Below are 144,179 nucleotides of genomic sequence, written 5' to 3'. Positions count from 1 at the left end.
ATTAAGTGGGAGGTCTTGGAACTCCAAAGCAAATTGGTTTCAGGTTAGAATCGTTCAGCTTCCTGACCTAGTATCAGAAGAGGATACCACTGAGCCTCAGGTACAGAAAAGGAGGGATCTGGAGCCTAGCCAGACCTCTTTTCTGACTTCTCTGTTCCAGGTGCCCCTCCAGCTGTTCAGAGAGAGTTGTTTCTGAGGTTTCAGTTGAGGCCTAGGAGCTGGGAGTCATCATGACAGTGGTGAGATGGCTGGCCTCCATGCAAAACATGGAAAAAGAGAGATAAATTAGTGTCCACTGGGAAACTAAAGTAGAAAACCAAACAGACAGTGCAAATAAAATGTCAGTCTAAAGGGAACGAGCTGAGAGAGGAAAAACAGGTATGAGGAAATGAGACAACAGGAGGCAACAAGATGAGTAAGTACGTTTGGGAGGTATATTATTCAAGATTAAATCCAGAGAAAGAACAGACCTTAGGACTGGTTGATCCAGTGATTCAGTGATGTCATGAGACTCATCTCATTCTTCACCCAGAGTTATAGGATGGCTACCTGCAGTGATCAACTTACATGCTTCCCCCATATAGTGGGAGAAAAGGAATGGCAAGTACAGAATTTTCCTAGACATCTTCAGGAAGCCTCTTAGTGCTTATTAGAACTAGGTCACATGGGATTACCTTTAGACCAGTGGTTCTCAAACTGGCAGTTTTTCTCCTGAGAAGACATTTAGCAATCTCTGGAGACATTTTTGGTTGTCACAACTAGGGGAGGGGGGTTGCTACTGGCATCTAGTGGGGTAGAGGTCAGGGATGCTACTAAACATTCTGCAATGCACAGGACAGCACCCACAATAAATTATCTGGCCTAAAATGTCAAGAGTGTTGAGACTGGGAAAGCCTGTTTTAGACCAAGTAAGCCCACTCCTCTGAAGTACCCAGACTGGGTGTGGGAGGGGTACATACCAGAGAAAGACTGATAACAAGTGGCCAGAGAAGTAAGAGAAGATGGAAAAAATGTCCTGTTCAAAAGCCAAAGGAACATTTTAAGGAAGATATGGCCAGTAATATCAAATGTTATAGAGAGGTCAAGTAAGTTTATGACTGAAAACCACCCAGTGGATTTATCCATAAAGGGGTGACTTGTTACCTTTGCCTGAGAAGTTCCAGGAGGGTGATAGGGACCAAAGTTAGGCTGATATGAAATGAGTGAGAGGTGGTGACCAAGATATCTTAATTATGGTATAGGCAAATCATTCAAGAAGTTTGTCTGTGAATGGAAGGAGAGAGAGAAGTAGCTGAAGGGTCAGGGAATAATTTGTGTTACTATTATTATTGATTTGTTTTTAAACCATAAAGAGACAGGATCGTTTTTAAAATGCTGACAGGAAAGATCCAAGAGAGTGAAAAGGTAAACGAGAGGGACAAAGGAGACTGCCATATACAGCATGCTTCTCAAACCTTAATATGCATGTGAGTCACCTGGGGATCTTGGAGACACCCGTGGGAGTCTATTAGATGCATATTCCTATTCAGTAAGTCTGGGGTGGGGCCACTATTCAATAGTTCTAACAAGCTCCCAGGTGACATCAGTGCTGCTGGTCCATGGCCCCACTTTGAATAGTAAGAATCTACAGAGTGCGTCTCTGAGGTGTGCATCAGAATCACCTTGTGAGCTTTGTTGAAACAGATTGCCGGGCCCCACTCCCAATGTTTCTGATTCAGTACATCTGGGATGGGGCACAAGAATTTGCATTTCTAACAAGGTGCTGCTGATGCTGCTAGTCCGGGATCACATTCTGAGAATCATTGATTTCGTGTATATGTGGAGAAAATCACCTTCCAGGGACGCCTGGGTGGCTCAGTCGTTAAGCGTCTGCCTTCGGCTCAGGTCATGATCTCAGGGTCCTGGGATCGAGTCCCACATCGGGCTCCTTGCTCAGTGAGGAGCCTGCTTCTCCCTCTCCCTCTGCTGCTCCCCCTGCTTGTGCTCTCTCGCTCTCTCTCTGACAAATAAATAAAAATCTTGAAAAAAAAAAAGAAAATCACCTTCCAAGAAAGATCGCTTCACCACTGAGAAAATAAAGAAAAGGCAAAAATTGACAGGGCTATAGATAAGTTGGTAGGTTTGGGGTAGGTAGAAAGATGAAGAATTTACTGCTTATTGGCCTGTATCTTCTCTGTGAAGTAGGAGTAAAATGATCAGCTGAGAGCAAAGAGAGAGGATACATGGATAAGGAACTACAAATATTAGGTAAAGCTTATTGCCCTCCAATCAGCTCTCCTCATAACCATACAAAAAGTCTATTTGTTTTTTGGGGCGCCTGGGTGGCTCAGTCGGTTAAGCATCTGCCTTCAGCTCAGGTCATGATCCCAGGGTCCTGGGATTGAGTCCCACATCGGGCTCCCTGCTCCACGGGAAGCCTGCTTCTCCCTCTCCCACTCCCCCTGCTTGTGTTCCCTCTCTCGCTGTGTCCCTCTCTGTCAAATAAATAGATGAGGTCTTAAAAAAAAAGTCTATTTGTTTTGTTACTTATTAAAGGAATGTTTTGCAATTAATTCACCCAGACAAGTTGACCAAGAAGTTATGTGGTGCAGTGGAAGAATTAGCAAGATTTTCCTCTGGCTGTTAACTAGAAACTCCTGCTTCGGAAATTTCCAAGCTCAAATCTTGTTGACAATGTGCTTTGATGTAGAAATGTAGGAATTCAACTGGTTTTAAAAGGCAGAATGACATTGAATTTATGAAGGGGTAAACTCTAGAATGAGAGGCTCTTGTTTCTTTTTATCTTTTTTTAATTATTATTTTTTTTTAAGTAGGCTCCATGCCCAGTTCAGATCCCAACTCAGGCTTGAACTCAGGACCCTGAGATCAAGACCTGAGCTAAGATCAAGAGTCAGATACTAAGTGACTGACCCACCCAGGTGCCCTGAGGCTCCGGCTTCTTTCTTTCTCTCCACCCCCCTTCTTTTTTTTCTTTCTTAGTGCGCACACACCTGTGAGAGGAGCAGAGCTAGAGGGACAAGCCGACTCTGCGCTCAGTGCGGGGCCCGACACGGGGCTCGATCTCAGCACCCTGAGATCATGACCTGAGCAGAAACCAAGAGGCAGATGCTAAACCAGCTGAGCCACTGAATAAAATGGGGATAAGAATGGGAACAGCACCGTGGCTCAGTCGTTAAGCGTCTGCCTTCGGCTCAGGTCATGATCCCAGGGTCCTGGGATCGAGCCCCGCATCGGGCTCCCTGCTCAGCGGGAGGCCTGCTTCTCCCTCTCCCACTCCCCCTGCTTGTGTTCCTGCTCTCGCTATCTCTCTCTCTGTCAAATAAATAAATAAAATCTTTAAAAAAAAAAAAAGAATGGGAACAGTACCTATATCACAGATTTTGGGGAGAATGAAACAAGATAATGCAGTAAGTACCTGGCACAGTGTCTGTCACAGGAAATGCTTCAGGTCAGTTTCTCGTTTGAATCTATTTCACGAAGATCTTCTGAGGGGATTGAATTAAATGGAATCTAGAGGGACACCTGGGTGGCTCAGTCGTTAAGCATCTGCCTTCGGCTCAGGTCATGATTCCAGGGTACTGGGATCGAGCCCCGCATCGGGCTCCCTGCTCAGCGGGAAGCCTGCTTCTCCCTCTCCCACTCCCCCTCCCCCTGCTTGTGTTCCCTCTCTTGCTGTGTCTCTCTGTCAAATAAATAAATAAAATCTTTGTAAAAAGTTAATAAATAAATGGAATCTAGAGCCACACCCATCTTCATCCACAATTCCCGGTGACCATTCATATGAGGTTGTGAAAAAAGTATGTATCATTGTTATTGTAGTAGCTAAAATTTATTGAGCCATTTTTTCGGGTGTGCTAGGCATTGTTTTAAGCCCCGTACACTTATGAATTCAAGTGACCCTCACAATAGCTCCACGAGATGAGTTCTATTATTATCCCGATTTTGTAGGTGAGGAAACTTACACCTAAGAAAATACTCAAAGTCGTGGAACACTACATCAAAAACTAATGATGTAATGTATGGTGATTAACATAACATAATAAAAAAAGAAATTAAAAAAAAGAAAATACTCAAAGTCACACAGAAAATAAGTGGTAGAGTTTGATCCCACACAGTCTAACTCCAGGGCTATATTCCCAACCACCTCACAGTATAGCCTCTTCAGGGTTCCACAATGTAAATTCAGTTCAGATGAAGTGTCAAATAAGCAGATCAAATGAGCACCTTTCATTTGGTATTAATAATTTAACTAATAATTTTGGGATTCCAGACCTATGAACAACTGCTTTCAGTTTTGTTCAGATCCCAAGTGGTGATCACTAGGTGTATGTAGGACCAATTCACCAGAGATTAGCTTTAAGCATATTACTTCACACAAACTCTCAAGTTTCCTCTTTAAGTTGCCAACTAATTATTCTTATTCAACTGGACTACTATGATACTTAAAAAGTATAGTTTAGGTGGAATGAAAATTTTAATAATGGTCACTATTTGTTGAATGGATGCCTATTTTCATGCTGGGTTCCTTACATGCTCTAGCCTTAATACAACAGCTCTGCAAAGGTAAATACTCATACCACCATTTAACAGATAAGAATCTGAAGATAAAAATTTGCTGGGAGGGGCGCCTGGGTGGCTCAATCAGTTAAGCAATCTACTCTTGGTTTCAGCTCAGGTCATGATCTCAGAGTTGTGAGATCGAGTCCTGCATTTCATTGGGCTCCATGCTCAATGGGGAGTCTGCTTGAGATTCTTCCCCCCCACCCTCCTCCTCTGCTCCTCCCCCTGCTCGCTTACACGTGCGCGCATGCACTCTCTCTCTCTCTCTCTGAAATAAATAAAATCTTGAAAAAATAATTTGCTGGCAGTCAGGAAAGTTTCCCTATTTCCCATACTGTAGAATGAAAATAATTATTTCCAAAAAAGTAGTGTACATTGATCTCTCACCACTTCAGGGTCTGTCAATCTCTCTAACGGGGCTTTACCTTCAGTTTATAAGGTGTTACTTACATCTGGTTCTGGGTAATTAATGATAATCCTATTCAGTACCTTCTGGTCTGCAGCATAGTAAAGAGAGGAGGAAACAAATGAATAAACAAACATATAGTACAAAATAATAAAATCTCTGAAGGACTAGTGACAATATCATTGAGATTAGATCCGTGGAAAAAGATCCAGACGATGAAGTGAGGTGAGGACATGTGAGAATCATAGGGTGATTAGTTGGAGGTGATGGAAGGGAGTGAGAGGGGCAGAGAGATTGTTTAAAAGACATTTCCTCCACTTCATCTGGTAATGGAATGATTTCCCTATGTTCCTTTCAGAAGCTTGAGTCTCATAGACTTTTCAGTGAGTGACTCTTTTGGACATGTTTCATGGTATGGAGTACAATGAATTCTCCCCTCCACCTCCTCCTCAACAAACTACAGCTTCCTACCCAAGATTAAGTTCATCTGGTTCATACCCTTGCCTTTGGGCAAGATAGTCTCTCTGCCATTCCAATTCTGAGGTAGCCCACTCCTATCCCACCCTATTCCCCAGTCCTAGGACTGTTGAAATGGGACAAATATTAAACACCCACTATATACAATAACTTGGAAATTATTGAATTATAGAACCAAACTAGACCAGCTCCCACATGACTACCCCAGCTCCCCAGCTTGGATATCATGAGACAGAATCCACTGAGACCTTATCTGAATACAGCCATCTCAGATCATCTGAACCCAGACACCAGGATTTCATCTAGAGGCCAGCTGAACTCACCTATCATTCTTGGATTTTACCCAAAATACAGGCAACTCATCATTTAGCCACTCTTTTTTTTTTTCTTTTCTATACTTCCAAACCAGTATCACTTTATTCTCTCTTTCCTGACTCATCGTCCCACTGATCCCTTTCCTAAAATATTTTTCCACTGTGATTTCTGGGTATTTATTTCCATTATAAACGAACTCCCCCACACTCTCTTCTCGCCTATAATCTCCCCTTCCTCCTTTCCTTCTTGTCTTATCCTGAAAATCCTACTCCTGGTACTATCCTTTTGAAGTTAGGGGGCTTATGGTCTCCCCTAATCCACACATCATAGGGGCTGAAGGGAATTTTTAATTTCTCTCCTTTCCATTATTATCAAACCAGTATTCCTCTCAGATGGGTACAAATTAAATCCTTCTACCACTTTTCTTTCTTATCTTCCAGTTTATGGTTACTATTCTACATTTATAAGAAGAGCCTGTAGCACTAGGCTCTTATCTACCTCTAAACTCCATGTTGTGGGGCGCCTGGGTGGCTCAGTTGGTTAAGCGACTGCCTTCGGCTCAGGTCATGATCCTGGAGTCCCGGGATCCAGTCCCGCATCCGGCTCCCTGCTCAGCAGGGGGTCTGCTTCTCCCTCTGACCCTCTTCCCTCTCGTGCTCTCTGTCTCTCATTCTCTCTCTCAAATAAATAAATAAAATCTTTAAAAAATAAAAATAAAAAAAATAAACTCCATGTTGTGCCAGCGCTCTGATAACTTCACTTCTCCTTTGGGAAAATTAAAACCGCAAACCTCACACTTTCATGGCTTACTCAAGTGACATATGTCCTTCACTCCAGGTCAACCAGACTCAACACATGACCATTCTAGAAACTGCTTCACGATAGAAATCTTTGATCCAATGGACTTACCATTCTCTATCTTCCACCTCTGACATGCTCTAACTTTCACCACTACTGTTCTTAGGTCATACAGAGACCTATTGTTTCTTTTCTTTTTCCAGCTTTATTGAGGTTTGACTGGCAAATACTTAATAGGTTCTTGAGCTTTCTTCTCTTCCCGACTTCTCCACCCCATCATTGCCTTGCTTCTTTCACTCTTTAGTCTGACCTCCACAACTTGTCACCTCAAATACTTTCAGAAGCACTCTCACCTCCTTCACATCCCTTCCTCCTTCAGTCAACCTGTACATCAAAACACCATCCCTAAAATAAATCCTGTGCCCTACAGAAGACATAAACAGACATTTCTCCAAAGAAGACATCCACATGGCCAACAGACACATGAAAAAATGCTCAACATCACTCATCATCAGGGAAATACAAACCAAAATTACAATGAGATATCACCTCACACCAGTCAGAATGGCTAAAATTAACAAGACAGGAAACAACAAATGTTGGTGAGGATGCAGAGAAAGGGGAACCGTCCTAAACTGTTGATGGGAATGCAAGCTGGTGCAGCCACTCTGGAAAACAGGATGGAGGTTCCTCAAAAAGATAAAAATAGAGCTACCCTATGACCCAGCAATTGCACTACTAGGTATTTACCCAAAAGATACAAATGTAGTGATCCAAAGGGGCACCTGCACCCCAATGTTTATAGCAGCAGTGTCTACAATAGCCAAACTATGGAAAGAGCCCAGCTGTCCGTCGACAGATGAATGGGTAAAGACAATACGGTGTATATATACATACAGTGGAATATATCCTAGCCTTCAAAAAATGAAAACTTACCGTTTGCAATGATGTGGATGGAGCTAGAGGGTATTATGCTAAGCAAAATTAGTCAGAGAAAGACAAATACCAGATGACTTCACTCACATGTGGAATTTAAGAAACAAAACAGATGAACATAGGGATAGGGAGGGAAAAATAAAATAAGATGAAATCAGAGAGGGAGTCAAGCCATAAAAGACTCTTAACTCTAGGAAACAAACTGAGGGTTGCTGGAGGAGACGGGGGTTGGGGGGATAGGGTAACGGGGTGATGGGCATTAAGGAGGGCACTTGATGTAATGAGAACTGGGTATTATATGCAACTGATGAATCACTGACCTCTACCTCTGAAACTAATAATATACTATATGTTAATTAATTGAATTAAAAAAATAAAATTTAAAAATAAAAATAAAATAAAATAAATCCTGTGCCTTTTTCTCTGCCCCATACCAAGACTGATGAGGAATGCCATGAGGAAAAATTCTGGTAACAAATTTCTGCATCTGCAGATGCAGAGTAATGCTCAATACCTTGTCCTTGGTCGAGTCCCCTCTTAATTATCTCCCATCTTTCCAAGCTTCCCCCACTCACTTCCAGCCCCCTAAAATGCAGAGCTACTCACTCTGCAGCTCACTTTTTTTTTTTTTAAGATTTAATTTATTTATCAGAGAGAGGGAGAAAGAGCACAAGCAGGGGGAGCAGAAGACAGAGGGAGAAGCAGGCTCCCCGCGGAGCAGGGAGCCTGACATAGGGCTTGATCCCAGGATCCTGGGATCATGACCTGAGCTGAAGGCAGCTGCTTAACCAACTGAGCCAAACAGGCATCCCTCTGTAGCTCACTTTTGACATGTTTTTATTTCACTTTCATGTTATATCTTTGTACAGATCTTTTTTGGTTGGTTTTGGTCATTTTTATTTTCTTCAAATCTTTCACTTAATCCAGATTTCTGACACAATACTCATTTCTTTTAACTTACATCTGTAGATGGAAAGTGACTGAATCATAGAGAAAAGCTGAGGAAAGAGATGGGATAAAAAGATCATGTTGCTCCTCCTTTTGATCCACCTGTCCTCAGTTATCTGAGTTAATAATCTTTTCCTACTTAAGCTAGTTTGAATTGGATTTCTGTCATGACCAAAAGTATCTTAACTAATATATCTATCTCTTGTGTATGCTGTTTATCTTTCTCTTCTATGTTTCATGAGAGTCACAGACCCAGTTGTTTTCCGTCATTATTCATATTTGAGTGAGGTTAAGTCTAGATCAGCAAACTATATATAGCCCATGGGCCATATCTGGCCAGGCACCTATTTTGTTTTTACAGCCCACAAGCTAAGAATGGTTTTTATATTTTTTAATGATTATGTTTTAAATGATTTTATAAGTATCTGCATAATAGCCTTGGCTGTGTCTCTTGGCCCACATAGCCTAAAATGTTTACCTAGCTGGCCCTTTAAGAAAACCCTTGCCGACCCCTGATTTAGCTAGACATGATAATTGACTAAAAATATTGTGCATTTATTTTTCTTGGGTCCCTCACTATTTACCTGGCTACTGTGGGAATCCTTCATTATGTGGGTTTAAATCATCAGTTCAGCATTTCAGCATCCTAAACAGGACTGAGAAGAAGTCGGGATCATGGGTCTTCTTACCCAGAAGTTTGTCTTGGTGAAACTTTTCCCACTGTTTGTTCAAATTGCTGCTCCAGGTAATAGTTTTTGTATCAATTTTCTGTTTGGCCTGGCTTCTGCTTTGGGTTCAGGTGTATGGCTTCCTTCCCAGTTGTTTTGTAAGTTGAGTTAAAAGTAGGTGCCTCATGGGGTCAGTTGGCCCTAAAAATAAGGAAACTTCTCCCAGTGGTGACATGAACTACCTACTCTAATGAGATGTACGGTCAGGGAAAACCTCTCCACAGGTTTTTCTGTTTTCATGGCCTCCTTTTCTAAACTCTGCACCTGCCTTCAGGTGCTATTGATCTGTGGTATCAAAAGAGTTTCCAAGTAATAAAGGCCCTCATCACTCCAAAAAAACAGCTTTTTCTAGGAGATTCTATTTCCTTTTTTTTTTTAAGATTTTATTTATTTATTTGACAGAGAGAGACACAGCGAGAGAGGGAACACAAGCAGGGGGAGTGGGAGTAGTTTTCATGATACTACCTTATTCTCTTGGGAATGATATGTATGGGTTTTTGCCTTTCATTGAGTCCTGGGGGACCATTATCTAGCAGAAATTCTTTTGTGATTATGGTATATATCTATATCTCCCTTCCATCATTTCATCATTGGTGTTATTTTCCTTTGATTATTTCAATCAGTTCCATAGAGATAGGGGAGAGTAGATGTATATGTCTCAATCATTGGAGGATAACAAAAAAACTCACTGAAGACAAAAAGCTTTTGTCAGACTAGCACCTAGGAACCCCAAAAAGGCACAGTTCATGTCGCAGAAGTAAAGTCTTTAATGACATGAAGATGATATGAACTGATCCTCAGAGGAGGGACTGAGGAGTCGGCTCCTCTAATTGGATTGGCTTCACGAATGCCAGGTGTAAGGTCCAGAGCTAAGTTGGAAAGATTAGCACTCATTCTAAATAGCCCATATGCTTTTCCCTTCCCCAAAGGTAGCAGTGATGGATAAAGAACACATCCTGGATGATCGGATGGATAAAAAACAGAACCAGAAGAATCTACTGGGATTTGTTTCAGCCAGAGCAGTTGTACAGAGAACTTGACAATACGCCAGTTACCACCTTCTGTCCAGGGTCGCCTGGGTGGCTCAGTTGGTTAAGCGTCTGCCTTCGGCTCAGGTCATGATCCCAGGGTCCTGGGATCAAGCCCCGCATCGGGCTCCCTGCTCAGCGGGCAGCCTGCTTCTCCCTCTCCCTCTGCCTGTCTCTCTGCCTACTTGCTCTCTCTCTCTCTCTGTCAGATAAATAAATAAAATCTTTAAAAAAAAAAAAAAAACAGAAGGCTAGTGGGATGCTCTTGATGAGATATGTTCCAGCAACCTCTGGAAGTTCCACTTAAGAGAACCATACACTTTAAAGGTAACTGGGGTATTTCACATCAGAATAAGTTTAAAGGACGCTGTGACGAGGACTCACGTCTGACCTTGAGTCTGGTGGAAGCGGCAAAAACTTTCAATAAAAGCTCGGCTGCGGTGGTGTAGGATATGTGCAAGGAAGAACTGTGTTTAGGAATGACCTTGCCTGGAGATCAACCTCCGGAACGGCAGAAGGAGGACCTCAGCAAACTTGCGTTTCCACAAAAACAATAAAAACACCCGCAAAACAACTAAAATGAACCATTCGAGAACCTTGGAAATGAACCAGAGCCCCAGAACAAACTGGAAGTCATCTATCCAAGAGAAACTACTGAGCTTCGGTTAGAAAGTGGGATCTGTGGTATTTTAACTTGTGGATGGGATGTTATTCCCATCCACGCTCCCTCCCCAGCTCCACTTGTGGTAGCTACAAAAAGCCATCCGTCTTGCAGCCAATGGAGAGGACTGACCTCTTGTGGAGGTCAGTTAAAAGCAACATCCCCAGAGTACAGTCAATATCTTGTCCCAATTTGCAGCTCCCTGGAAAAGCTCTATCTTTAGTTAGTTCTGGCTGTTTGATTTGACTCAGAATTCAGCTCAGTAGAAAAAAGAAAAAAAAAAAGCCCTACTTAGAGGGCATTTTCAAAATAATAGCCATCTACTGGCAACACTGCTGCTTTATAAAGCTATGCTTTTAGTTGGGGTTAGCAAGAGACAGGATGGGCATTAAGAGTACATCCTGAAGAACTAGGTAACCATAGGGAACTCTGAAAAGCTACATCCTATTCCAAGGGAACTAAATGGCTGTGTAGGGGCACCTGGGTGGCTCACTCAGTTAAGCATCTGCCTTCCGCTCAGGTCATGATCTCAGGGTCCTGGGATCAAGCCCTGCATTGGGGTCCCTGCTCAGAGGGGAGTCTGCTTCTCCCTCTCCCTCCGCCCCTCCCCCCTGCCCGTACTCTCTCTCTCTTTCTCTCTCTCAAATAAATAAAATCTTAAAAAAAGAAAAAAAGGCTGTGTAGGGGTACCTGTCTGGCTCAGTCAGTAGAACAAGTGACTTTTTTTTTTTTTAAGATTTTATTTATTTATTTGACAGAGAGAGAATGCAAGTGGGGGAGAGGGAGAAGCAGGCTTCCCACTGAGCAGGGAGCCAATGCGGGGCTAGATCCCAGGACTCTGGGATCATGACCTGAGCCAAGGCAGATGCTTAACGACTGAGCCACCCAGGCACCCTAGAATAAGTGACTCTTGATCTCGGGGTCGTGAGTTCAAGCCCCACCTTGGGTGTAGAGATTATTTAAAAATAAAATCTTTAAAAAATAAAGAAATAAAAATAAAAGGCTGTGTAAATGCACAAGGCTGTGCACATGCTCGGGAGAGACATGGGAATGGAAAAGGTCCTAGTCACTAACTTCAGGCTGATTTTAAGGCTCTTTTCAAGCAGAAAGTGAAAGCTGAGACTGTCTTGTAGACTGCCTGAGGTTTGAAGGCATGCCTTCTCACACAGATTCCCTTGGCAAAGACATCCAAGTAAAGAATACCTCCTGTTCCTAATGGATTTTAATTTTTCTTCCTAAGTTTAAAGAATGAATTACAGGATCAAGGACCCCATTCCCAAGGAGTGCAAGAAGAGGGGAATTACTCCTCTGGACAAATTAGAGGGGGATGTGATATAATCTTGTGATCCTGTAAGGGTACAAAAGTGACCTGGCACTGAGGCTGGGCCACAACTCCGGAACTTGAGAATCAAATATACAGGGCGAAAGTGAAGAGCTCAGTGGCTTTTGCCTTTCTCTAACCTATCATGAAAGTCTACCTGACGACCAGCTGGGGGTATCAAGAAAATCAGGGAGATAAGGGGCTAAGGAAGGGTAGAAATAAACTAGGGATCCTTGGGCATAGGGCCTGAACCATGCACTCCCTTCTCTCCTTAGAATTTTCATACTTGGGGCGCCTGGGTGGCTCAGTCAGTTAAGCGACTGCCTTGGGCTCAGGTCATGATCCTGGAGTCCCGGGATGGAGTCCCGCATCGCATCCATCGCATCGGGCTCCCTGCTCAGCGGGGAGTCTGCTTCTCCGTCTGACCCTCCCCCCTCTCGTGCTCTCTGTCTCTCATTCTCTCTCACAAATAAATAAATAAAATCTTTAAAAAAAAAAAAGAATTTTCATACTTACCATATATCATCCTTAGAATGGAGATAATAGCCATTACTGCTTGCTTCTGCATGTGGCTGGGCCTCACAGAATCCCTGGAGCTATCAGAATAAGAATTAGGGGAAGAATAGAAAGGGGGAGGGGCGCCTGGGTGGCTCAGTTGTTAAGTGTCTGCCTTTGGCTCAGGTCCTGAGGGTCCTGGGATTGAGCCCCTCATCGGGCTCCCTGCTCAGCAGGGAGCCTGCTTCTCCCTCTCCCACTCCCCCTGCTTGTGTTCCCTCTCTCGCTGTGTCTCTCTTTGTCAAATAAATAAATAAAATCTTTAAAAAAAAAAAAAGAATAGAAAAGGGGAAAAATATGTCAATGTAGCCTCAGTACAGTCTTGAGCTAGTCTCCTTTCTAGAGTGAAGGTGTATGCTCCTTTTCAGATTGTCCAGGATCCCCACTCACCCTCTTCCCCATTCCACCAAAACCCTTCCTCTTCTGCCTTGTCCAGGTCTGAATTCTTTTCTCTCCTCCCTCACCTGTTTCTGTTTGCTGCAGTTTATCCCATACTCAAAACCATCAGTTTGTTTCCCCATGTCCCCAGCTATCATTCCCTAGAGGGACCAGGTGCCAAGATATCCAGGTTCCTGTAGAGAGAACTCAAATACCATGATGACTCTTGGGTTCACCTGAAAGCAGAGCCTGCGACAAGGAACTGAATGAAGGTAGTTTATTTGGAAGATAATCACAGGAAGGGCTGAGGAGAATAAAATAGAGAAGGAAAAGATCATGTAAGGGCCATTATCTAGGTTGTTTCTGTGGGTGACAGGGGCTCCAGTTAGTCAGAGCCTCCTGAGAAACTACAGGATGTCTCCCAGAATGATCCGTCTGAAGGACAGGAGGGTAGATCATCATCCCTTCTCATTCCCCTTTGGATGAGTTTGCCCTGGACTGCATTTGTCTATGGGTCTAGCAGACTCCTGGCATTGGAGACTGTCCTGGGGCAGAATATGCAAGACGCAGGGCACCTGGGTGGCTTAGTCGGTTAAGCGTCTGCCTTTGGCTCAGGTCATGATCCCAGGGTCCTGGGATAGAGTATTGCTTCGGGCTCCCTGCTCAGCGGGGAGTCTGCTTCTCCCTCTGCCCCTCCCCCCTGCTTGTGTGCTCTCTTTCTCTCTATCACACACGAATGCTCTCTCTCTCTCTCTCTCAAATAAATAAACTAAAAAATTAAAAAAAAAAAAAGAATACACAAGACGCACGGTATATGATCATGGGCACTGTCAGCGTTAAGCAAGTCTGAGCTCACACAGAATTGTCCACCACAGCTGTGACCAAAAGCAGAGATGGGTCAAGGGGATATAATGCAGAAGCCAGGAGGTCTGCCATAGACCCTTCCCTGATTTTTAAAACTTTCTCATCAGAAACTGTTATTGATGACATAACTTGTAATGGGTGTTTATTTCTGTCACTTCCTCCAACTGACTATATTCAAATATGAAATTCCTGGTTGGGAGAGAGGGAGAAATTTACTATTCCACTCAACCTAGGATAGATCAACAAAAGGGAAGAGACACAAAAGGGCTTCCATATGACTCAGTAAAAGCACAGCCACTGATAATTTGACATTTCAAGTACTTGAGTAAGTTTCACATTGTTTTTCTGTTTAAACCCAAATTGGATTTCAGTTTTACTCTGACATTTTTCAAGAGAAGATTTCAAGGCTCTTGTCTATAACTGTTCAGTGTCTGAGGTCAAGGAATGCATCTTACCTTTATTTAAAAGACTTCCAGAGGGGCACCTGGGTGGCTCAGTTGTTAGGTGTCTGCCTTCGGCTCAGGTCATGATCCCAGGGTCCTGGGATCAAGTCCCGCATTGAGCTCCCTGCTCGGCGGGAATCCTGCTTCTCCCTCTCCCACTCCCTCTGCTTGTGTTCCCTCTCTCGCTGTGTCTCTCTCTGTCAAATAAATAAATAAAATCTTTACCAAAAAAAAAACAAAACAACAAATAAAAGACTTCCAGAGCTTTTAGTTGCTACTCTTATGGGTGGGGAGAAACAGCCATAATTTATATTTTTGCAAACAATAAGGCATCTATTGAATTCTTACATGATATATAGGATTTTTGGTTTAGTGGTTTTCCTGTTGGGTACGGGTACCCTATGCTGTTGGAGAGTGGATATGCTAATTACTAACTTCCTGTAATTGCCTAGCACCTGAACCTTTACTGCATATACTTTCCCAAAATATCTTGCTACCACAAAAGCTAACAACTTGTACAGCATGATAACATGAATTGGAACAAAAAATATTTTCCTCTTAATGATGTATTGTGATTAATTTAGAGGGAAGCAGAAAAGACAGGAGAAAAGGTAGTGGTCATCAAAGGCCATATTGGCTGGACTATATGGTGAGTAGCCCCTAGTGGAGGGTTTGTTCACACCCCGTGGGCACTCTATTATCCCCAGTGACTTTGTTTTATCAGGTTTTTATAATGGCAACTATACTAGTTCTGTCCACCAGGGGGCATTTTCAAAATAGAAGGGATAAAATGTTTCAAGATTTGTTCTTGCCTAATTGGGGAAATGATCCAAAGTTCTAAAGTTGACATCCAGTTTCAGAGAGGGTGTGCCTCTTCTGAGGAAACCAGGTCCTTTGAGGACACTTGTTAGCAGAAAAGAAAGATACTACATATCATCAGGATGTAAGAGAGATTTCTGTTGCTAGTCCACAGTAAGCAATAGGGACTCAGGTATCACCTGGGTTCCAAATCTTAGTACATGATGGACTTAATGATCCTGATGTTTCAGAGGATGAATAGGCAGGTTCTGTTTGGTTAGGAATACCGGAACTAATTCCGCCTCTTTTCTCTCTGGGGGGACATTAGACATTAGGTCTAATGCTTTGATCCAAAAAAGGGAATTTTCTTTTCTTTTTTTTAAAGATTTTATTTATCTACCTATCTATCTATCTATCTATCTATCTATCTATCTATCTATCTATCTATTTATTTATTTATTTATAAAAGATTTTATTTATTTATTTGACAAAGAGAGACACAGCGAGAGAGGGAACACAAGCAGTGGGAGTGGGAGAGGGAGAAGCAGGCTTCCTGCTGAGCAGGGAGCCAGATGCGGGGCTCGATCCCAGGATCCTGGGATCATGACCTGAGCCGAAGGCAGACACTTAACGCCTGAGCCACCCAGGCGCCCAAAGATTTTATTTATTTATTTGAAAGTGAGAGAGAGAGTGAGAGCGAGCAGGAGAGGAGGGGGGAGGGGCAAAGGGAGAGGGAGAAGCAGGCCCCCTCTGAGCAGGTAGCCCGATGTGGGGATCATGACTTGTGATCACCCCCAAAACAAGGAATTTTCTTATTGCCTCACAGAAATCCTAATCCACCCAGTGGACAGGAAAGTACCAGGAATGAATTTATTACTTATCTCTAGCAAATCAACAAGAAAACAGACACCTTGATCAAATTTATACAGACCAGATAGGTGGTTTCTTTGTGGGGATCCTTAAGTACTGAAGTACTTACTGCTTTTATCTGCTTGGAGCCTCTGCCATCACTTTCTTCTGGCAGTGGACTCAACTTCTAGGCAGAAGGAATATGACCAAACCAGGCTAATCATAACACTTCATCTGCAGGGATAAGGCCACCAGTGGTCATGAACATGTGCAGATTCTATCTCCCAGGAATTGCAATCTTGAATGGAGACACACCAAAACAGTTTAGAATAGAGATGCCCTGTGGCAGCATACCAATGAGAAGTTCTCTGAGGTGCCTGGGCTGCTCTAGGGTCTATTCTTTCTAATCTAGGCAGAGCATTTAAGAAAGAAAAAGAAATAAAAAGTATCCATATTAGAAAGGAAGAAGTAAAACTAGTTTTATTTGCAGATAGTATGATCTTATATGTAGAACATCCTAAAGAATCCACAAAAAACAGGTGCCTGGGTGGCTCAGTCGGTTAAGCATCTGCCTTCGGCTCAGGTCATGATCCTGGGGTCCAGGGACGGAGTCCCGCATCAGGATCCTTGCTCGGCGGGGAGTCTGCTTCTCCCTCTGCCCCTCCCCCCTGCTCATGATCTCTCTCTCTCACAATCTCTCTCTCGAGTAAATAAATAAAATCTTCAAAAAAAAAGAATCCATAAAAAAACTGTTAGAGCTAATAAATGATATTGGTAATATTGCAAGGCACAAAATAAACACACAAAAATCATTTCTGTTTCTATATACCAGCTGGTGGAGCTACAAATAGCTCATGGGAATGTCATGTACAGCATAGTGACTATAGTTAATAATACTGTATTGCATATTTGAAAGTTGCTACGAGAGGGCGCCTGGGTGGCTCAGTTGGTTAAGCGACTGCCTTTGGCTCAGGTCATGATCCTGGAGTCCCAGGATCGAGTCCCGCATCGGGCTACCTGCTCAGTGGGGAGTCTGCTTCCCCCTCTCCCGCTCCCCCCTCTTGTGCTCTTTCTCTCTCTCACTCTCTCTCTCAAATAAATAAATGGAGTCTTAAAAAAAAAAGAAAGAAAGAAAGCTGCTACAAGAGTAAATCCTGGAAGTCCTCATCACAAGAAAAAATTTTAGTAATTAAGTATGATGACATACGGTAACTAGACTTACTGTGGGGATCATTTCACAGTATATACAATTATTAGTTCCTTCCTCATTAGTTTAGTGGTCAGTATCTCCACCTGTCACAATGTATACAATTATCAAATTGTTCTGTTGTACACCTGAAACCATTATGAAGTTATATGTCAGTTATACCTCAATTTAAAAAAAGATTGCTTGTATATATACACTCCTAATGAACAGTAAGCTCCTTGAAAACAAACAAACAAACAATTCTGTTTACAATAGCATCAAAAAGAATAAAATACTTGGGAATAGATTCAACCAGGGAGGTATGAGACTTGTATACTGAAAACCATCAAACACTGCTGGATGAAATTACAGATCTAAATAAATTGAAAGACAATCCATGTAATGGATCAGGAGACTTAATATTTTTTATTGTTATGTTAATCCCCATACATTACATCATTAGTTTTAGATGTAGTGTTCCATGATTCATTGTTTGTGCATAACACCCAGTGCTCCATGCAGAATTTGCCCTCCTCAATACCCACCACCAGGCTAACCCATCCTCCCACCCCCCTCCCCTCTAGAACCCTCAGTTTGTTTTTCAGAGTCCATCATCTCTCATGGTTCGTCTACCCCTCCAATTTCCCCCCCTTCATTCTTCCCCTCCTGCTATCTTCTTCTTCTTTTTTTTTTTCTTAACATATATTGCATTATTTGTTTCAGAGGTACAGATCTGTGATTCACCAGTCTTGCACAATTCACAGCGCTTACCAGAGCACATACGCTCCCCAGTGTCTATCACCCAGTGACCCCATCCCTCCCACCCCACCCCCCACTCCAGCAACCCTCAGTTTGTTTCCTGAGATTAAGAATTCCTCATATCAGTGAGGTCATATGATACATGTCTTTCTCTGTTTGACTTATTTTGCTCAGCGTAATACCCTCCAGTTCCATCCACGTCGTTGCAAATGGCAAGATCTCATTCCTTTTGATGGCTGCATAATATTCCATTGTATATATATACCACATCTTCTTTATCCATTCATCTGTCGATGGACATCTTGGCTCTTTCCACAGTTTGGCTATTGTGGACATTGCTGCTATAAACATCGGGGTGCACGTACCCTTTCGGATCCCTATTTTGTATCTTTGGGGTAAATACCCAGTAGTGCAATTGCTGGATCATAGGGTAGCTCTATTTTCAACTTTTTGAGGAACCTCCATACTGTTTTCCAGAGTGGCTGCACAAGTTTGCATTCCCACCAACAGTGTAGGAAGGTTCCCCTTTCTCCACATCCCCGCCAACTTCTGTCATTTCCTGACTTGTTAATTTTAGCCATTCTGACTGGTGTGAGGTGGTATCTCATTGAGGTTTTGATTTGAATTTCCCTGATGCTGAGCGATATTGAGCTCTTTTTCATGTGTCTGTTGGCCATTTGGATGTCTTCTTTGGAAAAATGTCTGTTCATGTCTTCTGCCCATTTCTTGATTGGATTCTTTGTTCTTTGGGTGTTGAGTTTGATAAGTTCTTTATAGATTTTGGATACTAGCCCTTTATCTGGTATGTCATTTGCAAATATCTTCTCCCATTCTGTCGGTTGTCTTTTGGTTTTGTTGACTGTTTCCTTTGCTTTGCAAAAGCTTTTTATCTTGATGAAGTCCCAATAGTTCATTTTTGCCCTTGCTTCCCTTGCCTTTGGCGATGTTTCTAGGAAGAAGTTGCTGTGGCTGAGGTCAAAGAGGTTGCTGCCTGTGTTCTCCTTTAGGATTTTGATGGATTCCTGTCTCACACTGAGGTCTTTCAACCATTTGGAGTCTATTTTTGTGTGTGGTGTAAGGAAATGGTCCAGTTTCATTCTTCTGCATGTGGCTATCCAATTTTCCCAACACCACTTGTTGAAGAGACTATCTTTTTTCCATTGGACATTCTTTCCTGCTTTGTCAAAGATTAGTTGACCATAGAGTTGAGGGTCCATTTCTGGGCTCTCTATTCTGTTCCATTGATCTATGTGAGGAGACTTAATATTGATAAGATGTCAATACTACTCAGTGATCTACAGATTCAATGTAATCCATAGGAAAATTCCAATTATTTTTTGCAAAAATGGAAAAAAACAAGATTATTTTATCCATTATAAGTTTTCTGATATGATCACATTTAAGAAATAGTTTCTAAATCACATAAGCAATCAGTAAAAAAAAAAATGTTACTAAAAGATTAAATTATGGAAAACAGGATGGTGGTTCCTCAAAAAATTAAACACAGGATTACCCTATTATCCAGCCAGTCCACTTCTGGGTCTATGACCACAAGAATTGAACACAGGGACTCAAACAGATATTTTGGGTTTTTTTGTTGAAAACATTATGCTAACGAAATAAGCCAAACACAAAAGGAAAAATATTGTATGAGTCCACTTATATGAGGTACCTGGAGTAGCCAAGTTCATAGAAACAGGAAGTAGAATAGAGGTTACCAGGGGCTGGGAGGATGGGACAATGGGGAGCAATTGCTTGATGAGCACAGTTTCTGTTTGGGGTGATGAAAAAGTTTTGGAAATAAATAGTAGTGACATTGCACAATATTGTGATTGTAATTAGTGCCACTGAATTGTACACTTTGAAATGGTCAAAATGGCAAAAAAAAAAAAAAAAGACTACTATTTTTCCAAGACCTGTGAGCTGCTACAACATTAAATTTCTTTTCTTTTCTTTCCCTTACGTGTAGCAGTCACTTTCTGTGTACATCCAAAGGAATTTAACTGATATACCACCACCACTTTCCCATTCATTGCTGATTAGGAATTCTGAGTAGTTGTTAGATAAGCCCTTATACTTTCAGGTTTCAGACATCCATGGCGTCCATTCAACAACAATGAATGGAAGAATCCATGGGAACCATGTGTAGCTTCTTGAAAAAAAGGTGGGAGAAAAATGAGTGATATTTTGGGCCTTTAGGTTTATGAAATTTCATTTAAAGAGAATCTCGATTTGGAATCCTCAGCTTTATGGGTTAGGTTGAGAGACATGGAGGAAGGGCCTCTGGCATAAAGAAGAATGACTATAGGAAATTTTAAACAAAGAAACAAACAGCAGTTTTTTGTTTTGTTTTTTAAAATTTTTTTAATATTTTATTTATTTATTTATTTGACAGAGAGAGAGACACAGCCAGAGAGGGAACACAAGCAGGGAGAGTGGGGGAGGGAGAAGCAGGTTTCCCACGGAGCAGGGAGCCCGATGCTGGGCTCGATCCCAGGACCCTGGGATCACGACCTGAGCTGAAGGCAGACGCTTAACGACTGTGCCATCCAGGCACCCCAAGTTTTGTTTTGTTTTTTAAGTGGGCTCCACACTGGGCATGGAGCCTGATGCGGGGCTTGAACCCATGACCCTGAGATCAAGACCTGAGCTGAGATCAAGAGTTGGACACTAACCGACTGAGCCAACCAGGTGCCCCCAACCAGCAGTTTTTTTATACAGATTTGGCTGAGGGTAGACTAAGGGTTATCAGGATGTGAGGGAGGAGAGGACCCTATCAGAAGAAAGGCTGTGCTCTTACAAGTGAAGAGACATACGAAAAAACCTTTACTCAGCTATAATGGTCTTAGAAAATAGGCAGTCCATCATTGTCACTATTTCAAGGAGGATTTGGGACCCCAGAGATTTAACAAAGGAGGAGTCAAGTAGTACTTTCAGAAGTAGCTGGATCTCCTCCCGGAAAAAGCCAAAGTTCAGGAAATTGTTGAAAGTTACCCTCTGAGGGACGCCTGGCTGGCTCAGTTGGTAGAGCTTGCAACTCTTGATCTCGGGGTTCTAAGTTTGAGCCCCGTGTTGAGTGTAGAGATTACTTAAAAATAAAATCTTTAGGGGCACCTGGGTGGCTCAGTTGGTTGAGTCACTCTTGGTTTCAGCTCAGGTCATGATCTCAGGGTCATGAAATTGAGCCTCATGTCAGGCTCCTCGCTGGGCAGGGAATCTGCTGGAGATTCTCTCCCTTTTCTTCTCCCTCTGTCCCCCCCACCCCGGTTGTGCCCTCTCTCACACTCGCTCTCTAATAAATAAATAAATCTTTAAAATAAAATAAAATAAGAAATTTACCGTTTGAAAGCAGCAACTGAAGAGCCGGGCTGGCACTAGGGTGAAGTAACTGAGGCACTGGTGTGTACAATTAAGGAGGCTCCTGCAAGTGCAGGCTGCATATAGCACAGAGCTCTTCTCTACAACTCAGCTGTACTTTCTGACCTTGAGTCCCCAGCCTGCCCGAGGCAGAAAACAATCTTGCCAGTCTAAGGCAAACAGTCAAATTCAATCATATCTTTTTTTTTTAAGATTTTTTTTATTATTATTCATTTGAGACACAGAGATACAGAGAGAGAGAGAGAGCATGAGCAGGGGGAGAGGGAGAAGCAGGTTCCCTGCTGAGCCAGGAGCCCAATGTGGGGCTTGATTCCAGGACCCTGGGATCATGACCTGAGCCAAAGGCAGACGCTTAACCATCTGAGTCACCCAGGCACCCCAAATTCAGTCATATCTTAATTCATGTTTAAAATATAGTGTGTTTAGGGCGCCTGGGTGGCTCAGATGGTTAAGCGTCTGCCTTCGGCTCAGGTCATGATCCCAGGGTCCTGGGATCGAGTCCCGCATCGGGCTCTCTGCTCCTTGGGAGCCTGCTTCTCCCTCTGCCTCTCTCTCTCTGTCTCTCATGAATAAATAAATAAAATCTTTAAAAAAATAAAATAGGGCGCCTGGGTGGCTCAGTCATTAAGCGGCTGACTTCAGCTTAGGTCATGATCCCAGGGTCCTGGGATCGAGCCCCGCATCGGGCTCCCTGCTCGGCGGGAAGTCTGCTTCTCCCTCTCCCACTCCCCCTGCTTGTGTTCCCTCTCTCACTGTGTCTCTCTCTGTCAAAATAAATAAATAAAATCTTTAAAAAAATAAAAATAAAAATAAAATAAAATAAAATATAGTGTGTTTAGGTTTGTTTCTACTCGGTCCTCCTTCCCTTTGGAATTTATCCTCCTCCCAGGTGGGGACAGGAAGGTGATTATGGGAGTGAGAAGTCACTTTCTCAGTCTCTACCTGGTCTTCTCTGCTGGCTATTTTTATCGACTTTCTCACTGTTTTTTGCTTTATAGTACAGAAAAGGCCTTTGAACTTACAAATCCAAATTTACTGACTTTTATTCCTGATACGGCGCAGTGATGTCCCCATCTCTTCCCCTGTTTTCCCAAAGCAACGGGGGAGTGAGAGCTAATTGTAGGTTGTGGAAAAATCTCTTCCGGAAAAAGCAAAAAATAAGTAAATAAAAATAAAAATGATAATGATAATAATAATTTTTTGGTGTGTGATCTGAAAGGTAAGGAACTACTTATTAACATTTGAAATATTATAGCCCATCTTACACCCAAAGACATATGCCAAAAGCAGCATGCTTAGGGTGCATATGAGGCCGGGCTTAGAACGTGAAACCAAGGGAAACCACAGGTGTTGAGAGGCACAAAATGGGAGCCAGACAGCACCACAAGTGACAGCACCCAAAAAGTGGTGTGTGAGCCTGGGTTGGATCCTGGGCTAACAGCAGAAGGCTAGTTCCCTGAGAACTCCTCCACCAACGAACGAGGTGTAGGGTTAAGAGGAAGTGTTCAGACCTTAAGCTCATTGACTTCATATCTCACTCTCGAAGCTCACCACCAGACAGGAGTTAGAAAAGTCTATTATGCAAAGAACTCTAAATGCCCGTATTCATTTCCTAGGGCTACCGTAGCCAATTACCACAAAGTAGGGGTTTTTAAACAGTAGCTCCCCTTGTGAAGAAATTGACCATTGCTTCATCTTTTCATCACTCGATCAAGGCTCAAATTCCTGGGTAGTTGCATTTGTTTGGTTCTGTGTTCTGGCTGCTGGGAAGAAGGAGGAAGGGAAAATACGCCTCTTTGGTTTCTGTCGTGGGAGGTGAACTGCTACTTCTCACCATGAAAGAGGTTGGAAGATGGACAGGAAAAAAAAAAATGTCCATTAGTCTGGGTCTTAGGAGTAACTATTATAAGTACATATTCCTTTTCCTTTTTCTTTTTGCAAAGAGACAAAAAGTAATTTACATGCTATTGTCTGGGAAGGGAAAGATTATATGCGAGGTAAATTTTTCTTCTCAGGCCACAGGAAGCTTAGTGTCACAACTTCTTATAGTGGACCTCCTTCCACTTGAGCTATAATTTCATAGGTGGTGTGTTCTGAATATCTGGAAGGGACTGATAAGACTCATGGCAAGTCTAAAATGAGGAAGCCCTTTCTTGTTGTCTCTACCCTCTGGCCCCAGCAACGCAAATTCTGCTAGATTGGGACTTAGCCTGTGGATTTAGATTGCTGCTAGATCATCAAAAACACTATTGCTTAGGAAACAAAGTTTTGTGGACAAGGGGATTATGCTGAAACATTTTCATGGGTTCTTCTAAACTCAGGAAAAGTACAGAATTGGATTGGAATGTTCTAGGAGGAGCTGGAAGAACCACAGTGGGTCTAATGAAAGATGGATAGAGCTGTAGTTGTCAAGAAAGAACCCTGATGATAAGGCACCTGAATGAGACCTTTCCAGAGAAAGCCCAGAATTGGGAAAGGGAAATTTAGGTGATTTTTATTTTTCACTAGGAGTAAGAGAGTTTCATTTTGGAGAACATTAATTTCCCTTAAAACACAAGGAAAAGGGACATTAAATTCTGAATGTTATCATTTTTAAAAAATAACTGGCATAGTATTATTTGGGTGGCGTCATCTAATAAACTAGACTTGAAAATATAACTCAGCAGGAAATAATGTGTGACTTCTTGGATTGTATATAATGTGGCTGTTGGATAAAAAGTGAATGTTCTGCCTTGACCCATTTCAAAGGCTTCAGAGGCCAGTATCAAAGAGGCATTCATAAAGGCCTTGAGGAGCTAGACTGCTTGTCTCATCTGCTCCAGACCAGTGTCTGGGAGGCCAGCCCAGGATGTGTGGGCAGGACTTGTCTGATACTACCTGGATCTCCTCCCCTAGAACATCCACAGGGTATACCGTGTTCCAGGAAAAACTGATACAAAATGGTCAGTACACAACAAATTCTGAAAAACTTGCCTACTGGACTTCAAGTCTGACAAGATACTAGAAACCATGAAAAACACAAAACAGAACACACAGAAGTTTAAACTTCTTCCAAGGCCAAAAATCACCATAAATGAAGACAAACTCCAAAGGACAAACCAGGAGAAATACTTTGCATCACTTGATAAAGGGTTCGTGTTCTTAATATATAAGAGGTAGAGGCGCCTGGGTGGCTAAGTCGTCTTCGGCTCAGGTTATGATCTCAGTGTCCTGGGATCGAGCCCCACATCCAGCTCCTTGCTCAGCGGGGGGCCTGCTTCTTCCTCTCCCACTCCCCCTGCTTGTGTTCCTGCTCTCGCTATCTCTCTCTCCATCAAATAAATAAAATCTTTAAAAAAAAAAATGCATACTTGAAAAAAAAAGAAAAATTAAAAAATTATAAGAGGTAAACCACTCCCTAGAGGGAGAAAAGGAGAAAAACATAAATAGGAATCTCATAAAAAAATAATAAACAGGGCGCCTGGGTGGCTCAGTTGGTTAAGTGACTGCCTTCAGCTCAGGTCATGATCCTGGAGTCCCGGGATCGAGTCCCGCATCGGGCTCCCTGCTCGGCGGGGAGTCTGCTTCTCCCTCTCCCACTCCCCCCTCTTGTGCTGTCTCTCTCTCTCAAATAAAAAAAAAAAAAACTTAAAAAAAAAAAAAAATAAACAGATGGATAATAACATGAAAAGTTTTTCAATATCACCAATAATTTAAAAATACAAAAAAAAAAAAAAAGAATGCAGAAGTGAGAGGCAGCAATGTAAAAGACCAATACTACTACCCAGTGAATTTCCAGATGATGGAAATCAAGCAATCGTGTCCCGTTAGTGAAAATGCAAAGTGGTACAGCTTTTTTGCAAGGTTATATGACAATGTTCATCAACCTTTACAACATGTATTCCTTTTAAAGCATCACTTCCTTTACTAGAAATGTATCTTACAGGCATATTCATACACATAGAAAAAGATATATGTACAAGGTTGTCCATTGCAGCATTATAATAGGAATAAAAAAACCTTAAAAACCCCCTAAATTCAAGGTAAATATCCAATAAAAGGGAAACAGTTAAATAAATTAGTAAGTATCCATCTAATGGAAGACTCTGGAGCCATCAAAAATAATAAGATCAATATCTTTTTACTGCATCAATGTTCAGCTCAATAAATTATTGTACCCACACACAGCCCAGATGCCTCTTCATATACCTTCCTAGTCACAGGCATCCTCTCCAGAGGTAAACACTCCCTGATTTCTATCACTATAGATTCGTTTTGCCTGTTTTGAACTTCATAAGTGTAACCCTACAGAGTATTTTCTTTTGTGTCTGGCTTCCTTGGTCATCACTGTAAGATGTAGTCACATTGAATCTTGCTATAGTTTGTTAATTTCTGTTTTTACATGGTATTTTTTATTGAATATATCAAAATTTATTTGTGCAGTCTACAACTAGTTGTCTCTAATTTTTATTTATTATGAATAATATTCTATGATTGTTTCTCTTATATATTTTTTTAGTTCATATATATCTACATTTCTGTTAGGTATATACATACCTAGGAGTAAAACTGTATACATTTAAGCCCTTTAAAAAAATAATAGAATTCTTTGTCTTTTTTTTTTTTAAGATTTATGTATTTTAGAGAGAGAGAGAGAGAGTGTGTGAACAGGGGAGGGGCAGAGGGAGAGAGAGAGAATCTCAAGCAGATTCCCTGCAAAGTGAAGAGTCCCATGTGGGGGCTGGATTCCATGACCCTGAGATCATGACCTGAGCCAAAACCAAGAGTCAGACGCTTAACTGACTGAGCCACCCAGGTGCCCCCAGCATTATTTCTTTTTAAAAAAACTAATATGTAATATTTTTCTTCTTTTCTATATTCCATTGATTTTATAAGTTAAAAAAGCCAAATCTTTTTTTTTTTTTTTTAAGATTTTATTTATTTATTTGACAGAGAGAGAGAGAGAGCACAAGCAGGGGAGTGACAGGCAGAGGCAGAGGGAGAAGCAGGCTCCCAGCAGAGCAGGGGGAGCCTGATGTGGGACTCGATCCCAGGACCCTGGGATCATGACCTGAGCTGAAGGCAGTCGCTTAACCAACTGAGCCACCCAGGCGCCCTAAAAAAGCCAAATCTTAAATATAAGGGCAGAGATCTGGTCCAAAGAAATGGAAAAGATAATCAGGCTAATTAATAAGAGTTAGTAATAACAGTTCAGTGAGTAGACATCAAATTTAACTTTGAGCTGCCTGACAGCTCAGGCAGGATATATTCTGAATAATTCAGGGTAATAGGTGTTCTCAATATTGATAAGGTATGTCAAAAGCATGATTCATCATGTGTTGCCTCATGAGACAGTGGCCAGTTTTTTGGCATAGTTGAAAACTGGATTTCAGGGCGCTGGGTGGCTCAGTCGTTGGGCGTCTGCCTTCGGCTCAGGTCATGATCCCAGGGTCCTGGGATCGAGTCCAACATCGGGCTCCCTGCTCGGCAGGAAGCCTGCTTCTCCCTCTCCCTCTGCCTGCCTCTCTGCCTACTTGTTCTCTCTCTCTCTATCTCTCCGTCAAATAAATAAATAAAATCTTAAAAAAAAAGAAATATACTCTGCTATCAGTAACTATGTAACAGTAAGCCAACAGCCCACCTTTCCATTTCTGAGAAATATAGCTTACTATAACCATTGGCACCAGGAATCAAGTCTCTACTCCATCCATTCAGTGGAACAACAGAACAATGGTGAAGCAGAAATGAGCCCCTCCAGTCTCCAGTCAATTATTTTTCAAACCAAGTCTGAGAAACAGACCCTAATTCTTTTCCTCAACAAAAAGAATCCTTTGGGACCACCTCTCCGCATGCCCTTCTTCATCTTGAATCAATAGAATAGGGGCGCCTGGGTGGCTTAGTCTGTTAAGCTTCTGCCTTCGGCTCAGATCATGATCCCAGGGTCCTGGGATCGAGCCCCACATCGAGCCCCTCATCGGGCTCCCTGCTCAGCGGGGAGCCGTCTTCTCCCTCACCCTCGGCTGCTCCCCTTGCTTGTGCTCTCTCTCTCTGTCAAATAAATAAATAAATAAATAAAATCTAAAAAAAAAAAGAATCAATAGAATAGCTCCTTCATCTGGGAGCTACTCAAGAGGGAGGATTGATTCCACTTTGGAAGTGTTTCAAATAGGGCTTCACCATTGGGGGTAGGGGGAGGATTTGAGATTTAGCTACTGCTGTTGGAAACCAGATTCATCAGGCCCAGTAGAAATTTGGGAGAATAGAATTTGTGACTTTAATTTATAAAAGGAAGGGAATTTCATTTTTGACTGATTTCTCTGCAAGAATGCCTGAGTGTGTGGGTCACAAGATCTTAATTCAGGCCAGCAATAAGAGTCTGTATTTTGGCATCAGACCCAAGCTAAATTATAGTTTAGCATTGGAGTAGTAGGATCTTGTCCATATTAATGGAATTGTATTTCAATTACCATTTGACCAATTTTTTGTGTGTGCATATTCTTCATTAATCAGAATTTGGGTAGAGATGGGGAAAGGAACATCCAAAATCTCCAAAGATTCAGTTCCTGAAAGTGTACAGTGGTATTTTTTTGAAGAAAATCTGGTAATATTTATCAAACGTTTAAATGTACATACTCTTCCACTCAGCAATTTCATTTCTAAGAATTTGTTTTAAAGATAATGCACAGGTATGTAAAGATGTAAGGAATATTTCTTATTTATTAATAATATTAAAAATTTGAAATAATTTAAATGTCCAAGGACAAGACAGGTGAAATACGGTACCTCCATTTTATACTATTACTATTCTTTTTTTTTTTTTAAGATTCTATTTATTTATTTGAGAGAGAGAGAATGAGAGAGAGCACATGAGAGGGGGGAGGGGCAGAGGGAGAAGCAGACTCCCCGCCGAGCAGGGAGCCCGATGCGGGACTCGATCCCGGGACTCCAGGGTCATGACCCGAGCCGAAGGCAGTCGCTTAACCAACTGAGCCACCCAGGCGCCCCTATTACTATTCTTCTGATAGCATTAAAAAGAAACAGATTCTGGGTGGTTTGGGGGTGGGGGAAGTGAGAATATACTAAAAATATTTTGTATTTCATGAAAAGGAAGGAAAAGTTGAAGAATTAATACTCAGGAATGTATGGAATCAGGGCAGTTTCAGAGAATGAGGGAGTTGTCCTATTTACTTCACATAATTCTGTAGTGTGTGTGTATGTGTAACAAGAAGGACACATTATGTTTATAATTTTTAACACTTTAAGAAAGAATAGTTTTTTTGTTTTTGTCTTTGCAAAACCTAGAGCAGTAACTGCCCTATTCTTAGGGCATCAGTTTAGATTCATTTGGCCTAGTTTTCCTATATGTATAAACCTTGAGTTAACTCTTTCAAAATTCTCCTGGCCATAGTATGTTAGTCACCTATTACTGCATAGAATATAATTCCCAAATTTGGTGGCTTAAAAGAACAAACATTTCTTTTTTTTTTTTTAAAGATTTTATTTATTCATAAGAGACAGACAGAGGCAGAGGGAGAAGCAGGCTCCCCGCTGAGCAGGGAGCCCGATGCGGGACTCGATCCCAGGACCCAGGGATCATGACCTGAGCTGAAGGCAGACGCTTAACCATCTAAGCCACCCAGGCGCCCCAAATAACAAACATTTCTTTTTTCTTTTTTTTTTTTTTAAAGATTTTGTTTATTTATTTGAGAGAGAGAGCACATGAGAGGGGGGAGGGTCAGAGGGAGAAGCAGACTCCCTGCCAAGCAGGGAGCCCGATGCTGCGGGACTCGATCCAGGGACTCCAGGATCATGACCTGAGCCGAAGGCAGTCACTTAACCAACTGAGCCACCCAGGCGCCCCCAATAACAAACATTTCTTATGTACGGTGTCAGTGGGTCAAGAATCCAGAAGAGGCTTAGTGGGTGGTTCTGACTTAAGGTGTGTCATCAGACTGGAATTCAGATGTCATCGGGCTGCAGTCATTTCAGACTTGCTGAGCATGGAGAATCCACGGCCAAGATGGTTCACTCACATGGCTTCTAGCAGGAAGCCTCACCTTCTTTCTGACTGTTGGCTGGGGGCCTCAGATCCTCACTACATGGACCTCTGTGTAGTGCTGTTTGAGTATCTTCACAACATAGCAGCAGCCCCTCACCCCACTCCCAGTGAGTGATCCAAGCGAGGGCTAGGCAAAAGCCATAATGTCTTATTATACCCAAGCCTCAGAATGGACATACCAGGGCGAATGGGTGGCTCAGTTGGTTAAGTGTCTGACTCTTGGTTTTGGCTGCCCGATGTAGGGCTCCACACTCAGTGGGAACTCTGCTTGAAGATTCTCTCCCTCTGTCCCTCCTCCCACTCACTCTCTCTTGCTCTAAGATAAAATAAATAAATCTTTAAAAAAGAAAAAAGAATGGACATACCATCATCTCTGCAGTATACTGCTGGTCATATAGACTAGCCCTGGTACAGTGTGAGAGAGGACATACATAGGAGCTGTTTTCTACTCTACTTCTGGTCACCAAATATATGGGGGGGTTTCCACACACTGACAAATACTCCAATTTTAGCTGGTTGTCCTACAATTCAATTCAGTTCTATCTACTATCTACTTGGAGTTAGCATCAGATCCCATAAGTTAGGGGCTCAGTCCTACAAGACCATCTTCAAGACTTCAGATGTCAATTGCAAGTCCCAGCTTGTCACTTATACTTCTGATGACTGAAGCTATAAATTGGGGTTCCCATGACCCCATCCTTAGGTTTGATAATTTGCTAGAATAGCTCACAGAACTCAGGGAAATACTTACTTATGCCTACCATTTTATTATGTAATGAAGGATATGATGAAGGATACAGATGATAGCCAAAGAGATACATAGGGCAAGGTCTGAAAGTGTCCCAAGTGCAGGAACTTCTGTCCCCATGGGGCTTAGGTGTGCCACACTCCCAGTATATGGATGTGTTCACCAACCTGGAAACTCCCTGAAACCTGTAGTTCAGGGATTTTAATGGAAGCTTCCTAATGTAGGTATGATTGATTATTAACTCCTCTTCTTGGATAGGGGGTGGGCCTAGAAAGCTTCTAATCATAGCTTGGTCTTTATGGGTGATCAGCCCCCATCCTGAAGGTATCCAGGAGCACACTGAATCAACTCATTAGAATAAAAGCTACTCTTATCACCTGAGAAATTCCAAGAGATTTAGGAGCTCTGTCAAGAATCAGGGTCAAAGACCAAATATTCAAACAAAAGATACTCCTAGCACCTTTATCACTTAGAAAATTACAAAGGTTTTAAGACCTCTGGCCAGAGACTGGGGATAAAGACCAAAATATATGCTTCTTATCACATCACAGTATGAGAGGAGGATATACCAGGAGGCATGGATCAGTGGAGGCCATCTTGGAAGCTGCCTACCAACATACCATTTTGATTGCTTCTGGAGAGGGGAAATGGATGGTTTGGGCCAGGGCAGGAAAGGAAGCTTTTCACTGTATATGCTTTTGTACTTTAAAAATTTTTGAACAATGTTGAATGTATTAAGAACAAAATTTTGGGGTGCATGGGTGGCTCAGTCGGTTAAGCTTCCCACTCTTGGTTTCAGCTCAGGTCATGATCTCAGATTGTGAGATCAATCCCCACAGTGGTCTCCTCATTCAGCGGGGAGTCAGCTTGAGATTCTCTCTGCCCCTCCTCCTGCCACATGGGCTCTCTCTCTCTTATTTATTTATTTGAGAGAGAGACAATGCACACGCACAAGCAGTGGGGAGGGACAGAGGGGGAAGGAGAAGCAGGTTCCCCACTGAGCAGGGAGCCTGACTCAAGGCTTGATCCCAGGACCCTGGGATCATGACCAGAGCCAAAGACAGACATTTAACCAACTGAGCCACCCAGGCGCCCCAATAAATAAATCTTAAAAAAAAAAAATTCTCCCACCAATTTCCCATGATTTAAAAGTAAAGGAAAAAAGATTCTCCTATCAATTCCCCATGATTAAGACTAATGGTTCTCAAATTTAACATGTAACAGAATCACCGAAAGCCTTGATAAAACTCAGATTGCTGGGCCCCACTGTCAGATTTTCCAAATCAGTAGGTCAAGGGTAGGAATTGAGAATTTGTATTTCTAACAGCTTTTAGGGTTATGCTGACACTGTTGCAGGACTATTGAGTGTGAAGGTCAAGAAAGAATTCTTGAGACGTCTTACAATGCAACTTGGTACGTTTAGTTAAATAGCATGCAGACAGGACCCATGGACAGAAAGAGCTGTACTTTGCTGTATGAAGGGGGTGGTTATACGCTTTCGTGCTCAAGGGGGAGGAGCGTGCAGGTGATAAGGGAGCAGAAGGCAAGCTGACGACAAAGCATAAGCTGACACTCTGCAACTTACCCCCCACCCTCCACTCCTGGGTGGGACCTGTGTGACTTTCTTCCAGGAATCTCCCAACTATCTTAATGTTAATACCTTGCTAGAGGTGAAAACAACCTTAACTTAACAATAGCAAGGCCTCTGGTATCTTGTAGGTCGGTTATCTTTAGCATATGAAAGTTCTTTTGAAACCTCCCTTTTCCTTACTTGCCCCCAACATCCGAGTATATAATCAGCCACCCCTCACAACCCGGGTGCAGCAGCTCTTTCTGCCCACAGGTCCTGTCCCTGTGCTTTAATAAAACCACCATTTTGCACCAAAGACATCTCAAGAATTCTTTCTTGGTCATCGGCTCTGGACCTCACCCCACCGAACCTCACCTATATTCTAAAACCACATTACAGGGAGTATTAGATTATAAATGTTTCTTCATATTTCTACTCATAAAACTACTTTCACAAGATTTCTCTGGTGTTTATCATTCAGTTCAATATTATCAGTGAAATTTATAGGCAGTCATGAGATCCTGTAAGAATGTAGCAAACAGCACGTATTTGGATCCTTATCGAAACTATGCAGGCTATAGGTCAGCCTTCCGAGCTAAAGGTGAATGTTTTTCTTTTTTTCTTTTTTTTTTAATTTTATTTATTTATTTATTTGAGAGAGAGAGAGAGACAGAATGCACAAAGGGGAGGGAGAAGCAAACTCCCGCTGAGCAGGGAGCCTGACGTGGGGCTCGATCCCAGGACCCTGAGATCATGACCTGAGCTAAAGGCAGATGCTCAACGGCTGAGCCACCCAGGCGCCCCTAGGTGAATGTTTTTCTGCTTCTATCCCTCATCAATACTGCTGGTCCAGGGAGCACACTTTGAGAAGCACTGATTTAGACCCACTCAGTCCAATACAATCACCACTAACAGCATGTGACTATTAAGCACTTCTAATATGTCTAGCCCAGGGGCGCCCGGGTGGCTCAGTCGGCTAAGCGACTGCCTTCGGCTCATGTCATGATCCCGGAGTACCAGGATCGAGTCCCGCATCGGGCTCCCTGCTCGGCAGGGAGCCTGCTTCTCCCTCTAACCCTCCCCCCTCTCATGTGCTTGCTCTCTCTCATTCTCTCTCTCTCAAAAAAATGAATAAAATCTTAAAAAAAAAAATTTTTAATATGTCTAGCCCAAATTGATTTGCGTTGTAAGTACACAATGGATTTGAAAGACTTAGCACAAAAGAATGTAAAATATCTCCTTAGTAGTTTTCTTCATTAATTCTACATTGAAATGATAATATTTTAGATATATTGGGTTAAAAAATTATAAATAATTCCATATGTTTCTTTTTACTTGTTGGTTACTGGACAATTTCAGTTAACATATGGCTGGTATTACATTTCTATTAGTGCTGATTCAGACAATTCATTGTTCTCTTCAATGCTTACTATTTCCGGTCCTTTAACATCAGGATTTTGCTAAGAGACCAGATCTAATAAACTGAATTGTTTATATTGTTAATTGTTAAATCATTAATAAGTGACTTAGTAAATTTGCTCCAGTTAAAACCTGTTTCAACTTGTCAGCCACATATAAAAGAGTGACTAATAGGGCGCCTGGGTGGCTCAGTTGGTTAAGCGACTGCCTTCGGCTCAGGTCATGATCCTGGAGTCCCTGGATCGAGTCCCGCATCGGGCTCCCTGCTCGGCAGGGAGCCTGCTTCTGCCTCTGACCCTCCCCCCTCTCATGTGCTCTCTCTCTCTCATTCTCTTTGTCTCAAATAAATAAATAAAATCTTTAAAAAAAAAAAAAAGAGTGACTAATAGTAGGAATTTTCTGACATCTTGACAGCCAGGTGGAGGAGACTCCTTCAGTTGGGCAGACCTTCTCAACCTTTCTTGGCTTCCACTGAGCTCCAGCTACTTATGTGGCTTCAGAACAGGGAAGGACAGGACCTGCCCGCAAAAGAATTCATTCCCTTTTCTCAGGCTTAATAGAAGTTTTTTTCTTGGGTGCCTGGGTGGCTCAGTTGGTTAAGTGACTGCCTTCGGCTTAGGTCATGATCCTGGAGTCCTGGGATCGAGTCCCGCATCGGGCTCCCTGCTCGGCAGGGAGTCTGCTTCTCCCTCTGACCCTCCTCCGTCTCGTGCTCTCTGTCTCTCATTCTCTCTCTTGCAAATAAATGAAATTTTAAAAAAAAAATTAAAAAAAAAAAGAAGTTTTTGTCTCATAATGTCCGCTTGTTAAAAAAGAAAGACCAAATTAATATTGAACTACAGGATACCCATGTTAAAGGTCTTTAAGTCACCACTTCATGAATGTCACATTGTCTTTTTTACGGGTCAAGGGAATTTTTAAAAATTTTTTTATTTCGGGCACCTGGGTGGCTCAGTTGGTTAAGCGACTGCCTTAGGCTCAGGTCATGATCCTGGAGTCCCGGGATCGAGTCCCACATCGAGCTCCCTGCTCGCTTCTCCCTCTGACCCTCCTCCCTCTCAGGCTCTCTGTCTCTCTCTCATTGTCTCTCTCGCAAATAAATAAAATCTTAAAAAAAATTTTTTTATTTCAATTAATTAATTAATTTTTAATTTTTTAATCTCTATACCCAACATGGGGCCCGAACTCACAACCCTGAGGTCAAGTGTCACATGTTCTTCCGACTGAGCCAGCCAGGTGCTGGTCAAAGGAATTTATGAATCCATACCCTAGTAAACATTTTTACAACATTTTAACTTAATCACTTGCGAGTTATCAAGTAGAAAAATTAGCTTTTAATTTCCATTAAGAATAATAATTAACCAGCTAATTTGGTCATCATGAGTCATTTTATTTTTAACATAGTACCCTAAAGAGAATTATGTAAAATATTTTATAATTAGTTTTTTCAAAGTTATACATTCACATAATTGAGTCAAATAATTCTACAAGTTTTATTATTTAAAGCAGCCATCCTTTCCATTTTCTGTTCTCAGGTTGTTTTATTTATTTATTTTTTAAAGACTCTCCTTTTTTTTTTTTTTTAAAGATTTTATTTATTTATTTGAGAGAGAGAGAATGAGAGACAGAGAGCATGAGAGGGGAGAGGGTCAGAGGCAGAAGCAGGCTCCCAAGGAGCAGGGAGCCCGATGCGGGACTCGATCCCGGGACTCCAGGATCATGACCTGAGCCGAAGGCAGTCGCTTAACCAACTGAGCCACCCAGGCGCCCTCTCAGGTTGTTTTAGATTGAAAATAGTTTTCCCTCAAAGTCATTCACCGAGTCTATACTTTAATCAACGTTTCCCAACAACGTCTCTTTTGAAAAGCTTAATACCTTTGTTACTTGTTTACCGTTTTTATGAAATATTTTCCCAAGAGACAACGAGTTTTCGACTTCTTAGATGATTCTTTTGGAATTTACTTCCCTGTCTCTAAAATAACAAACATTGAGGGGCACCTGGATGGCTCAGTGGTTAAGCGTCTGCCTTCCGTTCAAGTTGTGGTCCCAGGGTCCTGGAATCGAGCCCGCATCAGGCTCCCTGCTCAGCGGGAAGCCTGCTTCTCCCTCTCCCACTCCCCCTGCTTCTGTTCCCTCTCTCGCTGTGTCTTTCTCTGTCAAATAAATAAATAAAATCTTTAAAAAACCACAAAAACATACATTGTTACTCCTTATTTTTCAAATTCAGGTATTATCTATTGTTTTCCTTTCATGGAAGATGAGGATTTGATTCTTTTGCTGTCCCCTACCATGTCACATATGTGCCCTTCCCATTTCCTTATCCTTTTCATATATTGAAAGAGATTTCAATAGAACACCATACAGCATATGCTTATTATGCCTGAGTAAATGTTGTTCTTGTACACTCATCATGATGAACACTGAGTGATGTGTAGACTTACTGTATCACTATGTTGTGCATCTGAAACTAATATAACACATATTAAGTATACTGGAATTAAAATTTAAAAAATTTAAAAACTGAATAAATAAATGCTATTCTTATCAAAGTTAGTATTATACTATGGTTACTTTTCCTTTCTTTCACATTTTGCCTATTGTGAGATTGTCTTGGTTTTTCATTTATTAATTTAATCCCAAACTTCCTCTAGTTATATATAAATCTGTTCTTGATACATTCAAAAACATTGGTATTCTAGCAATAATATTTTATCAATTTAATCTTCTTTAGACATCTCTTCCAGAGCTTTCTGTTTGGCTGCAGTCTATACTGGTTTCTTTCTAGACTTGTACCACTGTTTTATTGGTCTCTGTCTTTACCATCATCCTAGGGGTTTACTTTAGCGCTGTTTCTCGGTTTTGGTTGGACCCTCAATTTTGAGTCATATTTTCCCCCCTTCTTGGTTTACTCCTTGATTTTGGTGGAGGCCATTTTCTAGTTGTTTTTGAGAAAGGGTAAATGCAGAACAATTTTCTATTTTTTTTAGATGTTCTATGTCTGAAAATATTTTTACTTTACTTTCACACTTAATTGATCATTTGGCTGAGTAGAGAATTTTAGTTTTTTCTTAAAGAAGTTTCCTGAGGCTGTACATGAATAAATATTTTCCTTTTTTTTTAAGATTTTATTTATTTATTTTAGAGAGAGTGAGAGAGCAAGCGTGCATGTGAACAGAGGGAGGGGCAGGGGAGAGAGAGAGCGAGAATCTCAGACTCCTCACCCAGCTCGGAGGGAGCCTGATCCCACGATCCTGAGATCATGACCTGAGCCAAAATCAAGAGTCAGACGCTTAACCGACTGAGCCACAGAGGTGCCCCTATAAATATTTTCATAATAATATTCCTACTGAGAAGTTTGATGTCATTTTGATTGTGTTTTAAAATCCTGCAGAAGGATTTATCCTTCTTCCTTGGTGTTTTGAAATTTCACAGTGATAAACCTTGGTGGTAGTCCTTTTTTCATCCATGTTTGCTGGGCACTTGGTAGGCCTTTTCTGTCTGGAAACTCATGTCCTGTGGTTTGGGGGAAAAAATCCTAAATTATTTCTGGATTATTTTATTCTTCCCTCTATTTTTCTCAATTCTCTTAAAAACAAAAAACAAACAAAAAAACCTCTTACTATTTGAAAACATTATTCCTCTCAGTCTGATTCTACACTGTTTTTCTCTCCTAATCTCTTTTTTAGTTTTTCTTCAACTTTCTGGGAGATCGTCTCAACTCTGAATTCCAAAACTACTATTGATTTTTTTTTTTTTTTTTAAGAGAGAGAGAGCGAGAGAGTGCTAGCCAGGTGGAGGAGTTGGGGGGAGGCAGAGGGAGAGAGAAACCCAAGCAGACTCCACACTGACCACAGAGCCCAACATGAAGCTGGATCTTAACCGGGGCCAAAACCGAGAGTGGGACGCTTAACCGACTGCACCATCTAGGTGCTCCTAGTTACTATGTTTTATGTTAGATGCTTTCATCTAATGCCTGATGATGTGTGGCTAAATGCTCATATTTAATATTGAGCTTCCTCTGGGCTCTGTATGTGGGTGGGGCTTGTTTACTGGGGCCTTTACTGTATGGTAACCTGACTTAGTTGTTTAGTTGAGGAACCTTTGGTGGCACTTCCTTTAGCTGGTTTGGGCTGATCAGACTCCCTAGAGAAGCCTCTTCTCTTGAATGACAGGTATGGACCTGGATGTCAGTATTCTGGGACCTGAGGCAGGAAGAAGGACAGGGAGTAGGGGAAGTATCTTAACATTTATTATAAAAATTTTCACTTAGTATCCTTGTTTTTAGTGTGAAACCCCTACCTTCAACTGAACTTGGTATCACCTAGTCCAGACCCTGCATTTTACCCTCTCTAAAGAATAAGCTTCCATTCTTCTGCCAGGATGGAAGAAGCAAAAGTTGTCAGTGTTTGTGTGGGTGGACCCCTGAGAGCCTAAGGTTTCCTAATCATATTTTCAATCTTTCTGGTTTTAGACCCTTATTTTCCTCCAATTCAGAAGTACCTAGCATCACCAACTTCTGAGTCTTTTATGAGTTCTGTAATATAAATCAGATTGACTCTGTTTTTTCTGTTGCTGGCTTAAGATCTACTAAATCAGTTAATACCCATCCATCTACATTCCAGTTGCCAAAATATTATTGCTGTTGTCTTTATTTTTGTTTTCTTGCTGGCTTGTGCCCCTTTTTATTTTATTTTTAAAATACATTCATTGTTTCTGTAATGGAGTTCTGGCAAGAGGGAACTTTTTGGCAAAAAAACACAGTTGGAAGAGCATGTGACTCATGATCTCAGGGTTCTGCACATTGGGTGCAGAGATTACTTAAAATAAATAAATAAAATTTTTAAAAACCACAGCTGTCCAAAGTACCTTTTAAACTAGAAGTCAGGAGTATTTTAAATATTGTTTAGTAAAAAAAAATTAATAAAAAAACACATGTTGAATTGGCCAAGGTGGTGAACAAATCACACACATTCTATTTCCTATCTCCCCAATTTCCTGATAAAATGATTAAATAATTATAAAAAGAAAATTTTTGTTTTGCTTCTAGAAACTAAAGAGGAACACCTTTCCCACCTTAGTCTTGAAGTAATTTCCATGGAGCTGAATCCAGATGAAAGGTTTGGAGCAGAGAAGCAACTATATAGACAATTTTTTAAAGTTTGGAACTATCTCATTTGGAGATGAAAAAGAAGGCTTGTGCATTGAGAATTTCCCAAAGATTACTTCTATTTGGGAAAAAAATATAAACTGGTATTGTCTTTATTTTAGGTTACTAAAAAATAAGCCACATCTAGATATATCCTATTCATTCAATTCAACATATTCATTGAGCACCTGCTATGTGCTGGGTACTGTTCTAGTCACTGGAAATAGGACAATGAACAAAACAGACAAAAATCCCTACCCTTATGCAGCTTCATTCCAGCAGGAGAAGAGACAATAAACAACTCACAAAATAATTACTAGTATATGTAACATGTTAGAAGACTGTAAGTGTTATGGGAAAAAATAAAGCAGAGAAAGGAGAGGATCAGGAGTAACTGGGTTGGAGGGCTGGTTATAACATTGTTTAGGGTGATCAGTGAAATCAGGGCCTCATTTGAAAGGTATCATTTGAGTAAAGACTTGAAGAAGGCGAGAAAGTTAATAGTAAAGTTATCTGTGGGAAGAGCATTCCAGGCAGAGAAAACAGAGGAGCAAAATGACCACTGTGGTTGGAATAGAATGAAGAAGAAAACAGTAGGAGATCAGGGCAGAGAGGTGAGGTGGTGGGTGGGGGACACTTCAAATCCTGTGGAGTCTTGTTGGCTACTGTAAAGACTTCTGTTTTTACTTTGAGTGGAATGGGGAGCCATTGCAGGGTTTTGAGTAGAGAAATGACAAGAGTGAATGCGGTGAGATCATTTTAGGAAACTACCTCAGCATCCAGAGGAGAGATGATGGTGACTTTGACCAGGCTGGTAGCAATAGATACGGTGAGAAGTCATCAAATTCTACATATATTTTGAAGATAGAACCAACCGGGTTTCTTGGTGGGTAGGATATGGAGTGTGAGAAAGAAGGGAATCAAAGATGATTCCAAGTGAATCTTGGTGACTTTTCTATATTCCAAAGATAATAAGAAACTCACAAGTTTCCATGCATTCTCATATGCAGCAATAGATACAAAATGACATTGGAGCAGGGTTAACCGTTTTAAAGGGAAAAAATCATGATTCTAGATGGTTATACTTAGCTCTCCCTGAAGTGGCCAGCTGGGTGAGATCCAACTAATTTAGGCAACCACAACAAAGAAAGAGAAAATTAGTTTTAAAAAAATGCTCAGCACACTAGTCAAATGCCATCAGTGAAATACCTTAAGCCTCCACCTCCTATGCTTTCTTGCCTGGGAGGGTCTTCTCTTGCAGATCTGTTCCAGGCCCATGAATCACACCAAAGGTAAAGCCTGCCAGAGAATTCTGCAGCCTTGGAGTGGGAGGCCTAGCTCAGGGGAAACTGAACAGCTCAGGGACTGGCACAGGTTCTGAGGGAGTGCAAACCATCTATCAACACAGATTTTTTTCCTTAATAAAAAAGAATCACAGTAAAAAGCTCAAAAAAATAAAGCATGATATATAAGAAACAGTGATAAACAAAGAAATCGGCAAGCTTACAGTTAAGTATAAATAGCTGTTGATAAAGTGATTTTGAAGTTTAATGCAATTCCTCAGAAGAGATTCTTAAAATAGAAGAGACAAAATAAGAAAAATTAATGGCAGTCTTGAACTGAATCACAAGAAAATGGAAGTGGGGTATAAGACAGGGGAGAATAAAATCTTGCTAAAAGTATCCTCTATAATATGCAATAGGCAAAAAACAGTCTCTTCAACAAATGGTGTTGGGAAAATTGGAGAGCAACATGCAAAAGAATGAAACTGGACCACTTTCTTACACCATACATAAAAATAAACTCACATGGATTAAAGACCTAAATGTGAGACCTGACACCATAAAAATCCTAGAAGAAAGCACAGGCAGTAACCTCTTTGACATCAGCTATACCAATTTTTTTCTGGACATGTCTCCTGAGGCAAGGGAAACGAAAGCAAAAATAAACTACTGGGATTTCATCAAAATAAAAAGCTTCTGCACAGTAAAAATAACAATCAACAAAACTAAAAGACAACCTACAGAATGGGAGAAGATATTTGCAAGTGACATATCTGATCAGTATCCAAAATATACAAAGAACTTATACAACTCAACACCAAAAACCCCCAAATACTCCAATTAAAAAATGGGCAGAAGACATGAAACAGACATTTCTCCGAAGAAGACATCCAAGTGGCCAACAGACACATGAAAAGATGCTCAACATTACTGATCATCAGGGAAATGCAAATCAAAACCATGATGAGATATCACTGCACACCTGTCAGAATGGCTAAACTCAAAAACATAAGAGACAACAAGTGTTGGTGAGGATGTGGAGAAAAAGGAACCCTCGAGCACTGTTGGTGGGAATGCAAACTGTGCAGACACTGCGGAAAGTAGTATGGAGATTCCTCAAAGAATTAAAATTAGAAATACCATATGACTCACTAATTCCACTACTGGGTATTTACCCAAAGAATACAAAAGCGCTAATTTGAAAAGATATATGCACCCCTATGTTTATTATAGCATTATTTACAATAGCCAAATTATGAAAGCAGCCCAAGTGTCCATTGATGTATGGATGAAGAAGAGGTGGAATCTACAATGGAATATTACTCAGCCATAAAAAAGAATGAAATCTTACCATTTGCCACAACATGGATGGATCTAGAGGGTATAATGCTAAGTGAAATAAGTCAGTCAAAGAAAGAAAAATACCATATGATTTCACTCATATGCGAAATTTAAGACACAGAATAAACAAAGAAAAAAGAGACAAACAAAAAAACCCAGACTCTTACACATAGAGAACAAACTGATGGTTACCAGAGGGGAGGTGGGTGGGAGGATGGGTGAAATAGGTGAAGGGGATTAAGAGTACACTTATCAGGATGAGCCCTGAGTAATGTATAGAATTGTTGAATCACTACATTGTACACCTGAAACTAATGTAACACTGTACATAAATTATACTGGAATTTTTTAAAAAATTAAAAATAAATTTTTTTTTAAAAAGAGGAGATTAGGACATAGACATGCACAGAAGGAAGGCCACATGAAGACACAGGGAGAGGGTGGCCACCTGCAAGCCAACATGAGAGGCCTCGGAAGACATCAACTCTATTGACATCTTTTTTTTTTTTTTAAAGATTTTATTTATTTTTTAACAGAGAGAGAAACAGCGAGAGAGGGAACACAAGCAGGGAGAGTGGGAGAGGGAGAAGCAGGCTTCCCATTGAGCAGGGAGCCCGATGTGGGACTCGATCCCAGGACCCTAGGATCATGACCCGAAGGCAGACGCTTAACGACTGAGCCACCCGGGCGCCCCAACTCTATTGACATCTTGATCTCAGACTTCTAGCCTCCAGAACTGTGAGAAAAATAAATTCCTGTTGTTAAACCAATAAAATAAAATAATCATCTATAGGGGAACAAAATTATAGATAATGTATCTTGATGGTCATGAAAAATATTGGTTCATATTATAATTATTAACAATTTATGGGTGACTACAAGTAAAAGAGAAAAAGGATTTAAACAGAAATTGCAAAGCTGAATGGCCACAGGGGTTGGAGAGGTAACATAGAAGTGGGCAGTCTTACTTTTTTTTCCTGAAACATGGCTATATTTTTCAGCTCAGGCCACCATAACAATACCATAGACTGGTTGGCTCAGTCTCATAGTTCCAGAGGCTAGAAGTCTCAAAACAGGGTGCTAGCATAATCTGGTTCTGGTGAGATCTCTCTTCCTGGCTTATAGATGGCTGCCTTCTTGATGTGTCCTCACATAGAGCAGAGAGAGAATAAGCCCTCTGGTGTCTTTTCTTATAAAGGCACTAATCCCATCATGAGAGTCTCACCTCATGACTTCCTCTAACCCTAATTATTACCCAAAGGCCCCATCTCCAAATACCATTACATTGGGGGTTAGGACTTCAACATATGTATGGGGGGCAGGGGACACAATTCAGTCCATGGCAATGGCCATCTTAGGTCTTTAATAAAAATGATCACACCATCGGAACAGAGGCATATTCTACCATAAGAAAACAATAGTGCAAGCAAAGATTATAAATATAAACTGATATTTACTTTCCACTTTGAAACACACACACACACACAGAGACACACACAAAACGGTAGGGACTATGGTGAGCCAGAGGGCACACACCTCCTCTAGGGGGCCAGCCACTATTTAGTTCTAGATGATTGTTGCCATGTGAGAGTAGGAGTCCCTTATTATAAATCTTTTGGTTTTTCAAGTGTGGCTAGATAGATATCTGAATTTCTGTGTGAAATACCATAGTTTTAAATATTAGCTCAAAAAATTTTTTAATTTATTTTTTATTTTATTTTTTTAAAGATTTTATTTATTTATTTGACAGAGACGGAGATAGCAAGAGCAGGAACACAAGCAGCGGGAGTGGGAGAGGGAGAAGAAGGCTTTCCCTCAAGGAGGGAGCCCAATGTGGGACTCGATCCCAGGACCCTGGGATCATGACCTGAGCCGAAGGTAGACGCCCAATGACTGAGCCACCCAGGCGCCCTTTATTTTATTTTTTTAAAAGATTTTATTTATTTATTTGAGAGAGAGAGAGAGCATGAGAGGGGGGAGGGTCAGAGGGAGAAGCAGACTCCCTGCTGAGCAGGGAGCCCATGCGGGACTCGATCCCGGGACTCCAGGATCATGACCTGAGCTGAAGGCAGTCGCTTAACCAACTGAGCCACCCAGGAGCCCTCAAAAATTTTTAAATACTCTATGAGGTCAAAACAGAAACAAAAACAAAACAAAAACCCCAACTGTATCTGTGGGCTGAATATAAGCTATCGATTTGCAACCCCTGAGGTAGGACTTCAAAATTACTAAAGAGCAAGAAAGTAAAATACATAGAATGCATGAGCCCAAATAGCAAGAATATGATAAATGTATGATTAAGCGCAATAAAAGTAAGTATAGTAAATTCCCCCATTCATAGGCAGTCATGGTGAGGAAAAAAAAACTGAGCCAAAGATATACCCAAAATAATATAACTAAAAAAGTTTGAAAATAAAGAGAGCTTTTTTATATCAAAACATATGCTAACAAAAGAAAGCTTTTGTGACTAAAATGATGGGCTCATATAACTGGAAGGCTAAAGTTAAAGTGGGATTTACAGCTATTTCTATAGCTCAATAATTTCATCAAAGACCCACTTCATTTGATCTAAGTAATTTGCCCCCTGCAATATTATATTCATCTTAAAATTGGCTTCCTTTATGATAACAGGATGGTTGCCAGTTACAATCTGAATGTAGATTTTCATGCTTATGGGTAAGTGGAAGAGAGTTTAAAAAAAAAAAGAAAAAAAAGAAGCCTGTCCTTTGGTTGATTTGGGACAGTTTAATAAACTAATAAAGTTTACCTGGGAATGCCATGTTCTCATTGGCTTAAGTCTGGATTCCTATACCAATCTTCTATTATCTATCGCCACATAACAAATTACCCTAAAACTTCATGGATTAAAACCACAGCAAACATTTATTATCTCTCAAGGTTTCTATAAGTCAGAAGCAGCTCAGCTGAGCAGTTGCTGGCTCGGGATTTCTCATGAAGGTTCGGTCTAGACGTCAGGTGGAGCTGCAGTCTTCTGGAAGCTCAACGGAGACTGGAGGGATCCCCTTTCAAGGTGGCTTGCTCACTCCTTTTCACAAAGTTATATGAGTATCCTCACAACATGGTGACTGGCTTACCCCAGAATGAATAATTCAAGGAGAATGCCAAGCAGAAGCTACATCCTTGGAAGTCACATAGCATCATTTCCACCATATTCTATTTGTTAGATTTGAGTCACAGCAGAGAAAGAGAATTTCTCTTTCCCATAGTTTCAACCAAAGTTCCAGAATTGTTTTCCATGAGCCTTGCCTGGGTCATCATCACTGACCAAACCTGAGTCTTGCACTAGTCCTTGGAGCTGAGGGGTGGAGGGGGTCAGTCCCATCTGAAACACATGGACTTAAAGTGAGGGAGAGAGAATGCTCCAAAGGGAAATCAGGGTATTGTTACCAGAAAAAGAAGAAATAGATACTGGACACGCAAAAATATAAGATGGTCCACTATGGTGCCCATGCATTAATTGAAATTGTTATAGGAAGTGTGTGTTACTTCCTTAAAAAAAATTTAAAAACACAAAAAGTTTAAAGATGTTAGCAGCAGTTATCTCTGCATGGTGGGATTACAGTAAAATTTTTCCTAGTTTTTTATGTATTCTAAACTTCCTTTCATATGTATTTAAGAAAATATTATTAGAAAATAACAATAACTATTATTTTATAAAAGGTAAAATTCACCACTCTAAGAATGGAAATAGTGTGCAGTACTTCAAAAACAACAGATTTTTTAAAAAATGTATTTAGCCAAAGTCAGGGACAAGAAAAAGAAAGGAAACAAGAATATTCAATGGTAGAAAATGTAAAGCATGATGGCTAGTCACAATCATATATACCAGTTATTAATACGTGAATATATATACATATATGTGTGTGTGTGTGTGTATACATTTTTTTAAGGTAAAGTCCAATTATATGCTGTATTGACCATAAAACTGACATGGGATTGTTGGGGCATGTGGGTGGCTCAGTTGATTAAGCATCTGACTTCAGCTTGGGTCATAGTCTTAGGGTCCTGGGATGGGGCCTGCACATTGAGCTCGGAGCTCAGCAGGAAGCTCTCTGGCTTGTGTGCTCTCTCTCAAAATAAATCAATCTTCTTTTTTTAATGACATGGAATTATTGAGAATAAAGTAGAAATCACATCATTACCATATTGTCTTTCTCTCTGGGAACAAAGCATGTCCCTCTTTTCCTTAAAAGAATCTTTAAAATGTAAAAATAATCTTTTTTACATCCCTTGATTGTTTTGTGGCTTTTCTGACATAATCTTTCACATTTCTTATTGACTCTATTCTTCAGTTGTTCATGTTTTTCTCTCTCTTACAATCTTTCCTTCCATTATAAATAAATATTTATTTATTTTCAGCAGGGGCTAGGGGCAGAGGGAGAGAATCCTAAGCAGGCCCCATACCCTGCTGGGAGCCTGACACAGGGCTCAATCTAATAACCCTGAGATCATGACCTGAGCCAAAATCAAGATAACTGACTGAGCCACCCAGGCAGCCCTGTGTTATATTTTCTTTTTTTTTTTTTTTTTAAGATTTTGTTTATTTATTTTGACTTTATTTATTTATTTGACAGAGAAAGAGACAGCAAGAGAGAGAACACAAGCAGGGGGAGTGGGAGAGGGAGAAGCAAGCTTCCCACTGAGCAGGGAGCCTGATGCGGGGCTCGATCCCAGGACCTTGGGATCATGACCCGAGCCGAAGGCAGTTGCTTAACGACTGAGCCATCCAGGCACCCCGTATCTTCTAACTTGCTATGATTCTTATGTAGGAAAATCACTATCACTACTGGCAGAAATGTAAATTAGTAGAGTATAAAGTACTGAGAAGTTTGGTCTTCAAAAATGATTGTATCTTTCTTTTTTTTTTTTTAATGTTTTATTTATTTATTCATGAGAGTCAGAGAGAGAGAGAGAGGCAGAGGCAGAGGGAGAAGCAGGCTCCCCGCCTAGCAGGGAGCCCAATGCGGGACTCGATCCCAGGACCCTGGGATCATGACCTGAGCTGAAGGCAGACACTCAACCATCTGAGCCACCCAGGCGCCCCGTGATTGTATCTTTCCAAACTGTTGGATCTACGGGAAGGAAGGTAAGAGCATGAGGAGTTATAAATAAGCAGGAAAATGGAAGACTGTTTTCTTTCTTCTTGTAATTTATTTAAAAGACAATGTTTAAAACAAAAAAATGTAAAGAGGGGTTTATAATAAATGTAGAAGGAAAATATATGAGAACAATCATACAAAATACAGGAGGGCAGGTAAATTTATTTTAAATTTTTATTTGTTGTCAAGTTATTTCATTGTGAAGCAGGAAGTATCATATGAGTAGGGGTAAGGGTTAAGTAGAAAGTCAGGTACAAGGGAAGTGGGAAAAGATACAGTATTGACTCTAAATAGACTCTAATTAAGAATAAACTTTATTAGCCTTATAGAAAACACTGAAAAAATAAAAGAGATGTATAGCTAAGAAGTTAATAGGAAATAAAATGAAATATTTAAAAATAATAGATTATTATTCCATTTATATGAAATTCCCAAACAGACAAAACTAATCAATAATCCTAGAAATCACATCAGTGGTTGCCTGGGGTGGGGCAGTTGGGGAAACTGACTGCAAAGGGGCACAAGGAACTTCTGGGGAAATGGAAATGTGTACCTTGATTGGGGTGGTGATTATGTACATTTGCACATTTGTCAAATGTCATCAACTTGTTTACTTAAAATGTGCAGCTTTTATTGTATATAAATTATGCCTTTAAAAGGTTGATTTAAAAAAAGGTATTGTATCTTTGACCCAGGAAATAATGCTGGTAAATTCAGCTATGGTACATATCTGTAGTTTTTGCTTGCCAGGTATCCCTGACCTCATTTTTTGGTAACATCACCTGATTTATCTTTTTTAGGTAACTACCCCTTTTCTACTTGATACAGTCTTGGTGAAGAGTCAGTCATATTGCCTTGTACTCCCTTGGCCAAATGTGGACATGTAACCAAGCTAGCCAATCAGACTCTCTGTCCCTGGAATTTGAATCTTGAGTCACGTGATCTAAGAACTAAAAAGGGTTGGAGCTGTTTTATCTGGCTAATGATCAGCATCTTCAAGATGATTAGTGTCCTATTTAGATCTTTGCCATGGTCCAGGCCCATCACTGCTGTACTTTTCTCCTTTTGGATCTCAGAGGTTCTTTTTTTTTTTTTTTTCTTTTTCAGAGAAAGAGAGAAAAAGAGCACACATGAGCCGTGTGGGGGTAAGGCGGGTGCAGAGTGAAAGAGAGAATCTTAAGCAGGCTCCATACCCAGCACAGAGCCTGACCTGGGGCTCCATCTCACAACCCTGGGATCATGACCTGAGCCGAAATCAAGAGTCAGCTCAAGACTGAGCCACCTACGCACCCCTGGATCTCAGAGGTTCTTAAGAGACAAATTTCTATCTCCTCCCTCAAGGGTACTCTCTGGTACTTTGGAATTGTCAGCCCCTGTGACAGTTTGCCAGGGACTGGCTCTGGGAGGCCAGAGCCAGTCTCTTGGGCACAGAAATCATTCTAAGCAATACTTGGGCTGCTCAAAGCCCTTCATAGATGCTGGTTACCCCAAGGTGATTAAAATGAGTCATTCTACTACTCCTTTATCATGCTGGGGGGCGCTGTGATGTCTTAGGATCACATTACTGGGCCTATCAGCCAATCATTCCCACTATGCATTCTTACTGCCTTTGTGGACTCTGCTTATGAAATTAAACACTCTGCACTCAGACCACCATAAACCTTTTTTATACCTACTCTAGGATCCATATGGAGGTGTGGAGGTAAGTGGTAGTTGTGGTCAGGGGACAGGGTGTAGGGTACTTCCTCCACTGTCAGGTTCCTATACTTTTTACTTTGGGTTTTCCCTCTTCTTTCTCTTTTCCAGGGAACCTGGAAGGGAGGGAGAAGCTCTATTAATCAAATCTACTGTGTTGTCTATGCATATAAGTTCTTTCTGTTTCCCTGCAGGGCCTTGACTTTTAAAAATGCAAAAGTAAAGAAAAGGCTCCTTGTTTCCCTCTTCTGTGTCCTCTCACTAAAAACAAAAGGCATAGAACCATTCTATCTGCTGTCTCAGTGGGAGGAAGGGCTGCTCTTCATATTGAAACTGATTAGCACATAAACAAGCTTTATGAACATCCTTATACATATGTCTATTCAAACATGTGAGGAACCATCTATAAATTAAGTTGGAATTTGCACATTTTTTTAAAGCTCTTCATGTGTGTTGCCTAAACGTTTTCTCCAACATAACTTTAGCCTCTTCAACTATGTATTTAATATACTTTCTCTTCTTTTCCTTTTAAGATTTTATTTATTTATTTGAGAGAGAGAAAGAGCACACACAAGTTGGGGGGTAGGCAAAGGGAGAAGAAGAAACAGACTCCCACCGAGCAGGGAGCCAGATGTAGGGCTCAATCCCAGGGCCCCAAGATCATGACCTGAGCCAAAGGCAGACGCTTAGCCGACTGAGCCACTCAGTCACCCCTATACTTTCTCTTCTGGGCTAGCTCATCATTCTAATGTGAATTTTGGTGGAACATAAAAATATTTTAATACACTTCATAGCCATTAAGATGGCTATTACCCAAAAAATGAAAAAAAAAAAAACCAACAACGGAAAATAACAAGTGTTAGTGAATACATGCAGAAACTGAAACCCTTGTGAGTCACAGGAATATAACATGGTACAGCTGCTGTGGAAAATAGGGATGCCTGGGTGGCTCAGTTAGTTAAGCATCTGCCTTCAGCTCAGACCCAGTGTTCTGGGATAGAGCTCCACGTCAAGCTCCCGCTCAGCAGGGAGTCTGCTTCTCCCTCTCCCTCTGCCCCTTCTCCCTGCTTGTCCTCTCGCTCTCAAATAAATAAATAAATCTTTAAAAAAAAAAAAAAAAAGGAACAAACTAAAGTGTATGTTTTTGAAAAATTGAGTGTAAAGGAAGTAGATTTTTTTTTTAAAGATTTTATTTATTTACTTGTGTGAGAGAGAATGAGAGAGCACATGAGAGGGGGGAGGGTCAGAGGGAGAAGCAGACTCCCTGACGAGCAGGGAGCCCGATGTGGGACTCGATCCAGGGACTCCGGGATCATGACCTGAGCCGAAGGCAGTCGCTTAACCAACTGAGCCACCCAGGCGCCCAAGGAAGTAGATATTTGCAATGCAACCAACTGTGTGGTTTTTCCCCCTGAAGAGAGGTAGGAAGGCCTATTCATTTTTTAATCTAATTACTAAATGCTCACCTTATGTCTGCACTAGGCTTGGTATCTGAAATACATAATATTTATTATCTAGTCTTCAAGATGTTTATGGGCCCGTTGGGGAGATAAGGCATCCACACATGATATAAGTGACGTATGACATTATTATAAGAAATGTTACAGGGTAGGGCACCTGGGTGGCTCAGCTGGTTAAGCAGCTGCCTTTGGCTCAGGTGATGATCCTGGAGTCCCTGGATCGAGTCCTGCATCAGGCTCCCTGCTCAGTGGGGAGTCTGCTTCTCCCTCTGACCCTACCCCCTCTTCTGCTCTCTCTCTCTCACTCTCTCAAATAAATAACATTTAAAAAAAATTTTTTTTAAAAAGAAGTGTTACAGGGTAGATTATAATGTGATCTCTTAGTTTTTTCTTTTCTCTGGAATATACATTCTTTCTCTCTTTTAATATATTCTCTTATCTTAAACTATCATAAAAAATTATCAAGGTTTTTTCTTTCCCACACTTGAAACCTTTCCCAAGTTGGTCTGTGTATCTTATAGACACATCATACTTAAAAAAATCCAAAACTGGGGGGTGCCTGGGTTGCTCAGTTGGTTAAGTATCTGACTCGATTTTAGCTCAGGTGGTAATCTCAGGATTCTCTCTCTCCCTCTCTCTCTGCCCCTCTCCCCCATGCTCTCTCTTAAACAAACAAACAAACAAACAAAATCCAAAACTGGACCCAAACTCTCCAGTATGCTGTTAACCTCAGTAAATGGGTTCACTATAGGTTTTGTCACCTAAGTTAAATATCTGCGTCATTTGTATATTTTTTAAAATTCATTTTAATACAAGTTTTTTTTAAAGGTTTCATTTATTTGAGAGAGAGAGAGAGCATGAGTGGAGGGAGGGGTAGAGGGAGAGGGACAAGCAGGGAGCCCAACATGGGGACCCTGGGATCATGACCTGAGCCAAAGGCAGACGCTTAACTGACTGAGCCACCCAGGCACCCCTCATCTGTATATTTTAACTAAAATGTTTGGTGGGGAGTTGGATCTTACTCAGGCAGGATAATAGTATTTCTCTCGGATTGGTTCAAGAGTTATTATTATATGACTATATTACTTTGCATATAACTTACCTTGTTCCTATTTCTATCTCATTGAAAAAGTCAAAACTTTTCCTGCCACAATTAAAGAACTACAAGTTTGTTTCACATATTTTGCTGTATTTTTTACATTCTGATAATTAGAAAATTTCCCAGTAATTAGAGGGGTAGTGTCATGGCAAAATGAACCTATTTATAACTGTTCAAGGAAATCTGTTCAAGTGTTCTTTTCCTATAAATTTCATTGCAACTAAAAATACTTTGAGAACTGACCTACACTGGAATCGTTATAGCATTACTACATCCCAAACCAACTCATTATCTCCTCTTTAGCACTCCCACAATGTCCTGTGCAAACTATCATGGTATTTCTCACACTGTATTATTATGATTATGTGTCTGTCTTTCCAAGAATAACCTTTAAGCCTTTATTATATACACTGGAATCAGCACAAGTTTTCTACAGATATGGGTAATAGTACAGAGGAATGAGAATTGGGCCGAATCTCCTATCTGCATTATTTCCCCAAGCAACAAGAACTTGGTAACAAACCCTTGTTCTGTTCTTTGGTGATTACAAGTTACAGGACCCAGTCATTTTGCCTTTATGATGTGTGGTGCTGTACGTGTGCCTTGACAATCTTATTTATGAGGTCCATGTGATTTTTGGTCTGTGGCTAATGGGTGTTAAATATGTGGATTTAGACTTGGAGGGCTCTGAAAAAGATTCTTCAAATGTAGGACAAAAATCATTGTCTCTGCGCTGATACTCTATGGTTAGGCAATTCACTTTTATAAGTGGTGTAGCAGAGCCATCGTCAGAAAGTTAGGAAGATTGTCCAGTATGGGTTGTATGAATTGTATCATTTTCATGAATGCATTTATATGCTTAGCAATATGTAGCCCTGAAAGGGAATAGATTCAATATGCAGTCTAAGGTGATGGGTTCCTGAGAACTTTAGTGATCTACTGTGGTATCATAACCCACCCACCCAACCCTACTTTAGTGATACATTAACAACCATTTTATTTTGCTCCTGTGGGTCAGGAATTCAGATGGCGAATAGGGATGCTTATCTCAGCTCCGTGATGTTTGAGTCCTCATCTGGGAACACTGGAGTGGCTGAGGGTGACTCAAATGTCTTGGAGTTGGAATCATCCAAAGTTTCTTCACTGAAATAACTGGCGCCTGAGCTGGTATGACTCAAAGGCTGTACTTACCTGGAACTCTTGACTGGAGTGCTTACACATAGTCTTTGTATGCGTACTGAGCTTTCTGAAAGCATGGTTGCCTCAGAGTGGTTCCTCTTTTTAACATGGTGGCTCAGGAATCTAAGAATGAGAATGGACTCTGTATGGTCTTTTCTGACCTAGAAAAGGACACTTCTGCTGGACTCTACTTGTGGAAGCGGACATCATCTAACCAGATTCAAAAGAAAGGTACTTATGGGGCACCTAGATGGCTCAGTCAGTTAAGCATCCGATTCTTTTTTTTTTTTTTTTAAAGATTTTATTTATTTATTTGAGACAGAGAGAATGAGAGAGACGGAGAGCACATGAGAGGGGGGAGGGTCAGAGGGAGATGCAGGCTCCCCGCCGAGCAGGGAGCCCGATGCGGGACTCGATCCAGGGACTCCAGGATCATGACCTGAGCCGAAGGCAGTCGCTTAACCAACTGAGCCACCCAGGCGCCCAGCATCCGATTCTTGATTTCAGCTCAGGTCATGATCTTAGGGTCCTGGGACAGAGCCCAGTGTCAGTCTCCATGCTTAGCAGGGAGTCTGCTTAAGGATTCTATCCCTCTCCCATAGCCCCTCCCCCCACTCATGCACTTGCTTGTGCACTCAAATAAATAAATCTTTAAAAACAAAACAAAACAGGGGTGCCTGGGTGGCTCAGTCGGTTAAGTGTCTGCCTTTGGCTCAGGTCATGATCCCAGAGTCCTGGGATCCAGCCCCACGTCAGGCTCCCTGCTCAGCAGGGAGTCTGCTTCTCCTCTGTCCCTCACCCCACTTGTGCTCTTTCTTTCTCTCAAATAAATAAATAAAATCTTTAAACAAAAACAAAAACAAAACAAAAGGAAGGTACTTGGACCCCACGTCTCAATTAAGGCAGTAGCTGCAATTTAAAAATGATCATGATGTATATCGCCTCTTAGGATTCTTTTTGGACCAGGTTCAGGCCTCATCTAGATCTATATACTGGAAGGCCTCCTACCAAATTTGAGGCTACCAAGGCTTAAAGGGGATTTGATGTACTGTAGGGCTAATTTTGTGATACAAAGAACCTCTGTCCATCAAAATGTATAGGTGGTCATGACAGTTTAGCAGGCCTCTTCTGTGTTCTTCCTTCCCATAGCTAAGAGTGCATGATTCTGGACCTTCTTCTGGCTCTTCCATCATATATGATTGCTGTCTTTTTTCTGACACACAAATCTGATCCTTTTACCTCCCTGTTTACAATCCTCCAAGGATTCCCCATCATCTCCAAGATAAAGTTCAAGGCCATTAGCACCACCTATAAGCCCCTTTATGATCTGACCCGACCACTGGAAAAGTCAGATGCTATGCTATTGTACAAAATATGGAAAGACAGTGTTTATATAATTACTAAGTTCAAATCCCAGTTCTGTTGGGACTCATTAATTTCCTAGAGCTCAATGGAGAACCTTTCTTCCCTCAGTTGATGGTAGTGTACAACAAAAATGGCCTAGTTGCCACTGGTTTCTTTGGTAAGCCAGTTCTTGATGGCCCAAACCTGCAGGTGGGTTCTAGTTCTGGAGTAATGCTCCCCTTCGATGCTTAGTCCTTTGTACTGATGCCAGCTGTTGGTCCTGAGTCTTCCAACATTTAATTCTCAGGGGCCCTGACTCCTCCAACATTTAATTCTCAGGGGTCCTGTCCTTTCAGGTAATCTGTATGCCCTTGGTCAGGGCCTCCCAGACCATCACACACATTTTAATAACTTTCAATCTCAAAACAATGAAGAAGGGATTAAAAGGCCCCTTTGTCCATAGAGACCCGTCTATATACATTTTTGGGTGTCTAACTCTGCCCAACAGCATCTAAGGTCCATATAGCAATCAATAAGTGTGTCTGACACAGCTTAACCTGTTTATAGGAACTGAGCCCAGGTCCTGATTCAGCCAAAATGTCCTAGAACATCTGCATTCAATTTCAGGGTATTCATGGATCCCTTGAGGTAGGGTTGCTGGATAAAACACAATGCCCAGTTAAATGTGAATTTCAGATAAACAATGAATAATTTTTTAGTATAAGTATGTTCCATGCAGTATTTGCATGGATAATGTATGGATAATTATACATATTTGTGGAAAGAGGTCCAAACAGCGTCAAAAGACCTAAGAACTCCTGATGCAGAATTTGCTGAAGGAACTGATGTGTTTGAATGACTTGAAATGGGTATGTAAAACTAGTGCATGCAACATACTTATATGAAAAACTATTCATTGTTTATCTGAAATTAAAATGTAACTGGGCATTTGTGGGGTTTTTTGTTTGTTTTTTGTTTTTTTACTTAGTAAGTCTGCAACCCTTAAGGCCAACCACATCTGTCTTAGGTTCATGGATTATAGAACTGGTACAGACTGAGAAAAGAACTAAGTGTATTTCTTTTTTTTTTTTTAAGATCTTATTATTTGAAGTCAAACAGAGAAAAGACACATATCATATGATCTCACTGATATGAGGAATTCTTAATCGCAGGAAACAAACTGAGGGTTGTTGGAGTGGGGGGTGGGGTGGGAGGGATGGGGTGACTGGGTGATAGACACTGGGGAGGGTATGTGCTCTGGTAAGCGCTGTGAATTGTGCAAGACTGTTGAATCTCAGATCTGTACCTCTGAAACAAATAATGCAATATATGTTAAGAAAAAAAAAAGAAGAAGAAGAAGGTAGCGGGAGGGGAAGAATGAAGCGGGGGAAATCGGAGGGGTGGACGAACCATGAGAGACGATGGACTCTGAAAAACAAACTGAGGGTTCTAGAGGGGAGGGGCGTGGGAGGATGGGTTGGCCTGGTGGTGGGTATTGAGGAGGGCACGTTCTGCATGGAGCACTGGGTGTTATGCACAAACAATGAATCATGGAACGCTTCATCTAGAACTAATGATGTAATGTATGGGGATTAACATAAGAATAAAAAAAAATAAAATAAAAAAAAAAAAGATCTTATTATTTGACAGAGAGAGCACAAGCAGGGGGAGAGGCAGAGGGAGAAGCAGGCTCCCTGCTCAGCAGGGAGCCTGATATGGGGTTCAATCCCAGGACCCTGGGATCATAACCTGAGCTGAAGGCAGACGCTTAACCGACTGAGCCACCCAGGCACCAAATTATTTATCCATTGAACACAGAAATACCAGGGTGAACTGGAAGAACCAATTCCAATTCCTTTAGCTCTAAATGTCAGGACATATTATCATTATTGTCTTTGGGTTTTACTTTGTTACAGAGTGACTGTGAGACAGTGATGACACAGTGCCATTAATTATGGCCAGTAACTTCCTTGTTAAATTCCTAGAGCAGAAAGATATTGCCCAAAGTTCTTGAGATGGCCCACTTGGAAAGTTAAGTTACATAAATAGCAGATGTTCAGGCTGACTAAGGAAGGGAGCTGAAACAAGTACTCTCAATTACTCAATAATCCCCTGAGGTTGGACCTAGAACTATGAGAGAAAATTGAAATCTTCATTTCCATCTTACCATTAAGTCCTGACACAAGCCAGCAATTAACCCCCTTCTTCTCACCACTATTTGTAATTCCATAATCAGGCTAACCTTCCTACCAAATTCTTCTACAGGAGTTCTTTTCTTATTATTTGTCTGTTTGTTTGTTTGTTTGTAAATTTTCTTTGGAAAAAAGAAATATGGTAAAAAAGTTCAAACAATGCAAATGGTTATACAATGACCCATGATGACCCTTAGTTCCTGGACCGAAGGTTCCTAACTTGGCTTAGGGACCGGAGTCTAAGAGTGTCTAGACCCATGTGAGATCCCTGAATGCATGATTTTCAATGTACTGATAATGTGCATTTTTGTGAGGAAAAGGATCCAAACTTTTACCTGAGCCTCAATAAGGTCCATGCCTAAGAACTCTCGAGGCAGGATTTGCTGAAGGGACTGACGCGCCCGCGTAACCCGGCACGGGAGAGGGTTACTCGTCCAGTGTACAAAGCCCACCTCCACCCACCAACTCCGGGCCCCTCAGAAAGTACGTTCTCTGTGGAGAGAACCACGGCTCTTTTCTTTCCAAGTTTTCCGCCTGCCGCATTCCTTCCCTCCCGCGCGTCGGCGTGCGCTGACGTCATGACGCCGCACACGCAGCCCCGCCCCTGCAGAGCTCCGCGCTGGGACGGAACCCGGGTTTCTCTCAAACCCGGAATGTGAGGCCTGGGCTTGGCTGTCTCTGGCTCCGTGCCGCGCTGTTTACCCGGGCCTGCGTGCGCCGCTGCTGCCCTACAGCCCGCCCGGGAGGAGCCAGGGCGGCCGTGCGCTTCTGCCCTGTGGCCGCGTGGCTGCCGCCGCCCGTCCGAATCCTCCGGGGCCGCAGAGGAGTTCGCTACGGAGGGAGGCGGGGGCCTTCGGGAGGAGGAGGCGGAGGAGGCGGAGGAGGAGGCAAGGAAGATGGCGGCCGTGGAACTAGAGTGGATCCCAGAGACTCTGTATAACACCGCCATCTCCGCTGTCGTGGACAACTACATCCGCTCCCGCCGAGACATCCGCTCCTTGCCCGAGAACATCCAGTTCGATGTTTACTACAAGGTACGGGCGGTGGGCCTGCTCCCTGCTCCCCGCTCCCCTGCCGCAACCCCTGGGGCCGCACCCCCTTCCACGTCTGCGAACCCCCGCAGTTAACCCCTCACCCCTCGTAGCGGGATCGCCTCCCGAGACATCTGGTGCGGTCTCCGGGTTGCAGTATAGGAGTACCCTGGCTCCATATCCTCTGACTTTCAAGCTCTTGGGCCTTGATTGGCATCTCTTCCTAATGAGTCTCTCCCCGTTTTTTGGTGTTCCCTCCTACACGGTGCCCCCCCACCTTGGGGAGGCCTTTTGCGTGGACTTCCTCTGTTGCGCCCCTGTCCCACTCAGTCCTTCAACTTCTAGCCTTTGCCTTCAGGATATTTTCTGCCCTTTCTTACCCAGGTTAAGTGTCAGCATTAGCTGAACTTTTTGATCTGCTCTTATTCCCCCTTCCTGCTTTCCCTTGCCGCCTCTCTTCCCAAGTATTTTTTTCTGCTTCGTGTTCTTCGTTTCTCCTTCCTCATCCTAATCGTGAGGGAATTGAGGATTTACTGGAAATAGTTGTGTGCTTTATTCACATGTTCTTTAAAGCTTTGGTTTTTGTTTATACTTGGGGTTGAATTGGGGATTTTGTTAATACGTGAGTAGTGATAAACCATTTGAGAGGAAAGGGGGAAATCTTTCCTGAAAGAAAAGAAATGCTTTATGTTCATGTATTTGGAAGTTGCAATTTTGCAGCATTCCTAAATAGCTCCCTCTCAGAAATCTGAACAAAAAGTCTCCCAAGTCACTCTCCAAGGAGTTTCAAGGGTAAGTGTCTTAGACGTGGACAGTTTTTTGCAGTGTTTGGAGAGGGAGGAGAACTTTATGGTCTCGGAGCCTCCCTTTTCCTCTCCCCCCCCCCCCACATTTGAATGTGAACAGTGGACTTATTATTCAGTCCTCATTGCCTGGAATCTGCGTGGATAACTCTCCAGTACTCTCCAGTAGCCACCCGTGCAAAATGTGACCAGAAGTGGAGTATGATTTATTTTTTAGATCTTAAATACTTCCTCTTGATTAGTAACTTGGCTAGAACACAGTGTAAAGTGATATTTAACAGATGTGTATGTTCTTATATATATATATATATGGTGTTTTATGGCAGTTGTTTTATTGGGAAGATTGCCCACTTTCTCCACCCCAGCATATTTTTTCAGAAAGCAGCTGACTTGCTCCATTCTACTAAATCCAGCTGCATTACACCAATTCTAACAATTCAAATGGTTTCCCCCCCCCATAATATTTGGAGAAGATTTATTTTGGTTATTCAGTTTATTTGGCCCTGGGGTAGTGAAAACCTCCCTTCATCCCAAATCCCTTTGATAAATTGATTTACTTTTGTATGTATCTAAGGAAATTTTGTATATTTAAGATTCATTCCTCCCAAGGTAGGGTGAGTTTAAATTTGTCTTTCTCAGCCTGGGAAACTACAGCTTTGTGTGTATGCTTACTCTGTCCATTATATTAAATCTTATGTAATCTTTTACACTCCTAAGAGGAAATAATTGGAAATTCAAGCAAAGTACAGTTACTGCTTGAATTCTCTCAGAGTATACTTGACCATCTTCTAGTCACTTTGGCTCCTAATTGAAGCTTTTCATTTGCAGATTATTATTACTAGTATGAACAGATAGTGCTTTTGCCACATTTTCTGTTTCACGTAGTTCACGAAGTTTTGTTTTGTTTTGTTTTCCACAAAGTTTTAATATTGCTTCTTTTTGGTACACTTCTAAATAGTTCTTTGTTTAGAGTGTGGCATTGTGCTGAAGTGAATGAAGGAAGGTATTTAACATGTGCCGGGAACTGTGTTAAGTGCTTTTACACGTGTTGTCTTGTTTAATTCTCACAATTAAACTATAGAGTAAGGCATAACCCTATGTTAAAGGTGATAAAGTTAAGTAATTCAGTCAAGGTCTAATACTTAGTATTTAGTTCCTGTGTTCCTTGCTTTCTTGCTTGAGAAGATTTTGCATTTTGAGGTAATTGATAAAAGACATTTATAGAACTAATTACTGGACTTGAATCTTTGATGGAAATAGAAGAAGGAACTTTTCTTACTTTAAAACATGGTATCAGTACATAAACATAAAAACTTTCTAAGCATTTTAATGCATATGATTATAAGATACTCATCCCCTGCCCAATTTGTGAACATTTTAAGAGGCTGCTTACAAGTTTCCAATTTTATCCAAGTTAGAACCAAGGAGAAAGTCATTATCAGATTCCTTCAGCAGTCCCAACTTCCATCAGTAGGCATAGTCACAGACAAAATTATAATATTTGTGGAATCAAAAAATACCCCATTCCTCTTGAATGTTGTAGTCCAGTGTCACTGTGTTAATTTTTTTGTGAGTAGCTTCAGGCAAGGCACAGTCATAAAGCTTTAGGAGATGGGATTATGGAATGAATGGGAGGTGAAGTAGGCATGCTGACTGCTCCCTAAGGAAGGGAAAGGAGAGAGGTGTTGATATATAGAAAGGGTAAAATGTAAAGGGATTTTTTTAAAGAATGGAAGACATTAGAATATATTTATTGGCTGAATGGCAGAAACCAAAATGGAATGAGAGTTTAATTGTACAAGTGAGGTGGGAAATGAATTATGAAGCAGAGTCCCTGAACAGGAGCATTAATTAATGAGTCTTGCCTCTTCCTTCACCATGCATAAATTAAGGTATTGGTTGGGGAAGGAATTGAAGTTGGGGAAAGAATACTTGTTTCTCTAAGATAAGATGGAAGGAGTTGGGGACATAAAGTATCAGCATAGTTAAGTTTGCAAAGAATGGTTGTTGTGAACGGTAAGGTCATCTGCTGAGAGTAGGGATAAGAGTGGTGGCTTCTATGTAGGAAGGCTAAACTGAAGTTGGAAATGGCTGCTGATGTTTATGGGAAGGGAAGTTCACTAAAAATGTGTTTTAAAAAATGACAGGTGGGGAGCGCCTGGGTGGCTCAGTCGGTTAAGTGTCCAACTCTTGATTTCGACTCAGGTCATGATCTCAGGGTGGTGAGATCCAGCTGGGCATCGGGCTCTGTGGTCACAGGGAGTCTGCTTGGGATTCTCTTTCCCTCTCCCTCTGCCCCTCTCCCCCCAATGCGCTGTCTCTCTGGCTCTCAAATAAATAAATCTTTTTTTTTTTTTTTAATGCAGGTGGAAAAAATAAAATTTTAAAAAATGACAGGTAGTATAGATGGTTCAATAAAAATCCATATGTTACAAAATAATGTCTTTGAATCTGAATAGCTTTTAACCAAGGTTGCTCAATCATTTAGGTTTAAGAAACGGAAAGATAAATAGAAGGAATTGTAAAATTGTATACCAAGTGAACGCAAATAGAGTGAAGGGCTGGGTTTTTTAAAGAATGAAGTTTATGAATCTTTCAAACTGCTGAACGGTCTATTTTGTGTCCTATTCCGATTACAAAATTGGCCATAGAGTTAAGTTTTGGCTAGGTGAAGTGTTTCCGTAATGTGTTTTATTTATTATTTTCAGGCTTAACCTTAACAATTTTGGTTTTTATTATAATTGTAAGTCTTATGCTGAAAACCATACAAGTTAATGCCTGACTTTAGAGTTAATTTTTTCCTTTTCTGCATATATTTCTGTTGTATAGCTATATAATGCCTCAACTAATATTCTGATAATCTTTGTTAACAAATTGAAAAAAAAATTCTTGCAACATATTTGACAGCCAAAGAGTTAATAATGTTTTCATATAAAGAGCTCCTGGGATTAATAAATTGAGAACTAAAACTATGGGGGAGGGGTATAAAAGACCGCAAATAGCCCACCATACCATGTATCTCTGGATGGTAAGGTAATATGTTATAAATAATGTCAGCTCATCTCGGTTTAAGCTGTGAATTTATCTGATACATGAATCAGGCACTCAGAACTTTATTGGTATAGGAAAGTGATAATGAAGTTCATCTGGGGGAATTGATTATTGAGAATAAATGAGTCAGAAATTTTGAAGGTGTACATACTTAGAGTTGTGCGTTAAAGTATATGAGAAAGGTACGTATTTTAAAACAGTGTAGCGTTGGCACAAGAACAGATAAATTATAGAACACAGTAAGCAGTCTAGGTAGAAATCAAAGCATATTTAAGAATTTGTTAAATGATAAAGTTATGAGACAATGCTATATTTTAAATGGGGGAAATATCTAGAGCGCCTGGGTGGCTCAGATGGTTCAGCGTCTGCCTTCGGCTCAGGTCATGATCCTGGGGTCCTGGGGTCGAGTCCCGCATCGGGCTCCCGGCTCGGCGGGGGGCCTGCTTCTCCCTCTGACCCTCTCCCCTCTCATGCTGTTTCCCTCTCGCTTGCTCTCTAAAAAATAAATAAAATCTTAAAATAAATAAATAAATAAATAAATGGGGGAAATATCTAAAAATACCTTGGACAACTGGCTGTTTGGCGACCTCTACGTCACACCATATATTAAAATGACTTCCAGGTGAATTAAAGATTTAAATATGGCTGGGGTGCCTAGGTGGCTGTCTCTTAAGTGTTCGACTCTTTGTTTTGGCTCAGGTCATGGTCTCAGGATTGTGCGATCAAGCCCTGTACTGGGCTCTGCTTGGTATGGAGTCTGATTAAGATTCTCTCTCTCCCTTTTCCTCTGCCCCTCTCCCCACTTGCTCTATCTCTTTCTCAAATAAATGGATAAAATCTTGGAGAGAAAAAAAAGATTTAAATATGGCAAAGGAAATCATAAAAGTATCAGAATAGGGGTGCCTGGGTGGCTTAGTCGGTTAAGCATCTGACTCTTGATTTCAGTTCAGGTCATGATCTCAGGGTCATGAGATTGAGCCCCATGTGGAGTTCCAAGCTCAGCTCACAGAGTCTGCTTGTCCCTTCTCCCTCTGCTCCTTTCCACCCTCCCATTAAACAAACAAATAAATGAATAAGTAAAATCTTTAAAAAAGTATCAATAAATTATTGGGTCAGTGTCTTGTAGTGGGAAATGACTGAAATTTCTTCTTTAAACAAATTATTAAGGGCGCCTGGGTGGCTCAGTCAGTTAAGAGGTTGCCTTCAGCTCAAGTCATGATCCCGGAGTCCTGGGATTGAGTCCTGCGTCAGGCTCCCTGCTCAGTGGGGAGTCTGTTTCTCCCTCTGCCCTTTCCCCTGCTTGCATGCATGCGCATACTCTCTCTCTCAAATAAATAAAATCTTTAAAAAATTATTAAGGTACTTTACAAATTTAAAAAATGTCCAACATTATAAAAATAAGTAATGTAACAGGCAAAGTCCTCTGTTACAATGGCCAACATTGTAATGCTATCTTGGCACAGGAAAGGCTTTTCTAAGCATGAAACCAGAACCTAGAAGGAAAAAAAGAAATTGATACTTTTTTTTTTTTTTAAGATTTTATTTATTTATTTTGACAGAGAGAGACACAGCGAGAGAGGGAACACAAGCAGGGGGAGTGGGAGAGGGAGAAGCAGGCTCCCCGCAGAGCAGGGAGCCCGATGCGGGACTCGATCCCAGGACCCTGGGATCATGACCTGAGCTGAAGGCAGTCGCTTAACCAACTGAGCCACCCAGGTGCCCAGAAATTGATACTTTTAAGTACATAAAAAAAATAGGGGGAAAATTGTAAGCATTTTTTAAAGACTATGGAAATGACAATATTTGACAGATAAGGGGTGTATTTTCTAATACAGAAAAATCTAATACTAATCAGTATGTAAAGAGTAACCAACTCATTTCCAGAAGACCTGAACAGACAGCTCATAGAAGGGGAAGATATGAATGGCCAATAAACATCAAAAGATGCTCAACTGAAATGCAGAATCAAGCCAAGGCAATCATGAGGAAGAAGAAAGAAAATCTGGAGAACTCACACTACCAAATATCAAGCCATAGCAATTAAAATAATATGGTATTGGCACATGGATAAACAAATAGACCAGTGGAACAAAACATTCCAGAAACACACTGATACATATACTGTCACCTGACTTATGATACAAGTGACACTGGTACAGTAGGAAAGGAAAGTCAAATTAATGGTATTGGTCAATTAGGTATCCATTTGGGGGAACAGTATATGACCTTACCTTACACCATACATGGTGATCATTTTTGGATGGTTTGCTGACCTAAATGTGAAAAGCAGTTTTTTAGGAAAAAAGTTTTCACTATGTCAGCAAAGGTTTATTTAATAGTATAGAAAATGGCCTAAATATAAAGATAATTTGATAAATTGGACTATATTAAGATCAAGAACATCTGTTCATGAAAAGATAACATTAAGAAAGTGAAAAGCCAAGCACAGACTGGGAGAAGTGGGAAAAGATACTTGCAGGACATATGTCTAAATCAAGGACTCATCCTCCATCTAAAGAACTAATATTAAGGAAATGAAAAATAACTCATTTTTTTTAAATGGGGAAAGAACTTGACTCTAAAAAGTATATTCAAAGGGCTGATCAAACTTTTGAAAAGGGACTCAACCTCATTTTGTCGTCAGGGAAATTGCTGTCTTACTGTGCATTCCTCAGAATGACTGAAAAAAAAATGTTAGTAAGGACATGGAGGAATCAGAACTCGTACATTGTTAGTGGGAGTGTAAATTGATGTACTATTTTGGAAAACTAGCATTGTCTAGTAAAACTGAGCATATACATATCCTGTAACACAGTAATTCCACTTCCAAGAAATGTACACTTAAGAATGTTCAAAATGAGGGGCGCCTGGGTGGCTCAGTCGTTAAGCGTCTGCCTTCGGCTCAGGTCATGATCCCAGGGTCCTGGGATCGAGCCCCGCATCGGGCTCTCTGCTCAGTGGGGAGCCTGCTTCTCCCTCTCCTACTCTGCCTGCTTGTGTTCCCTCTCTCTGTCTCTCTCTGTCAAATAAATAAATAAAATCTTTAAAAAAAAAAAAAAAGAATGTTCAAAATGGGGGTTCCTGGGTAGCTCAGTTGGTTAAGCCTCTGACTCTTGATTTTGGCTCAGGTCATGATCTCAGGGTCCTGGGATCAGCCCTGTGTTGGGCTCAGTGCAAAGTCTGCTTGTCCCTCTCCTCCCCCACCTTCTCTCTTTCTCTCTCAAATAAATAAATAAATACATATATACATAAAATCTTTTTAAAAAAATCTTTCAAAACAAAGGAAAAAAGACTCTTAAATATAGAAAGCAAACTGGGGGGCCTGGGTGGCTCAGTTGGTTAAGTATCCTGACTCTTCTTTTTTAAGATTTTATTTATTTAATGAACAAGGAGAGTGAGAAAGGGAACACAAGCAGGGGGAGTGGGAGAGGGAGAAGCAGGCTTCCCGCGGAGCAGGGAGCCTGATGCGGAGCTTGATCCCAGGACCCCAGGATCGTGACCCGAGCCGAAGGCAGTCGCTTAACCAACTGAGCCACCCAGGTGCCCAAGTGTCCTGACTCTTGATTTTGACTCAGGTCATGATCTCAGGGTTGTGAGATCCAGCCCCATGTCAGTCTCCGCAGTGATTGGGGAGTCTGAAGTTTCTCTCCCTCTGCTTCCCTCACCCCGCCACCAAGCACGGGTTCTCTCTCTCTCTCTCAAATAAATAAATCTTAAAAAAACAAACTGATGGTTACCAGATGGGAGATGGGTGTGGGGGGTGGTTAAAGTAGGTGAAGGGAATCAGGAATTCACATTGTGATGAGCACTAAGTAATGTATAGAAATGTTGAATCACTGTTTTGTACACCTGAAACTAATATAACACTGTATGTAAACTAAACTGGAATTAAAATTTAAAAAATTCACACACACAAAAAGAATGTTCATAGCAACACTATTCATAAAAGCCAAGAAGTATAAACTGTCTAAATGTCCATCAATTGGATTAATAAATAAATTGTGGAATAGTCATGTAGTGGAATATTATGCCATGAAAATGAATGGAGTCACCTGGCTGGCTCAGTCGGTAGAGCGTGTGACTCTTGATCTCAGGGTTGTGAGTTCAAGCCCCAGGTTGGGCGTGGAGCCTATTAAAGAAAGAAAAAAAGAAAATGAGTGAACTGCAACTGTTTGACACAATATGAATGAATCTCACAAGTGACACTGAGTATAAGAAGCCAGTGACAGGAATATACACCAGAGGCTCCCAGACTTTCTCCCTTCCCAGCAGTTGGTTCATGGCACTCCTAGGCCAAAAGAAATACCTAACGGTTCTATTTTTTAAGTAGTAGATACAGATAACCTAATAATACATGCGTCCTAACAACTTAAGAGCCATTAAAAAATAATGCACAGAAATTGAAAGAAAAAATAGTATTTTTACTTTATTGTTAAACGCAATTACTAATTTTTTTAAAGATTTTATTTATTAGAGAGAGATTGAGAGCATGAACGGTAGGGAGGGGCAGAGGGAGAGGGAGAAGCAGACTCTCTGCTGAGCAGGGAGCCAGACACAGGGCTTGATCCTAGGACTCCTGGATCATGACCTGCCTAGCTGAAGGCAGATGCTTAACCAACTGAGCCACCCAGGCACCCCATAACACTTATTATTGGGATGTGTATGTTTAGCACTGTACAACTTCTCAAATCTTGGAATCCGGTTGGACACGCACCACCCTCATTGTTCCATGATGAACTTTTTTTAAAGATTTTATTTATTTATTTTAGAGAGAGAACATGGGGGTGGGAGGAAGGGCAGAGGGACAAGCAGACTCCCCACTGGGTGCGGAACCTGACATGGGGCTTGATCCCAGGACCCTGAGATCATGACCTGAGCTGAAGTCAGACACTTAACTGACTGAGCCACCCAGGTGCCCCTGTTCCATGTTGACTTTTATACGATACTTATTATTATAGCAACCACTGAAAATGCAGCTTATTAACAAAGATTAGACATCACTGAAAAGAATATAGCAATCTAGTAGTTGGTATGGTGTAATACAGATGTTGAGTATCATTTCTCTCAAATTTAAAGTTCCTTACAGTTCCCCAGGCGCCCTTGGTGCAATTTGGAAAACTCTGGGTATATTGTATATGATTCCATTTATACAATGTACAAAAACACGGGATGCCTGGGTGGCTCAGTTGGTTAAGCATCTCTCTTTTTTTTTTAAGATTTTATTTATTTATTTGAGAGAGAGAATGAGAGAGAGAGAGCATGAGAGGGGGAGGGTCAGAGGGAGAAGCAGACTCCCTGCCGAGCAGAGAGCCCGATGCGGGACTCGATCCCGGGACTCCAGGATCATGACCTGAGCCGAAGGCAGTCGCTTAACTAACTGAGCCACCCAGGCGCCCGCATCGGACTCTTGATTCCAGCTCAGGTCATGGAGTCAGGCTCCATGCTCAGCAGGGAGTCTGCTTGAGATTGATTCTCTCCATCTCCCTCTATCCCCCCGCCACTCTCTGCGTGCATGTTCTTTCTCTCTCAAATAAATCTTTTTTTAAAATTGTACAAAAACAAGCAAAATTAATCAAAAGTGTGTAATCACACGGGCACAAAGGGAGGTGTCTGAAATTCTTATAATATTCTGTTTCCTGATCTGGATGTTGGTTATGTGTGTTCACTTTGTGAAAATTTATTGAGTGTTACATTTTAAATATGAGTTGTATGCTCTCTGTGTGTTTCAGTAAAACAGTTTTAAAAATATAACATCCATCTTCACTTATTGTCGAGGTTTAAAGATTGAAATCACTCATACCCCCCCTTTTTTTGTTTTTTTATTATGTTAATCACCATACATTACATCATTAGTTTTAGATGTAGTGTTCCATGATTCATTATTTGCGTATAACATCCAGTGCTCCATGCAGAACGTGCCCTCTTTAATACCCATCACTAGGCTAACCCATCCTCCTACCCCCCTCCCCTCTAGAACCCTGTTTGTTTTTCAGAGTCCATAGTCTCTCATGGTTTATCTCCCCCTCCGACTTCCCCACCTTCATTCTTCCCCTCCTGCTATCTTCTTCTATTTTTTTTTAACATATAATGTATTATTTGTTTTAGAGGTACAGATCTGTGATTCAACAGTCTTACACAGTTCACAGCGCTCACCATAGCACATACTCTCCCCAATGTCTATCACCCAGCCACCCCATCCCTCCCACCCCCCACCACTCTAGCAACCCTCAGTTTGTTTCTGAGATTTTAAGAATTCCTCATATCAATGAAATCACTCAAACCCCTTAACCACAATACTATTTATAGATTTTTTTTCCCCTACAGGAAAGCTTGTTGAGTGTGGAGAAAGTTCTATACAGGGATGTTCACGACAATATTTTTTATGATGGCAAAAATTGGATGCAAACTATATGCTAATCAAACAGGAATGGAATATCGTACTGCAGTTATAAAGAATGAGGATGCTGTATATACTGGGGTAGAGATGCCAGAGCACATCACATTGGGAGAATAAAAAGCTTGCTACAAAGTAGTATGAATAACATAATCTTCTGTTTTTTTGTTTTTTTAAGTGGGGGAATATATGTGTCTGTTTTTGTTATGTTTTATTTTGTTTTAAGTAGGCTCTATGCCCAGTGTGGAGCTTGAACCCATAACCTTGAGATCAGGCCCTGAGATCAAGAGTCAGACGCTCCACCGACTGAGCCACCCAGGTTGCCCCTGTATGTTTCTATGTGCATTGAGAAAAAGCTTCTAGAGGACCACAAAATTTTAATGGTATTTATTCAAGGGGTAGGATTGCAGTTGCCTTATACTTTGTACATATATCTTTTCTGTTTTAATACTTGGATTTTTATAACCATGTATTATTTTGATATATAAAAGAAGTAAATAGAATTTTTTTTTTTTTTAAAGATTTTATTCCTTTATTCATAAGAGACAGAGAGAGAGAGAGAGAGAGGCAGAGGGAGAAGCAGGCTCCCCGCTGAGCAGGGAGCCCGATGTGGGACTCGATCCCAGGACCCTGGCTGGGATCATGACCTGAGCCGAAGGCAGTCGCTTAACCAACTGAGCCACCCAGGCACCCAGTAAATAGAATTTTTAAGATATCTGGACACAAAATTGTGCCAAGAGGAGAATAGCCTAAAAACTGATATTCTCAAATATTTGTCAGTGTGAATGAGAATGACTCCATGTGGTTTAATTAAAAAAAATAAATAATTCAACTAATTAAAGAGTTGATTCAATAGCTAGCTAAATCAAGAAACATGAGAGAGAGCTCTCATTCTCAAAAACAGGTAAAATGGAAAGGGGAAAAGTAGCTTTTTTTCTTTTTCTTTGAAAGATTTTATTTATTTATTTGACAGAAAGAGACACAGCGAGAGGGAACACAAGCAGGGGGAATGGGAGAGGGAGAAGCAGTCTTCCCGTGGAGCAGGGAGCCCGATGCGGGGCTCGATCCCAGGACCCTGGGATCATGACCTGAGCCAAAGGCAGACGCTTAACGACTGAGCCACCCAGGCACCTCGAAAGTAACTGTTTTTTAAAGATTTATTTATTTTAGAGAGAACATGAGCACACAAGCAGGGGGAGGGGAAGAGGGAGAGAATCTCAAGCCGACTTTCCACTGAGCACAGCCCCTTGCTGGGCTCCAGGCGGGACTCAACCGCACAACCCTAAGATTGTTGTCTGAGCCAAAATCAAGAGTAGGCCGTTCAACCCACTGAGCCACCCAGGTGCCTTGGAAAGTAATTTTTTTTTTTTAACGATTTTATTTATTTGAGAGAGAACGCGCAGTGGGGTGGGACAGAGGGAGAGAGAGAAGCAGACTCCTTGCTGAGCAGGAAGCCCGATGCGGGGCTATATCCCAGGACCCAGAGATCATGACCTCAGCCAACGATAGACACTTAACCAACTGAGCCACCCAGGCGTCCCAGAAAGGAGCTTTTTTAATTATAGAATGGCTTCTTTAGCAGAGCTTGTATAATTCGATGCTAATCTGTCTGAAAACCTTACTGAAATTACGTTTCTAGGAATATACAAACGACCAAATGAGAAATTTATAGACTAAAAACCATGAAAGAAATTGAGAAATTATACTTCTTCCTTTGTCCATCTGCCTCCTCCCTCAGCAAACAAACAAGAACTCCCACTGACTTCAGGCACTTTCTTGACTATATTCAGAGAAGAGTTGATGCTACTGATACTTAATTTGTTCCAAACCAACCTAATTCTTTCCAATTAAAAAAAAAAGTAGAAAGAGGTCAACATAACACTGATACCTAAACCTAAAATAAGAGCAAAAAGAAAGTCTCTAGAAAACCTCACTTGTGAATGAGGCAGAAATTCTAGATAAAATAATAACAAATGGAAATGACATCTTTTTTTTTTTTTTTTTAAGATTTTATTTATTTGACAGAGAGAGGGAACACAGGCAGGGGGAGTGGGAGAGGGAGAAGCAGGCTTCTGGCAGAGCAGGGAACCTGATGCGGAGCTTGATCCCAGGACCCTGGGATCATGATGGGATCATGACCTGAGCCGAAGGCAGATGCTTAACAACTGAGCCACCCAGGCGCCCCTGGAAATGAGCATATCTTAATATAATTCACCATATTAATAGGACAGGAAAACTATCATAATATAAAAACCTAACTTCCTTTAGACTTTTAATAAGAAATACAGATTGACATTATAAACATACACCCAATCAAAAGGTAATACACATATATAAACAAGAATACTCAGTGATGAAACATTTAAAGCATTCTAATTAAAATCAGGACTACAATAAGGTATCTTCCATTATCAGTATCATTATTTTTTGTTGTTTCTTTTGGCCACTGAAGCCAGACTGATTTTCTTTTTTAAGATTTCATTTTATTTTTTTAAAGATTTTATTTATTTGCCAGAGAGCATGAGAGAGTACAGCAGGGGGAGAGGGAGAAGCAGGCTCCCAGCTGAGCAGGGAGCCTGATGCGGGGCTCAATCCCAGGACTCTGGAATCATGACCTGAGCCATAGACAGCTGCTTAACTGATTGAGCCACCCAGGGGCCCCTTAAGATTTTATTTTTAAGTAATCTCTATACCCACTGTGGGGCTCGAACTTATAACCAAGAGTTGAATGCTCTACCAAGTGAGCCAGCCAGGTGCCCCCAGACTGATTTTTTTTCTTTTCTTAATTGAAATATAGTTGAGTCATTAGATTTTTTTTTTTTAAGTAAAGACTTTCAGACTTATTTCCAGAGCTGTATACTGAATATTCAGCGTTCCTGAAGTGCTGATTAGTGCAATTAGAATAAAGAAATTAAAAAAAAAAAAAAAGGAAAGAAATAGCCAACAAAATCAACTGAAAAACTAGAGCAGTAAGATAATTCAGGGACACCTGAGTGGCTCAGTCGGTTAAGTGTCCAAAACTTGATTTTGGCTCAGGTCAGGATCTCAGGGTTGTGAGATAAGCCGGCATCAGACTCCAAGCTCAGTGGGGAGTCTACTTGGGATTCTCTCTCTCCTTCTGCCCTTCCCCCTGCTCACACTCGCTGTCTCTCTCTCTCTCTCAAATAAATAAATCTTGGGGTGCCTGGGTGGCTCAGTCGGTTAAGCATCTGCCTTCAGTGCAGGTCATGATCCCGGGTCCTGGGATCGAGCCCCATGTGGGACTCCCTGCTCAGCTGGGAGCCTGCTTCTCCCTCTCTTTCTGCCTTCCCCCCGCGCTTGTGCTCTCTTTCTCTCTCAAATAAAATCTTCTAAAAAAATAAATTTTTAAAGAGAAAAGATAATTCAGTGAGGGGGATCATTACACATTTATGATTTAAAACTCTATAATTTTTTTAAGATTTTATTTGAGGGGCTCCTGGGTGGCTCAGTTGTTAGGCATCTGCTTTCAGCTCATTTCATGATCCCAGGGTGCTGGGATCGAGCTCCGCATTGGGCTCCCTGCTCCACGGGAAGCCTGCTTCTCCCTCTCCCACTCCCCCTGCTTGTGTTTCCTCTCTTGCTGTGTCTCTCTCTGTCAAATAAAAATCTTTAAAAAAAAAAAAAAAAGAAAAAGATTTTATTTATAAGAGAGAGCATGAGGGAGCAGGGAGAGCATGATGGAGAAGCAGACTCCCTGCTGAGCAGGGAACCTGATGCCAGGCTCTGTCCCAGGACCCTGGGATCATGACCTGAGCTGAAGGCAGATGCTTAACCTACTGAGCCACCCAGGCGCCCCTTAAAATTCTATAATTTTTCTATCTGCAATATAGGAAAGAGTATACTGAAAATAACAGGAAAAATGCTGTGGCGTAAATCTAAAAGGAAGTGTACAGAAATCCAGAAGTTTTCAGTAAATGTAGAAGAGACATATTTTGTTTCTACTTTGAAAGATTCAGGATTTTAAAGATAAGATTTCTCTCTGAGGGTGTATATTCAGTGTAGACTTAAAATCCCCAGAACGTATTTTGGAACCAAGTATAAGAAATTAAAAATGTGAAATGGAAGTAAAAGTTCTTAACTTACATAATGGAGTATTGAAGTTTATAAAACACATTCAGAACTCCTACAAATTAATAAGAAAAAGAGGACTAAAAAGAAATGTGTCATTATGTTGACAGTGATTTTTTCTAGATGATAAAATTGTGTGAATTTTCTTTTTTATAAATTCTTTTCCGTATTTTCTAATTTTTCTAAAAACATGTAGTTCTTCTGAAATCAGAGGAAACAAATTGTTTGAAGTTGGTTATCTAGAATACAGAATGAGTTTTTTTTTTTAATTTTATTTTATTATGTTAGTCACCATACATTACATCATTAGTTTTTGATGTAGTGTTCCATGATTCATTGTTTACATATAATACCCAGTGCTCCATGCAATACGTGCCCTCCTTAATACCCATCACCAGGCTAACCCATCCTCCCAACCCCCTCCCTTCTAAAACCTTCAGTTTGTTTCTCAGAGTCCATAGTCTCTCATGGTTCGTCCTCCTGTCCGATTCCCCCCCTTCATTTTTTCCTTCCTACTATCTTCTTTTTTTTTTTAACATATAATATATTAGTTGTTTCAGTGGTATAGGTGTGTGATTCATCAGTCTTACGCAGTTCATAGTGCTTACCATAGCACATACCCTCCCCAGTGTCCATCACCTAGCCACCCCATCCCTCCCACCCCCCATCACTCCAGCAACCCTCAGTTTGTTTCCTGAGATTAAGAGTCTCTTATGGGGGGCGCCTGGGTGGCTCAGTTGGTTAAGCGACTGTCTTCGGCTCAGGTCATGATCCTGGAGTCCCAGGATCGAGTCCTGCATTGGGCTCCCTGCTCGGCAGGGAGCCTGCTTCTCCCTCTGACCCTCCTCCCTCTCCTGCTCTCTCTCTCTCTCTCTCTCTCAAATAAATAAATAAATAAATAAATAAATAAATAAATAAATAAAAGTCTCTCTTATGGGGGGCGCCTGGGTGGCTCAGTCGGCTAAGCGGCTGCCTTCGGCTCAGGTCATGATCCCAGGATCCTGAGATCGAGCCCCACATCGGGCTCCCTGCTCAGCAGGAAGCCTGCTTCTCCCTCTCCCTCAGCCTGCCACTCTGCCTACTTGTGCTGTCTCTCTCTATCTCTCTGTCAAATAAATAAATAAAATCTTAAAAAAAAAAAAAAAGAGTCTCTTATGGTTTGTCTCCCTCTCTGGTTTCATCTTGTTTCATTTTTTCCTCCCTTCCCCTGTGCTCCTCTGTCTTGTTTCTTGAATTCCTCCGTGAGATCATATGATACTTGTCTTTCTCCGATTGATTTATTTCGCTTAGCATAATACCCTCTAGTTCCATCCACGTCATTGCAGATGGCAAGATTTCAATTTTTTGATGGCTGCATAATATTCCATTGTGTGTGAGTGTGTGTGTGTGTGTGTGTACACACCACATCTTCTTTATCCATTCATCTGTTGATGGACATCTAGGCTCTTTCTGTAGTTTGGCTATTGTAGACATTGCTACTATAAACATTGGGGTGCATGTGCCCCTTCAGATCACTATATTTGTATCTTTGGGGTAAATACCCAGTAGTGCAATTGCTGGGTCGTACGGTAGCTCTATTTTCAGCTTTTTAAATTTTTTTTTTTTTTTTTTAAGATTTTATTTATTTGCGAGAGAGAGAATGAGAGACAGAGAGCATGAGAGGGAGGAGGGTCAGAGGGAGAAGCAGACTCCCTGCTGAGCAGGGAGCCTGATGTGGGACTCGATCCCGGGACTCCAGGATCACGACCTGAGCCGAAGGCAGTCGCTTAACCAACTGAGCCACCCAGGCGCCCTATTTTCAGCTTTTTAAAATTTAATTTAATATTATGTATTTGAGAGAGAGAGAAAGCACATGAGAGGGGGGAGGGTCAGAGGGAGAAGCAGACTCCCTGCCGAGCAGGGAGCCTGATGTGGGACTCAATCCAGGGACTCCAGGATCATGACCTTAGCCGAAGGCAGTCGCTTAACCAACTGAGCCACCCAGGCGTCCCTATTTTCAGCTTTTTGAGGAACCTCCATACTGTTTTCCAGAGTGGCTGCACCAGCTTGCATTCCCACCAACAGTGTAGGAGGGTTCCCCTCAGAATGAGTTTTCTTATAGAGACAGAATGTATTTCTTAGAACTGTACTACTGTTTTTCTATTGCCTCATGGGTACACCTAATTTTTACCACAGATTCGTAATGAAATTTTAAGAAAAGAAGCTAAGAAACTTTTTACCCAAATACAGAGATCACGGACACATTGTTATCGTAGTTACCATTGTTAGCTATTACTACTAAGTAGATTTTTTGGTCTTCCATTTGTATCATGGTAGCCTCTTCCACCATTAACATAATCATGCAAATTATGTGATTGACCCATCAAATGAGGGATAGAATTACAAGATTCTGGATACTAGACTTAAGTTCAACCTCATAATGATTGGGAAAAAAGCTCTTAATTTCTTGTTTAATGGGTGTGGATCTAATAACATCTTCATATGTGGACAGCATTTTTAAACTTTAGTTAAGATTTGCCCTCTTATTTGAGTGTCAACTGCTCCTTGTGCTTTTTAATGATACGAACATGTTCACTTAACCTTTTGGCTTATTTAGCAATAAGCAGAGCATTTGCCCTGCATGATACGAATAATCATATGTTGGTCAGTTGTATTAAAAAAAAGTATGCCATAGAACCAATGAGTATAGAGCAATAAGAAATTAAAATGTTAATAAGAAGCAAGACATTTAAGTGTTGGCTTACCTTCAGAAGAAAGCATTTACCTTTTAATTACATGTGTGTTATGTTGAAATACTTCTTTGGTACTTGCTTTAATCCAGGAATTTATAATCTGAGATTACAATGTAATCAGTTACAGAATTTTACCTATAATATTCAACATAAGACCAAAGGAGGAACTAGGGTATATTATGCTAAGCAAAATAAGTCAGAGAAAGACAAATACCATATGATTTCACTCATATGTGGGATTTAAGAAACAAAACAAAGGAACATAGAGGAAGGAAAGGAAAACTAAAATAAGAAAAAAAAAGAGGGAGGCAAACCATAAGAGACCCTCTTAACTGTAGGAAGCAAACTAAGGGTTGCTGAAGGGGAGGTGCGTGGGGGGAATGGGGTAATTGGGTGATGGGCATTAAGGAGAGCACTTGATGTAATGAGCACTGGGTGTTATATGCAACTGGTGAATCACTAAATTCTATCCCTGAAACTAATTCTACACTATATGTTAACTAACTTGAGTTTAAATAAAATCTTTTAAAAAAAAGGACCAAAGGAAATGAATATTAAGTTATATTCCAATGTGAATTTTTTCAGAGCTACATTTCAGATGAATTTTGAGATTAGAGAACAAGAATAAATGTCATTTTATAAGTGAAGATATAGTACATGTGTATTTAATAAAACAAAATACTGCTAATTTTACTTATTTTAGAGATAAAGGATACATTTGTTTGCAGATAAAGGATACATTCTTTTTAAAAACCTTTTATTGAAAAAATTAAACACAGAGGCACCTGGGTGGCCCAGTCGGTTAAGTGTCTGTCTGCCTTCAGCTCAGGTCATGATCTCAGGGTCCTGGAATCGAGTCCCACATCGGGCTCTGCTCAGCAGAGAGTCTGCTCTCTTTTACTCTCCCTCAGTGCTCTACCTCTCTCTCAAATAAATAAATAAAATCTTAAAAAAAAAAAAACCAAACACTTGAATGAAAAAATGAAACACAAAAGTAGATAGAATAGGGGCACCTGGGTGACTCAGTCAGTTAAGCATCTGCCTTCAGCTCCGATCATGATCCCAGGGTTCTGGGATTGAGCCCCATGTCAGGCTCCCTGCTCGGCATGGAGTCTGCTGCTCCCTCTGCCCCTGCCCTTGTTTGTGCTCTCTCTCTTTCTCTCTCAAATAAATAAATAAAATCTTTTTTTTTAAAAGGTAGATAGAATAAATGAACCTCCATGTGTCCCATCACCCAGCTTTAACAGTTAACAATTTTTGGCCAGTCCTGTTGGTAAATCTGTTCCCCTACCCACATCCCCCTTTTCTATACTATTTGGAAGCAAATCTAGCCATCATATAATTTCATCGTAAATGTTTTAGAAGCTACCATACTATTATAACACCTAAAAAAAATTAATAGTAATTCAGCTTATTATTAAATATCTGGTCATTATTCCAATTTTCACTTTCACATGGCAAATATTGTATGCATTTTTAGTTTGCTTGTTTGGAGCAGGATCCAGATAAGTTCTATACCTTGCTGTTCGTTGATCTCTCTCTCTCTTTTTTTTAATTAATTAATTTATTTATTTGACAGAGTGGTTGATCTCTCTCTTAAGTCTCTCTTGATCTGTAGGTTCCCTTTGCATCTGTTTTCTTATGTTTGCAATTTATTTGTTGAAGAAACAGGATCCTTTGTCCTATACACACTACAGAGTTTCCTGCAGTCTAGATTTCAGTGATCACGATATAAAACATTTTCATCATCCCTTGTAGGTGTTTTAGCCTTTGTCTCTGTGGGAACTTCATGGGTTTCACTGGTTTCAGACCAGTTTTTAATACCAGTTCTGGGTTTGGGGTCTGTAAATTATTTAGGAAGTATGACTTTGGACTGATTATTCATATGTCTTAGATTGGAGGTTTCAGTTTTTCATAACAGACTTTTAAGGCTGTGGATGTTCTTGACTTTTTTATTCCTGGCTTAGGTAGGTAGTTCAGCTCCAGGTCCTTCTGCTTAACAGGATCTGCTGCCTGGACTCCTTCCTATCTGGTGGTTGCACTCTACCCACACCATTCAGAGGTATAACCTATTCTGTTTTTCTTCCTTCCCAGCTGTTATTGAGTTTGTGTCTTCTTAATTTTTGACAGCTGTGAAGTTTTTGCTGTTGGTTTGAAACTCAGCTATTTATCCAAAAGTTATTTTTGGATACTTTATTCAGCATTTCCCTTTGTTTGAAAAGGAGCTGGAAGGTTTTCATAATGTGTCACTGCTACCTGCCCTATGGCCAGAAGCTTTACTCCTGTTCCTCTTCAAAACTCAGTTAAAATTTTTCTTAGAGTAGATATAGATATTTTATTTGTGCTACTAAAACACTCTGCTTACCTCCATTGTATAACCTGTGAATATTATTTTTCTGCTCTGACAGATTCTAAATTTTTTTTTGAGATCACAGGACAATTATTACTGACTTTGTATTCCTGTAGTGATAGTCACCACTATATATCTCTAATACCTAGCACAGTGTCTTACACAAATGTTCCTGGTATTTATTATCTTGATAAAAACAAATAATAAGTAGAATATTCCTAGCTGTAGTTTTCTTGCCTTTGATGTGAACAATCACAAAGATAAAACAGATTCAGTAAGCTAAGAGTTCCATGTACTGAATATGCCAGTAAAAGATCTTGGTAAAAGATCAAATGTTAAAGTCTCTTGGTAAAAGATCAAATGTTAAAATAGGAAACTCCTTTTTTATCTATAAATTTAAGCAGCTATTATTTAGATTTTGTTCTTGATTTTTTCATTTAGGTACTGGCAGTTTGTTCTTCATCACTAGCATATTAAGTTTGCATTCACATTTGTTCTCAGAGTTTATTGCATGAGCACTGTTCTGTACAGAGTCCTACAGAGACAGGACATAAGATTATGCCTAATAAGGTGCTTACAATGTGGTTGGGGGACAATAAGTAACTATGTATGAAGTTGGGGCTTTTCCCTAAGTGTCAGCTTCTTTAGATGAATTTGGGTGCTTTGTTTCTTCTGAGGTTCAGTTCCGTCCAAAGTAGATCACTACCAATTTAGATTATGGATTCATTCAGAAAGCACTGAACATATATCTAATGCTTGGCACTTGTGCTAGGTGTTGGGGATATAGTGGTAACAGTGGTCACTGCATAAAGTGTAGAGTGTAGTGGACTGACATGTTTAACAAGTTGAGTGAATGTGTAACTTGCATGTCTTGATGCTACTACGGAGGAAAAAATACAATATGTCACGAGAAAGTGTAACAGGGAATAGAATTTAGATTGGGAGTCAAGGGAAGGTCTCTGAGGAAGTGACACAATTAGTTGAGACCATTAGGAAGAGTTACAGATTAATCAGGCAAAGAATCATGGTATTAGTGCTTCATGTGGAGGCTGTAGCATATGTGTGCAAAAGTCATGAGGTAAGATAGCGCTGAAAGAAAGCTAATCTGGCAGGAATGCAGGGGACAGGGGGAAAGAATGGTAAAAGATGAGGTTTGAAAAATAGGAGTCAGGACTTTTAGAGACTCATAGACCACATTAAAGATTTTAAATTATGTTCACATTGACACTGTCATTGAAAAGTTTTAAACAAGGAACGGCATGAAATAATTTACATTTTAAAAAGATGATTCTGGCTACTGTTTGGACAATTGATTAGACGTGGACAAGAGTGGTAGTGGAGACGCCAGTTCTACGAAACCTTTGCATTAATCCAGGTGAAAGATTTGAAATAGAAACCCTGTCTCGGGGCGCCTGGGTGGCTTAGACGGTTGGGCGTTTGCCTTCGGCTCGGGTCATGATCCTAGGGTCCTGGGATCGAGCCCCACATCAGGCTCTCTGCTGAGCGGGGAGCCTACTTCTCCCTCTCCCTCTGCCTGCTGCTTCCCCTGCTTCTTATGTTTGCAATTTATTTGTTGAAGAAACAGGATCCTTTGTCCTGTAGACACTACAGAGTTTCCTGCAGTCTAGATTTTTAAAAAAAGAAACCCTATCTCATGGGTGTACAGTTTATTGAATATCATCCAGATTTTTAAAAAAACGTACATATATATAATGGTAGATATACAGTTTAAAAACAAAAGTGGAGTTAGAGTACTCAAAACTATTCTGAAACGTGTTCATTTTATGTGTAATTTTTCCTTGATAACTCCTTTTCATTTCTGAAGATTTTTGCTCTTTAATGACTCTTAAAGGGGGGTAATAGTTCAAACATGAGTGAGGTACACAAGTTTCATAGATTGTGTCTGTGTGTGACTTTTTTTTTTTTTAAGATTTTATTTATTTGACAGAGAGACACAGTAAGAGAGGGAACACAAGCAGTGGGGAGTGGGAGAGGGAGAAGCAGGCCTCCTGCTGAGCAGGGAGCCCGATGCGGGGCTCAATCCCACCATGACCTGAGCCGAAGGCAGACACTTAACGACTGAGCCACCCAGGCACCCTGTGTGTGACTTTTCATAGTTACTCTTAGACGGTAGTTTGAACTCAGTCTCTTTTATATTTTTTTCTAAACCTTTCCAAGTTTTTGTTGTTGGGAATTAGCCTAGATTATTTTATATGCTAATCTGATGTCAAAAGTAAGCTGTTCACTCTTAGGCTGTGGTGATTTTGAATTGGCTGGGAAAGCAGCCATGCCAGTTAAAAATCCCTTGGGTTAAGGAGGGATTTCATTCCCATCTTTATTTCCCAAAGAGTTTTCTGGGTTTGGGGCTGTTTTGCGTTGCCCTTGCAATAGTTTTTGCTTTGGTATGTCATAAGATATTTACTCTAGTCTGTGGAAGCCTTTGCTTCTAAAACATCACCAGGAGTTTCATCCTTTTTTGTCTTAAAGATATTAAATTTTATATGTGTGTGTTACTAATATTTTACTCAGTTTTATTGTATTTATAATTGTTTATAATATTTATTTATGGGCATTTTAGGGTTTTATGTAATCTCTTATTTTATGAATTTTGCCTGTGATACAATGTTTCAAAAGGCAATGTTTACCATGTGACTTTTAACACTACTATGATTTAAGTCTGAAATTTATTTTTGCTATATTTTGTCAGGAGGCATCTTACTTTGTTTCCCCATTTTTATGTAGGCTTTATTAGCTACTTCTTCAGTGATTTAAAATTTTTTTCTTTCATAATATGTTGATTTTTTTTTTTTTTTTTACACATACTGAGGTCTGCTTTTGAACTTTACATTTTGTTACATTGGTTGGTCTGTCTTCATGCCTGTACAGTATTGTTCTAGGTCGGGGTTTTTTTGTTTTTTTATTTTTTAAGTGGGGGAGAGGGGTAGAGAGAGAGAATCTTAAGCAGACTCCACGCCCAGCATGAGCCCGATGTGGGGCTTAATCTCACAACCCTTAGATCATGACCTGAGCCGAAATCAAGAGTCAGACCCTTAACCGACTGAGCCATCCAGGCGCCCCTGTTCTAGTGGTATTTTATTGTCTGTTTTCATACCTGTTGGGAGGTAATTTACCTACTTCTAAAAATAAACTGTTTTTCCTTATTTTCCTTAAAGAACCAATAAATAGCTAAAAGTAATTGATAAGAGTCCTTTAATAGCCTCATTATTCATGGGGTACAGAATATAAAATACTGTTGGGGCTCCTGGGTGGCTCAGTCGGGTAAGTGGCTGCCTTGGGCTCAGGTCATGATCCCAGAGTCCTGGGATCAAGTTTCGCATGGGGCTCCTTGTTCAGCAGGGAGCCTGCTTCTCCCTCTGCCAGCCACTACCCGCTGCTTGTGTGTGTTTGCGTTCGCTTTCGCGCGTTTGCGCTCGCTTTCGCTCTCTGTCTTTCTGGCAAATAAATAAAATCTTAAAAAAAAAAAAAAAGAATATGAAACACTGTAATAATGAACTGAAATAAGTCAAATTTTTAAAAATTTAAACAGAATCATTGCCAAGGTATCTGGAGCCTCAGTTTCCTTTTCTCCAAGCTCTACTCCATAAGCTGAATGAATCTATGAAGGAATTATTCTTTAAAGCTTCTATTCTATAAAATGTTAAACATTACCCTTTTATATGTAGTCTTACTTCTTGATAGATTATCTTCAAGAGGCAGTCTAGTGTAAGTTATTAAGAACATGGATGTAAAGACAGACTGCCTGGGGCCAGATTTTACCACTTCTTAATTGTGTGGTTTTGAGCAGGTTATTTAACTTTATATGCCTCAATTTCCTTAACTGTGAAAAGATAGAATGAGTTCCTTATGAAAAGCACTTAGAACAGTGCCTGGCACATATTAGATCTTTGTAAGCATTAAATGCTATTTTTATTCTGAATCAATATCCAGAAATCCTGTTCATAGAATGTGTAAATTTGCATTTTTTGCATAAACCTGATAAGGATAATTTGAAACAATTAAGTCATTACCCTCTTCTCAGAATTTAAATGTGAACCCATTTTTAGCTAGAAAAATTGAACAGCTGAGTAAAGGGGGGTTTTGTTAATAAGGCATATTTACAATATATTTATAATTGTAACTAAGGAAGCAACTTCTCTAAATTTTAGTTTCAAATCCCATTTAGTAGGATATATCAGTTTTTAGTCATTAAAGGGATATTGTGAGTTGTAGAACATAGAAGGTTATTTGTCTTTATTTGACTAGTGAGTATAGGCAAAAAAGTTGTACAACTTGTTTTCATTTCTCCTATCTTAAAAGAAATTCTAAGCCTTAAGTTTGCTAATGATGAGTTATTTTGGTAAGAAGTGAAAATTTTTTTGTTCTATTCCCTTTTTGGAGTATGTATATATATTTATTTTGTTAACTGCATTTGTTTTTCTGCCCCAGATTAAAAACTTATCACATTGTTAAGCCCCCAAGTAGGGATTAGGTTATAAATACTCAGATTTATTTTCCCTAAGTTAGTCTCTATTGGTTAATAGTCAAAGTAAGTATGACAGTGATTAATAATACTAATTTTACTGTGTACATTCCTAGAAGCTCTTTCTATAGCAGAAAATATAATCATCTCCAAAATTAGCAAATCTTTCCTTATAAAGATTTACTGATAATATGACTGTCTAACCATTTTTTTTTTAAAGATTTTATTTATTTATTTGAGAGAGAGAATGAGATAGAGCGAGAGAGCATGAGAAGGAGGAGGGTCAGAGGGAGAAGCAGACTCCCCGCCGAGCAGGGAGTCCGATGCGGGACTCGATCCCAGGACTCCAGGATCCGGACCTGAGCCGGAGGCAGTGGCTTAACCAACTGAGCCACCCAGGCGCCCGACTGTCTAACCATTTTAATGTAAAAATAACATTTCTCCCTTCCGTTCCAGGGCATGTGGTGGTCCCTTGTCTCTTCCCGCCTTCAGCAGTTAGGGATTTTTCACAGCTGTCATTATTGATTTGCATTAAAGTATCTACCTAATTTGACCTGGCTTCCATTGTGACTAGTGATTTATTCCCAAGAACTAGCTGACTGAGTTTGTGGTATATTTTCCCTGCACAAAGTTAACTGGCCAGTTTGGCAAATGAATTCTAAATTGATCTTGTCTTCTCTCTGAAACCCATGTTCTGTCAACTGAGCTAAGAGTTAAATGCCTGTAAAGTGAATTAATAAAACAAAATTCCAGCCTTCTAAGGCACTGTATTTAATAAATTCAAAAGCATTTGGTGAAGCTGGAGTGGAGTAGTAGTATTTGTCTCTTTTTAACTGGGTGCATGTATTAATGGTGATAAACATTTAACACATTTGTTAAAATGTTATTTTTCTCTTTTCTTTCTTTTTTTTTTTAAGATTTTATTTTTAAGTAATTCCTGCATCCAATGTGGGGCTTGAACTCACAACCCCAAGATCGAGTTGCATGTTCTTCCGAGCCAGCCAGGTGCCTCTAAAATGTTATTTTTAAAAGAAGTTCTAGGGGTACCTGGGTGGCTCAGTCAGTTGAGTGCCTGACTCTTGCTTTCAGATCAGGTCATGACCTCCAGGTCATGAGATCGGGCTCCTCCCTCACTTGGTGTGGAGTTGGCTTGAGATCCTCTCCCTCTCCCTCTGCCCCTCCCTCCATGCACTCACTCTTGCGCTCTCTCTCTCCCTCAAATAAATAAATTTTTAGAACAAAAGTTCTAAAAAGTCAGGCAAAATGAATAAATGATTGTGACATGATTAGAAATCCTGCCATCTTGGATTACTTTTGTTTTTATTTATTTTTTCATCCTGGATTACTTTATTTACTTTATTTTTTTTTAAGATTTTATTTGAGAGAGGGCAAGAGAGAGAAAGGGGGAGAGACAGAAGGAGAGGGAGAAGCAGACTCCCCACTGAGCAGGGAGCCCAATCTGGGGTTTGATCCCAGGACCCATGAGATCATGACCTGAGCTGAAGGCAGACGCTTAACCGACTGAGCCACCCACGTGCCCTCGTGGATTACTTTATTTTATTTTTATTTACTTTAATTTTTTTTTTAAGATTTTATTTATTTATTCATGAGAGACAGAGAGACGGAGAAAAGCAGGCTCCCAAGGAGCAGGGAGCCCGATGCGGGACTCGATCCAAGGACCCTGGGATCATGACCTGAGCCAAAGGCAGACGCTTAACCATCTGAGCCACCCAGGCGCCCCTTCCTGGATTACTTTAGATGTCTGTTAGTCAGAACTGAACTGAGATTCTTGTGGTGGTCTGAGGAGCCTTTTAGTGGGCATATTGACCATTCTGGCTTCTGGACATTATCTGTGCTATTATTTGGATAATTTTACGATAACTATCCAGTTTTGTTTAAATATTTTATTTATTTGAGAGAGACAGAGATAGTGAGAGAGAGCTTGAGCAGGAAGGAGGGGGAGAAGCAGACACCCTGCGGAGCAGGGAGCCCGATGCGGGGCTCGATCCCAGGACCCTGTGATCATGACCTGAGCCGAAGGCAGACACTGAGCCACCCAGGCGCCCTTATTCAGTTTTGTTTAAGGAAAAAAGTTAATTTTATAAGTTTCTTGAATGTAACTTTTTATGTTTATTTAAAGATTTTATTTATTTATTAGAGAAAGAGAAAGCATGAGCAGGGGGAATAGCAGAGAGAGAGGGAGAAGCATAACTGAGCAGTAAGCCTGACATGGGGCTTGATCCCAGGACCCTGAGATCATGACCTGAGCCAAAGGCAGATACTTAACCAACTAAGCCACCCAGGTGCCCCCTAACTTATAAAGTTTATTTAATAAATAATTATATAGCACTTTGTAGTATTTAACATGTACCAGATATTATTTTATAAATATTAATTTTTAACTTTATATACAACTATTAAAATGTTTTATATGAATTGTAGAAATTTGTTAATTTAGGGATGCCTGGGTGGCTCAGTCAGTTAAGCATGTGACTCTTGGTTTGGGCTCAGGTCATGATCTCAGGGTTGTGAGATTGAGCCCTGTGTCAGGCTCCACACTGGGCATGGAGCCTGCTTAGAATTGTCTCTCTCCCTCTGCCCCTTCCCCCCTCTAAAAAAAAATTGTTAATTTAGTGTTATATTTCTCTTAGACAGCAGAAGTATGCTTCCTGATCCTGCTGTGTGATAATACTGACTTTGGGTAGTATCCATTAAATAATCAAATATTAAGTCCGTCAAATTATATCCATAAGTATAACTAAAGTAGAAATTTAAATTAACATTTTTAAATTACCTTTTTCATTTTCATTTCAGCTTTACCAACAGGGACGCTTATGTCAGCTGGGCAGTGAATTTTGTGAATTGGAAGTTTTTGCTAAAGTATTGAGAGCTTTGGATAAAAGGTAAAATTACTTTTTAAAAATTATGGTAAACTATACATACCTGAATTGTACCATTGTAACTTCTTAAGTTTACTTCAGTGGCATTGAGTGCATTCCCATTGTTGTGAAACCATCAGTACCTCCTTGTTTTTTGTGTTCAAGAGAAGGAGATTGAATTCATCTTTCCCATGGTAGCTGTTACCATATAGTAAGAGTCACATACAGGTATAGTGACACAACCTTTGATTATACTTGCTATTCTCTGTAGCAGCAGTCTTCCCGAAATTTGCTTTAAAAGCCATTTGTTTTTCCTAACCTTAGGAAAATAAGAATGTAGTTTTTATAAAATATTGCTGATTTCTAATATGAATATTGCCAAGTTCCATTTGTTCAACAAATTAAGTATATACTTGTTGAATGCCTAGGATGTGTTAGGTTTAAGTACTGTTCAAGATGCTGGGATTACGGCAGTGAATAAGATCTACAACGTCTCTTCCTCGTGGATTTTTTATTAGAGAAGAATGATAAAATAATAAACAAGTAAATAACGTAATTTCACTGTTCAGGGGTAACTTTGAAATATGGCCTTTGTACTATAGAGAAACTTTCAGTTGAATAGTTAAAATTAATCCGTAAAAAAAAAAAAACCATAAATGAGAACTTCATTTTGGTAAAAGAAGGCTACAGAAAAACTTTCTAAAAACATTCTTGAAGGGGCGCCTGGGTAGCTCAGTCGTTGAGCGTCTGCCTTCGGCTCAGGTCATGATCTCAGGGTCCTGGGATCGAGCCCCACCCACATCAGGCTCCCTGCTGGGCGGGAAGCCTGCTTCTCCCTCTCCCACTCCCCCTGCTTGTGTTCCTTCTTTTACTTTGTCTCTCTCTGTCAAATAAATAAATAAAATCTTAAAAAAAAAAAACAAAAAAACCATTATTTAAGAAAAGATTAGCTTTCTGGGATTTGAATTTCTCTATACAATTCTAAACATGGCCATTGTAAAGATTTAGTGGAATACCTCTCTTTCATCTCTCAGGTTATCTTTCACCAAGTCCAAATCCCTTGGTAAGTGTTAAATATATTTGTGAAACTAAAAGCATGTAGTTTGACTTTTCCCCCCATTATCCAAAGCAGTGATTCCGTTATTTACAATCTTTTTATTTAAAATTTTTTTTATTGGGATATAATTCACATACCACCACATTCACCATTTTAAATTGTACAGTTCAGTGGCTTTTAGTGTATTCACAAGGTTTTGCAACCATCACCACTGTCTAATTCTAGAACATTTTCATCACCCCGAAAAGAAATCCTGTACCCATTAACAATCACTTCCTATTTCCTCTTACCCTGGACTACCATTAATCGACTTTCTGTCTCGGAATTTACCTATTCTAGACACTTCATATAAAGGGAATCATACAATATATGGTCTTTTGTGACTGGCTTCTTTTACTTACAACGTTTTGAAGGTTTATTCATGTTGTTGCTTGTATCAGTACTTCTTTCCTTTTATGGCTGAATAATTTCCATTGTATGAATATACTGTGTTTTGTTTATCTAGTCATCTGTTGATGAACATTTTGGCTGTTTGGCTATTCTGCTAATGCTGCCATGAACATTTATGGACAAGATGTTGTGTGGACAAATGTTTTTAGTTCTCTTGTATATGTAACTAGGGTATATACATGTGATCACCCTATGTTTAACTTTTTTAGTAACCTCAAAACTATTTTCCATAGTGGCAGTACCATTTTACATTCCTACCATCAATGTATGAGAGTTCCAGTGTTTACATATTTTGCCATCACTTTTTTAGAATAGTAATCATATCCTACAGGGTGTGAAGTGATATCTCATTGTGATTCTGGATTGCATATCCCTAATGATTAATGATGTTGATCATCTTTTCATGTGCTTATTGGTCATTTGTATATTTTCTTTGGAGAAATCTCTATTCAAATCCATTGCCCATTTTTAAATTGGGTTATTATTGAATTATAAGATGATTTGGTTTTTAAAAGTTAGTTTTACTCTTTACTGCCATTAGTTTACACATGCAGGATCACTCAGTAATCTACTGAATAAAGATATTAGGCTAAATTGTGGATTATTGTAGCCTCGTAATTTATAAGGCAAAAGGTTTTTTATCTTGTTCCATCTTGGAAAATAATAGTACTGTTATTTTTTAAAAAGCAAGCTAGCACTTTGTAAAACTATAAAATATGTTACCTTTATAAAATAACCTTTTCTTATCTTGCAGACATTTGCTTCATCATTGTTTCCAGGCTTTGATGGATCATGGTGTGAAAGTTGCTTCAGTCTTGGCCTACTCATTCAGTAGGCGGTGCTCTTACATAGCAGAATCAGATGCTGCAGTAAAAGAAAAAGCCATTCAGGTTGGCTTTGTTTTAGGTAGGTAATAGTAAAATAGAGGAGTATCTGTCCTATAATATGACTCGTATTAAACCTACTAACAATAAAAGATTCAACCAGGGCATTCCCAAAGTCTACATAAGGAGGTTATGAGAAAAACATCAGAAAAATTAGATGTGATTTATTGGATGTTAACTTTGGGCCAAACACTACAGTAGGCATTTATTTATTTTTAAATATTTTATTTATTTATTTGAGAGAGGAGCAAGAGAGCACAAGCAGGGGGAGCGGCAGAGGGAGAATGAGAAACAGGCTTCCTACTGAGCAGGGAGCCCAATGTGGGGCTTGATCCCAGGATCCTGGGATCATGACCTGAGCCGAAGACAGACGCTTAACCAACTGAGCCACCCAGGTGCCCCTACAGTAGGCATTTAAATGTTATCTTGGGTGAGGGGGGCGGGCAGAGGGAGTGGGAGAGAGAGAATCTCTGTGCCCCTGACAAGCAGGGAGCCCAGTGCAGGGCTCGATCCCAGGACCCTGGGATCATGACCTGAGCAGAAGGCAAATGCCTAACGACTGAGCCACCCAGGCGCCCCCAGACTCTCATGTTTAACTTCTCACTTGCATGTGCATGTTTTAGCTCTTTTACACATGCACATATATTTTCTTTGCCCAACACATTTTCACGATCATTTCCTTTAGTCTTAGAAAAATTCTTTGTATTCGTAGTTGCTGGAGGAACTTCCGAACTTTTTTTTCTAAAAAAAAAAACACTCAGCATTTATCCTTTGGTAGTCCCATGGAATATAAACTGCAACCAAGAGTTGTGACCAAAGAATGTCTCTAACAAGAGAGTGTGATCTTGATGAATGTTAAGGTTGGCATCCCTTTAGTCCTAGATGGTCGTGTAAAAATCTGTGGGAGAACAACTTTAGAATCAATAAAAATGAAAGGCAGGAAGGTTAGTGTTCATTGAGGTCCTCTGTCATCTCCACAAACATTTATTATACCAGTATCTGGCCATTGTAATGAGCCAGATTGAAGAAATATCTTGGAGATAGAACCAAGTTCTAACTAACTCATGATTACATTATTGGTCTGGATCCTAAAATTACCAAAACAGTGAAAAAAACTTCATACCAAAAGTATACAGTGATAGAGATAATTTTTTTAATGATAGCTTTATTGAGGTGTTCTTTGAAATTGGGTATGGAGAAATTGAAAAGTTATGTTTACCCTGCAACTTGAAAATGTTAGGATCATTAGAATATATGGCTAATTAACTGGAAAATGTCATTTCTCTAAAAATACGGAGTATTTTTAGAGGTTAAAATTCTTGACTCTTATTCAAGGCCTCAACTTTGATCTCATTACCCGAGTTTAAAAGTTTTTGTTTTGTTTTGTTTTTTGTTTCACAGTATCTTTATTTTGGGCCAAACACAGGACTTTAATATTATGAGTGTTTTCATTTTAGATGATACTCATTTTAAGCATGTCACTTTAGCTTTTAAGTGATTTATTAAATTATTTAAAGTACCTGGTTTTCTTGTCCTTTAGGTGGCTTTCTTTCAGATGCAGGCTGGTACAGTGATGCTGAGAAAGTTTTTCTGTCCTGTCTTCAGTTGTGTACTCTACATGATGAGATGCTTCATTGGTTTCGTGCAGTAGAATGTTGTGTGAGGTAAGTTGGAACAGATCCTACTATAATGGTCCTTAGTGGCTTTTATAGTTTTAGCTCTTATAAGCGTACTTGAATAAACCTCTGAGGTGATATTTAATATGTCACAGTTTCATTAGTCTGGCCTCCTGTCTCTCATCTCCAAAATATAGTTAACTTGCTATAGTCATCTTAGCTTAATATTTTTTCCTTTGTCATAGAGCTTGTGTGTTCTGTTCACTCACCATCTATTTATCGAATGCCTCAGTGTACTCAGAACTGTGCTAGGCACTGGATGCTGGTAAAATAAATATATTTTCCTTGGGTGTCATTTTTTTACCCTTGCTGTTGACATTTCTAGAATTGTGTATAAGAAGATTAGTATCTTACTTATAAATAACTTTTTTTTTTAACAGATGTACTTGAAAGGCAAGCAAGTCTAGAAGTAACTCTTTGTTTTTACTGTCTTTATTTTTTCTATGCATGTAACAGAAAATTATGGAGAGAATCAGTATTATCTACAATTCTATTGCCCAGAAATAGTCACAATTACAGTATTGGTGTATTTTTGGAATTCTAGGTGTGACAACAAACTTCCTGAACTGATGAGGGAAAGACTTGATTCTAGATTTTAAAAAAAACTCTGAGCCCTACACAATTGAATTTCCTAAAATCAAAGAATACATAGAAATTGGAAGCTAGAAGATAGTAGAAATATCTCCGTTACTGAGAGAAAACACTATACTTCACCAACTTCTGGGTGTAAAATAAAGAATTTTCAAATACATAAGGATGCAGTATACTTCCATGTATTTGAGCTGAGGAAAATACTCAAAGAATTTCTCTAACCAAATAAAAGCCCAGTAATAACACTTCTGAAGATAGGAGAAGATACAGAAATGGTGGTAAGCAGTGAATATTGTAATATATAGTTACATGTAAATGAAGTAGAAAGAGAATGAAGAACAAATTGGGAATTTGTAGTATGTCTTAAGTAAGGATTTTTTTTTCAAAGTGGAAATGAAAGGGAGATTTTAGAAGTAACACAAAACAGAAATTCTCAGTTACCACATACTATAAAATGTCAGGTAAGATTTTTTTTTCCCTGAAAATGAACCTTTAGTAAAGAGAGTTGCCTTACAAAGCCCCTCATGTAATGTGATGTTCTTTTAAGTGTATCATTTTGAACAACACAGTACTGTTTGAGAAAGAAATGTTAGCCTGAAACCTCAGCCAGTGCCAGTGTCAGGAAGCTCATAGAGACCACCTGGCAGAATTTTCATTTTGAGGGAGTAATGGGATTTAACACATTCAGAATTATTCTGGAGGTCATAATCTTATCAGTTATGTTAGATATTTTTATTAACTGCCTTTTTAAAGTTTATGGTATTTTCATAATCTCTATACCCAACGCGGGGTTCGAACTCATGACCCCAAGATCAGCTGAGATCAAGTCACATGCTCTTCCAACTGAGCCAGCCAGGCGCCCCTTAACTGCCTTTTTAAATACTGCTTTAAAACGGGATGCAATAAGTGGCTTGGTTGTGGAGATTGTGGATATCTACTTGCCTTAGGTGGGTCGGAAAAGCCCAGCAATTTTAATGCTTTGCAAATGGTTATGGTACTTTGGATAAAATTTCTGGCAACATCATACCAGACTCAAAAAGTGCTGATTTTCAAACAAGTAAAAACATTTTACTCTGAAAAACTGTTAGATGACTCAAAAACTAGTTAGGGTGATGATGAAGGTAAATGTTTTTAGATGTATGTGGATAGTTTGGATAATATTATTTCATAAATTGCAAGGAGAAAAAATTTAAAAATTTTTTAAATTTTTAAAAATTTAATTTAGATTTTAGATAGGTATATATAACATAAAGATGATTTAAATATTATAAGTTTAAAAATGTTATCCTATATATTCCTAAAACTTGATATATTCAAGTTAGCCAAAAAAAAACCTTTTTGGGTAGAAAATGGAGGCTCTTATTACTATATTCAGGTTGCTTTATATTGGGCATATATGATAGCCTTTTAAAAATAAACATTTGAGGGCGCCTGGGTGGCTCAGTTGGTTAAGCAACTGCCTTCGGCTCAGGTCATGATCCCAGAGTCCTGGGATCGAGCCCTGCATCAGGCTCCCTGCTAAGCGGGAAGCCTGCTTCTCCCTCTCCCACTCCCCCTGCTTGTGTTCCCTCTCTCGCTGTGTGTCTCTCTCTCTGTCAATTAAATAAATAAAATCTTTTAAAAAAAAAAATAAACATTTGAGAAAATGTAGTGGTACAAGAAGGTGTTATAAAGGTCTCAGTGAGTGGAGTAGGAATGTCTGTCATTTAATGTTCAAACATTAGCAGTGCTAGGGTTAGATACATAATGACTTATATAATGGAAAAATATGATAGACATTTTAAATTAGGGTAGTGGGAGTAGGGGTAAGAATGATTGGAAAATTGTCCAAACTAGATAAAAAACAAAGAGAAGAGAGGAAATAACTAAGTATGATAAATGAAAAAAAGCTAACTAATGACAAATGAAAAATAATATGAAAAGCTTAAAACAAAATATAACTATCATCACAATACATGTAAATGGGTTCAGTTCCTCTATGAAAAGGTGGTATCTACCAAGAGGTTTAAAAAATGAAATCCAGGGCGCCTGGGCGGCTCAGTTGGTTAAGCGACTGCCTTCGGCTCAGGTCATGATCCTGGAGTCCTGGGATCGAGTCCCGCATCGGGCTCCCTGCTTAGTGGGGAGTCTGCTTCTCCCTCTGGCCCTCCCCCCTCTCATGTGCTCTCTCTCATTCTCTCTCAAATAAATAAATAAAATCTTTAAAAAAAAAAAAAAATGAAATCCAGCTATATATTGTTAAAATACCCCTAAACAGTATCGCTTCGGCAGCACATATACTAAAAACCATCAGTTGATACAAAAGGGATATTGCTAATAAAATAAGTCCACCAAAAAGGTTGTAAACCCCTTGTATAGCAAATAAGATAGCAGCTATCTATATAAGCAGTATACCCCCAAAACACACAGAATTTGATAAAAAGATAATTAATACAATGTTAAGTGCCCCAGGGTAGGTTAATTCAGAATTCATATAAGTTATCAAGGAACTAAATTTTTTCCCTATATCTGCTTTTCTGTTCTTGGTGCTGGTTTTGACTTTGACCAGCTCCCAAGTGGTTTTAAGAATGCTGCCATGGTTTGAAATATCACATGCAGATTTCATATTGTCCAGCAGAAGAAAGACTTCCTTTCCAAGCTCCATATTTTATCTTTAATGACAGGGAACCTTTCTCAGGACCCAACCAGCCTGCCTATCTCGGAGTCTCATTGGCCAGAGCTAGGTCATTTGGTGACTTCTGAATCAATCACTGGCAAACAGAGTAGGACCACTACACTGTGATTGGCTTAAACTACTCATGATTTATTCTTGAATCCAATGAGAAAGGGGTCAGTGCCTAAACAAAATCAGGGTTCTGCACCAAAGCATGAGGTAGGAAAAATGGCTGTTAGTTAGGGAGCCAGCAGTATCTGCAGCATTTCACAATGCTCTGCTCCCACACTTAAAATTAAAACCACACTAGACTGGGGGAGAAAAAAAAAAGATGCAAATGACTAAAATCAGAAATAGAAGTCAAGGTATCACTACCAACCTTCCAGAAATAGAATCATAAGAGAACCCTATCTACAGCTGTATGCCAACAGATTAGATAATGTAGCTGAAATAGACAAATTCCTAGAAATGAACAAATTGCTTAAATTGGCCCAAGAAAATCTCAACAAACCTGTAACAAGTAGAGATTGAATCAGTAATCAAAAACCTTCCAACATGGGGCACCTGGGTGGCTCAGCTGGTTAAGGGTCCAACTCTTGATTTCAGCTCAGGGTCTTGATCTCAGGGTTAGAGCCCCACATTGGGCTTCACAGTGTTCATGGAGCCTACTTTAAAAACAAAACAAAACAAAAAAACCTTCCAACAAAGAAAACTCCAGGACCAGAAGACCTCATTAAGTGAATGCTACCAAACATTTAAAGAATTAACACGAGACCTTCTCAAAGCCTTCCAGAAAATTAAGGAGGAAGGAACACTTCCTAACTCATTCTGTGAGGCCAGCATTACCCTGATACCAAAGTCAGAAAAGAGAAAAGAAAATTACAGGCTAATATCCTCTATGAATACAGATGTAAAAATTCTCAACAAAATACGAGCAAATCAGACTAATAGCATATAAAAGGATTATACACTATGACTAATTGGGATTTATTCCAGGAATGCAGCGATGATTAACATAAAGTCAGTGAAGCCAATAAGCCACATTAAAAGAAAGGAGGAGGGATGCCTGGGTGGCTTTGTCAGTTAAGCATCATGCCTCAGGTCATGATCCCAGAGTCCTGGGATTGAGCCCCTCAGAGGGCTCCTTGCTCATCGGGGAGCCTGTTTCTCCCTCTGCCTGCTCCTCTCCTTGCTCGTGCGCACACTCTCTCTCTGTCTCACAAATAAATGAATTAAATATTTAAAAAATAATAAAAATCTTAAAAAGCAGGAAAAAAACACAATCCTCTCAATAGACACAAAAGACATTTGACAAAATGCAACACCTTTTCGTAATCGAACATTCAGAAAACTGGGAACAGAAGAGTTCCTCAGCATGATAGCACTTATGAAGAACCCATAGCTGACATCATATTCCATGGTGAAAGACTGAAAGCTTTGTCCCGAAGATCAAGAACAAGACCAAGGATGCCTGCTTTCACTACTACTGTTATCCAACATTGTCCTGAAAGTTCTAACTAAAGAAATTAGACAAGAAAAAGAAAAAAGGCATCCATATTGGAAAGAAAGAAGTAAAACCATCTCTGTTCACAGGTCAGTTGGATTTCATCAAAATAAAAAACTACGTGCATCAAAGGATGTTATCAAGAAAGTGGAATTGGAGAATTGGAGAAAATATTTGCAGATCATATATCAGATAAGGGTCTATTATCCAGAATGTATGAAGCACTACAACTCAACAACAACTCAACAACAAACAACCTGATTAAAAAATGGGTAAAGGACTTGGGTACACATTTGTCTAAAAAAGAGGATAAAACAGCTAATAAGCACATGAAAAGATGTTCAGCATCATTTTTCATTAGGGAAATGAAAATCAAACATTAGATACCACTTTACACATACCAGCATGGCTGAAATTAAAGAAAAAAAAACTTATCAAGAATGCGGAGAAATTGGGATCTTTGCTAATGGAAGTGTAAAATGGTGCAGCTGGGATAAAGGGAGAATGGGAAGCGATTGCTTGTTACAGAGTGTTTATTTTTTGGAGTGATGAAAAAGTTTCGGAAATAGACGGTGGTGATGATTGCACAACGTGGTGAATATAATGGCACTGAATTGTATGCTTAAAGTAGTTAATATGGCAAATTTTATGTTACATATTTCACCACAATAAAAATATATAACAGTCTTTATTATTCAACCCTCCCTTTATAATCATTTATTTCCAAAATTCTTTTTTTTATAAGAGACTTTTTTTTTTCTTTTTAATTTTATTTGACAGAGAGACACAGCGAGAGAGGGAACACAAGCAGGGGGAGTGGGAGAAGGAGAAGCAGGCTTCCCACAGAGCAGGGAAGCAATGGTGGGATAGCAAACTAAGTATTTTAAGTCAGAAAAGCACAGCTGGTTATCCCAGGACCCTGGGATCATGACCTGAGCCAAAGGCAGACGCTTAACGACTGAGCCACCCAGGCACCGCTATTTCCAAAATTCTTAAATAGTTCTTAGAGACATACTCTTGTAAGCAGGAGAGAGATTCTTTTCCTTCATGTTCACTTTTTTTTTTTAAGATTTTTATTTTATTTATTTATTTGACAGAGAGAGACAGCGGGAGAGGAAACACAAGCGGTGGGGTGGGGAGAGGGAGAAGCAGGCTTCCTGCTGAGCAGGGAGCCAGCCCGACGTGATCCCAGGACCCTAGGATCCCAGGACCCTAGGATCATGACCTGAGCTGAAGGCAGACGCTTAATGACTGAGCCACCCAGGCGCCCCCCTTCACATTTACTTTTAATGTATTTATTTTTGTTGTGTCCGATGAGGATCTAACTAGTCATCTTGCTTAGTCTTACAGTGAATATATTCATAAACTAATGACTTTTAAACTTGTAGGGGTGCCTGGCTGGCTCAGTCAGTAGAGCATGCAACTCTTGATCTCAGGGTTGTGAGTTTGAGCCCCACGTTGGGTGTAGAGATTACTTAAAAATAAAATCTTAAAAAAAAATTTGTATATTTGCCATTCAAACAATGACTCGTTTAACCAATTAAATGTAATTTTTTTTTTTTAAGATTTATTTATTCATTTGAGAGAGCGAGAATGAGAGAGAGTACATGAGAGGGGGCAGGGTCAGAGGGAGAAGCAGGCTCCTCGCCGAGCAGGGAGCCCGATGCGGGACTCGATCCCGGGACTCCAGGATCATGACCTGAGCCAAAGGCAGTTGCTTAACCAACTGAGCCACCCAGGCGCCCTAAATGTAATTATTTTTGACAATAGCTCTCGATCAAGTAGATGTGATTGTATTTTAAAAATAACGTACTATGGGAAAGAGGGTATATGAGAAATCTTTGTACCTTCTCAGTTTTACTGTGAACCTAAAATTGCTTTTTTTTTTTTTTTAAGATTTTATTTATTTATTTGAGAGAGAAAGAAAGCACGAGCCGGGGGATATGGGGGTAGAGGGACGAGCAGACTTCCTGCTGAGTGGGGAGCCCCACACAGGGCTTGATCCCAGGATCCCGGGATCATGACCTGAGCCAAAGTCAGATACTTAACTGACTGAGCACCCAGGCACCCCTAAAACTGCTCTTAAAAATAAAATCTTTTGGGGGGCACCTGGGTGGCTCAGTGGTTAAACAACTGCCTTCGGCTCAGGTCATGATCCTCGAGTCCTGGAATCAGGTCCCACATCGGGCTCCCTGCTTGGCAGGGAGTCTGCTTCTCCCTCCTACCCTCTCCCCTCTCATGCTTGCTCTCACTCTCTCTCAAAAAATAAATAAAATCTTTAAAAAAAAATTTTTAATCTTTTTTAAAAATAATAAAATACTGTGCTTACATTGGAGAACCACATTTGGAGAACCTTGAGAACCTGCCTTTTCATTAGGCTGAGTATTAACACAAAATTAGATCCTCAGTTGGACCAAAAGTTTCTTGGATCCTTCATCCTGCTCCGTGTCAGCCCAGATGGATATACAGACCCTGAAGAGTCTCCATATGTTTAATTTGCCCTTTTGTTTCAATAGACAGCACAGACTGGAGAAAATAACCAGCTGTGCTTTTCTGACTTAAAATACTTAGTTTGCGGGGCGCCTGGGTGGCTCAGTCGGTTAAGCGGCTGCCTTCGGCTCAGGTCATGATCCCAGGGTCCTGTCATCGAGCCCTGCGTCGGGCTCCCTGCTCAGCAGGGAGTCTGCTTCTCCCTCTCCCTCTGCCTGCCTCTCTGCCTGCTTGTGCTCTCTGTCAAATAAATAAACAAAATCTTTTAAAAAAAAAAAAAACTTAGTTTGCTATCCCATCATATGCCAATTATTAAATAATTTCTAGAAATTTATTTTTAGGAGGAATATCTACAGTGAATGTTGTTGGAAATGCAATTCTTAGTATTGTAGAAATGAGAGGTGACTACTATTCTTTTCATTCTGTGAATTTACAATCTATGCTTGAGTTTAACCTTTTCCTATTGAACCAGTTAGGTAACTATCAACTCTGTATCTCTAATACCTATCCTTTTTTCTCAAGGTCTTTTTTTCTTCTGGATTATTGTAATACCTCTGTCCTGATTGCCTTGCTTCCACTCTTGGCTTTATTGTAATCCATTTTCTTTCTTTCTTTTTTTTTTAAGATTTTTATTTGAGAGAGAGCCAGCGAGAGAGAAAGAGCACAAAGAGGGGAAGGGGCAGAGGGAGAAGCAAGCTCCTCACTGAGCAGGAAGCCTGATGCGGGACTTGATCCCAGGACCCTGGGATCATGACCTGAGCTGAAGGCAGCTGCTTAACCAACTGAGCCACCCAGGTGCCCCTATAATCCATTTTCCACAGTGTAGCCAGAGCAATCCTTTTAGAGTTGCACTGTTCAGTATGGTAGCCATCAACCATATATGACTATAAAGTTAAAAATTAAAACAGTCCTCAGTCACACTAGGCACATCTGAGATACTCAGTAGCCACTTGTGACTAGTGGCTACCTGATTGAGCAGAGCAGATCCAGAACATCTCAGGAAATTCTTTTAGTGTTGCTGTAGGGGATAAGTCATACCTCACTATTACAACCAAAATTTCTTGCCCAGACTGGCAAGGCCCTATAAAATCTTCCTAATCTCTGCTTTTTTTTTTTTTTTAAGATTTTATTTATTTATTAGAGAGAGCACAAGCAGGGGAAGCGGCAGAGGGAGAGGGAGAAGCAGGCTCCTCGCTGAGCACGGAGCCCAACATGGGGCTCTGTCCCAGGACCCAGAGATCATGACCTGAGCTGAAGGCAGACGCTTAACTGACTGAACCACCCAGGCGCCCCCAATCTCTGCTTTTTCATCTCTTTTTATATAATCCTTTATTCATAGTACCTCAGTCTTTTGTCTGTTCTTTGATGACGCCAGAATTTTTTTTTCCCTTTCTCAGGGCTTTGCACTTGTTATTCCTTCTGTTTGAAGGAGATTTTTTTTAAGGTTTATTTATTTTATAGAAAGGGGGACAGACGGAGAGGGAAGGAGAGAACCCCAAGCAGACTCCCCTCTGAGCTTGGAGCCCGACATGGGGCTTGATCTCATGACCTGAGCTGAAATCAAGAGTCCAACACTCAACTGACTGAGCCACCCAGGCGCCCCAATTATTCCTTCTGTTTGAAACATGCTTCCTCCCAGACCTTTACGTGATTGCTTCTTCATCATTTAGGTGTCAACTAAAATGTTAACTTATCAAGAGAATTCTTCCCTGTCTACCCTGAGAACCTCCTTAAAGAAGTTCCTGCTAGGGGTATCTGGGTAGTTCGCACTCTCTCTCAAATAAATTTTTTTTTTTTTTTAAAGTTCCTGATCATTGGGGCACCTGGGGGCTTAGTTGGTTGGGCATCCAACTCTTGATTTCAGCTCAGCTTGCTATCTCGGGTGGTGGGATCAAGCCCCACATTGGGCTCCATGCTGAGCATGGAGTCTGCTTGAGTTTCTTTCCCTCTGCTCCTTCTAGCTGCTCGCGAGCACACATGCTCACGGTCTCTCTCTCTCTCTCTGTCTCTCTCAAATAAATGGACAAATCTTTAAAAAGAAGAAGTCCGGGGTGCCTGGGTGGTCAGTTAAGCGTCTGCCTTTGGCTCAGGTCATGATCCCGGAGTCCTGGGATCGGGCCCCGTGTCAGGCTCCCGCTTCTCCTGCTTGTGTTCTCTCTCTCGCTGTGTCTCTGTCAAATAAATAAATAAAATCTTAAAAAAAAGAAGAAGTTGGGTGCCTGGGTGGCTCAGTTGGTTAAGCGACTGCCTTCGGCTCAGGTCATGATCCTGGAGTCCCTGGATCGAGATCCGCATCGGGCTCCCTGCTCGGCGGGGAGTCTGCTTCTCCCTCTGACCCTCCCCCCTCTCATGTGCTCTCTCTCAAATAAATAAATAAAATCTTAAAAAAAAAAAAAAAAGAAGTTGTTCCTGGGCACGTGGGTGGCTCAGTTGGTTAAGTGACTGCCTTCGGCTCAGGTCATGGTCCCAGAGCCCCAGGATCGAGTCCCACATTGGGCTCCCTGCTCAGCAGGGAATCTGCTGCTCCCTCTGGCCCTCCCCCTTCTCGTACTCTCTCTCTCATTCTCTCAAATAAATAAATAAAATCTTAAAAAAAAAAAAGTTCCTGATCATGGGGTGCCTGGTTGGCTCAGTCAGTAGAGCATGCAACACTTGATCTCAGCGTTGTGAGTTTGAATTTATTTAAGAAATAAAATCTTTAAAAAAAAAAGAAGCAGCTCCTGATCATATTACCTTATTTTTATGATATGCATAGCATTGATTTTTATTTATTTATTTTTAAAGATTTTTATTTGAGAGCGAGAGAGAGAACATGAGTAGGGGCAGAGGGAGAAGGAGAAGCAGACTCCCCTGCTGAACAGGGAGCCTGATGTGGGGCTCCATCCCAGGACCCTGGGATCATGACCTGAGCTGAAGGCAGCCGCTTAACCTACTGAGCCACGCAGGCGTCCCCATAGCATTTACTTTTAAATGAAAGTCTGCTTTTACTTTTAAATGAAAGTCTTACTTATTGGTGTGTTTGTCTGCCTACCCTCAGACTCCTTCCCCCTAGAGTGAAGCTTCTTATGGTCTTATTTACTACACTACATCCCTTTCACCTAGAAAAATGACTGGTATATTAATAGGTGTTCAGTCAATAATTATAAGAGTCTTTCAAAACTTTTTCATATGAACTACATATTTCTTTTTCAGGTAACCTTTTCCTAGATTTCAGTTCTGTTTTCCTACATGTGGTTCCCATTGTGACAGATCATTGCAAACTTCTTGGTTATTAGATCAGCAATTTGGCCATCAAGTGACATTTTTTCTTTATTCTATACCAGTACACTTATTTTAGCAGGAAAAATTTTCTGTATACCAAAACATTTTTTCTACTTTTGTATTTCTGCATAAAAATATGAATCCAATCAACTCACCATTCTAGAGTAGCCTGAAAATTACTATATGTATTTCTGCTTTAATTTGGAATTTGGTAATGTAAAAGATACTCCATTCAGAATTTTTGGTTAGCCGTAGTATATTATTTTGCTTAAGGGTGTTGTAGTCTTTTCTAAAAGCAGATAACTATGAGTGTTGGAAGGAGGCACACTGGCATCGTATCTGCCACGTACTGAATAGTCTTAGTTCATTTGAAGTTATTCCATCTGTTTTCCCTGACTGTACAAAGAAATGATAGTGATTTGAAGATTGTTAGATGTTTCTCATCCTGGGTCATTGATCTGTTAATGTTTTTGGTGTAGATAGAAAAAAAATAGATACCTCTTTTTTTATATTTCTCAAGAGTGCTTCCCAGATTCTCCATACTCAGTTTCTTTTAAATGATTTTTATACCCTTTTCCCCCTCAGGGCTGAGCATTTTCAGAAAATTGTATTGGCATGATACATGCACATAATGTTCTAGCCAGCATTATAATAGATACATAAATACATGGCGGGTCCTCACTGTTCTGTTTTACGTAGCCTATGCAGATGTGTAGTCTGTTGGTATCACAGTCTGACCTGCTACTCTTGCATATCATTACATAGTCTAACATGGTTTTACAGTTACTCTGCATGAAGAACTCTGTATTTTTCCACCATAGAAGATAAAGGTTTTAAAAGAAATAGGTGACAATACCACTATTTTCAGTGAACTTACCTTACTAGAAAGATAACAAAAAATGAGCTTTTATGAAGCAACATGAGATGAGGTTACTTATCAGGTGTTGCACAAATATACTAGAAAAAAGAATGGAAAGTAATGGTGTAGGTAATATTATTTGGTATTGATTTTATGTTTTTCATCTTTTTTTTTTAAGATTTTATTTATTTGACAGAGACATAGCAAGAGAGGGAACACAAGCAGGGGGAGTGGGAGAGGGAGAAGCAGGCTTCCCGCTGAGCGGGGAGCCCGATGTGGGGCTCGATCCCAGGACCCTGGGATCATGACCTGAGCCGAAGGCAGACACTTAATGACTGAGCCACCCAGGTGCCCTTTTTCATCGTTTTCTAAATTTTTTATGATGAGGCTATATTACTTTTGGATTTGGAACAAAACTATTAGATGTAGCACATACTGAGTGCCCAAAGTATACAAAATAAAGAAGAAAAAGAATCAGAGTTGGGCGAGATTAATCATGGGTAGCTTTCTGGAAAGAGCATATACTCTTTATGTGTTTTAGTCAATCTCGGTTTGGGCCAGATCATTATTCTCCAGTGCTACCTTACTTTTTGCATCTAGTTTCCTTAACTCATTTGGGTACTAAGTAGTGATCTGTAAGAGGACCATGGTGGAAATATCAAAAATAGAGGAATGTTATTTCTGCTTTTGCAGGTTGCTTCATGTGCGAAATGGAAACTGCAAATATCACTTGGGTGAAGAAACATTTAAGTTAGCTCAGACATATATGGATAAACTTTCAAAACATGGCCAGCAAGCAAACAAAGCTGCACTATATGGAGAACTGTGTGCACTACTCTTTGCAAAAAGTCACTATGATGAGGTAAGTATTTTGAAATGCATTTTATTGTGATCAAGTAGCTATAAACAGAGGGTAAAATCAAAACAAACAGATAAACAAAAAAAACAAACAGAGCAACCTGAGCAGGGAGTGATGGATGAAGTAGGTAAAGGCTATTAAGAGGTAGAAAGCGTCCAGTTACCAAGTAAGTCATAGTAATGAAAAGTACAACATAGGGAATATAGTCAATAATACTGTAATAATGTTGTATGGTGACAGATGGTAACTACAATTACTGTGGTGAGCATAGCATAATGTATAAAATGGTCCAATCACTCTGTTCTACACCTGAAACTACTATAACATTGTGTGTCAACTGTACCTCAATTTAAAAAAAAAGGGGGCACTTGGGTGGCTCAGTCGTTAAGCATCTGCCTTCAGCTCAGGTCATGGTGGGATCAAGCCCCATGTCGGGCTCCCTGCTCAACGGGAGGCCTACTTCTCCCTCTCCCACTCCCCCTGCTTGTGTTCCCTCTCTTGCTGTCTCTCTCTCTGTCAAATAAATAAAATCTTTAAAAAAATAAATAAAAATAAAAAATATTAAAAAAGATCTTATTCTCACATGTCAGGTTTACTTAAAGCACTACACATTTGTAATGGAATATTTAAAATGAGGCAAAAAGAGTATACCATGAGATGTATTTTAAACATACACATGTATGGTTTATGGCCTGTTTTTTTTTTTTCTTCTTTTAATTTGACTAAATATATATCTAAATTGTTTTCATGGGTATGTTCTGTCAAATGAACCCTTAATAGATGCTTTTTTATTGGATGTGTAGCTCTGGGTGAACTCTCAGAACTTGAAGGCATTCCTTTTAATGGGAAGCTAGATTTTATTTACACTCTTTTGCATTATTTTGCTCCTCCTTCTGCCTTATAAGAAAGATAGCTTCACTCCTGTCTTTATGCTATTAATTTCATGCTTCAGTGCTAATGAATATATAGTTGAGAAGTGAACTATATCTGTTTAACTCCTTTACTTGGTTGTTTTCTTTATGGAAGAATATCATAATTATTTTATGTTGCCACATAGCTGTCATTTAGCTTTCATATTTTGTAATTATCCCTGTCTTGATTTTTGCCTCATTATTCCATATTTAAAGGAAAATTATAATTAGAGGTAAAACTCGAAAATCCTAGAATGATTATAAAGTGATGTTGTGCAACTCTGATGCTAGGATCATCCTTAATATCCATATAAGAAGGCATCAAATCTATATGTAAAAATCTAAAATCCTTATCAACATGCCTACAGTTTCTTAGGGGGGTGTTAGGTATGTTCTTCTGGTTATTTTTGAGGATGAATTCCTATGTCTGCTGAATTAGTTCTGTTGATGGATTGTTTTGCTGCTCCTTCTGTGCAGCGGTTGTTCCATAGCTTATCATCCCAAATACAGAACTCAACCTCTTTTATTTTCACACACCAAGAACAAAGAACCCCATTCACAGAAGGCCTTTGTGTAGATAGCTGACTTTACTGGAAATGAAAGTGCGATATACAACAGTTTGAGTATTAGAAATGCCAACCTTAAAAGTTACTCAGGTACCCCACCATCTTTATTTATCTATGCATAGAACTCACCTTTTTTTTTTTTTTTTTAAAGATTTTATTTATTCATTTGAGACACAGAGATACAGAGAGAGAGAGAGAAAGCATGAGCAGGGAGAGAGACAGAGGGAGACGGAGAAGCAGGCTCCTCGCTGAGCCAGGAGCCTGATGTGGGGCTCGATCCCAGGACCCTGGGATCATGACCTGAGCCAAAGGCAGACGCTTAACCATCTGAGCCACTCAGGCGCCCCCCCCCCCCGCCTTTTTTTAAAGTAAGCTCTGTGCCTAGTGTGGGGCTTGAACTCATGACCCCAAGATCAAGAGTCACATGCTCTAGCAACTGAGCCAGCCAGGCGCCCCAGATAGTTTATTTTAAATATAGATAAGTTTTAGGACGCCTGGGTGGCTCAGTTGTTAAGCATCTTAACAACTGCCTTCGGCTCAGGTCATGATCCCAGGGTCCTGGGATCGAGCCCCGCATCGGGCTCCCTGCTAAGCAGGAAGCCTGTTTCTCCCTCTGCCTGCCACTCCCTCTGCTTGTGCTCTCTCTCTCTGACAAGTAAAATCTTTTGAAAATATATATAAATTGGGGTGCCTGGGTGGCTCAGTCGTTAAGCATCTGCCTTTGGCTCAGGTCATGATCCCAGGGGCCTGTGTTCGGGCCCCACATCGGGCTCTCTGCTCAGCGGGAAGCCTGCTTCTCCTTCTCCCACTTGCTCTGCTTGTGTTCCCTCTCTCGCTGTGTCTCTCTGTCAAATAAATCTTTAAAAAAAAATAATAATAAATAAATATATAAATAAGTTTGTCGTTGATAGCTACAGAAAAGTACACAAATATTGAGGATATAGTTTGATGAATTAGCACCATATTTTGATATTAACATGGCCTAGGCTATGCTGACAAAAGAGTAGTGACATGGAAAAATAAGTTTATTTCTTACTCATGCTACATCCTGTCTTGGGATGCCTGTGGCTCTGCTTAACATTCTGTTTACACTTTGATCAAAACCCCATGTGATGGAGCATCCTCTGTCTAAAACATTACCAGCCTTAGAGTAGAGGCAAAAACATCATGAGGAAGTACTGCTTGCTCTTAGAGCTTTTTCCCAGAAATTGCTCATTTCACTTCCATATTTCAATTAATTTTTTAATTGACCAAAGGAAATCACTTGACCACTGTCATCTTTGATGTGGAAGGGAAGTATATCCTTCCCCAAGGAAGTAAATATTTTAAAGAAGTATTACAGTCTACTACAGTTCTAAAGATTTTAACTTACTACTCTGGAACAAAATCTGCTTATTTAACATCTTAAAAACAAACCAGGTTTTTTGGCCTAAATCACATACATTTCATTTTTACATCAAAATTTCTTCTGAATATTTTAGGTGGAATGGAAGAGAAGGAAGCTTACAGAGGAAAACAAATGTTTGTTTTTTAATATTTTCTAATTTTTCCTTTCCCCTCACCCATTCTTTATGATTCTTTTATGGTATTTTTTTTTTTAAGATTTATTTATTTATTTATTTGACAGAGAGAGAGAGAGCAGTGGGAGAGGGAGAAGCAGGCTCCCCACTGAGCAGGGAGCCCAATGCGGAGCTTGATCCCAGGACCCTGGGATCATGACCTAAACCAAAGGCAGATGCTTAACCGACTGAGCCACCCAGGCGCCCCTATGTTTTATTTCTTTGAAGTAGTTCTTACTGTCCAAAGTAATTTGTTTTCTCTTTTTTTTTTCTTCTTCCACTAAGCACTAGGAGAGGAAGGACATACTATGTTTTATTTCCCAGTAGATACCTAGGTGTTAGCACATTACCTGGTACTTAACCTCTCTGCACTTCAGTTTTACATAATAGTATGCATCTCATAGGACTGGTGTGTCAATTAAAAGTGTTAATGCACATAAAGTGCTTAGAACAATAACTCTCACAAAGTAAGCACTCAAACAGGCAATTAAGATACAAAATAATAAGCATTCCAGTAGGGGAAGAAAGTACAGGAAGCCTAATCTAGGGCTGAAACCTGGAAAATAAGTTATATGGATTTAGTTCAGGAAAGAGAAATGTATATATAAGGCAGAGGGAACAGTATATGCAAAGGCTTGTGGGCAAGAGAGAACATGCCCCTGATTTCCTGTGTGTCAGTTATTCAGAGAAAGTATAGCAAACTTACACTTTCAAGAAAACTTAGTCTCAGAAAATTGTAAGTGTAAATACTTTGTGTGTATTCTTATTCAGGTACTTGAAAGTTTGGGATAAAGATACACAGTCATTTCATTAAATACTGTCAATTTGATTTATCAGTTTTTGCTCTTTAAATATGTTTTTAGGCTTACAAATGGTGCATCGAGGCAATGAAAGAAATCACAGTGGGCTTACCAGTCAAAGTTGTGGTGGATGTTTTAAGACAAGCTTCTAAGGTGAATATAATGTTAAAATTATTAATGTATTACAGGATTTAGCAAGCTTTAAATTTGTCTTAATTAACCTGTTATTTAACAAGTTAGATATTGCGTACTCCATGGACTAACAAGGTCTATTTTCTGAGTTTCTCTGCCCAGTTGTAGAAATCAGATTTAGAAATCTACATATAGAATTGAGCTAATTTTTCTATACCCAGAAAACCCATGAAAAATATCATTTTGATAACTCAGCTTACTGAACTACAGATTGAGGCAGTATTTTGGTGCTATTCTAGCTTGAGTTTGCTTTTGTTTTTCTTAACCTTTCCAGCAACCTGAATTCCTCATGCCACAATTGTGTGGATTTTGGTCATTTTTCTCCTAAAGGCTAGCCTAGTATTAAATCTTTGAGTGATAGTATTGCAGCCTCACAGTGTCACAGATTCCTATTCTTGAGCTGCTTGATTTTCCCTTTAGTTTCTTCTTATTCTATAGATAAATGCATTCACTCTCTGAAGCCATTTATTTTTAAATTGCTGGTTTGGTGTACTGAGGCTTTAAAACATTGATGTGCTTTTCAAATATATTCTTTCTACCCAGAGTTTTTTTGATTTTGAGTATTTCATTTTGGTTAGTTTTAATTACGGAAATTTTAATTAGAAGAAAGATTCTAAAATTATAGATTTATAAGAGTCTAAGATTTCTGTGAAACTTACTAGATAAGTTATTTTAGACAAGTACGTAGCATAACTGTTCAGATTATTATCAGAGCTAGAAGAGAGATATTATGTTTTTAATTAATTTAAAACATTGGATATACCATTAATATAAAGACAGTTTAATTATGTGCAAGATTTGTATATTTATATGCAGGTAATATTTAAGAGTTTGAAAACGACTGACTGTTTTCATGAATCAAAATATTTTAAGAATAGGAAAACTTGAAATTCTGTGCATTTTAGAACTAACAGATGAAGACCACAAGATACTTAAGCCACTCTAGAACTAGGATATAAATAAGTAGCTTAGAAAATGCTATGTTGAACCCTCCCCCCATTTACTTATGATATAATCTGGAATGATGGGAGTATACCAGCTTTGTAGGGTAACTCTGTTATAACAGGTTTGTATTGGGCAAGAATGTCAAAATTTTAAACTTTTTAATTTCCCAGGATATGTACAGATCTGTTTATAATAGAATTTTCGAGTACTTGGAAGGGAAGAAATTACAAATAGAACCCTTATATTTATGTTTGAGGATTTTTTTTTTTTTTGGACCATCATAGTCTGATTATATAATCTGTACTTAGTTTAGCACACTAATTAACTATTTGAGCGTTATTTAATAATTTTTCACTTTATCCTTAGGCTTGTGTTGTAAAACGTGAATTTAAGAAAGCAGAACAGTTAATTAAACATGCAGTGTATTTGGCACGGTAGGTGATTGTTACAAAAAATACTATTTCCAATTGTCTCTCTCTGCTTTATATCCTAATAGTTTTATATCTTTTTATAGGGATCATTTTGGATCCAAACACCCAAAATATTCTGATACACTGCTAGATTATGGGTTCTACTTACTCAATGTAGATAATATCTGTCAGTCTGTTGCAATTTATCAGGTATGTTAACAGTTAACGCTTTTTTTCTTTCAACCTGAATTGACTTGCTGATCTGTATTTGTTTGCGGTATATAACCCACTCTCTAAGAACAACTCTTTCTGAGCCCCTCCTCGTATATGGGACAACATTCTTTTACTAAATAATATGTAGTAGGGTTAGAAGTAAATGTTTTAGGAATTACAGAAAACCATTGAGGAAAAGAATTTTTGGCTTGTGGGCTCATATATAAGAGTAATTTTCCATTTTTCATTTGCCCAGGGGTTGACTTATCTTCATTGTTGATTTAGCATGAGTCATTATAGCTGTCTTTGTAATAGCAAGGAGGGTTGATAACAATTATTTTAGGCCTTGTATTAGTCATTCTTACGTAAATGTGTGACATCATCACTCTGGACAAGGTATCCTTGATTTTATGGTTCACTTATAAAGAAGGACATAGAAAAACACTGCTGTGATTCTCAGACATATGAATAATTTTTATTATGAAACCATTGTCTTGTAAGTTAGATTCAGTCTTCAGAAAACCAGGCCTTTTGGTGACTTTTATGTTCTTGTGTGATTTAAATACAGCAGGACTTTTGCTTCAAAACTGATGGTATTGATACGTAGAACATATATTTAAATTAGTAGGATGCTTAGTATTACTGGGTAGTGTTTTCTAAGGATTTATATTAATAATAATTTTCATGACTCTTTCAGGCAGCCCTTGACATTCGGCAGTCAGTGTTTGGCGGCAAAAATATTCATGTAGCAACAGCTCATGAAGACTTGGCTTATTCTTCTTATGTTCACCAGTATAGCTCTGGGAAATTTGACAATGCACTGTAAGTTCCATGTTCCTTTTCAGTGAGTGATTAAATGCTGTTGCTGTTGTTTTGTTTTTCCTAATGCAATAGTATTTAATGTATTTATAGATTAAATTTGTCATCTGGAGCTTTAACAAGATGCCTAAACTGTTCTTGAAGTCATTTAAAATAATACCAATTTATAAGTCATTTAATTAGATGTTATGTGATTTAATATTGAGAGTTCTATATCTTCGTAAGGAATATGGCTTATCTTCTGAATACTTCAGAAATTTTTCTTTGAGTAGTATAGTATCCTCTGGCTAAATGACAGACTTAACCTAAAAACATTTTGCTCAAAATATGCAGAAATACTGAGTAAAATATAACAGTTGTCTTTGTCTTTGTAAATGCATAAATGAGCTTGCAGGAGAGAAAGAAAGTCCCCAAGGGCCACTCATGGACTAAAATCCAATAGGGTAGGCATGAACTATGGTATAACTAGTTGCCCTAGGGTGATTGGAAAGCTTAGTAGTTTGTGTAAACCTTGGTTGGACAATAATCCTGGGTTTATGAGATAAGGCATTTAGTCCACAGGAAACTATGAGTTAGAACTGAAACCCTCACCTGAAGTCAAGATCAAGCCTGCACCGTCAGGGAAAGGGAAGACTAGGAGGAAAACAAAAAATTTCCCACTGGCAAGAAAGAGGACAAGGAGGGGCGCCTGGGTGGCTCAGTTGGTTAAGCGACTGCCTTCGGCTCAGGTCATGATCCTGGAGTCCCGGGATCGAGTCCCACATCGGGCTCCCTGCTCGGCAGGGAGCCTGCTTCTCCCTCTGACCCTCCCCCATCTCGTCCTCTCTCTCTCTGTCTCATTCTCTCTCTCAAATAAATAAATAAATAAATAAATAAAAAGAAAGAAAGAGGACAAGGAAACTCATTCATCTCAGGTTGGGCTCTCAGTTAACCAAAAACAGCCTCACAGTGGAATTTATAACTGCATCATGTATTCAGGAATCCCCAAACTGAGGAAAACATTAAAAAGCTCTTTGGGACTGCTATTTCTCCTGAGATGCCTTGTGGGAGAAAATGCAAAACCCTTGGAAATTCTCAACCCAAACCAAACAGACTTCCCATAGATCTAGCTCTACCTAAGATGAATTCACCATTAAAAAATTTTGAAATAGGGCGCCTGGGTGGCTCAGTCGTTAGGCATCTGCCTTCGGCTCGGGTCACGATCCCGGGGTCCTGGGGTCGAGTCCCACATCGGGCTCCTTGCTCAGCACGGGGCCTGCCTCTCCCTCTGCCTGCCTGCCACTCCCCCTGCTTATGCTCTCTCTCTCTCTCACTCTCTCTGTGTCAAATAAATAAATAAAATCTTAAAAAAAAAAAAATTTGAAATAAAGTAAGGAAACATTTCCTCTATGAATGAGAATCAGCAGAAATAACAAACAGAATTGGAACTCAAAGAATATTGGCTAACAGAACTTCTTGTTTGATACTATAAAGTATCTTTAAATGATTAAGCATATAAAATGGGTTAGCAAACTGTGGCCTTTAGGGAAAATAACATTTTATTGGAACATAGCAATACTCATTCACTCATGTATTGTCTATGGCTGCTTTCATGCTACATCAGGAGAGTTGAGTAGTTGAGACAGTGTGTGGCCCACACAGCCTAAAATACTTGCTATCTGGCCCTTTACAGAAAAAATTTGCTGACACTGATGTAAAAGAATGAATCGGTAATATTTTGGAGGGAAAATAAAGGGGGGTAAAGCGCAGATTTAAAAACAAAATAACTGATACATGCTACAACCTGGATGAACCTTGAAAACATTCTGCTAATTGAAAGAAGCTAGTCACAAAGGACCCCGTATTGTATGATTCCATTTTTTTGACATGTCCAGAATAGGCAAATGTATGAGAGACAGAAAATAAATTTGTGGTTGCCATGGGCTGATAGGGTTGGAGGAACATGGTGAGAGACTACTAATGGGCCAGTGTTTCTTTTTAGGGTCATGAAAATACACTGAAATTGCTTGTGGTGATGGGTGCACAACTCTGTGAATATACTAAAAACCATTGAATTGTACATTTTAGTGGGCAACTTGTGTGGTATGAATTATATCTCAGTAAGAGCTGTTATAAAAAATAAAATGTAGCAGCTAAAATTAGAAAATAGTCATTTACATTAAAACTCAGTATACAAACAGCACTTTGGACACAACTAAAGAAACCGTTAGTGAACTAGAAAACAGATCTGAGAAAATTAATAATTACCTGGCAGATGGAGATAGAGGACTTGGAGTTATTTGAAAGAAACTGGTAGATAAAATAGGCAGCTTACCTTCTGTTTGGTGAGATGGGCCATAAACAAATAACTAGACATATCAGCTGAGAACACATATGTGAAGAAGATTAAGGTAAACTAAGAGTAAAGAGCCGTGGTAAGTTTTTTAGGGACTTTTTTTTTTTTTTTAAGATTTTATTTATTTATTTGAGAGGGAGAGAATGAAAGAGAGCATGAGAGGGGGGAGGGTCAGAGGGAGAAGCAGACTCCCTGCTGAGCAGGGAGCCTGATGCAGTATTCGATCCTGGGATTCCAGGATCATGACCTGAGCTGAAGGCAGTCGCTGAACCAACTGAGCCACCCAGGCTCCCCCTTTAGGGACTTTTGTATAAACTGGTCTGGAAAGGCTTTTCATTGAAGAGTGAGCCATGTGGGTGGATATTCAGGGGGATAGTATTCCATAGAGATGGTAAAGTAAGTGCAAGAGTCCTAGGTGAGAGTATGCTTTGCATGTTCAGAAAAGTACGAGGCCTGTGGCTAGAGGAGATGGAGAGGGCTGTTTCTTTTCTTTTTTCTTTTTTTTAAAGATTTTATTTATTTATTTGACAGACAGCGAGAGAGGGAACACAAGCAGGGGGAGTGGGAAAGGAAGAAGCAGGCCTCCCGCTGAGCAGAGAGCCCGATGCGGAGCTCGATCCCAGGAACCCAGGATCATGACCAGAGCCGAAGGCAGACACTTAACAGCTGAGCCACTCAGGTGCCCCTAGAGGGCTGTTTCTGAGAGTGATGAGGTCAGACAGGTAGCAGGGGAAAAACATGGTGAGCCTTGTAGGCTATGATAACAACTTCACAGTTTGTTCTGTGGGAGATAGAAATCCAGTGGATATTTTAAAAGTTCAGTCCACAACAGATTAGAAATTTAAAAAACAAAAAACAGTACCTTTACCACAGATAGGTTTAGAAATTCCATCAGTATTATAAGTTGTGAGGTTTTTTTTAAAAATGCTGTAATTATTTATAACTAAAAAGAAATGCCAGAATATATTTGTCTGTATTACAGATTTCATGCCGAAAGAGCTATTGGTATCATTACCCACATCCTACCTGAAGATCATCTTCTTTTGGCTTCTTCAAAGAGGGTGAAAGGTACCCTTTGCAATTAGTCTCCAGTATACCTGTATATATATATTTTTTAGATTTCTTTTGCTGTCAGTTGTACTAGATGTCTAGTCTCATATATTTTAATGATACACATAGTTTAAAATAGGGCTGTTTATGTCTTCAGGTAGTAGCATAGGATTAGACTATCTGCATATTACTGAGATAGCCAAGTCACTGATTTGAAGTATCTGCCTATAACTCTACTTAAGAATTTCCAGCGGTTCATAATAAAAGGTTCGCTTCTCTCATACAGCGTTGTTAATAAGCCAGAATATCTTTTGTCGCTTTTTTTTCTTCCTTCCTTCCTTCCTCCCTCCCCTCACCCCCTTTTCCTCTCTGTCATGCCTTCATTCATTCATTTCTTTTGAGGGGAGGATGAAAGCAAGAATAACATGATGATTGCAAAGTAATGGGTTTTTCACGTACCTTCAGCTTTATAGTGCAGGATTTTGAAACTCAGTTTTCTGTCAGGTTACCCTTAATGTTGCAAGGCTCTTACCAAATACCACTTTCTTCTTTTCTTCTAATCACTACCAAAGCCCTTTAATTTAAAAAGCATTTATTTTGCCAATATCATTGGGTCACCCATGTGGTAATTCCATGCATGCTGGAGAAATTTTACCTTAATTCTTGAACTGGTTCTTTTCCCCCCTCTAGGTTTGGATTTTAAGTTACACAAGTAATACATAATTGTTGTAAAAATTAAAAGTTAGAGAGAAAAGAGAAAATAATGAATTAAGTCACCTGAAATCCCACCAATCCAGATTCAGCATTTTGGTGACTATTTTTTAGACCTTTTTTTTCTCCAAATAATGGAATGAATGAATTTTTTTAGTTTTATATTCTGCTTTTTTCACTTAAAACCGTACGGACATTTTTTCATTGCAGTACATATGGATATATATCCTTTTGTTCTTTAAAAACGCTTCAGTGAACTAAACATCTTTTACTTTTGTGCATATGGACAATTTTCCTAGAATAAAATTACCTCGTAAAAGAATATGTATTTTTAAGACTTTAAATAGAATTTGGAAGTCTTATATGTGACTGAAATTGCGCTGTCTTCTTGCCTGATTTGGTTGGTCAAGGTAGTAGCAGGAAACCAGTTCTTTTCGTTGTCTTTGGTTAAAGGTCGTATTTTATGGTGTGATTTCAAAATGTTCAGCAGTGCTTTAGCTACTCCTTGACACAGTTTCATAACTTTAAAATTTTGCCTTTGCCTTGTTGTCTTGCATTGCTTTAAATAAGAAATTCACATCAGCAAAACATCGTAGTCTAGTAGAGCAGAAATTCTGCAAAATACTTGATGTATACCATTGTTTCTCTTAAATTTGAAGTTTATTATACTATGCAAACTAGAATGACCCCCAGAAGTCTGTTTTTTCATTATCGTAGAATTCATCTTTACCAGTTCTAGTCCATAACCACAAATATTTATAGAATTTAATTTTAAATTATATGCTCTGATTAGCCTTGATAGATGGTTTGGAAGTATGTTAATTTTATTGCTTTCTTAATCAGCCCTTATTTTAGAGGAGATTGCAATCGACTGTCATAATAAAGAAACTGAACAGAGGCTGCTTCAGGAAGCTCATGATTTGCACCTGTCTTCACTCCAGTTAGCTAAAAAAGCTTTTGGGGAATTTAATGTACAGACTGCAAAACACTATGGAAACCTTGGAAGACTTTACCAGTCAATGAGAAAATTTAAGGTACAAGCATGTTTTACTATCTTTTTCTCTCACTCAATAATTTTAGGTAGTAAAGTATAATCTTAAATAATACATCTTCAGTAACCTTCAGTAATAAAATGTACATTTATTATACTCCTACCTTATTCCACAAAAGAATTGAGAAAATAGCTAGTATAAAAACAACAGAGTCAAAATATAAATAAAATTCAAAATCCAAACCATGGAAAAATAAGACATAATATCAAACCACAAAGGCTGATACGGTTATTATAGTTAGACTTAAAACATAGCTATTAGCGGGGCACCTGTCTGGCTCAGTCAAAAGAGCATGTGACTGTTGATCTCAGGGTAGTTTGAGCCCCACGTTGGGTGCAGAAATTACTTAAATAAATAAAAACTTTAAAAAAGAAAGAAAGGGGGACGCCTGGGTGGCTCAGTCAGTTGAGCATCCAACTCTTGGTTTCAGCTCAGGTTATGATCTCATGGGTTGTGAGATCAAACCCCAGTTGGACTCCCCCCTCAGCGGGGAGTCTGCTCAAAGATTATCTCCTTCTGTCCCTCCCCCAGCTTGGGCGCACACACTCACAGTCTCTGTCTCTCACTCAATCTCTTTAAAAATAAATAAATAAATCTTTAAACAACAACAACAACAACAACATAGTGTTAGTTATGTTAAGTGTAGCCCTTAGCAGGGGCGCCTGGGTGATGCAGTCAGTTAAGCATGTGCCTTCAGCTCAGACCATGATGGGGTCCTAGGATCTTCGGGCTCCCTGCTCAGCGGGGAGTCTACTTCTCCCTCTGCCCCTCTCCCAGCTCATGCTCGCTCTCTTTCTCTCTCTCTCTCTCTCAAATAAATAAAATCTTAAAAAAAAAAAGTGTAGCCCTTAGCATAATGTCTGGCACATGGTAGGTATGCAAGAAATGTCAGATATTACAAGTATTATTAATTGTGGTGATAAAAATTTACTGAATTCTCTTTTAAAATTTTGGGTTATAAATTCTCTCTTTTTTTTTTTTTTAAGATTTTATTTATTTGAGAGAGAGAGAATGAGAGAGAGAGAGCACACGAGAGGGGAGAGGGTCAGAGGGAGAAGCAGACTCCCTGCTGAGCAGGGAGTCCGATGGCGGGACTCGATCCATGGACTCCAGGATCATGACCTGAACCGAGGGCAGTCGCTTTACCAAGTGAGCCACCCAGGCGCCCTGGGTTATAAATTCTTAATATTGTTCATTTTAGGGTCAGACATTCTTTTTTTTTTTAACCTGAAAATCCATTACATATCCCTCAGTTAACCTGAGTTTTACTGTCAAAATTCCAAAAAATAAAGCGTGTGCCTATATAACTGAACATACGATAGTATGAAGTTTCTTAACAAGGTTTAAATTTTGGAGCATGTTAACAAAGAAATAATTGTCATTTTAGAAAGTTTTGATGTTGGGGCGCCTGGGTGGCTCAGGCGTTAAGCGTCTGCCTTCGGCTCAGGTCATGATCTCAGAGTCCTGGGATCGAGCCCCACATTGGGCTCCTCGCTCTGCGGGAGGCCTGCTTCTCCCTCTCCCTCTGTCCCTGCTTGTGTTCCCTCTCTCGCTGTGTCTATCTCTGTCAAATGAATAAATAAAAATCTTAAAAAAAAAAAAGTTTTGATGTTAATTTCTTCTAACAATTTTTTTTTAATGTTTTTTGGGGTTTTTTTTAAAGATTTTATTCATTTATTTGAGAGAGAATGAGATAGAGAGAGCATGAGAGGGGGGAGGGTCAGAGGGAGAAGCAGACTCCCTGCTGAGCAGGGAGCCCGATGCGGGACTCGATCCCAGGACTCCAGGATCATGACCTGAGCCGAAGGCAGTTGCTTAACCAGCTGAGCCACCCAGGCGCCCTTCTTCTAACAATTTTTTATTACCAGGACAGATTTTCTCGTCATTTTTGGCGTAGGACACTCACTGTCATCAGCTTGTGTGCATGGCTTCCCAAACCAGTAATCTTCCCCTAGGCAGCTTTTGGATTAACGTAGTATGTCCTCTGATCTGATTATCTTATGCCATCCATGTCTTGGCATTTAGAAGAGTCTTACTCATTGGCTGAGAATTGTTAATACAAGAGTATAATCTAATGGCTAAAACAGCTTAATTATTTTTCAGGAAGCTGAAGAAATGCATATCAAAGCAATTCAGATAAAAGAGCAACTTCTTGGTCAAGAAGATTATGAAGTAGCCCTTTCAGTGGGACATCTGGCTTCTCTGTACAATTATGACATGAATCAGTACGAAAATGCTGAGAAACTTTATTTGCGATCTATAGCGATTGGTATGTTATTTTAAAATTTTCTTAGTCAATTGATTAGTATCAACATGTCAACATGTCTTATATGTTGTGTAAGGGAAGTGTAATTACGAAGAGTTAAAGGAGTTTAGAGCTGCTAAGGATATCCAGAAGCCACCCAAAAATCATCTGAAACATTTTGCTAAAGATGATTTATTGATGTTGAAGCCAGTAGTAAGAAGTATGACAGTTGAGGCAGGAGGAGTTATTCTAAACTAGTTGTGTAGTTACTACTCCCTCCACCTCCCTTTTTGAACATGTTACCAATGGAATCATGCAATGTATATTTTTACATGTCTGGTTTCTTTTGGTGAACATGAATTGTGAAATACATCTGTGTTGTTCCATAACACTATTGCTTATTAATTTCCAGTGCTATATAATATTTTATTGGATTAGTATATCATTATTTATCCATTCTACTCTTAATGGACATTCAGAACATTTAGATTGTTTCCATTTCAGGATATAAGATTACAAAATAACATACTGTAGTCATCATCTAATGTGCCTGTTAAAATTTTTCCCTGTTTTGGGGGCACCTGGCTGGCTCCGTCAGTAGAGCATGTGACTCTTGATCTCAGGGTCATCAGTTTGAGTCCCATGTTAAGGGTAGAGTTTACTTAAAAAAAAAAAAAAAAAATCCTTCCCTATTTTTATATTGAATTGTCTGTCATTCCTTATTGATTTATATATATAAGGTCTTCATATACTATGGATGCAGCAAGCCCTTTGTTGGTTATATATGTTGTAAGATAGATAACTCACTCTGCTCCTTGTTTCTAAATGGTGCCTTTCAAAGAACAGAAGTTCTTAATTCTAATATTCATCTTGTCTGTGGGTACCCAATCTCATTAGTTTCTCATTTAGCCTAGGAAATAAAATGAAGCCACCTTATTTAAAGAATTGAACTTGTGTTATTTAAGAACCTCTTGTTTCATTATTTGAGCTTTCTTTTTCTTTTTCCCCCTGTGCGTGTGTGTATGTGTGTTTTACTTTCAGGGAAGAAACTGTTTGGTGAAGGCTACAGTGGACTAGAATATGATTACCGAGGTCTCATTAAACTTTACAACTCCATTGGAAATTATGAGAAAGTGTTTGAATATCACAATGTTCTGTCTAACTGGAACCGGTTGCGAGATCGTCAGTATTCGGTGACCGATGCTCTTGAAGATGTTAACACCAGCCCCCAATCCACTGAAGAAGTGGTGCAGTCCTTCTTGATTTCTCAGAATGTTGAGGGACCGAGCTGCTGAGGGAGGACCTCAGTTAACTAATTTACCTTTTCCCAGATTCCAGGGAATTCATACTGTGAAATCAAAACCATGTTGTTTTTTGGGGCTGGAATTTGCATTGAAACACTGGTCCAGTCCATTGACCCTATTTGGGTGATCCCTACCTTGCAGAGTGTCCGTAGGAATAAGCATATATTCAGTTATATTCAGCATGTACCGCATGTATAAGTAGTCTGGCCCATATTTTCAACCTAGTAGAACAAACAACAGGAAATCTTTTTTTTTTTTTTCCATTTTAAAAAATAATTCATTTTGCAGAAAGCCTGAAAAGAACCCCTAAATAAAACTATTTAAGAGTTTAAAAGAGTTGCATTCTTATTATGTAAGGATGATTTTAACAACTTTTTAACATATTCTTCCTTGTGGAGGTATTCAATACTGTATTGTAAAGAAATTTTATGGGGAAAATCTTTATATGCAGTATAGAAAAGTTAACACAGTACTAGTAGAAGAGGGACATCCTGACTTAGGTTTGGCTACCTTACCCAGAGAAGTGGAAACAGCCACTCCAGAGCTCTATTACAGGGAAGGATTGTCAGATTCATCTGAACTGGACCAGTGTTGATCTGTAAGTAATAGAAAAGCTGACAGACCAGCAGTTTTATTAACCCTTTGGTTGTTTCAGGGTTTTTTGGTACAACAATGCAAGATGCTCTGAAAGCGTTTGCGAACAGGACCAGGAGGACTTAAAAAGGACCAGCCTAATGTAGAAAGGGGTTATTTGGACCAGAGGCTGTAGGTAATTATTTTAGCCCCTGCATATACTTTTATCAGTAGAATGTTTCATTTAGAGGTATAATGAAAAGTGATAATGCAAAAATTATATTAATGTAATTAGACACCAAACTAGGGAGATTTGGCAATTTCGATGGTGTATCTTTAGTCAGTGTGCACAGATGGCAGTGCCATAAGCAAGTCTATAAATATCTGCTGCAACCATCCCCCTCGTTTTAAATGTTACCCTAATAATCAATGCAATTAACAAGTATATTGGCTAAGAGTCGTGAAATAGCTCATGGGTGGGAACTTTAGGTTACTATATGGTTTGTGGGGATTAATGGAAAAATGAATGCCCAAAAGAAGCAATTCTTAGAGATCCTTCATTTTTATGGTAAATAATAGTACAGCTGTGTCATTTTATTTGAAATTCAAGAGTTAAATGCAGAGATCCCCTAATTATATATGTTTCACTAACTTGTCTTCCTGTTTATTGGGTTTTGATTTTTGTAATCTTAAGCCAGTCAGGTTATTTAATATTGAGGTAATTAATACTCAAATTTGGAAAGTGACATGTAGCAATTAAGAAACAAAAAGGTCTTTTGCTGTTACCTCAATTCTTACTGTAGTGGCCTAACTGGTGCCTCTGTAGTTAAGAATCAGGGTTTTCCCCCCTATTTTCAGGGGTTCATGACTTGGCTGTCAGATGTTGCTCTTGGCTAATGCTTGGAGTAGTCTGTGGGTGAGTGGATGTGTGTTGAATTTTGGTTTTCTTTTAACATGCACGCTGGGGTTGGAGGGGGGAAGAAATCTAAACTGCCACATTGAGTACAGAAAAATTAATTGGAGATTTCAGGTAAATTTGATTTTCAACACTTTTTTGAACTTCCCAAACCTAATCTTGTTTAAAACTGTTACTTGCAGTCTTGTTAGTTATGAGCCAGTGTTTTTAAGTCCCCAGGAGGGGATTGACTGGGGGAGGTACAGACAGAGATGAAGCAAGCCCAGACCCTAATATTGTAACCGTGATTTCAAAACCTGGGTTTATTCCTCAATTTGAATTATTTTCTTTTTCATTTTAGAAAGAGTACATTGGCACACCTGCTCCTCCCCTCCCAGTTAATTGCAGTCTAATGCCAAGAGGCACCTCTTTATTATTTACCAAATAGTCTGTGTGACCAAGGACTAACATTTATTAAGTTACTCAGCTCTATCCTCACAGGCCTATATATTTAATACCTCCAAAGATATTTCCAGGATAGGCTTTGTATACTTTTGTTGGTTATTTAGAGTCATGTGGTATGTTTGTGGTATAGGAATGTCATGGTAAATTGTTTTTCAATAAATATTTTGAAACTTAACGTTTCCATATGAAGTTTTTTTTTTTTTAATCAATCTGTATCTTTTGGTTTTGTGCACATATAGCATTTCCTAGGATAAAATCAAGCAAATGACTTAAGGCCTCATCCTCTCTTAATTCAGTTTGAGCTCAACTTAGCTCACACTCAGTGATAAAGCAACATGATATTTAGAAGCCTAAGATCACAGGGTGATAATGTTACGTGGCAGCCAGTTTTCCTAAAAAGCATTGGTAGTTTCCCTTTATTACCACTGCTTTAATGTACTTTTCTGTAAGTCCGTACACTTTGGTTTAATGCAAAAACTGTAGGCTGAGAAGAGATTGACAGCTTGTAAATGATATAACAAAGAGTATGTTATTAATTCTGGTTGTAATGAAGAATAATACCCTAATGATTCTAAGTGTGGGATTTATCATTCCTAGGGATGTTTAGGGTAGCTTAGAGAGGTGAATGTTAGTACTTTATGGGGTTAAAAAGAATCTCAAAAGAATAAAATTTACCTCACAATAACCAATAGCTTACACAAACTTTTCACATATGGTGGGGGTTGTGTGTAAGGAAGCCTAGACCAACTTAAAGATTTCTCTGGAAGTTCAGCAAAGTAATGTTAAGTAAGCGGCCTTTGGTCTCATCCTTCCCTGACTTTCATTTCTTCTCTCTTACCCAGTCTCTTTCCCAAAGTTGGTGCTACTCAGATTGGGTGCATCGGGGCGCTCTCCTGTGCCACACAGATGGTCAGTCACTCCTGCATCCAGTGTAATAGAACCAATGGGGTTTTTTAGACCACAGTTTTTATGGGTCCCCAAAGCTTTAGGACCCTTCTTGTCATTGAAGCTCTGTCTCTCCTTGGTTAAAAACAAACTCACTGTTGCTCTGTAGTAATCCGTGTGCAGGTACGTGGTTAATTAATTTGTGAAATTAAAGATTTGACAAAGGCCTTTGTTCCTAGCCTGTTTGGGAAGAGTTCATAATGTTGTGAAAATTAAGTACAGAGGCTGCTACCTTATAAATAACTGTAGAGTGCCATTTGGCAACTCCTTACATGCACACAGAGTGCTCAACAGTCGGCACCTAAAACACGACGGAAGCTTTTGGCCATACTGTACAAATTGAAACAATGGTTTGCTTAGTTAGCAGGTACTCTTAACTGCCACTTGGTCTTTATTTTTTCCCCAGAATTTGTAGCCTTGCTGCTTGCAAACTGTTCCTTTTCTGGATGACAAAGTTACTACTGGAAAAATACTTATTTATATAAGTACGAACTTTTTTAAGAGTTTTATTTTTGCTTTAAAAATTGATGTATATATTTCACCTCTTGGCTTTGGAGGACCTCAGTTCTTGCTAGGAAAAAAAAAAATTTTTTTTTTAATCTGACATTTGGATTAATCTCCAGCTTGAACACTAGTAGTTGTATTGTCCACAAATCTCAGGAATGTGTTAGGCAGAAAACTGGTTTGACCCTGTCGGTGATCTGAAGGAGTGTGCTTTAGGATTTACTAAATAATACTGTTCTTTAATTGCAGTCCTAGGTATCTATAGCATGAGTGGCCTTAGTGAGTTTGTTGAAGTGCACATTTTTTTTCAAAAGTAAAATTTAAGATTAAAAATATATGCTATATATAGATATCTAGAAAACCTGGTTTGTGGTGCACAAGTTAAGTGTTGGGTCACTAAATAATTGTCGCAGGTACCATTTGTGTAACATTACTCATTTCTGTATATTCCTTTTATGGAGAGATGTTGCCATGGTAACTAAAACTTTCAGTGTAGTTCTACTTTTATGATGTGAATGAATGCTACATTTTATTAAATATTACCAAGTCAGTACTATTTTTATATTTTATTAAGCAACAGGGGATTTTAGTTTAATAGGCTCAAGAGCTCTTAATGAAGCAAATTACTAACAATTCTTTACATGAAAATCCCCACTAATAGTGCCACAGTAATTTCTATAGAAATATCTAGGGTCATTGAGATTTTTTTAAGACAATTCTTCATTGTGTCAGAATGACCTTTCGTATCATCCTTAACACAAACTTGTAGTGCCCACCATTATTTGTAACCATTGAACCATACTAAGTATGTTTGTAACCAGCATTGTGATATATTCTGTACTTGTATTGCTAAAAATGAATTATTGACCTAATAAATATAGTGTTCCTGCATTCATAGTGTATCTGTTTCCAGTTCAGTTGTGATCACTTTTGGTCGGAACTTGGGATTATTATTGCAACCTGTTTTTGTTTTTTTTTTTTTTAAAGATTTTATTTATTTAATGGACAGAGAGAGACACACACAGCGAGAGAGGGAACACAAGCAGGGGGAGTGAGAGAGGGAGAAGCAGGCTTCCCACGGAGCAGGGAGCTCGATGCCGGGCTCCATCCCAGGACCCTGGGATCATGACCTGAGCCGAAGGCAGACGCTTAACGACTGAGCCACCCGGGCGCCCCCAAATTAGGTCTTTAAGAAAATCTGCCATGAAACAGCATGAATCGTAAGCACACAGAACCTGCTGGTGCTGGAAATGAAACCAAATTTTAAGTTAATACAAAGAAAATTAACATTTCAACAAAATCCCACCTTCACTTGGAATAGTCAGCACTGGGTTGATTTCGCTTGCCACCTGCAATGAGACTGACTTTTTAAATTTTTCTTTTTACATTCCCATGACTTTGAATATGCTGTTCTCTCTTTTGTATAGAATGCCATTTTGTGCCTAAACTTTCATTCATCTGTCAAACTCAAAGGACAAGGAAGCCTTCCCTGAAAGTTTGAATTGCCTCTTCTTGGTACTTAAGCCCCATTTTATTTAAAATTTAGTTAAAAAGACATTACCCTAGGGACGCCTGGGTGGCTCAGTCGTTGGGTGTCTGCCTTCAGCTCAGGTCGTGATCCCAGGGTCCTGGGATCGAGCCCCGCATCGGGCTCCCTGCTCCACGGGGAGCCTGATTCTCCCTCTGCCGCTCCCTCTGCTTGTGCTCTCTCTCTGACAAATAAAATCTTTAAAAAAAAAAAAAAAAAAAGACATTACCCTATGAACATATAACTAACATAATTAAAACTTTCCAGCTCTCAAATGTTGCTGATTTGTGCATTTAACAAATTTTACATAGAATTTACTCTGTAGCAGATACTATTCTAAATATGTTAGCAAACCACACCCACTTACTTTATACACATTTATTTCTATAGTTCGAAAATTCAAGGCAAACTCAAACTCATCAGGATGGTTGTTACCAAAAACAAAAGTGTTGGCAAGGATGTAGAGAAGTTGGAGACTTCATGCATTATTGATGGGGTTGTAAAAAGGTGCATCTGCTATGGTAAACAGTAAGGTGGTTCCTCAAAAAATGAAAATAGAATTACCATGTGATCCAGCAGTCCTTCTTAGGGGTATATGTTCAAAAGAATTGAAAGCAGGGTCTTTCATTTGTACACCACGTTCATAGCATCATTATTCATAATAACCAAAATGTAGAAGCAACCCAAATGTCCATCAATGGATGAATGGATAAACAAAATGTGGTATCTCCATACAATGCAATATTATCCTGAATGATAATATTCAAAATAAATTATTTCTTAAAAAGGAAGGAATTTCTTCTTTTAAACTTTTTTAAAAAGATTTTATTTATTCATGAGAGACAGGCAGAGGGAGAAGCAGGCTCTGCACAGAGCAGGGAGCCGGATATGGGGCTCAGTACCAGGACCCCAGGATTACGACCCGAGCCAAAGGCAGACGCCTGACCGACTGAGCCACCCAGGCGCCCCAAAAGGAAGGCATTTCTAACCCATGCTACAACATTGAACCTTGAGGGCATAATGCTAAAGTGATATAAGCCAGGCACAAAAGGGAGGGGAGAATATACTGTATATACTGTAAGTATGAATCTACTTATGAGGTATGTGGTCAAACTCAAAGACAGAAAGTAGAATGGTAGTTGTCAGCTGGGAGGAGCTGAAAATGGGGAGTGGTCGCTTAATGGGTACAGTTTCAGTTTTGCAAGATGAAATGGTTCTGGAGATTTGTTACACAACAATGGATATACTCCTACTGAACTGTACACTTAAGATGATACATTTTATGAGTTAACCACAATTAAAATTTTTAGGACAAACTTTCCAATTGCATAAGCAGTTATATAAGACATGATAAAGTTTGAAAAAATCTGATCACTTCCACTCAGTGCCTTGATAAAGCTTAAGTACAATTTATTTTCTGAATTAGAACGTTGATAGAACATGTCAAACTTGACTTGCATTTAAATTCCTGCTCAGCACAGAATCAGGCTTTGTCCTTGACTCTTGCCAGTCCTTAAATCGTTTGAGTATTTTTCTCTCCTTTTACTGGCTGTCATCACAGCACATGTTCTGCATCTGGTATGTTGGTGTCAGAGTAACTAAATTACACAAGACCAAACAAACAAAAGAGTCATTTAAAAACCACCCTTAGGGGCGCCTGGCTGACTCACAGTAGAGCATGCGACCCCTGATCTCAGAGTCATGAGTTCGAGCTCCACATTGGGTAAGAGATTACGTTAAAAACAAACTGGCGCCTGGGTGGCTCAGTCCATTAAGCGTCTGCCTTTGGCTCAGGTCATGATCCCAGGGTCCTGGGATCAAGTCCCCCATCGGGCTCCCTGCTCAGCGGGGTGTCTGCTTCTTCCTCTCCTTCACCCTCTGCCCCTTCACCCCGCTCGTGCTCACTCTCAAATATTAATAAAATCTTTAAAAAAATAAACCACCTTTGGTGCTTTTTGACTGGGATAAAGTTTACCTAGTATATATTTGATCATTCAAATCTTCTGGTTTTTAGAAATATGATTACAAGAGTCAAGTTTTGGGGCGCCTGGGTGGCTCAGTTAAGCATCTGCCTTCGGCTCAGGTCATGGTCCTGGGGTCCTGGGATGGAGCCCCACATTGGGCTCCCTGCTCAGCAGGGAGCCTGCTCCTCCCTTCCCCCCCACCCCCCCGCTTGTGCGAGAGCTCTCTCTCAAATAAATATTTTATAAATAAAGTCAAGTTTCATCTGAAGGTGAGAATTCTAGGGAGGCAGGGTGCTTACAATGAGAACAAGGACTTAAGAGTCCAGAGGAGCTGCTTTTTACTAGCTGGGGGAACTTAGACAAATTTCTGACCTTGGCTCCTCATCTTTCAAGTGAAAAGGACACTACCTGTCTCTTGGATTATAATGAAGATTAAATAAAATGAATACAACGCCTGAGTCAGTACCAAGCCCATTATAGACTTGTGGAAATGTTAGTTCCTTTCTCCCTTGCTAGAGGATTACGGAGAAGGAAGAGGAGCCTGAAAACCTCCCTTTTACTAAATACATGATGATGCAGCATGCCTAGCGAGGTGACTCCATCTGCCAAGATGCACCTGTAAGACTCAGCTGGTACCCAGCACCGTAGCAGTTACTCACGATTTGGATAATAAGTAGGGTTGAGCTAAGCTCTTGGCTTCAGGCAGGTCTGTGGAGGAAGAGTGTTAGGTAGATTGCGTCCTTCTGAAGGTTGGTTCCAATGACAGAGAAGTCACTACAGGTGAGAAAGGGAGGAGTGTGAGAAGAGAGAAGCTGGAGGAGGGAGTCTATCGAAGCCTACCAACATTTCCAGGAAGCTCAGATGTTCACTAGCACAACCCAGGACAGAATGGTAGTGTGGACAGACTCACTCAAGCCTAAGATTGCCCTGGGTCCTCAAAGATCTCTCTGCCCCTACGGACATCCCATATCTGTTTCTTAACGTCTCTCTGATGGAGGGTTTATCGTATCCTAGAGATATCTCTAGTATGGTTTAGAACACAGACTGGAGCTGGACCAGAATCCTACATCTAGCAAAAAATGCAACGTGACTCGCACAGCTGTGCCCTTGCCTCTGGTCATCTCAAAGCCACAGATGTTACCAGGCTCTCTGGCTGCAGACTCGCAGGGCCAACTTGAGAATTTAGGACACTACTCTCCTGCACCAGGAGAAGCTGTACCACAAGGGGTGGGGGGTTGGGGAGGGGAATGTTAAATGAGTTCACACAAACTTTAGGGAAAATCCAAAGAGGAGAGACTATGAGACCCTTTTTCTAGCCATACTAACCCTCCCACTGGGCAAAAGTGAGGGGAGGGGAGGGAGCCCCATGAGGTGGAATGGGATTAATAAACTGACATTGGAAAACCAAACACTTTTTTTTCTATCTCATACAGGTGATGTATATTAACTATATATGGGAAATACCAAAGTCTTTTTTTTAAATACTTGCAATCTTAAGAAATCAAAAATTACATGAAAACAAATGAAAATGAAAACAGAACAGTCCAAAATCTTCGGGAAGCAACAAAAGTGATTCTAAAAGGGAAGTTTATAGCAACACAGGACTACCTCAAGAAGGAAGAAAAATCTCAAACAACCTAAACTTATACCTAAAGGAGCTAGAAAAAGAACAGCAAACAAAACTCAAGCCCTGCAAAAGGAAGGAAATGATAAAGATAGAGCAGAAATAAATGATATAGAAACTTAAAAAAAAAAAAAAACCCACAATAGAACAGATCAGTGAAACTGGAAGCTGATTCTTTGGAAAGATCAACAAAATGGATAAACCTCTAGCCAGACTCATTAAAAAAAAGTAATTTTATTTGGAATAAAAATTACTAATGGAAGAGAAGAGATAACAGCCAACACCACAGAAATACAAACAATTGTAACAGAATATTATGAAAACCTATATGCCAACAGATTAGACAACTTAGAAGAAATGGATAAATTCCTAAAAATTTATAACCTACCAAAACTAAAGCAGGAAGAAATAGAAAACTTGAACAGACCAATCACCAGCAATAAAATTGAATCAGTAATCAAAAAACTCCCAAAAAACAAAAGTCCAGGACCAGACGGCTTCACAGGCGAATTCTACCAAACATTTAAAGAATAGGTAATACCCCTTCTTCTCAAACTATTCCAAAAAATACAAGAGGAAGGAAAACTTCCAAATCCATTCTATGAGGCCAGTATCACCCTGATACCAACCAGATAAAGACACACAAAAGAAGAGGACTACAAGCCAATATCTCTCATATATGTAGGTGCAAAAATCCTCAACAAAATAGCAAACTGAGGGTGCCTGGGTGGCTCAGTTGTTAAGTGTCTGCCTTCGGCTCAGGTCATGATCCCAGGGTCCTGGGATCGAGCCCCGCATCGGGCTCCCCACTCAGTGGGGAGTCTGCCTCTCTCTGTGTCTCTCTCTGTCTCTTATGAATAAATAAATAAAATATTTAAAAAATATATTAGCAAACTGAATCCAACAATATATTTAAAAAATCAATCACCACGATCAAGTGGGATTTATTCCCAGGATGCAAGGTGGCTTAATATTTGCAAAACAATCACCATGATATACCACATCAGTAAGAGAAAGGATAGAAACCATATGATTATTTCAGTAGATGTAGAAAAACATCCGATAAAGTACAGCATCCATTCATGATTTTTTTTTTTAACAGCATCCATTCATGATTAAAGAAAACCCTCTGTGAAGTAGGTCTAGAGGGAACATATCTCAACATAATAAAGGCCACTTATGAAACACCCATAGCCAACATCATACTCAATGGTGAAAAACTGAGAGCTTTTCCTTTATTTTTTAATTTTTTTTTTTTTTAAGATTTTATTTATTTGAGAGAGAGAGAGAGCACAAGAGGGGGGAGCAGGAGAGGGAGAAGCAGACTCCCTGCCGAGCAGGGAGCCCGATGCGGGACTCGATCCCGGGACTCCAGGATCATGACTTGAGCCGAAGGCAGTTGCTTAACCAACTGAGCCACCCAGGCGCCCAAGCTTTTCCTTTAAGGTAAGGAACAAGACAAGGATGTCCACTCTCACCACTTTTATTCAACATAGTACTGGAAGTTCTAGCACAGCAATCAGACAACGAAAGAAAAGTCACCCAAATTGGTAAGGAAGAAGTAAAACTATTTGCAGATGACATGATGCTATATATAAAAAACCCTAAAGAGTAACAAAAAACTACTAGAGGGCGCCTGGGTGGCTCAGTTGGTTAAGCCACTGCCTTCGGCTCAGGTCATGATCCTGGAGTCCCTGAATCGAGTCCCGCATCGGGCTCCCTGCTCGGCAGGGAGTCTGCTTCTCCCTCTGACCCTCCTCCCTCTCATGCTCTCTGTCTCTCATTCTCTCTGTCTCAAATAAATAAAAATAAAAATCTTTAAAAAAAAAAACTACTAGAACTGATAAATGAATTCAATAAAGTCGTGGGATACGAAATCAATGTAGAGGGCGCCTGGGTGGCTCAGTTGGTTGAGCGACTGCCTTCTGCTCGGGTCATGATCCTGGAGTCCCTGGATCGAGTCCCGCATCGGGCTTCCTGCTCGGCGGGGAGCCTGCTTCTGCCTCTGGCCCTCCCCCCTCTCATGTGCTCTCTCTCTCTCATTCTCTCTGTCTCAAATAAATAAATAAAATCTAAAAAATAAATAAATAAAATGCTTAAAAAAATCAATGTAGAAAATCTGTTGTATTCCTATACACTAATAATGAAGCAGCAGAAAGAGAAATTAAGAAAACAATCCCATTTACAATTGCACCAAAACCAGTAAGATATCTAGGAATAAACTTAACCAAAGAGATGAAAGACCTGTATGGTGAAAACTATAAGATACTAATGAAAGGAATTGAAGATGACACAAAGACATGGAAAAACATAAAAATTAATTAATTAATCAAAAATGGAAAAACATTCCACACTCATGGACTGGAAGAACAAATATCATTAAAATGTCTATACTACCCAAAGCAATCTACAGATTTAATGCATTCTCTATCAAAATACAGTAACATTTTTCACAGAGCTAGAACAAACAATCCTAAAATTTGTATGGAAGCACAAAGACCTCGAATAGTCAAAGCAATTTTGAAAAAGAAAAAACTGGAGACATCACAATTCCAGATTTCAAGTTATATGACAAAGTGGTAGTAAATAGTATGGTACTGGCATAAAAATAAATAGATCAATGGAATAGAATAGAAAATCCAGAAATAAACCCACAATTATATGGTCAGTTAATCTTCGACAAAGGAGAAATGAATATACAATGAAAAAAATACGTCTCTTCAACAAAGGGTGTTGGGAAAACTGGACAGCCACATGCAAAAGAGTGAAACTGGACCACTTTCTTTCACCATACACAAAAATAAATTCAAGATGGATTAGGGGCACCTGGCTGGCTCAGTCTGTAGAGTGTGCGACTCTTGATCTTGGGGTTGTGAGTTTGAGCTGCACGTTGGGTGTAGAGATTAAATAAATAAGTAAATGTATATATAAATAAAATAATTTTTTTTAAAGAATCAAGAGTCACATGCTCTACCAACTGAGCCAGCCAGGTGTCCCTTATGTACTCTTTTGCTACGTTAGTATATTTTTCTCCTTTTTCATTAAAATTCTACGTGGACACAGATGAATGGACCAGAACAGAACGTTCAGAAATAGACACAAATAAATCGGAAATTTATTTATTTATTTTTAAGATTTTTAAAAATTTATTTATTTGACAGAGAGCACAAGTAGGCAGAGCGGCAGGTAGAGGGAAAGGGAGAAGCAGGCTCCCCCCTGAGCAGGGAGCCCAATGCGGGGCTCGATCCCAGGAGCCTGGGATCATGACCCGAGCCTAAGGCAGCCGCTTAACCAACTGAGCCACCCAGGCGCCCCTAAATCGGGAATTTAATGTATCATAAGAGTGACACTTCAAATCAGTGTGGGAAAGATGGATTTTTCCCCCTATATGGTATATCCTATAAATATACTCCCACATGTGCAAGGACAACTGGTTAGCCATCTGAAAAAAAAATATGTTGCATTCCTATTATACAACTTATACCAAAATAAATTTCAAATAGACCAAAGATTTAAATGTAAAAATTGAAACCCTAGTGCTAGAAGGAAAGACACAATTTTAAATATTCTCTGAGTGGGGAAAACCTTTCCAAGTCATAAAGAAGTCATTAAAGGAAGGACAGTGAACTACATAAAAATAGAAAACGTCTGCATGCACAAAGGAAAAATTATAAAGTTAAAACATAGAAGCGCTGGGTGTGGAGCCAGGAGACCTGGAAAGTCAGTATTTCAATTCAGCTGGCCCAGCTCTAAGTTGCTTCCATTTAAGACTTGGGGGAAAATATCCACTGTTCTCTACGGGAGGGGCCCTCCTTGAGGGCTCCCTGGTCTGGCTCTTGGTGAGGCCTTTTCCCTACAGTGAGACTACCCCCTAAGGCACCATATGCCCAAGTATAATTGGGGGGTCCCCCCTGGGCACTCCATCTCCAAATAGCCTTCCCTAACCACCTGCTTCTGGTGTCCCCAAGTCCAGCTTAGAGAGTCATACTTTGGGTAGAGATACCTTAGCTAAGAAAATACAAAGTATTGGAGAACTAATGCATTGAGTCTGGTGGGTTGTTTGTGGGCCATGAGCATTTCGGCCAAGGGCAGGTGAACCATGTGTCATGGGTGTATGGGAAGTGTGCCGGCCCAGGGGCATCGAGTTTGAGTAGGTCCCAGTTCCAGCGTTGACTTCCTGCCCAACCTCGGAGAAGTCAACCTTTCTTCCTGGGCCTCTTTTTTTCCCCCTCTGAACCAGGAAGTGGTTGGACTAAATGCTCTAGTTGGGTTCATTCATTCTACAAATGTGTGTTACGTACCTGCCACATGCTGGGATACTGCTGTAATTGCTAGGGATACAGCAAGGGACAAACAGACAAAAGGCTCCGCCCTTGTGGAACTTACATGTTAGTGGGAGGATACCATCAACAAACAAGAAATATAATCATTAACTAAATTATTTAATATTTGGGAGGCATAAGTGCCTTAGGAAAACAAAAGCAGAGTAAGGGATATTCAGGATGTGTGTGGGTGTTGGGATTTAAAACGAGGGTACAGGGGCGCCTGGGTGGCTCAGTCGTTAAGGGTCTGCCTTCGACTCAGGTCATGATCCCAGGGTCCTGGGATCGCCCCTGCATCGGGCTCCCTGCTTGGCGGGAAGCCTGCTTCTCCCTCTCCCACTCCCCCTGCTTGTGTTCCCTCTCTCGCTGTCTCTCTCTCTGTCAAATAAATAAAATCTTTTAAAAAAGTAAAACATAAAAAATAAAACGAGGGTACATGCTAGGCTACACCAAGAAGGTGACTTTTTTTTTTTAAAAGATTTTATTTATTTATTTATTTATTTGAGAGAGAGAGAGAGAGAGAGCATGAGTGAGGGGGAGGCACAAAGAGGGAGGGAGAAGCAGACTCCCCGCTGAGCAGGAAGCCAGATGTGGGGCTCCATCCCAGGACCTGGAGATCATGACCTGAGCCAAAGGCAGATACATTAACCAACTGAGCCCCCCAGGCAGAAGGTGACATTTGAACAGAGATTTGAAGGCAATAGCCAACTGGGTATCTTGGGAAAGAACATTCCAGACAGAGGAAACAGCCAGTGAAAAGGCCCTGAGGCAGGAGTGTGCTTGACAAGTATGAGAAAAGCAAGAATGAGGTCAGACAGGTAATAGAATGGACAGTGGGGATAGATCATAGTAGGCCTTGTAGGCCCTTGCAAAATCTTTGGCTTTTAATCTATATGAGATGAAGAACTGTCGGGGGGTTTTATTTCTTTGTTTTAATATTTTATTTTTATTATTCATGTATAATAAATACATAGGGTAGAGGGTGAGGGAAAGAAAGAGGGAAAGAATATCAAGCGGACTCTGCACTGAGTGCAGAGCCCCACGCAGGGCTCAATCCCACACCCCTGAGATCACGACCTGAGCCAAAACCAAGAGTCGGACGCTTAGCCAACTGAGCCACCCAGGCGCCTCTTAATATTTTATTTTTTTAGGGCAGTTTTAGGTTCATAGCAAATTTGAGCAGAAGATTCAGAGATTTTCCATACACCACCATCCCCACACATGCACAGCCTCATTATTCACCCCCACCGCACCAGAGTGATACACCTGTTACAAGGACACATCATCACCCAGAGTCCATAGTTTCCAGTGGGGCTCACTCTTGTTGTTGCACATTTTATGGATTTGGACACGTGTATAATGCCACATATCCACCATTCTAGTATCACACTGAGTATTTTCACTGCCCTAAAAATCCTCTGTGCTGTTGGAGGGCTTTGGGTGAAGCAATGTCCTGTGATCTTTTTTGGAATTCTGAGATCCTACTAAATTTGAGGAAAGAGTTAAGAGGGCTGCAGAACCAAGACTGTTGCCTATTTTGCCTTCCCGCCTCCTGCTGGTCCGAGGGCGGATATAAAGTTCCCAGGCCCCCTGCACCCCCCCGCCCCGTCTCCGCCTCTGCGCGCGCCCTGCCTCGGTGGGAAGAATGAGGCTGCAGAACCCCGTCATTCCTCTAGGTGGTGCTGCCTCACACACAGGGACACCTCCCTGTTCTGGTGTGTTCCCAGAACGGCCAGCCCTTTCCCCGGGACCCTGTCGTGAAATCGCTCGGGAGTGGAGAAGATTGGAGAGGCCCTCCATCATCAGGGACATCCTCCAGCCTGCTCGCCCTCCTCTGGCAAATCCTCCCTGCTTTGTCAGGACTGCCGGGGGCCCCTGGAGCGAGGCCGACCCCCAAGCCCGTACCCTCATCTCGCCACTTCGGGGAGCAAAGAATGTGAACAACGAAGAGAGAGCCAGGGTCTTCTTTCCCTCTTTACGCTTCCGTGTACTTGTTCTTCAAGTCTAGATTGATACTCATGTTGACCCTTAAACATTGTCATGATGCTCACTCCGGAATATGAATTGAAGGAGGGGAGGAGCAAGGGTCACACGCATACGGGCACCTCGTATGTTGCTGCCGCCTGTGCTTTTGGAAAACGATTGCACCTGCTTCCCCTCCTGGAGTTGACCACCAGCTACACGGCCTTTCTAGCTAGAAACAAAGTACCCTCTTCACTACCTTCTCCTCCCTCTTTTATCTCTCACATCTGTCACCAAAACTGTCCGTTTTATCCTACGTAATGTCACAAATTCACCCCACCCCCTTTATGCACATCTTCACTGCCTTTGTATATCCCCAGGGTAGCAAGTATGAAAAGCGAAACGAGTCAAAGGGAAGAAGGCCAGTGTGTGAGGCAAGAGGGAAGGGTGGGGACTGTGGGGAAGCCGAAAGAGTATCCGTGAAACCTGAGCCACGTGCCCTTCTGTGGGGAGGCACACCCACGTGTGGCAAGTTGTTAAAAGCCAGAAATCTGTTGCTGTTTGTTGTTTTTAATGTGAAATGTACCAAGTTAATACTGGCAACTGATTTTTTTTTTTTTTTATGTTTTAAACAATAAGTAGAACACCGCAAGGGGCAAACAACACACCAGTGGTCCGAGTTTCGCAGGCAGCGGCCGATTTTTGACCACCGGTTTGAACCATCATCCTAGCTACGACTGCTGATTCGGCTTCTTCTACCAACTCAGGCCTCTCCCGTCTCTCACTTCCATGCATCTTGCTTGCGGCCTGCAGAGCATCTCCCCAGGCGCCAGGTCACACCAGTTCATTCCCACTGCTTGACGGCTCCCTTGTTGTGGTCCCCCCAGGTTACCCAGGAGACCGAGTGCAGACAATTGAGGCAGGCTGCCAGACTTCTCCCTCTCTGACTCCAGGCCCGCTCCCCTCCCCCGCACCGCGCTCTCCCTGGGCATACACCACTCCTTTGTTACCGGCCAAGGCCTCCCGCACACCTCTATTCAACCCTTTGTAACGTCTCTCCACGTATGTCTCCTGCTCTAGATGGCGATGGACGGCCATGGACGCAAGTGACCGCATCTTATTTGTCTGTGCTCTTGTGGGCCACCTGCCGCTCAGAAGGTAGCTGGCAAATATTTTTTTAATAAATTACAAAATGAATGAATGATGACTGTTAGCCAAGTAAGGTAGAACTGTCTTAAGGATGTTTATTTTCCCACCCCATTTATACATAACTAAGACCTGAGCATCCTTTTGACAAAGACAGTTTTCTTCTTTCCCCTCATTGGCCCCCCAGCCTCCAGGGTGCAGAGGTGTTGAAGACAAGTGCTCTGGGAGCCAGGACAAGCTGCCCCCGCCCCTCCCGCCTGCCTCTTCTTACGGACAGGTCCCTGGAGTCTCTGGGGCTTCCTTAATCCTCTTTCTCTTGAGTTTTGTTTTGTGAGGAAGTTTCCTTAGAGGACCTGAAAAGGGAAAGTGACACAGTCCTGATAACATGAGCAGTAAGAGAATCTCAGCCTGTAACGTGTCAGGGGGCGTAGTAGGGACAGAAAGGAAGAACGACAAAATCTTATCTTCACTTGCAACCTCTGTGCCTTCCTCTTTTCCCACAGAAACCCTGTGGTGGAGGAAGACTGTATCACCCCGATTTACAGATGAGGGATCTCACCCAAGCGCAGAGCCCACCCTGCCCAAAGCCTTAGGCAAGAGAGGGGCAGAGTCAGGACTAGACCACATTTCTTGACTCTGAGCCCTCCCCACACCCATCCCAGATTTCAGGCCCTGGCTCCCAGAACTTGGCTGCCGGATGGTTTGCCAACCCCCTGCCATCTTTTTACTTAAAAACTGCCTTATGAACATGGTGCCAAAGAAACACCAGGTGGGTTACCTTTAATATCACAGATGGACTCAGTGATTGACCAGAGCCCGTTCATGTTGGGTCCAGCAGACAGCATGTGCTTTGTCATATAACACAAGGTGAAGAGCACAACCTTGTCTGTAGCCCAGGCAAACAAATATTTAACAGGACTTCATCAGGACTTTTGATCTGCAGTCCTGTTTATGCACAGAGGAACAAGCTTAAAAAAATGCCAAAAGGAAGCAACAAGTGTCAAAAGTGGGACATTCTGCAGAACAATGGCCTGATCTCTTCAACAAGTCAGGATGTGAAAAGGGGGATTTTATTGGGTTCAAAGAGATGGAAGAGACATGACCAGGTGCAATGATGCATGAGTGGGAAATCAGTGCAAGAAAGGTCTTGGACTACTGGGAAAATTTGAATAAGAAGTACTTAATCCAACAATTAGATGAAACGAAAACGTTGGCATGGAATGCTGACCTAATTAACTGAAAAAAGCAAGTTCCAATCAAAATCCTATACGCAGTGAGATCTCATTTGGCTAAAATACATGTATTGATATGTATAAAAAACATCTGGAGGGGCGCCTGGGTGGCTCAGTTGGTTAAGCAACTGCCTTCGGCTCAGGTCATGATCCTGGAGTCCCGGGATCGAGTCCCGCCTCGGGCTCCCTGCTCGGCGGGGAGCCTGCTTCTCCCTCTCCCACTCCCCCTGCTTGTGTTCCCTCTCTCGCTGTGTCTCTTTCTCTGTCAAATAAATAAATAAAATCTTTAAAAAAAAAAACATCTGGAAAGTGCTAGCAGTAGGGAGGACAATGTGATGTTTATATTTTCTTATTTTTGCTTATCAGTATCACCTTATTTTCTATGCTACACTTATGTTTGTAGGAATAAAATGTTATTTTAAGAATTACATAAAAGCCAATGTTCTTGATCCACCATCCAAGGCTTTTTCCTATTACCCCTCGTCCTGAACTTCTCCAACCTGCTCTTCCATTCACCTCCAGGCCCAGACTGTCTGCTAATTGCCCTTCACCTCTGCACACACCTTTCCTTCCTCTCTTTCCCTCCCTTACCCCACTTCCCCTCCTCCTCTTCCCTTTCTTTAAAGCCTGTCCCAGAATTACCTCCTCCAGCCAGCCTGTCCTACCTTTTGCCCTATGGCCTCAGATGGCTCATTTGTAAAAGGGGGGTGATAATACCCATCTGAGGATGCCGCAAGGGTTAGGGTTAGGTGAAATAAGGATACCAATCCCCTGGTATGGAAGAGGCTGGCCCCAAAGCCCAGAGCCCACTTTCCTTATCTGATTCATGAACTGCGTGGCCTAAATCATCTTCATGATGGGCTGGCCTTCATTCCATTGGATATTTTGCTTCCTCAATTTAAACTATAGGCACCAGGGCCAAGGGCCATCACAGAGCCCAGACAGGGCTCTGGGCCTCAGTAATTGCCCGACTCACCCCCACTGCCCCTGCCCCATTCTCCCTCCTGCTCTCCACTCGGGGCAGCTGTGACTGGTGGACGAGGCCCCGAGCGCCACGGGCCTGCATCAGTCCCAGCCGGCCTGACCCTCAGAGGAACACCTGGGGCCAATTTAGGACCACACGTGGAGATCCTAGGCCACTCTGTTCGCCTTCACTTGCTCCCCCAGTAGCGAAGCAAGAACAGCTAACTGTGGTCCCAGAAGCCGGATCCAGAAGGGAGAGGGGTAAGTGGCTCCTACATCTCTTTGTACCTCAGTGCACAGGAGGGGCCTTCATAGCTTCCAGCCTTGGCTGGGACCCCTCACTGAAGAGTCTCTGTCCAGAGGGCCAAGCAGTGCAGTCGTGGCAGAGACCAAGGCTGCTGGGAAGGCCCATCCCAGGCCATCTGACTCGACTTTCCCCCCACTGTGGGAATGAACCACTTCCTTAGTCCAACGCCCAGAGCAGGCTTCCCGCATCTGCTTGGACACCTCCTGGGAGTCCCCACTCCTGACTGCTAGAGACGGTCTCTGCTTCTACTCCTATGGGCAAGTGGCTTTGTTTAAACTGTTCATTGAAAAACGCAGGATCCCAAACTGTGTGCATCATGAGATCTCCGGAGGGAAATCATGCAGAACGCTCAGGGGAGACACACCAAACCCTTTACTGGTCATGGCCTTGGGGGATGGGTGATTTTCCTCTCTCCTGTTTTACACTTATCTATACATTTCAAACTTTCTATAAGTGGCCCCGCAGGGAGGGGGACAAAAAAGAGAAAAGAAGAAAGTGCAGAAGGGGAAGGAAACATGGACCGAGAGAGAAGTGTGGGGTTAAAGGGAAGATGGGAAGGGAGGCTGTCGCTGCCCCCCACCTAAGGGCATTACCTTTCCCGCCCGGGCCCCGGGGTGCTGGCTCCGCCAGCAGGGAGGCCTCTCGGCCGGGCGCCTGCATCTTGGACAGCCTCTCCTTCATGCAACTGATGTTGTTCTGCAGGCCCCACGCACTGCACAGCTTGGGCAGACTGTCCTCCCGGTCGGCCAGCAAGGAGCTCTCCGGGGCGTCCAAGGGGCAGAACGCCACCTGCGATGGGCCCATAATGTTGAGGAGAGCGTGGGGAAGAGAGGGCCCCACGTTCCAGAGCCCCAGCCCTGCCCCCATGAGGAAATGACTGCGGTCTGGCTGCAACTCACCCCCCTGCCTAGCCAGCAGGAGGCACGAGTCACAGATGGGGGAGAGGAAGGACCGTGGGGACACTGAGACCGGGCTGCCAACCGTCTCTTCTTGGGTGCTTCTTTACTTGGATATATGTCCTCCATCTCTTTTTAGAGTTATATATAGTGTCTTTTTAAATTTGCTTTGAGTTTTTATTTAAATTCTAGTTAACATAGTGTAATATTGGTTTCCGGAGTAGAATTTAGTGATTCGTCACTTCCATACAACACCCAGTGCTCCTCACAACAAGTGCCCTCCTTACTCCCCATCACCCAGCTGGCCCACCCCCCGCCCACCTCCCTCCAGCAACCCTCAGTTGCTATAGTTCTCTCTGGCTCTATAGTTAAGAGTTCTCCATAGTTAAGAGTCTCTTATGATTTGCTTCCCTCTCTCTTTTTTCCCCTTCTCCTATGTTCATCTGTTTTGTTTCTTAAATTCACGTGAGTGAAAGCATGTGGTATTTGTCTTTCTCTGACTTATTTCGCTCAGCATAATACACTCTAACTCCATCCACGTCACTGCAAATGGCAAGATTTCATTCTTTTTGATGGATGATATATATATATATATATATATATATATATATATATATATATATATATATCATATCTTCTTTATCCATTCATCAGTCAATGGACGTTTGGGCTCTTTCCATAATTTGGCTATTGTTGATAATGCTGCTATAAACATCGGGATGCACGTGCCCCTTCAAATCAGTATTTTTGTAACCTTTGGGTAGACACCTAGTCGTGCAATTGCTGAGTCATAAGGTAGTTCTATGTTTAACTTTTGGAGGAACCTCCATACTGTTTTCCACAGTGGCTGCAGAAAGTGTTAGGAGGGTTCCTTTTTCTCTGCATCCTCACCAACACCTGTTGTTTCCTGTATTGTTGATTTTAGCCATTCTGACAGGTGTGAGGTGGCATCTCATTGTAGTTTTGATTCCTATTTCCCTGATGATGAGTGATGTTGGGCATCTTCTCATGTGTCTGTTGGCCTAGAGTTATTAGTGCCTTATGCATTTGTTTGTAATGAAATAGTGGCATTTGTTTTAAAGTCCTTGGCAAAATTAAAATTGAGAGCCTAGAAATATCTTTTGAAATTTTCCTGGCCAGTGAAATCCAGGAATCACTAAAATGACAACACCTCATATTCAGAGGAGGATTCCCTGAAATGATCCACCCATTCATGTTCAGAGGAAGAAACAGAGACCCAAGGGGGAAGGGGTTGGGTTAAAGCTGCGTAGCTGGAGTGGGGTGGGGTGCCATAGTTAGAGCAAGGCTTTCCCCTGAGCCAGATTACGTTTGAACCCGGCTCTTCCCCCCACTGGCTATGTGGTCTGGGTCATGTTACTTTACCTCTCTGCATCTGGCATCTTCATTTACACACTGTGGACAGTAATTGTAATTACCATGTAGGGTTACTTTTGAAGATTATAGGAGGGAACATAAAGGGCCTGGCACATAGAAACTGTTACCTATGATTCTTATTTTGAACCAGTGATTCCCAAAGGGTGCTCTGTGAACTCTTGGGGACCCCTGAAATATTTTGACCCCGCTGACCCCCTGAAAAGTGAGGTCTACTCAAAGTGCAAGAGAGAAACCAATGGATTCTAATGAACCTAGTGTGAAAAGGTCATTGATACAAATCTGAGAAAGCTACATACTGTATGATTCCAACTGATGACATTCTGGAAATACTGAGACAGTAAAAAGATCAGTGGTTGCCAGGAGTTTGGAGGGAAAGGATGGAGGGATGAATATGTGGAGCACAGGGTTTTTACGGCAGTGAAACTATTCTGTACGATACTGGAACGGTGGATACATGTCAGTAAGCATTTGTCAAAACCTATAGGGTGGCTCAGGTCATGATCCCAGGGTCCTGGGATGGAGCCCCGCATCGGGCTCCCTGCTTGGCAGAGGGGTTCTCCCTCTCCTCCCCGCTCGTGCTCTCTCTCCCTATCTCTGTCTCTCTCTCTCTCAAATAAATAAATAAAATCTTAAAAAAAAACCCACCTAGCATGTACAACACAAAGAGTGGGCCCTAATATAAAGTATGGACATTATTTAGTTAATAATGTGTCATAAATAATGTGTCAATACTGGCTTAGTGATGGTAATAAATGTACCTCTCTAATGCAAAATGCTAATAACGAGGGAAACAGGAGGGGTTAGTATACGGGAAATCTCCGCACTTTCCACACAAAGTTTCTGTAAACCTAAAACTATATATATATATGTATATATATATAATTTTATATATATATAGACATTCATTGATATGGTTTCAGATTCCACATTACTAATAAGTAGCTGCCACTTGTTGGGTTTTTGTGTGGTGTCAAAGAAAAATATCCATGACTATCTGAAAATGCTAGTAAAATACTCTTTTCTCTAACTATACATCTGTACAGGCTGGGTTTTCTTCACGTACTTTAACCAAGTCACATATCATAAGACACTACAAAAACAGCTCTTTTCCATTAAGCCAGACACTAAAGAGATTTGCGAAAATGTCAAACAATGCTACTCTTCTCACTACATTTTTTTGTTTTGAAAAATATAGCTATTCCTTGTAAAAATTATTTATGTTAAAATGTAATGGGCTCCTTGTTTTTATTTTTAAATGGATTAGTGAGTACATATTTTGAATTTTTTCTTTAGTTTTAATTTTAAAGATTTTATTTATTTATTTGGCACAGAGAGAGAGAGACAGCAAGAGAGGGAACACAAGCAGGGGGAGTGGGAGAGGGAGAAGCAGGCTTCCCGCGGAGCAGAGAGTCCGATGTGGGGCTCGATCCCAGGACCCTGGAATCATGACCTGAGCCGAAGGCAGACGCTTAACGGCTGAGCCACCCAGGCACCCCTAGTTTTAATTTCTAATAGGGCAAATATCAATAGCTATAACCTACATAAACAAATGCTTTTGGGGCTTCTCAATAGCTTTTTAAGAGGGTGAACATGACTTGAGTCCAAAATGTTTGAGAGTCACTGTTTTTGAACAAAGCCAGGCCAGGCTCTGTCTGATAGTCCTCCTTCCCCAAGCTGGCTGTGCCTCTCTGCATGGCTTCCACCAACCCCACTCAGAGCCTCTCAGGAATGTCCCTGCACCTGTTAACATCGGAGTGTGGGTGTGGAGAGTGAAGAAATACCAAGAACTTGAAGCTGAGCCTCTGCCCTCTTCAGCCCCACTTTGCCCCCTGTCGGGGGTAAAGGTAGGAGCAGTGGGGTCTCCCTGAGGCAGTGAGTGTGGAAACAAGTCGAGGGATGCTGGCGGTATCAGAGGGCCCCCTCAGCCCCAGGCCTCCCCCCCCCACAATCCAAGAACACACCAGCCAACCCTCAGCTGGGCCCGGGAGGAGCTTTCCTGAGCGCCTCACCAGGAACTTGGCCGTCTGGTTGCTCTTGGTGTACTTGTAAAGCCTGCGAAGCTGTCTCGCCTCTAATTCCGAGAAGAGAGAAACAAATCGCCAGAGCATCCTGCAGGGGAGAAACCAAGGCTGAGGGAGGCAGAGCACAGCCCCTCTCCCTTCAGCATCTATCTTGTGTCCATGACCCACTCAGGGAGAAATGGACCACATCCTGCTTCCTTGGATTTGGTCAGGGACGTGGAGAGGTGGGCATTTGCTAAACCTTGAGTACCCCATCCTGGTGATGGACACCCACACCACACAGCAGTTGTTTAATCAGAGGTCATTCTCCACAGGGTCAGGAGAGTTCTTTGTCCACTGCCTGTGCAAGCTGCCATGAATCAGTGCTGCCCTGAATAACTAGAGGCCCCTGTTCTCTCCACCCCTCCTTCACCATGCTCACTCCAGGATCCTCACTCTTTCACATAAAGGTGAAGGACTCAGGGATCTTGACTGAGGTGTGTCCTTGAATGGGGGGGTGGCAGGGCCCAGGAGTGGGTATAGTGGGAAGGGCAAGAAGGCTGCCCTACTTCCTCCAGTGCTTGATTTCCCAGGTTCGGCAGTAGTGCTGCAGAAAGGTGTTGATGTGGTCCCCTAGGACCACCAGGCTCTGCTTCATGTACTTCAGCTTCTTCTTCTGGGGAAGGTCCCTGGGCAGGTGCAACTTTCGCAGGAACTTCTTCAGTGGCCTTAGATATTCTTTACACTGAAGAGGCAACAGGTGAATTGAGCGACCATAGGAGAAAAGAAGAGGCAGATGGGTAGCCCCAAGTAACCAGCAGCCCTTATGGGCCAGGAAGTGTTAAGTGGGTTAAGTAAGGAGGCTCTCGTCAAGGTCTTACTTGACATGACAAGTGGGACAGTGAGGCCTGCCAATTTCTGACCCAGGTCTCCTGGCCTGGAGGAGGGACAGGGTCCCTTACTCACAATTTTGAAGGTGTCCTGGTCCAGGCCCTTGGCATGGCGTACAAGTGAGTCTCCGGTGGGCATGGTGCCGGAACCCTTCTCCAAGCAGGGTACACCCATCACCTGGGAGGAGGCAGGGTGCTGCGGTCAGCTGGGGAGCTCCTGAGGGGCAATTCAAGGCAACCAGTGGTCCAAACTCCAACCAAAGCCCTTCTCTGTTTTCCCTAGGACCTCTTCCTTGGCCCAGCCCTGAGGCGAGTAAGCCCTCAGCAAAGAAACCCATCCCTGAAGATCCCTGCTTAGAAAACCTAGAATGCCCTGCCCATTTCTTTTATAATCATTAGAGCACAGTATTGTAGCTAATTTTGCAAAGCACTTGATAAACATGAACTCATTTTATTCTCCCACAAATTCTGTAAGGTGAGGTATCATTATCCCTGATTACGGATGACAACACTTTGAGGCACCAAGCGATTTAAGGGACTCCTTGGGGGAATGAGCAGGGAGTCATTCACTCATTCATTCAGCAAACATTTATTGAGTGCCTAAGTCCCAGGCCCACCTCCAACCCTCAGCATCAAGCCGCAATAATGAGCACTCCGAAAAGCATGTGACAGTGATGGTAATGAGAAGAAGCTCTCTGACAGCAAACGTGGGGCCAAAAACAAAAACAAAACAAAACTGAAAATTAATGAAGACAGAGTGACTATGAAATAATACTTGAAGTCAGAGCACAGGATTAGATTAGATTAGAGGTAAAAGCCTCTTGGAAAAGTGAGCATTAATTCCTGCCTGTGTTCAGAAGACCCAGGCCCAGACCACTCTGAAGGCGGAGACCAGGGAGAGGGTGGAAGGGAAACAGAGAGCGTATGGAACCGAGGCTCCTCCAGGCCCCAGAGCGAGGAGACTCCGGCGGGTCGGCTCCATAAACACACCAGTGCCACCACACAACCAAGCACAAAGACCAGAACTCAAGTGTGCACGCACACACACGGATGAGCGCTTGTCTCCACAACCAACAAGCATCTTGCCAGGAATATATGTCTTTGAGTTAACCTTCTCTTGCTCTTTCCGGCTCCTGCTAGCTCATGTACATCGCCATTTTCCCTTCTTCTTCTCTTCCCCGAATCTCATGTTCTCTGCTTTCCAAGAACCCTCCGTTCTTCCCTCCCTCGCCTCCCTAGCCCCATTTCACCTCGTTTAGTGGCTTGTCCCCTTCAGCCCCTTGCCCATCGGAGGCCTCCATCGCAACAGGTGCACTGGCGGCCTCCAGAGTGGCCCTCGTTATGTCCCCTCAGGCTTCTGACCTACTGCTTCTGTGACCTGAGTGTCTCAGGGAGTGGGCAGGTTGACTCCAGAACTCGGAGCAAAACCATGGCAACCGCCAACACAGAGCCTAGCTCCCCTGCCCCTCCCATGCCCTCGTTCTTGGGGGTGGCCACCAGCCACCTCCTTCAACAGGGAACAGAACTCGGGAAGCGAGCAAGATGTGCCGAGTAGACCCAGGACTTTGTCAGAGCTCAGCGCTGGCCAGGTGGGGCTGTAACCCCTTTTCCCAGGAGAGCCGTCAGATGCCGGTGATTGTGACCCCTGCTAAGAGCTTTGGAGTCCCTTTCCTGCGTGTGTATCGCTGATGACTCCTCGGTTATGCCGTGGGCTCCCCGTGATGAGGGCCATGGGTTATAACGTTTCTTTCTGGCTTGGGGACAAAGGTCTAGAGGGTGCCCGGAGAGAATGGCATACAGCAAGCCTCTCCTGCGACGGATCTCCTCTTCTGTTCCTCCGTAGCCTCCGGGGAGCCAATAAGCCAGTTGTGTTGGGCGATGGTTAAGCGGTGGTTGCGTTCTTAGGGAGGGTGCAAAAAATACACGCTACCATGTAATATGATCTCAACTGAGCCTCGCAACAGTCTTCTCTGAGGTGGGTACCGCAGTGGCCCCATTTCACAGAAGAGGAGCCGAGACGCAGAGAGGTCCGGTGACTTGCCTTAGGGCCGCGGCCACTAAGTGGGGCGCGGGGCTTTCGGTCGGATCCGGACCGCTCTAGCCTTTCCCACCCGCGCCGCCCTCCGGGGATCCGAGGCCGCGAGAGGCATTGCTGCTGCCGGGGTCCCGGCGCCTGCCTGGCCGGCTCGGCCCGGAAGCGCTCGGAGGTGCGGGGTCCCAGCCGCGACCTCGCCCCTGACTCGGCCCGGCGCCCGCTCCGACCTCCAGCGGCGCACGGCGGGGTTCGGCGCTGATGGGACCCGTGCAGCCTCCGCTTACTCAACGTGCATCTTCTTCCCGGGACGCTGAGCTCCACGTCCTGGCCCTTGCCCGCGTGTCCTCTAGGCCCGGGGTCCCCCCCCCCACCGCTGCAGCCCCCAGTCCATACTGCCCACTTCCTCCCTTGCCCTCGCCGGCACCCGGTCCGACCACCGTGGCCAACGGAGCCGGGCTGGGAGCCCCAGCCCGCCCCGCCCCGCCCCGCGAAGTCGTGCCAGGCCTCCCTCTCGCCATCTGGCGGCGGTACCCGCACGCGACAGGGACTCTGTGGCTGAGGACATGCCTAGGGGAATGTGGCTCCCCTCCAAACTGGAAAGCCTGGTGTGTTTGAGCATTAATCCAGGACTACTTTGCGGCTATTAAGAAGGAAATGGTATTGGCAAGAGTAAGGGAAAGGGGCTCTCTCGTACACTTCTCCTGGGAACAATGCAGAATGTTAAATGCACCTTCCCTTTGGCCCACAAATTCTACTTCTAGGAGTTGGTCCTAAGGAAAGATGATGTGTGCATAAGGACTGTTACAATGGTGACAATTTGGAAACAATTGAAGTGTCATCAGTAGGAAAGGGTAAATAAACTGTGGAACACCAATAATTAAAAATACTACTCTATTAAATAGTAAATAAAATTAATTAGGGGCGCCTGGGTGGCTCAGTCGGTTGAGCGTCTGCCTTCGGCTCAGGTCATGATCCCGGGGTCCTGGGATCGAGCCCCGCATCGGGCTCCCTGCTTGGCGGGAAGCCTGCTTCTCCCTCTCCCACTCTCCCTGCTTGTGTTCCCTCTCTCGCTGTGTCTGTCTCTGTCAAATAAATAAACAAAATCTTAAAAAAATTTTTTTAAATATTTTACTACTGAAATACTATTATTAAAATATTACTCTATATCTACATAATACTAATTAAAATTTTTTAAAATTACTACTTTATATTTAATGAGGTGGAAAACAAGAACTAAAACAGCATGTGTGGTATGCTTCCATTTTTGAAAGTATGGATTTATATATGCATAGAAAAAAGTCTTGAAGGATACACTTCAAAATATAAAGGTTGAGGGGCGCCTGAGTGGCTCAGTCGTTAAGCGTCTGCCTTCGGCTCAGGTCATGATCCCAGGGTCCTGGGATCGAGCCCCGTATCGGGCTCCCTGCTCGGCGGGAAGCCTGCTTCTCCCTCTCCCGCTCCCCCTGCTTGTATTCCCTCTCTCGCTGTGTCTCTCTCTGTCAAATAAATTAATAAAGTCTTTTTAAAAATAAAATAAAATAGAAATAAAATAAAAAATAAAATAAGAATAAAATAAGAATAAAAAATGATTTTTAAAATAAGAATTTTAGGGCGCCTGGGTGGCTCAGTCGTTAAGCGTCTGCCTTCGGCTCAGGTCATGATCCCAGGGTCCTGGGATCAAGCCCCACATCGGACTCTCTGCTCAGTGGGAAGCCTGCTTCTCCCTCTCCCGCTCCCCCTGCTTATGTTTCCTCTCTTGCTGTGTCTCTCTCTGTCAAATAAATAAATCTTTAAAAAAATATATAAAGGGCGATTTTTCACCTTTTTTGCATATTGTCTGCATTTCTAAAACTAATGAATATGCTTTACATTTACAGTCAGGAAAAAAAGGGAGAGCTGAGTCTTTTAAAAAGTTACTCATAAGGAATAAATAACATCATTAAAAATGTTATATAATGCTAAGATTAAAAACACAAACCAAAAGAGTATTACATTATAGCTCTGAGAAGCCAACATGAATATGGACCAAGACTGGAAGAAAACAGTAGAAAAAAGAAACAAGGAATTGAACACAAATATAGATATTATATATCTATTCCTCCCCCTGCCCCAAATAATATTTACAATTCAAAAGGGGGAAGTAAGTCAGAACCTCAAAGTTTATCTGTCCCTGCCTGCTCCCTCATCTCACTCCACTTCTCCTTTTCCCTCCCAGAGCCTCTAACAAGTCCTAGACTCTGGATGCCTGCCCTGTTCCCATAATGGTTTTATTATCAGCCATAGGGAGTAGCCTGAAAAGAAAATTGAGCTTACCCGCAGCTAGGAATAATGACTCAACACTCAACATAAAAACAAAAATCCATTGCCTTTGGGAGACATTCTTCAAAATCCAATTGGTTAGCATAAAATGACATTATAGGGCAAGTCAACTCATTGAACTGAGTCACTCATCCAATATTTAATTTAAAAAAACTCTATGTGCCATGTACTTCAGGCAGGTGGGGTGAAGGTGAGGGTGAGGATGTTAATTTGTTCACCCTCCACTCTATGCAGGTTGGCATATTCCTTAATGGTATAGGCTGGTTTCATAATCATTATGGCTCACCCCTACCCTCTAGTGACAAAAATCTTGTTGTATGTCCTAAATTCAGGGGACAGGGAAAATGACTCTTGGCCTCTACTGCCTACACTTCCTCTCATAGACTTGAAGATCTTTCCATCTCTCTCCCTGGGTTAAACAGTGACTCAGAGACTTTTAATTCCCTTAAAGAACTCTCTCTCTATCCCTTTTTTTTTTTATTAAAAAATTTTTTTAAAAAGATTTTATTTATTTGACAGAGAGAGACACAGCGAGAGGGGGAACACAAGCAGGGGGAGTGGAAGAAGGAGAAGCAGGCTTCCCACTGAGCAGGGAGCCCCATGTGGGGCTCGCTCCCAGGACCCAAGGATCATGACCTGAGCTGAAGGCAGATGCTTTTTTTTTTTTAAGATTTTATTTATTTATTTGAGAGAGAGAATGAGATAGAGCGAGCATGAGAGGGAGGAGGGTCAGAGGGAGAAGCAGACTCCCCGCTGAGCAGGGAGCCCGATGCAGGACTTGATCCCAGGACTCCAGGATCATGACCTGAGCCGAAGGCAGACGCTTAACTGACTGAGCCACCCAGGCGTCCCTCTTTTTTTTTTTTTTTTTTTACGATTTTATTTATTTATTTGACAGAGCACAAGCAGGGGAAGCAGCAGGCAGAGGGAAAGGGAGAAGCAGACTCCTCCCCGAGCAGGGAGTCCGATGCGGGGCTCGATCCCAGGACCCTGGGATGATGATCTGAGCTGAAGGCAGATGCTTAATGACTGAGCCACCCAGGTGCCCCTTTATCCCTTTCTTTAATAAGAAACCCAAGGGTATCTTAGCATTGCCAAAAGAAACCCCTTGATCTTGTTCTAAATTATCCAATTAGAATTGTATCAAGTCTCCAAGAAAAGGAGGGCCATTTAAATTCCCACCGTAGCTGGAGTGCTGGGTCTGGAGGAAATGTGACAGTTTCTGGCTGAGGGCCAAGGCATCCCTAATCCAAGGCCACGAGGTGTTCTATCACTGCCTAAGGCAAAGTCTCTTAACATGGGGTCCACTGATAGGCCTGAGAGAATCAACAAACCCATTGAAACTTTTAACTAGCAAGTTAAGGTCTCAGTGCCTTCATCAGGTAGTCAGAGAGGTCTATAGCCTAAAGAAGTTAAGAACCTAAGGGTGTAGACCTTCTTCTGAGCCATGGTTTTTCAGATGGGTCTTTAAATCTGAGCTCAGGGAAACCCGCAAATGGAGGTCGTGTGAGAAATGCCAGAAACACAGTTAATCTGGAGAGAAACAGGATAAAGGAAGAAGGCGAGGGGCTTTTCGGTCTAACTAACCATATTCCAGACCAGACCCAAGAAACCAGTGACTAAGGAGAAGGCCACTGAGATCCTTGAGCATGTCCAGTAAAGGTGATATACCTCACCCGCTGCGAGCAGCCTGCACCCATCCCTCACCAGCGGGAACGAAGCTCCCTCTGCACTAATCCAAGGGTGAGAGCCTGTCGTCAGGACAGAGTCTACAGGCGTGACACCTTTCCCTCTCACCCTGGCAGGACATAGGCACATCTCTGCATGCTGATCAGGAGCATCTGTTCATCTCCTCTCCTCTCAAAATAGTTCTCAAAAATATTTGGTACTTTTTCCTTCACTCCTATCTGCTATTTACTGTAGTTTTCCATTTATGGAGCCCTGGTTTAATTTCACTTTTTTTTTTATAGCAATGTTTTAATTTGGG

General features: G+C 40.9%; 2 protein-coding genes across 2 annotated transcripts; one reads left to right on the top strand and one right to left on the bottom strand.

Annotated features, from left to right (window-relative positions):
- Positions 1-55,630: 55,630 nt before the first annotated feature.
- On the top strand, positions 55,631-117,672 carry APPBP2 (amyloid beta precursor protein binding protein 2). Its single transcript, XM_035026667.1, has 13 exons — positions 55,631-56,056; positions 82,767-82,855; positions 85,093-85,244; positions 86,763-86,886; positions 98,950-99,118; positions 103,015-103,104; positions 104,455-104,522; positions 104,603-104,708; positions 105,409-105,533; positions 108,848-108,933; positions 110,470-110,660; positions 112,782-112,947; positions 113,965-117,672. The coding sequence occupies exons 1-13, from the start codon at positions 55,919-55,921 to the stop codon at positions 114,216-114,218; spliced, it is 1,758 nt and encodes a 585-aa protein (XP_034882558.1). The 5' UTR covers positions 55,631-55,918; the 3' UTR covers positions 114,219-117,672.
- A 12,750-nt stretch (positions 117,673-130,422) lies between these two features.
- CUNH17orf64 (chromosome unknown C17orf64 homolog) lies at positions 130,423-140,195 on the bottom strand. Its single transcript, XM_035027364.1, has 6 exons — positions 139,089-140,195; positions 137,915-138,016; positions 137,518-137,693; positions 136,958-137,057; positions 133,251-133,446; positions 130,423-130,508 (listed from the first exon to the last, which is right to left on the bottom strand). Exons 1-6 carry the CDS (start codon positions 139,137-139,139, stop codon positions 130,423-130,425), a joined length of 711 nt encoding a protein of 236 aa, XP_034883255.1. The 5' UTR covers positions 139,140-140,195.
- Between the last annotated feature and the right edge of the window lie 3,984 nt (positions 140,196-144,179).

This window comes from Mirounga leonina, unplaced genomic scaffold (assembly GCF_011800145.1).
Source record: "Mirounga leonina isolate KUSES-001 unplaced genomic scaffold, KU_Mleo_1.0 Mir_200, whole genome shotgun sequence".
NCBI classification, from domain to species: Eukaryota; Metazoa; Chordata; class Mammalia; order Carnivora; family Phocidae; genus Mirounga; species Mirounga leonina.
This window is presented reverse-complemented; position numbering and strand designations above follow the sequence as displayed.

What these genes read in the sequence shown, in the direction of transcription:
- APPBP2 (XM_035026667.1), top strand. Translation starts at nt 55,919, where the DNA reads ATGGCGGCCGTGGAACTAGAGTGGATCCCAGAGACTCTGTATAACACC. An exon ending in TTGAGAGCTTTGGATAAAAG is followed by an intron (nt 82,856 to 85,092) that starts GTAAAATTACTT and finishes CTTATCTTGCAG; the next exon opens with ACATTTGCTTCATCATTGTT. An exon ending in TTTTAAGACAAGCTTCTAAG is followed by an intron (nt 103,105 to 104,454) that starts GTGAATATAATG and finishes CTTTATCCTTAG; the next exon opens with GCTTGTGTTGTAAAACGTGA.
- CUNH17orf64 (XM_035027364.1), bottom strand. Translation starts at nt 139,139, where the DNA reads ATGGAGGCCTCCGATGGGCAAGGGGCTGAAGGGGACAAGCCACTAAAC. An exon ending in GGGACAAGCCACTAAACGAG is followed by an intron (nt 138,017 to 139,088) that starts GTGAAATGGGGC and finishes GCCTCCTCCCAG; the next exon opens with GTGATGGGTGTACCCTGCTT. An exon ending in GAAATCAAGCACTGGAGGAA is followed by an intron (nt 137,058 to 137,517) that starts GTAGGGCAGCCT and finishes TCTCCCCTGCAG; the next exon opens with GATGCTCTGGCGATTTGTTT.